Source organism: Amblyomma mixtum, chromosome 2, assembly GCF_055824585.1.
Source record: "Amblyomma mixtum isolate Tamu chromosome 2, ASM5582458v1, whole genome shotgun sequence".
Taxonomy (NCBI): domain Eukaryota; kingdom Metazoa; phylum Arthropoda; class Arachnida; order Ixodida; family Ixodidae; genus Amblyomma; species Amblyomma mixtum.
The window spans coordinates 182,206,436-182,342,254 of NC_143013.1; the positions used below are offsets into that span (position 1 = coordinate 182,206,436).

A 135,819-nucleotide genomic window follows, 5' to 3' on the forward strand; every position below is an offset into this window, starting at 1 on the left:
CAATGGCGCCAAAGACGGCGAGGGCTCAGAGGTTAAATCTTGTTACAGGTTGAAATTGAGTACAAGTTATCGAGTTGATATTTTCGCGAAAACTAGCCTTCGATATTTCCGTTTAGCGGAAGTGATTGTTGAAGCACCTGCTTTTTGAAAGAATTGAGTGAGACCTACTTACCTGTGAAATGTATAGCGTTTGAGCAGGGTTATCGATGCAAGCCAACTGCTACACAGACTTGTGTATTTTTGACCTGCTTTTTTCCTAAAATATTACCTTTTTCTTGACCTGATCAGCGGCTGCCAAAATGTCCTCCTCTTACAAAGTCAGCTGTGTACCTTTCATAACGTTGTATTTGTTGCACTAGCTCCATATTCAAAAATTTTCCTCTAACACTGCGCTTTAATTTCATCCCTATACTACATAAGATACATGACAAGATTAAGACCCTTGACTGATTTAACAGCGACGTAGCCATAGATAACGAACGCACGGGGCGAAAATATTGATATGAGACCAAACCCAAAGAAAAAGAAGCCATGCTCCGCTAGGTGGTCTTTAGCCACCTTTGCCCTTCGCATGACAAAGAAGAAGAACCGTTGTTTTGGGCAGTACGACTGATGGGCGCAGAGCGATGACGCGGCTTCTGTCTCTCAGTATCATCATGTTCCAGACCCTCTTGTCGTTAGAGCCATGTGGAACTTCAGCCATTTCTGATGGAGCAAAGGCGGCTACCCGGACTTCACGAGGGGCCCTGCATAGAAGTTTTCTGTCCGCTTGGGGCAGCGCTGCCAGCCACGCTGCGGAGTTCCTCGGCCACCATTCCCCTGAGGATGGCTACAAAGCCGAGGCGTTCTTCGCTGACCTTGCATCGCGCTCTGGAGCGGTGGACGCCCTCGTCTTCACGTGTCAGAGGCACCCCCGACTACGCTCCTTCCTCATGAGTCTGCTGATCGCCGGTGTGACTGTATTTGGAGTGGCTGTACCGATCGCCATCGCTGCCTGCGTCACTGGCGGTCACGTCCCATTTGTCCCACCACCTACAACGGTGAACCAGCGCCTCACCTGTTGTACACTGCTCGGGTTACTGGTAGTTCTTTTGTTCGCCGACATGAGCACCATGATAGCATTGAACGTGAGCCTCGCTAACGCACTGAGGGACATTCCAGTCGCCTCCTCTCTGCTCATGTCCGAGCTACGTCGCTACCTAAACCAGACAGTGGAAGAGCTCCTTGTCGAACTCACCGATGCCGACCATAGAGTTGCGAGCAGTGTGCGCGACTTCCTCTACGGTGTGATGCCGGATGAGGTAATCGAACGCATCGCTTCTATCGACTGTATTATCACGAGAACCAATGATTCCCTGACATCGAAGCTACGGCTCTGCAAGAACGTCTCTCCTGACATGTTAATGCCTGGGGCGGTTTTGCCGACCGCGAGTGACATTATTACGGCAGGCCTGCACCGTCAGTTGTACCAAGCCATGGACAGCATCGATCAGGTAGAAGTAAATTTCTACACTTTCGAACGTAGGACGAAAGCCTGGCTAAGCACCACAGTAAGCGATCTCGTTGGTGCCCCAATCGCCACTGTGCTCCTTTGTTTCATAATTGCTTTACTGGGAATCGGCATTGGGTACAGCATTCTGAACTACGTCAAACAATACAGCACGCTTGCAGTCACCAACAGATGTACGGGAGTCATCATGCTGACGAACACGGCACTAGTTATGGTGTTTTATGGACTGGCAATACCACTTTTGATGGCCATGTCAACTACGGGTGTTCTGGCTGAGTGCTACATATGCGCACCTTATAGAAGGAATAGATTCATACATTTAGACACGCTGTCCATGATGATCTGGCCCTTCATCGACCGTGGTCTCCTCTTCACAGCCATCGGGCCAGCGACCGTCTTCACAAAATGCGCTGGTGAAGGAGAGTCCATTGTAAGCCTTCAGGGTTACAATGCTACGGAAATTACTTACTTTCCACTGCGTACCAGGAGCCAAACGACTAGGCGCTTCATGCCTCAAGCAGCCACTCAATCAATACAGCGAATAGCAACGGCAGGGAACTGCAGATCTCTACATGATGTCTTAAGGAACGCTATGGATTTATTTTGCAAAAGGTTCCTGCAGCGCCACCTAGGCATGGTTCTCGCAATGGCAATAGCTTCCGCTATCGTGACCTTGATTCTTCCCTTGGCGATTGCAATGTCTCAATGTTATCTCACTCCCAGAATCCCTACAGCTGCCTTGGAGAGTAAAAAAGCTCGTAATATTTTGTCTGAACTGTGGAAGGGGACTGAACTGTCACGTGGAAGTGTGCTTGTATCGTCTGCAGGCGATGCCAACGCCTTGACATCCTCTCAAGAAACGAAATCTGCTGCCGAAAGCGCCAATTCCCGAGAAGGGCGAGGTCGAGGAGAGTGCAGCAGTTACATGTTCATGCTGAGCAAGCCCTGGAGAGAGCGTCTTCGGGAGATATATACAGAAGAAGGAGTTGACATCTACGATGCCTTATACAGGACATCAACATCGGACGAGGAAGATTCTTCATTTACCTCGACTGAGAGCACTACAGCGACGAGTACGTACACATCGTCAAGTACGCTAACTAATACAACCAGCCGTTGCTCAAAACATATCGAAGAAAAAGCGCTGCTACATCGATCGGCGCCAAACCCAAACGTAGTTGTAATTAACCCGGCTCTCGCAAGAAGAAGGCGCATCAGAGCTGCGCTCGTCGACGAACAGTTCCCTAGACGAATACCCAAGACGGTCAATCTTCGGTTACCCATCGCTGGAAAAGCCGCTCGCAAGAGTTCTCTTGATACAATCCATGAGGAACCGGAGAACTCTAAAAACTGCGGCCAATCAATTATGACGCCACCTACTATAGACAGTTCTGAGTGGTGCCTGTCAAGAATTGTTCCGCGGCGCGAAAGGCTACTTCACTCGCAGGTTCGCACGAGCGAGCGAGAATCAGTGCATTCGAAGCGCCCAGGAAAGGTCACCTTCAGCGATGATGTGAAGGACTTTGACGCCATGGACGACATGCCCGTTCCGTATCACACGTATCCTCTGACTGCGTGCATTCATAGATATGACGGCTCACCATGCCCTTGTGGAGGATCGGATGAGGTTTATCATTAGGCGCCCCCATGTTTTGAGCGTAATATGCCAAAGCAACATAAAGTTCTGGTTATTTTCCTGTAGTCATTTGTGCCTTGATTCGCCTAGTGAAATTAACCATAGCCCTGAGAAGGTGACCTAGACCACACCGACGCTCTCACTAGCGTTTCATGATAGATTACTGAATTGATTTATTGAGGTTTAACGTCCTAAAACGTCTCAAGCTATGAGAGGCGCAGTAGTGAGGAGTTGGAAAATTTCGACCACCGGGGGTTCTTTAACGTGCTCTGACATCGCACTGACAGAATTTCGTGCAGTGACAGAATTTCACCTCTATTGAAATCCGGCTGCCGGGGCCGTGATTGAATTCGCGGCTTTCGGGTCAGGAGCCGAGCGCCATAACCACTGACTCACCACTGCGGCAGAATTTTGAGTTAACAATGTTCTTCGTACGTCTGATATACATGAATAGAAATACTTATAATACCATCTTGTCCTGAAAACTTGGTACTCTTGCATTCATGAGAAATTATTACATACTTTTCGTATAATTATAGTTTTCTGAAGTGGTAATCATGAAAATAAGCTAATAGTAAACTCAATACTATGAGTCTTGACAGGCAGAATCCAAAGATATAGAGAGTTTTCAATAGGTATAGTCGGAGACAAATTCCCTCGACCACGAGCTCGGTAAATCAAGTCGATAGCTCTGTTAGCTGCCGGCTAGAAACGACACTTTTTGAGATCAAAGAACAGTATTTTTACTTTCCCCTTCACAAGTTGGGTCTCTAGCCAGTGGATGATAACGGTCTTCGTTGATGAAGCACGCGGTCCAGTGACTATTGTCCCTGACAGTACTCTCCGTTCGTGGTGGTCAATAACCGACCTTAAGTTCCTATCTCAGTTTCTGCAGGTTGGACACCAAGTTCGATTTTTAGCCACGGTTGAAGGGGAATGGAAAGTTATGCTGGACTTGCTGATCAACCGTGACAAGCACAGTCGGCCGGGAAATCTGGCATTTTGATGGGTAACTGAAGAGGCCTAGCATCAGGGCTGCCGTGCGCTCTTCGTAAAACGCTACTATCGAAATTTATTTCTCTGGGCTTCCTGGATGGGAAAAGCATATTGATCTTCTTACTGCTACACTCTTCAAGCGCCAGCTGATCGGTCTATATGTGGAGAGCTAAAATCAGGTGAAAAAAACTGCCAGTAGAATACTAATGAAATAGATCAGAAATTGCAGGCACCCTCAGGTAAAAAATGCGCCTTAACAATACCATTTAGGGTAAGGTATCAAATAACCATATCTTTCATCTAATTTTATCTCCCACTTTAACAGTGAAGTTGAGAAATATGCTCAAAATTTAGGACAGTTCAGCAAGCTTAAAAAAATTACCGTGCTCTGTTAAGCGACAGGAATAGATCAGCGTTGGTTCTAGAGCAAACTGAGTTTAATGGTACCCAAGCCCAGAGAAGAAATAGAAATGGGCGGCGCACAACAGGCAGACTGTTCTGGGTTAACCGAGGCCAGTCAGCTGAACGCAAACGCCGCTGATTGCGAACATGATGATGATACTTACTTTGCCGACTGGGGCTGCTATTGAAAGTGCAATCCCGAATAAAAAGAAACAAAAATTACCCACGACTAGTGAGAAGAAATCACACTGTTCGGCGCTGCGGTTCATGAACAAACCAATAACAACGGTGCCGAGGCGTTCCGATGTCTTCAGCATTGGAAAGGCCGGCTGAAAGCAATCACTGTGATAGCTCACTGCTTCCCAAGCGTCGCAGTGTCGCTGAATTGACCGTGGCATTGGCAGTTGCGCATGATTGTGCACAATGGTTTCTGTTTTCTCTCAGACGTCGGATGCAGCGTTATCTGCGTTCTATTACGTGGTTCATGCCAAGGAGCAGACAAGTTGCCAGGGGCGAAGCGGCGTCTACTGCCATATGTTCGTCGGTGCGTGGCTGGTCGAGATAAGCCCACGCGCAGGTTGCGGCGCACGCCTTTTATTAGTTTTGGGCGCCTTTGCATTGCGATATGCCGGTCACCACACTCTTATTTTTCAGGTATATTCTGAGGCATTACTTTTTATTTTTAATCCTGTTATCGCCCAGCCCGGATACGGCGAACAAATCACCAGGGGTCCGATTCTCGATATTCGCCAATCCGCCATGAGCGGGGCGTACCCGTGACGTGTGAATTGGGGCGGTGCGAAAATTCGTAACAGCAGAATAGAATGACGACATTGAAGAATAAAGAAAAAAGTATGACAAAAAAATAAACAGTGTCGTCTGCTACTTGGCGCCAAGTACAAAAAACACCGCCGAGTTGCGGCGCGAAGGTGAGTTAGCACAGTAGCCATAGCGCCGTAGTGATGGACGGTGAAATGCGTTGCGGCGGCGGTCTCGGCGTACTCGCCGCACACATTAGCTGAGTGATGGTGCTGAATGCGACGCTAAAGACCCTGTGGCCGGTCGTCACGGAAATAAGACCGACCGCATAAGCGACCGCTTATTGCCCGAAGCCATCGCGCAGCGTGTCGCGTCTCCGTACTTGTGAGATGCGATCAGCGTCACGGGGAGAGGAATTGGCGGAGAAACGGCTGGCTCTCGATCGTAACCTGAACGCGTCAGTGGCGTTGGAAAGCTTTACCTCACCGTGTCACTTCTTTAGGTGCATAGAACTTAACGCTACCCTTGGTTACGTTTGCAAGCGGCCGCGCACGAAACGCGACTGCGAATCGCGTCAAGTGCAACGCTATGAGCGCGTACTTCTTATTATCAAAAGCGTAAAATGCGAGAGCAAAATAGGGAGATATTGTTTCCCGCCAGTACTTAAAGAAAAACAGACACAGCTAAAAGTCCACTGTCAACAGAAGCATGTATTTCACAGTGTTGGCGTTTCACTTAATCTGAATAGGACATCAAACTCATCTTTTGCTTTGTGAACATTAACTAAGTCTTCCTGCAAGCAGATTCACGGACTTTATATAAAAGCACCTCATGAATGCATGGCGTAGAGTGGCAGGTACATTATTTCATTCAAACAAAAAAAGGCTCTCGATAATGCTATTTAATTTCAATGTTTGAAAAGGCCCTCAATCTCTTTAATTCTGTCTAACAATGAGCACACAGCACTTACCAAGGGAATATAGGCAGCTACACCACTCGTGTGATGCAAGTACGCACCAAAATGTGAGAGGTGAAACAAAATTTGTCATGCCCATCCCTGCAATTCCTTTGCTGTAGGACAACAGTAATGCATCTACAGCAGCACCAGGCAGCTCCTTTCAATGCAGCAAGATTCCTTGTAAGAGGTCCACGTGTGATGTCAAGAGAGGTGAAGTCGGCTGGAAAAAGATATCTTCACATATGCTACTCAACATTGGGGAGTGGGACGAATATAGAAGAGGATAGTGAAAGTGGAGGGTGATGCCACATTACAAGCAGCTAATGCAGTGTGCAAGACACTTGCTTTATTTGCTTCATGCAAGTTATTGGTTTGGTTTATTGGGGTTTGATGTCCCAAAGCAACTCAGGCTATGAGGGACGCCGTTGTGAAGGGCTCCGGAAATTTCGGCCACCTGGGGTTCTTTAACGTGAATGCAAGTTATTATCATAGGATGCGCGTATTATCTAGTGCACATGTCATATTAAGCCTGAACATGCCTCGGTGTCAGGTCAAGGAGCTGAAGGAGAATAAAAACAATGGTGAGTTAAGAAGGAAGAACAGCAACACAACAAGAAAAGCACAAGCATGGACAGCAGAAAGATAACACACAAAGGCGGCAAGAAATGCAAGGCTAACATGGCCCACAGTATTTGAGGGAGGCAGCATCACAGACAAGCAGTGGTATTCTGGCAGAAGGTCCATTAATGCAGCATGATAACACTGGATGATGTGGATTGGTTTTGGCAAGCCATGTGCACTCCACGAGCAATCTACAAGAGGCCTCAGTCATGTTTCTAGCCTGATGTGCAAGTGCATGACTTTCCCTCTGTGCAAACTCCTGACCACATACATATCAGGGCCATTGTTGGTTCTCTTTGAATGGTGAATCACAATGCCGTTAGGCAACATTTACACCATACACTGATGCAATAAAGACCCTGTGATGCCACTATTGTGCACTACAGGAGAGTAATGCTCAATGAAATGCGTTCACTCTCAAAGTACTTTACTGTGAACTAAAATAGACAACCCTCTATGTACACTCAAAATATGACATCTACAGCTCAGTGAAGGGCACCATACCAGATGTAGGTGCTGAAATGTCGGCAAATGTCTGAAAGGACACTGTGGACCAATCGAAGTTGCTCTGCAAAAGTAGATTACCACATTCCAATAACAAAGGGCCTACCTGTACAGAGAACAAAGCTTGTGTACAGCTCAGAGATTATTTGTTCAATGAAGCAGTTCAAAATTACTGTGGTGAAGCGCTTTGGCAGGAAGGAGCCCTTGGTTGTTAATAACTTTATTAGTCCCACTTCAGTGGATCAGGTGAGGGTGGCTGAAGGGGTGTTGAACAGGTTGGCGACGGCCCTCAGGCCACTCTAGGTGAGCAGGCACTGTTTGGCTACGGCGACCTTCAAGGCCCAGACCATGATGCATTGCGCAGAGCAGCCTCCCATCGTTCCTGTGATTCCATCCCTTGGAAAGGAGGTTTCGGTTTGTTTGGACAAGCCTGATATGTGCGTTTAAAATCCGCTCTGGTGCCTGAGCATAAGTGACAGGTTGGAGATTTCTCCCTTCTATGTATATATTACACTCCACTGCATGAAAAAAAAAGAACACTTAAAATACCTAGTGGTGTGTGCGCATGGAAGGCAAATTGTTTTTTTTTTAGCATGATTAAGGCAGCTTGAAAAATGGTAAGCAAGTTTGACTCAGAGTTTCCACGAGGAGAGTGTTAAATTAATGAACCGGAACTATTCATCACCATTATAATGATATAACAGGCTGCAAAATGTTGATGAAATTGGAGTCATTGCAAGTGCCTGTGCATAAAATTTAAGCGCCCTGAAAAATTACCGTCTTGTACAGTTTTGCTGGCTAATTTCTCTTTAAGTTCTAGCAGAAGTATGAAACCAAACCAAGTCAGGTGGAAACAGGCTGCTATTCTTTTTTCACACTATAAGAATATTTTTTTTTTCTGACTACCACCAAGTAATATTAATAGTGCTGTACGGTATGTGATGGCATCGCAATTAGTGCTAAGAAGTTATTGGGTGCCATGTGCAACCAGAAAAGAAAGGTACGGAAAGCTTCCACACACCACTGTCAAGGAGAGAGGCTGGGATTCTGCAGAAGACTCAGTGTTATCCAGCCGGCATTGTGTCAAAAAACAAGCTTCACGCGTGGATGTCCGCAATGAAAGTCACTGAAAAGAGGGTTTGTAATCTGAATCAAACGTCAGCACATCTCTGAAACTACTTCACTTTATAAAATAATAGATTTTACGTACAGAAAAACAACCCATGACCCCTGGATCGCCAGCCAGGCACGCTACCAACTAGGCCGTGCAGGCACATTGACTTTACTGAGGTACAAAGTGGGAGGGAGTGATGCGCGGGTGCTGTTGGCTTAATTTGAAGCCTAGCATTGTAATTACTGCAGTGAACTAGAGATGTGCCAATTAGTGAGAAACTAATTACAATAATACTACGTAGGTGAACTGCAGTGTGGAAGAGTTCAAAGACAAGAGTTGGGAACCTGTGTTGAGGCAACTGTGATAAATGTGTGAACACGAATGAAGAACAGTGACTGTGTGTGTGAAGAGAAACCGCTGCAGGGAACCATAAACACTGTTGTGTGATACCCATGAATGCTGAGCTTAAGTGTGCCCCTACATTTTTGTGGAGCGAGACAAGTTGCATTGCCTCTTAGGTGTTGCAATTTGCTCAAAAAGGTGAGGTGTCTTTTACATGCAGAGTGAAAAGTTTGTGGAAGCCATTATTGGCAAAATAGTTTATTTCCATCACTGAACTTCATGCATCCTAGAATTCATTATGCAGCCTAACTGCGAATCATTACCTAGTGCAACAATACACATTGACGAATGTGTCTCGTCTACACAGATAAGAATTTTTTTGGGACAGGCCCGTCTTTCATAACCGTTTGACAGTGGTATACATGCGCATTAGTGTTGCCTAGTTCGCAAACATAAGTAGCTAGCAGTCGCCTTTGCTAAACAGAAAAATGGCAGCACGTACACTGATATGGTCCAGTCACACTAAGGGTTAAGGGGGTGAGCAGGTTGTCTCGGATTTTTCATAAAATGACCAAACAGCATCCCCAATTTGCATGAAGAAAAACGCAAGGGAACATGTCAATGAAAATGGGATCTAACAGAGTTTCACTAGGAGGAAAGGAGGGCAGTGATCTTCCAATGCATGCATTCAAGGTTGATGGCCTAACAAAGAAAAAGAACACAGACCACAAATCCTGGAAAGAGAAAAAGATCCCAAACCTGGGAAGACCGCCTGAGTAACCCAGAAAGATCAACAATGTTTACTACTACTACTACGACTATTATGATCCATTTCCAGTAGAATTATTGAACCAGATCATGCCCTTCCAGCTACAAAATGCCATTTGGAGCTTTATTATTGAAACACAAATCACGTGCAGCTGCATAATTTATACCTCCATTTACCTTCAACTGAATTAATGTACAATTTCTAGGTTTTCGTCACATGTACAAATTTGAGCTAGAAGATGGGAATGGGTAGACGTGTGAAGACGCTGGCCAGGCCTTGCATTTTCATCTGGGAAGATGACCATGAAACAATTACGCGACTTCTCCTTCAGGAAAAATAGTTCACTGCTGTATAACTACAAGCAGCATGTGAAAGAGGCAGTCGAAAGCAAGCACACAGGGGCAACCAGATGCCATGAGGCAAAGCATGTTGCGATCTTATCACACAAAGAGTGCCACACAAGGCATGTTGCACCCTGAAGAACAGATGTTGTAAATGACTAGAGACACAGCGACCATGCTGTATGTTGAGTATGTTGTGGACTGCTGGCTCTCAACAAACACCAAAGCAAACAGAAAAGCACTGATGAACGCATGTGCAGTGAACACCCTGGTGCTAGAAGGAAAACATTTTGGTGGCTTCCTGTCTTTCACTGAACTTAAGCACCAAATAAAATGTGCGTTGTATACAAGCAGAACACATAGCGAGGCACCACACGAAGGAAAGCACTTCTTCACAATCACCAAAGCATGTGTTGAAGCACGCACTCAGCAAGTTGGCAGACGGTAGGCTGAAAACACTTGGGACACTTCCTGATTCACAAAAAACTGCAACACCAGACAAAACTGATTTCTACTGTCATGGATACCACCAATATGGCCCAGTTTAAAGAAGAACACCAAAATTATGAAGACTTTACCGGCTTCCTAGCAGTATGCCATCAAGCTTGAAGCAAAGCAAATGTACACTGATTACTTGTGGCATAGCTACACTTGAAAACCGTGACAGTGAGTAGAATTCCTGCACGCAGCTGCTGATCATGCACTTCCGATCTGTCAGACAGAACCCAAATGGTGCTGTGTCCTCCTCCTTGTTGTAGATGTTGGTGCTCCTGCTATTATCACCACTTGCCAGAGGTGTCATGGTGCTGCAGCTGAGTGTGGATGAATATGTTGGGTTGCACAATGCAAGCTGTGGTGACCTTCGCAGAGAACTCTTGATCATGCTGTACCATGGCCTTTGCAGACACCTCAGGAGCCCGGTATGGCCAACCAGCTGGGAAGTGACCAAACATGAATCTGGTATCCTGGCTCCAGAGCACATGAGACCCCATGGTGAGGGTGGTCTGCCACATCTGCATAAGATGCACACCATCACCTGCACACTAATCAATGCTGTGCACTGAAATCTCCCAACGAGCTAGACATTGTGTTCAAAAATAGTCTAGATTTACGTACAAATGTGAAATACGGTCACTGCAAAACCAATCATTAGTTTCAAAACAAATTGTTTCTATATAGCTAGAGGTACTTGATGGCAGATTTCCCAAACTGATGCTCAGAAATAATTACCAGTCTTTTTATACTCAAGAAAACCGCTACAGAATGCACTGCAAAGAAGGGCACATGTTTAACTGTTTATGACTACCTTGAGTTTTTTAGTATATACATGCTTTCGCATTTTGCAATAATCGAAATCTGGCTACCTTGACATTGCGGTCACTGAGAGAAATTCAAAACCACAGAACAACACTGCGTGTCATGCACACCTATCTCCGCTGTCACCTGAAAAGTACAGACATGATTAATTTACATTATTTTCATATGTGGTTCTATTTACACTGTTCTTGCTTGCTGAATAAACTATATATAAATACAATCAGATATAATTAGCCGTACGCAATCTTACTAAAGGCAAACATATTATCCCTTAATGCTTGCCCCAACACACTAAGCGCGTGCTCACCAGTTTGACGATTTCCATGCGGGCAGCACATGAAGAGAGATTGCACACAAACGGGTCATGGATGGATCCCGCTCAGACTTCGAGTGAGCTGGAACCTTCACCGGTAGGAACAACACACCTGTAAATAAAATGTACAAGAGTCATACATGTTTGTTTTTCGTGCGCCCTAAGAGAGATGATTTTTTTCACCCTCCTACGGTCATTTCCACGTGACTGCTGTGTAACTGATGATGTAGCACTGTTATGAAAATATTACCTTGAATAGCAAAATCACTTTTGTGTGCTTCACTAATTATGCTTAAGCCAGGGTATAGTATTCTTTTAGAGTTTCACGCAATTTTTTTTTCCACATTTAAGGAAACGACGCCTTCCAGCTGATTTCACCTATGCTGCCTATCACATTCATCAACTCCAAAAACAAAGCAATCGACCAACGTACTAGCATAGTAGACTTTGTTTTCTCAACTTGAGCCGTGTGCAAAAACTGAAAACAGTATGATGAAAAAAGCAACGCGAAATGCCGAATAAAAATTTCGGATTCGCAGCATGCATGCAAAAGGAATGAGAATGACGTTACACACACACGGATGTCTCGTCGAGAAGCCCGACACATTCCTGGAGTTTGTTGGTCGGCCGCGCGAACACCTGCCGTGTCATCCGCTCATCACGCGCGCAAAGCCCATCCGTTCTGCCACGTTTCACAGCTGGCGATCGCCCCTCAGAGCTCGACAGGTCGGCACTGCTTCTCGCCGCAATGCATCCTTGCATAGCCACCACACCATATGCCTCGTCAGGTGACTGAACAGACGAGCTGTCTAGTCAGAGACAACTCGAAAGCCTCGCGGTGACCTCGAAAGTCGCTCACCTTTCCCACTTCTAGGGTTTAACAAACGACGAATGAATGCAAGGAGCAGCAAATCGCAGCGCCGGCACCGCCATTCGAGCAATTTTCGCGCTTCACTAACCGCACGTACGGATGATTTCTCACTGAGAGCGAAGGGTTTGCAACGGGAGAGCAGTTAGCGCCCCTATGCGGCTGTATGCTTAAGCCTTCACTATTAACGCTCCCAAGGGTTGCTTATTTCAGATGTGCTCTTATAACGCCATACCATTACATTGTGAAATCAAAACAAGACTTTTGTAAGCTTAGTTTTGTCTTGAAATAAATACCCGTTAAAGTGCGGCTACCTAACGCCGTATAAGTCAGCATTTCACTAACTCATTTGCAAGATTCGGTAACCTTTCGCCGAGCGAAATGATGTCGGCGAACTTCAGCCATTTTTTGCAACGGCGGCACAACGTAAACGTGATGAAACGTCATTCTGACATCACTCCAACATGTGTGCCTATCACGTGATTTACGTGATATTGTTCGAACCAATCAGATTTTAGGAAGTTGCCATTTCCGGTGTGCAGCTATTTACTCCAAATTGGCAAGTCGAGCGCAAGTGCTCTCGCGCGGACCGCTTGTAGCTTCTTTTCCCTTCACAATCACATATATGTACCAGCCGGGCACCAAGAATAGCGCTACGAAAATGCATTTTCAATGCCACGTCAAATCTACGTCACCGCGGAAAGTGCACGTGTAACCGACCCTGATTGACACGCCCATTGACGGCGATTGACACTTCTGACAGCCAATCAGAGAGGCAATATGGCGCCGACAGGCGAATGTGAATATCGAGAATCGGCCCCAGCTTATACCATAGATCGATTGCTTTCACCTGCACCTAGACAAAACCAGTTTTGGGGGGACATTTCCCCTTCCTTCGTAAACAACCTACCATTGGAAAGACAAGAGCACTAAAATAGGAACACGGCACTATGTCTTTCCTAAATAAACACAAAAACTCCCAGCTACAAGCACTTCTCATCCTTACATTGTATGGCTGTAGGTAACTTTTTGCTGAAATAAATGTCTAACAAAGGATGAGTTGCTCAAAGATTCATCGGTCGCCCATTAAAGAAAATGCTTGTTAAAAAAAGGAGGAAATACAAGTTTTCGCAGGCGATAAAAGTATCTTGCAATGCATTTAAAATGAAGAGATCGAGAAGTCCGTCACTCTCGCCATCGGCGTGTTCATGAACCGCGAAGCCTCTCATAGGCCATTTCGCCGAGCCGGGGTTCAGATGATTGAGGAAATGTTTTTTACTCGTTACTGCTCCTGTGCAACTTGGTCATGAATGAACATATTACTGAGGGCTCTATGGTTCGCCGTGTGCCACCAGTACTAAAGCAAAAGTATTCGAACGTAAATTGGAATGGCACGCATAGCGTCGTTCAGCGCTGGAAATGGATGACACATTACATGCAAAGCCGCCGTCAGCACTGCTTTCGAATTCCTTCGACGCAGTTCAACACATTCGCCTGCTTCTGAGACTGAGTCATAAGTTTGTGGGTGACATATGAGAGCCCGCTTTTGTGTTGATGAAGTGGGACTGTGCAGTGGTCCTCGTGGTAGAAAGAGCCCCGATTATTGTTCGAGGAATTCGTAACAGAATGAAAACATCTTTTGTAGCTATTGCACCGTTGTTATGCGGATAATCAGTGGTTTTGGTCAACATTTTTCTTCGGTGATTTTGTCACCTTTAATAGTGAAGCGCGCAATAGGAAACAGCTTCAACAGCATCCAAGCTCACCAAATGAAAATATTTTGCAGGTAGAAGAAGAGGAATAACATAATAAGTTTTCGCAAGGTGTTTAAAGATTAGCGTGGCCTTTTACCGGAACGATTGCAACACTGATAATCTTAGCAGCGCGGTGTATTTTTCTCAGGTTTATTTCCCAATTGTGCCAGCGTACAAAGAGAGATACCGTTGACATGTGGGACAATCTTCATGTAAATTTCATAGTTGATCACGGTGTTCTTCCTGTATCGATTCTTCTTCTATTCGTCCTGTACGTGCTGTACGTCCCGATTGCTTATCATGAATATGCGTCATGAACAGCGCAAGTAGATGGCGTAATGCGGTGAAGGTGTTCCGCAGACCGGATTCACCGTACGGTACAGTGACACCGGCATTCTGGCTGTGAGCGAGAGGCACCGGTATCCGAGCCGCTCCGCCAGCGCATTTCATTCAATCTGAAACCCCGAAACACCCCTGCTTTCTGCGATTCCACCGTACCTGCAAACTGTGTGGCCTGTAATATTCCCGGACTCTACTCCGGCATCTGACAATGTCCCCTCAGAACTTCTAAAAAGAAAATAATATATCTAGTTACTTTCAGGAACGCATCTTGTTCATCGCGGCCATGAACACGGGCACTTTGCTGCAGGTGATATTTTGAGTATGTAGGTCATTTGGCGGATATAAAACAATACCTAAAGAAGTTATGTTCACATTTCCAGCGGATCACCGTTCCAAGAATCATGTGCAACTGTACGCTCTGTTGGCTGCGCAGGAGTCCAATACACCAGGTCTATTGAAAGTTTCTTTTAATGCCGCATTGCCCGAGTACAAGCTTGCCGTTCGTCTGGAGCTAGTAATGGCTTTTTCTTCTATTTTTCCAAACGACGCTGTCAGTTTTGCTACGGACGATGAACTGTACCCTATAGCAGCAGATATGCAGCATTGTGTTGTGAGTCCTTTAAATACAATAAATTTAAGACTCTGAGTACTGCGCACATTGCTGGTCGATGAGGCCCGGCAGATGTTACAAAGGCAGTCTCAGCTCCATTGCAACAATAAGCGCTCAATATTTCCTATCTCGCCGTCCAGTTTACGTCCCGCACCTAATCTCGGCACTGATATTTTTGCTTTTATTTTGTGGCAGTCAGAGCATTTACTACGGGGATTTGCTTCGTCTGGAAAGTACGATGTGAAGACGTCTGCTTCTTGTCAGCACTCGCCTAAAAAAAAGGTCCTAATAACAATATTTCGGCTCTAAAATTGTTACAGTGGAAAATGTGGGTAATGCAACAAGAAAATTGAAGAAAACCGGATGGGGCTGCCACAGGGCGGCTTTTTTATTGGTGTTGTACACCACTGGCTCTCAGAGAATTTTGCAGACGCTGTACTTTTGTGCTTCGTTCTTGGCCTCGAGGTAGGGCAGGATGAAAGTGTCGATCTGGTGTGATACCTTGGTGAAGAGCAGCGGGTCATCCGGATTAGCACATTCGACGGGCCCACCAGACACCACTCCTTCTAAGAACCAGGCGGAGCCGGAATACCACACCAGGGGGCCGCCGCTGTCACCCTGCAGGTATATTGAGCGTAAGTCCCGAATAGCCACGACACATCAAAAGGGCCGCGCGCTGCTAGGGCTTAAGCCCTTCGAACACCTCATTCTTTCTACGTCCAGCATCCAACCTGGTCAGATGTCCCTTATCTATACTATAGCTATCTGCTAACAAATAAGGTGAATATTGAGCATTTCGTGAACGTGTTGCTGCAGCTTTTACCATTCCACGCAATTTAAGAACATTTTTTTAAAATACAGATATCGAATATTTTTTTCTGAGACTATTTTTAATATGGCTCGTTACCTCTTGGAAACGAGGGTGATGGGTGCAGTTGCGAAGCGGTCATCGCAGTCGAACTTTCAAACAGTGTATGGTGACAACCCAGGCAGATGTTTAGTTTTAAGGTGTAATCATTATATTTTACGCAGATAAAATCCATTCTTTACTAATAGCCAACATGGCATTGTTGGCTATACGCACTCAAATCTATAACCATTCAACACACTCGCAATGCGCCTTTCGAACAAAGGGAGCACCCTTGCCGTGAAAACACCGCCTGCCTTAAAAGTTAACATTTCTACAGGAACTGGTACTCATCCATTCTCTCCTTATTTCCCTTGCACTTACCGCTGTCCTTCTTCCCCGGAGCAGAGGCATTCTGCAGCGCTGATGTGATTTACTAACAATGTTATGAACGTTTTGCTCTTCGTCACCTTTTGGCACGAACATGTTCACTCTGATGTGCTCCGGGCATCAGCCTTTACCCTTTCCACTTAGGAATGCCCATCGCTCACGAACCAGAAGTAAAAAAATTCAGCGGGCACTTTGTCTCTCTGAAGTGCTGCAAGGAGAAAGCTTTTTCTGGCGCACTTTTTTTATTTATTTTTGTGTTTCATTTTTATTTTTAGTTTTGTTTGTTTTCTTGTTTTATTGCTTTTTATAATTTTTATTTTTCATATTTTTCTTGATTTTTTCATTCTCGTCTCGTTTCCTTTCTTATGTTTATTGTATTTTTATTTCTTCTTATTATTATTTTTGTTTTCTTTTTGTTTTCGTTTATTTTCATATATTTATTGTTTTAGTTTTTATTTTCTTATTTTTATTTTTTATTCCTTTTATTTTAGTGATGAAACCCATACACCCATACATTCACTAGATGCGCCTTTATTCATGCTCATACATTGAGCCTTCGTGGCTGACTGGTAGCATCTCCGCTTCAAATGCCACAGGCCCTGGTTCCATTCCCAGCCTCGACGCAGTTTCTCTCTTAGTAGTGACGCCGAAACGCGGACATATCTGCCCACACGGCTGCCAACACGACGACTAACGACAGAAAATAGTTGTAGCGCCGAAACAGACAACACACAGAAAGTTAGACGGGACAGGCGCATATGAGGCATTAAGGCATATGAGGCGCATATGAGGCATATGAGGCAACGACAGTATGAGGCATTAAACGTCTTCGCCTTAAAATAAATTGTTTTTGCGCTTTCTTCCGAACGATTCATCATTTAGCCTATCCATCAAACACTTTTAGCATACTGCGTATCATGCTACCTTTACCGAAGTACCGGGAGCCCGCGCGCTATCCGTGGGCATAGGTACCTAGTGCCATCTGGCGCCCTAAAGATAATTTGAGCATGCGCAAGTTTTTCTCTGCGGCGCCAGATGGCACCAGGTACCAGGTAGCTGCGCGGACCCTCCTGAATCACTGCAAATCACAGCGTGCACACTGGTGGCGAGCGGGCCACCTGTAGCCGGTAACGGTAACGCACCACACTGACCGCTAAAAGTGTCTATTGTTTGCTGCAGCTACGCTATTGCTGTTCATCCTGAGTTCTCACCTTTTTAACAGGACTTCCTGCCATGCGAGGCTGCGTTTACGTGCGTCGGATTTCAAAATGTCACTCCTAAGCACCATCGGTTTGCTGTTTTTCGCAACACATTTTCCGATGAAGTGCATGTTTCCCTCTTAAATTATCTTACTGTATCGTTAGCATTAGTGTGTTTACGAGTTTCGCAGGACTCAACCTGTCTCTAAAAAGTGCCCGTCTCTGTCGAATTTCAGAACCATTTAATCGTTTTTGTCCTTGATGTTTAATCCCACTAGTATTTTTTGTTACGGCTTGCTTTTTTTTGCTGCTTGAATAACTATCGCAAGTACTAGTGGCGTTCAACGTTTTATACTTTTGTTCTGAAAGATACCGGATAGCTAATACTTGTGGCCCTGTCAAGTGGACTCTCTTTCTTCGATTTTTGTGCATGGTTGACAGCAGTGCAAATCATTTTATCTAGATTTTTATCTTTCAGCACTTCGAGTACTTCGCCTTATACTGTATACGAACTATTGGGACCTGCACTGGTTATAGAACATTGACTTTTTCTATAATATTTTACGCATGATTTTCCACGTACATCGGGTAAAGTTTTCACTAGCACGCAGTGATTAGTCCCCTGCTGTGTTTAGATGGGCAATGCCATCAGGAAATGAAAGAAGCTTTAGCATCTCATTTTCATTATTTTATATCCCTGATGCCGTTTATGATGGCCGTTATCGCACTTATCGGGTCACATAATACTTACGAGGAACTTTAGCAGCTAAAGTGGTGAAAGGCGAAAGCCTGAGTGCTGCATTCTGCTACGCGATTGTTCACTTCACATTCTGTTGGTGCATTAATTAACGGCCAATTAATGACGCTTAATCTTTGCCTTTAGGAGTGGAACGCGACAGCGTGTTGTAGCGCTGCCAGGGAGTCCACGGAACGCCACCACCCGTTCGGCGCGATGCCTTGCCCTTTGAACGCAGCGCTGTTTGAGGAAAGGAAATGGCGCTGTAATTCTCTGTCATCTCGGTGGACACCTGAACCGCACCGTACAGGAAGGAAGTGGAGTGAAAGAATAAAGAGAAAGAGGAGCCGTAATGAAGAAAATTAAAATTGTATTTGAGGAAAGGACATTGCGCAGTAACTGTCTCATATATTTTGGTGGACACCAGTCAAAATTCGCGCGCAGTGACGTCACTACCAATTAGACCAGTCTCAAACGCGGACAACATTGTTAACACGCCTTGGTCACGACATTATGCGCCATTAAAGGCTTTGGCCTTAATACATTTACTGAGCCATTAATCTTGGTATTTTTGTTATATTTATCTCTACATCATGCCTGTCCAAATATTGCTGGATGTTTGTCGATGTTTCTACTCAGTAAATTTTTTTGTTTCGCAACCGTAACCACTCGAAACTGCTGGAAGAAGTTTCTGGGGTTAGTTGATATATATCGCTGCCTTTTTCTTCAGCAACCGCCTATAGACCAGATTTTTTTACCCTCGCACGCAGGCTGCGCACGCGCGCCTACTCTCGACGCCAGTCGCCATCTGTCGGCGCGCGCGGCCCGAGGGACTGCGGGTCGCGCCGGCGCCGCGCATCATAGAGTCTCTATGCCGCGCATAGAACGCATGTTTACGTGTTCGCTTCTGCCGTTTTGTGCTCCATCAGCTAACGTATGAGGGTGTGTGCTGTGCGTCACTACTCACATTTGCCCTCTTCCAGACAGTGCTGCGGTTATCTTGTGCGCAGTTACTCGTTAACGTGACATCCGAGTGTAGTCGACCAAGTAGTGTACGGACTGGAAACCGGCACTTCTAAGCAGATTTCTGCGCTGTCGTGTCGTTTGTCGTCGCCCTTTACGTGCGATATCATCTATGATAATTTTATGCATCAGAATGTAGATCTATTGATTTGACTCAGTGGAGTAGTAACTGGATAGGCGAGCTGCAGACTGAAGGTTGTCCCGACGGAGCGCGTGTTTTCGATCACCATGTACGTGTTCGGCACCCTTGCGCTGAGCTTGCTCTTGTTCCCATTAAACACATTTCATGCAGGGGATTGTAAGCACGACCGCTACCGATTTCAGCTGCTTTTTCCGCACGCATGTTAGAGGTATCTGGGGAAAGGTTTATCTATAGTATCTTTCTGCTGTTGGTATCTACCTTAGCTTGGTTTGGTTTATTAAGATTTTACGTCCCAAAGCGACTCAGGCTATGAGGGACGCCGTAGTGAAGGGCTCCGGAAATTTCGACCACCTTTAACGTGCACTGACATCGCACAGTACACGGGCCTCTAGAATTTCGCCTCCTTCGAAATTCGGCCGCCGCGGCCGGGATCGAACCCGCGTCTTTTGGGCCAGAGCAGAGAGCCGTAACCACTGAGCCACCGCAGCGGTGCGGTATCTACATTATTCTAGGAAAATATGCGCGATTTCATTACATTTTCCACACTTAGCCAAACGCCTACGCAACGCTCTCACACGCGGCGAGAGCTCCTGAATAAAATAACGCGACTTCGGACCTCAGAATTAGTGAAAGCTGGATTAGCTGCTCATATCTATTCAAGCTTTTATAAATTAAGCGGAAGTACGTTTTTATGCACCAGGTTGCATAAACCATGACAAAATTTGTTTTCTGTTGGCGCTGCGACTCAGTTGAGCTCACAGCGGTAATTTGTTGATAAACTGGCGCGGCGACAAGAAAGCCGTTTGTGGAAGGGGGGGCGGGGGGGGTCTTTATGGCCGGCAGGAAGGAATAAGAGTGCATGGGAATTGGAACTGCATACTAGCCGCACACCTAATTCTTGATATTGAATAAAAAGTTTCTTTGCGGTGGAGCACCAAGACGGAATTCGATTAAGCACGAGCGCGTTCTAAGCGCCGGCACAATTAACTTGAATGTCAAACTAAATGTCATTAAAACGCGTCAATGTTATCGCTTTGATAACGTAAATACTTCCTGCAACACAGCCACGCAGCGGAAGTATGCTCGACAATGTTTTTTTAGCGCCCGAAGCGCGGCTATATGCAGGCGCGGCCGCGGAACTGCCGCAGCCCCGCAGTCCCCAACGAAACGCCCGCACCGCGGCGCGCCAGTCGGTGCAAAATGGCCGCGCCCAGGAGAGGCTCAAAAATCTGGTCTATAGGAGGTGGTGCGAGCGCGGCTTCGGCCGCTTATCTGTTGTTTCAGCCAGCGTCTGCTTCGGCGGACGCGGTCGTTGTGACGCGCATCTTTTTCTCTCTCTCTCTCTTTTATCTTTCTCCATATCTTTCAACTCACGTGGCAGCGGTGGCGGCTCGGCTTGAGCCAGTTGGCATGCCCGTGCACTTTCTTTTTCATTCCTCTCTCAGTCGCAACCAACCATCCAGCAACCGCCTTGACAACAGTCTTTTATCCAACGGACATGGTGTGAGTGTGCCAAGAACAGCTACTTGTGCAGGTCGCGATTGTTATCATTTTCCCGCGCTTTTGGTATGCTTAACCCTATGAGTGATTTTGCAGAGATTTAAAGCCTTCCAAGAAAAGCTGACAAAGTATATTAGCGCCCTTCTATGAAAACGCAGTCAGCTGATGTCATGCATCATTTGTTCTGAATACTACCTTTATGATTTCCTTTGTCACATTAACGGTAACATAAGAACAAACATCTCGACATGAATGAGAATGGGCTTGTCATAGTGAAGCATTCGTTGTGTGGTGCCTTCAACTGGCCAATTTATGTTCTATCGGCATCACTTGCGACGTGAGCAGGCATTGGCAGTATTTTCCTTTTTTACGGAGATGTGTGTTTAATACTAGCTATTTTGCGCAACAATATGCACCACAGTAGTGTTTACTGAAATTCAAGTAAGGGCTGCTCGCGCTTCATTATAGCTTGATAGTGCATAAATGTCATGTGCACTGAAAGCGCTTAATACAATTGCTCTACTAGTTCACCTTGCAGGAAGACCCGAAGTCATGGCCGGCGCACAGAACGCTATCGGGAACTCCGGACCCGTAATCCTCGTTGCATGTCTTGTTGGACATCGTCCTGGTGCGCAGCTGTTTCAGACGTGGAGCCAGGTCTTCGCTGCCCGCTTATGTAAAAAACAAGACAGGAAAGCGCATTGAGGAGATCATCTTGGAGGCCGCATACTTAAATATCGATGAACGGTGACCATATCCCTCGAATAATGGACGGCTGGTGCATTGCACTTTTTAGGTTTTATGTGCAGCACTTTCCTTGCATCTGATCTCGTAGATGTGAAAGCAAATTTCACAATTTTTCGTATATGCGAATCGAATTTCTGTATTTAATTTTTAAGAGAGGTGCCTAATATTGCTATTATTTTTGTTCTGCTATCCAGAGATCATACCTCACCTGAATTTATTAAATTTTCCAATGGAAGCTAAGCGGGAAAAACTGCGAAATTCTACAGGCGCCCTGTCTCCATGTCATAAAGAGTGAAAAACTAAACCCCAGTTGTCAACCAGTGGTGACCGAAACGGTTTCCAAGATAGGTCTCTACGTCCATGGCGTAAGATATTAGCACACAGGCTTCGATTTAACAGAGAGAGCCATTGATATCCAGATATACTGTAGCATTGAGAAGAAACCCGCCAGCAAAGATTAAGTGTTTACACAAACCAAAATAAAGCAATCTGTGAACAATCTTGTTCTTATTTCCCTAGCAGACTAGAAGCAGTCTGAACACGCTGATGTGGTACCTCGACAAAGGTTCCAGTTGATAAGCCGGACAACTGAGGTGGAAACCTTGCAAATGCATAAATACCATGCGGCCGTCAAGCGGGTTGTGCAATGTCGTTCGGTGAGGGGCAGTTTTTGATGTTTCCTGCGGGTGATGAGCAGGCGTGAAAACGTAAACTTACGCACACCACCTACAAGTGCTTGCGGTCATATACTGAGGTGTTCGATGCCATCCACTTTTTCAGAGAAGTTCCTGCGACTGAGGGACATGAGACATTTTTGTTTTAACATCACAGGGGAGGGCTAATGCCCCTAGTGAATTGAAAGAAAAATTCCGTAATTTCTTCCTATAGTTCTTCCTTTCTTGGCCATAAAATTTGCTGAGTTGACAGGAAGTTCGAAATTTTCTTCTCTTTTGCAAATTTCTGCTCTGTTTCATCTGCATGCCAAAACTGCGCGGCTGCTTAGGATGTAATTTTTATCGAATAAAACAAAAACTCCGCAGAGACTTCTATGACGGAAGGTGATGCCCGCGAAGCCCATTAGCTCTCGTTGCATGAACGGAAATTGCAAGGAGTTGGCGAAAGCGAGTCTTCACATATGCGCTGACCTGCATTCTCAGCAGTGAAGAAGGAGGAGCAAGCTATATTATACTGTATCCGGTTCTGCTGCCAGAACCATTCCCAGAGTCGGATTTTGCGAAGCCTTGTGCAATAGCGTTTATTATTTTTTTTTTCCTGAGGTGTTTCGTTCGGTACTTCTGCTGGCTAATCCTATTTTGTATCCTGTTGTGCTGCCACAATCGTTCCCTGAGGGGGATTTTCCAAAGTCTTGTACAATGGCGTTTTTTTCTTTGTTCTTTTTCCGGAGTTGTTCCGTTTGGCATTTCTTCTCACCCCCAACCCTTCTAGTTTCTCCAGAAATGTCACCTACTCCTTGCGGAGGGTTCAAGCGCTTCACGCTTGTCACCGAAATGCGGTAATAACCGACACCTCGAGGGTCACTGCCCTATCTTTCTAAAAGGCCATGAAGTGGGGGGAAGGAATTTTCCTCCCCCCCCCTTTATTTTTAAGAGGACAATTTACTTACTTTTAAGTTATATGATTTACACAGTACCTCTGCACTATACCATGTATTGAGTAGTGCCAAAGGGCTCAGTTATGTCTTCTACATCCTTGCGTTGTTGACATAGCTGCTTGCTTGTGTGCGTAGCAGATAATGTGTCTCGTTATGTCTTGATCCCGGTATGTTTACATATTAAGCAAAATAGGGCTAATGATTGTTGTGTGTTTCTGAAGCAAAGTGATGTGTATGTAAGAAAACTCAAATATGTATAAGTACTAGCAAACCTTTGTAACGTCCCCATCCTGTTACGTAGACATCTGTGTTCTCAGGAAGCTCGTGCATAGCCTTCGGCAAGCAAACAGGAGCAATTCTGCTTGTGACATTTACCGCTTCCTTCAGGGTTAAAATAGCGATATCGTTCTGAAAGTAAAAGAAAAAAAGCAGTGAATCAGGGGGAGACTCTGCAAGGATTAACAGGTAAATCCCAACGGGCCTGAGTGTCCATCTATGCTACAAGCCCAACCAGACAGATCTTTGTCAAAGGTGTTCACGTTCAAGAACAGGAACTATGATTTAGGATCTCATGTTTTCATGACTCTGTCTTAGCCAAGGAAATATTGAAAGACTGAGACGCAATGACATGCTGCTTCCTTTTGGGAAGTATTGTTGCGCCTCATCTCCGAAAGGTCACATCAGCCATGATAGAATTCTTGGAGGAATTCTTGGAGGAGGAGCTGACTTTGCATTAATGCCAAGTTCCTGCGAGGTTGCTTAGTCACATTACGGCGTAGAAATTGCCGCCGCATATATGTGGCGGCGTTCACACGTGCGGTCTTTGTCAAAAGCAACCAGGCTGCATGGTTTGCTTCTCATTCGTGTAACAGAGCTCTCAAGGCTTCCCTAAAGGTCAAAGAGTTCTTTGAAAGTGATGGCAGGGGTTCTTCTTACCAGAGATTTAGGGCTTGAGGGCTGGCATAATAGCTTTAATATACGACTGAGAAGAAAAACATGCAGCCTGGTTACTTTTGACAAAGACTGTAAATACTGGCCGGGGAGTTGCGTAAATTGTTGATGGGTGAAAATAGCCACAACAACCCTGATGGCATGACGCCAGGATGGCGCTATGCCGTCAGCGTGCACGCCATGAATTCCTAAGCGGCCAGTAGCCGGTTTTTCTTTTTGTAGAAATTGGCTCACCATATGGGTTGCATTTGCTTCTCAGTTTTTGGCCTAAATGTCACTCGCGGCGTCTGCTTTCGCTCGTACTCGCCTCCGTATGCACAAGAGTGACCGCATCACAAAGAATTTAAATTTGGTGTCTCGTACCTAGTTCTCTTTTTTCGCAATTATCAGTGATTGCGATTGCGAGGGCAAGACATCTTTCCTCTCTCTTTGCACGTAATTTTCAATATGCTTTAAGACCGCTCAAGCGCTTCGTTCTTAGCGTTAGGAAAAATTGCTACGTAAATCCTAGGACCATGCATCTACATTTTTGCTGTGGACACCCCGTGCAGAATGTCCTCGCCTGCGTCACAGCTTGATAAACTTTTTAGGCTGTGGCAGCCCGGATAACCTTTATCAAATTGAGTCTAAGGAACCGGAAAGTACAGCTCGAATCCTAGGACTAAGGACCTAATTAGCTGAACATCTTGTTCATAATTCGAAACTTCGACAGCTGTCCCCAAGTTGGCATGAGACAGCAAAAGTGACTCGCATTAAAAGAACCCTGTCTAGAGCAGAGGCGCTCTCAGCAATCGGTCCGTGGTGTTCCGTGCGCAGACGTACCATTTAGATCTGAAGCAAGGAACCATGAGTACAAAGACTTAATCTGCAACTACAAATTTCTTTTCCATTCATTTTAGTAGGTGGTCCTCGGTCGTTGTTCCCAACACCGTAGAGTGCAAGAGCGGACATCACGCTGGTCGTGGCACAAACATGGCCATGATGACACCTACTTGCATAAAGGCGTCTAGAGCCATCGATGCAATGGCCGACCGGCACTGACGCCCACGTTATAAACGCCTGACGAGCTTTACCATCGCTAATTCATCCTCGTGAAAAGAAACAGGGCGTCTTCTTTGAGACCAATGGATGCAGTGGGGTTCGTGTGACTCAAGTGGCCTGTAGGCGGCGCGTCGAGGCTGACTACCGGAACCACTGCCACCGGAACGGCTGTGTCCTTGACTGGCCGTACCCTTCCCTGTCTGCTGTAGCTGTCGTCACATTGACGTCACGGAGGATTGAAATCGCTTTAATAACTGCTATTTTTGTCTTCAATATTGCCATAGCGATGGTGTACAGGTAGACCGTCCGCTTTGAGTGAAAGAGAACCAGAGTTCGAATCCCTGTTCTGCGCAATTGTCTACCGGGTTTGAAAAGAGTTCCGCGTTTAGATGGAATTAAATCGCCAGGCCTGGGGAACGCCTGATTTCGGTGGCCAGAACCGACAATGCACTCCCTCACCAGAGCAACATTTCGCCATCGTGGTGTAGCACCAGCTACAAACAAGCCATATCACTCTCGGCCCTCAGCACCCAGAGACTGCGGAGCAATTGGCCAAGGCAGCGGTCAGACCTGTGACACCGAGGACGATGCTAAGAATGTCCGGCTTCGGACAGGCCGCCATTGGAAGCTGAACCCGGCAACGTTTAACGCTAGAACTTATTAGAGTGAGGCTAGCCTGGCTTTGCTGTTCGAGGAGAGAGCGGGTATTAAATGGGATGTCATAAGGCTTACTGAGGTTGGGAGGACAGATGAGCGGTTTGGAGTATTAAAAGTTGGGCACGTACTGCTCTACCGTGGATTAGTGGACAGACGAGAATTAGGTGTGTGGTTTCTCATCAATCAGGACATAGCTGGTTACATAGAGGAGTGTTATAGCAATTACGGGAGGGTGCCAGCTACAGTAATTGGGCTCATTAAGAGGTACAAGCTGAAGGTGGCGGACACCTACGCGCTTACATCCAGCCATACAGACCAGATCATTGTAAGAAGACATGTTATTAGCAATGAACAAAGTAAATTGAAACTGCACTGTAGCGACGGGTGACTTCACCGCGAAGGTAGTCAAAAGCAGGCCGGAGACTAGGCTGTAGGTGACTTAGGCTTAGGCTCAGGAAATTGCCTGGGGGAGTTCCGAGAAGCTACGAGGAGCGTACGAGAAGCTTGGAAAAACGCTAATATTACCTTAATTAATAGGAAAAGAGATATTAAGATCATGAAAAATTGCAGATCGATCAGCTTACTCTCTGTTTCCAACAATGTATTTACTAAGTAATCGCTAATAAAGCCAAGACAACCTTAGGCTTCAATCAACCAAATGATCAGGCAGGTTTTCGTAAAGGTTACTGCACAATAGACCATATTCACACTGTCAATAAGGTGATAGAGAAATACGCAGTATATCACCATCCCCTATATGTCGCCTTCATTGATTAAAGGAAAGCATTTTACTCAGTGGAACCCTCAGCTGCAATGCAGACAGTGCCGGATGAGGGTGTAGAAGAGTCTGATGTGAAAATTCTGATATCTCTAAGGCCGCACTTCATTAAACACCTTGTTAAGTTTTTATTCACTTCATCCTGAGGTTACTGTACGACTCTGTCTACGCGGGGAGTTCTCGGAGCTCCCCGCCCTCGCGTCGACCGCAAACAGAGAAAAAAACACGGAAGCCATTGTCAGCTTAGCAGCTTCGCTACGGCGTCCTACTTCAAGCCCTGTTGACCGCGGGCGTCTGGAGGGAGCAGCAAGAAAGCGCGTCAGTGGATCACCATGCCACTTCCGCGGAAATATGCGATCCTGCCTCGAGTTCCGCGAAGGGCCCTTTCGATTGCTGGCATTCTTGCCCCCACCGAAGCACTAAGGCCTCGTATGCGGCCTCTGCCATTCGACACTTCCACGATGAGTCAGCAGATAACGCGCCCTGTCGCCCTGTCGCGCCCTGTCGGCGGATAACTAGAAGAATTCGTGATCCTTCGAGAAGAGACACGCAGGAGCGGCGGCGGGAGTGGAAAGTACAAGAGCACCACGCGATAAGGGCAAGGACTCCTGCGGGGAGAGGCTGTTCGGATTTTTTTTCTTGATGTGTTTCTTTTTATTTCCAAGCCCTGGTTTCTAGACTGTCCCAAACTTACTACTGCACTGGCTACTCTATATTAAAATGTCAGTGGTTACCGAAGTTAAGAGTGGGCCTCGAAGCATGACCACCCTAACTTTGTTTGCGAAACATACAAAAATGGAAGCAAAGGCACTGGGCACCAGTCTTCTCTAGTTTAGCTAGAGGCTCCTTGGTTAGTATGTACTTCAAGAATATCTTCGCTTGAATCGCGACCTTCGGTCGATAAGTTGGGCCTTCGAATGCTGTTATCTCTCTGTGAGCTTATTTTTCGTTTAGGTTACAGTTATTGAATTTGTCTGTGAGTCTTCGTGTCTGTAACTTGCAGTTTTTACCTGTTTAAATTTCTGTAAATATTTGTCCTTGTCTTCATCATCCTCTCCATCACCGAAATGTCTCCTCCTTCATCACTTCCCAATGAACACGTCTGGAGAAGCCTGTGCCCTTCCGAAGAAAGAAGGCAACGAACAATCTAGAAATTACTATATCTATAACGACTGCACAACTGCCATAGTCCTTCATGAAATCAGCAATAAGATTCCTATAAGGAAGGGTGTCAATCAGGGAGGCAAGATCTCGCCAATGCTATTAACCGCCAGTTTCCAGGACGTATACCGAGGCCTGTATTGAGAACAACTTGGTATAAGAGTTAATGAAGATTTCCTGTGTAATCTGCGATTCGCTGACGACAATGCCTTGCTAAGTCACTCAGTAGATGAACTGCAAAGCATGATCAATAGGTTAGACAGGCATAGCAGAAAGGGTGAGTCTAAAAATTTACACGCAGCAAACCAGGTTCGATCCCGACCGCGGCGGCAGCGTTTCCATGGAGGCGAAAGGCAAAAGGCGCCCGTGTGCTTTTCGATGTTTGTGCATGTTAAAAATTCTCACGTGGTCGAAATTATTACGCCTAGCTTCACTAAAGCATCTCTCTATTCCTTTCACCTTTAACTTCCTCCTTCATCCCTTCCCTCACGACGCAGTTTGGGTGTACACCGAGGTATTTGCGACAGCTACTGCGTCATTTCCTTTCTTCAAAAATCAATTTTCCAAAAAGCAATTTTCCAAACCAAAGCAATGTTCAACACTCCAGCAAAGGATCAGCAGTAGAGAATGGTAGTGATGTAATGGAAGGGGTAAGGGAATACGCCTACTTAGAGCACGTAGTGATCGGTGATCTGGATCATGAGAGGGAAAAACTAGAAGAATAAGATCAGGGTGGAGCGCATATGTCAGGTTCTCTCGCTAATGAATGGAAGTTTACCAGTATACCTAACGAGGAAAAGTATACAGCAGTTAAATCTTACCGGTACATGACCGAAACTTGGAGGGTAGTGAATATGGCTCAGCTTAAGGCAAGGACAACGCAGCGAGCTATGTAAAGAAAAATGATTGCAGTCACTTTAAAGAGCCCGAAATCAGGCGGAGTGGGGTAGGGAACAAACGCGGGCTAATGATATCCTAATCGATATCAATACCAAGAAATGTACTTGGGCTCGGAATGTGATGCGAAGGGAATATAACCGCTGGTCCTTAAGGGTAACGGAGTGGATTCCATGAAAGGACAAGCATAGCAGGGGGCGGCAGAATATTAGGTGGGCGGATGTGGTTAAGAAGAGTGCGGGCATACGGTGGCTGCAGCTGGCAAATGACTCTGTTAATTGGTGAAACATGGGAGAGCTATATTCCTGCAGTAGGCATAGTCAGGCTTATGATGATGATGATTATCACGTGCGTGTCGAAGCACGGGCGTCAAAACACATTTGATACCAGCGGCGGCGCCCAGTTTCTTTTCTTCGTTTACGTGCTCACATTCATCAAATAAGGGCATTTTTCAATGAGACTGTTATTCTTTAGTCGTCTACGGACTTCGCGTGCACATGGCGATAATAATAAATATGTTGATACATGCCCTACGCCAATAAACTTTTAGGGTAAAGTAGAGGACGAAAACAGTTTTCTCCCCTTTCTCACTGCATGCACGAAATGTATGCTTGATTTATTTTTTTTTCTCTCAGCACAGCCTCCCATCAACATTTTGAAATACTCAGGGGTTTAAAACGTACCGCTTAAGAAATGTCAAAATGACAATTTTGTTAACATGGAGTTCTAGAAATTTCGCTTCCTTAGCGTCTTGTATTTCACCTTCTTGCTCTTAGATGTATTTGGTCCTGTGCTCTAAACGACTTTGAAAATCAATGGTGCGAAACAAAATTCGCGACGTTCAGATATCTACTTCAGACGGGGCTCACGTGACGCGTACAGTGCGGGTTGAAGATTAATCACCGAAAGTTGGCGTGTGGACAGCTCTAAAGAACCACAGGGAACGTTTTCTATCTTAAAGATTGAGAACCAGCTAGCCTCAGTCCTTGGTCTCTTCCCGTCTTGTGTGTTTACGAGGTTGCATTAATTAGCATATCATAGGCCAGCGAATCGGTGCTGACGGTGCCGCAGAAGATGTGTTCCATGCTGAAGAGGTAGGACTGCTTTTCAGGAGCTGACACCTTTGATTATCGTTCAAACGTCAGCCTGAGTGCAAATATGCGAAATTTTGAGTGAACGGGCTGGTGAAAGGTGAAAGCATGAGGCGATAAGTACACACAAGCTGATCGGGTGCACTTTGGCGATAAACTAGTGGTTCGAATATGTTGAGGCAACACCATTAAAAATGGTGCTGCATTCTGTAAACAATGGTATCATTGATGTCTATGGCTTGTTCCGAACAGCGAGAACATATATATTCTATTTCTGTTACAGCAATCAATGATTTTCAAGAGCAAGTGTGATGAGCTATATCGAACCTAAATTTGTGTACTTGCACTCAGGGCTGAGAAGTTTTCCTTTTGAGTTGCTCTTAATTACCGTTACATTATAATTGTTTAACATTGTAAGAGCAGCATGTAGTTGGAACACGAAGTGATTTGCAGTGCAGACCAGAGATGTCATTACAGAAGACAAGCCTAAGCTGAAAGTCCACTGGTACTTAAAAAAACCAAGCGCTGCATGCTTTCTTTTGCAGTTTTCTGCCTTTTATATTGAAGTTTGTGTAACGGTTAATGTTCTCTCACTTCAAACCACATAGTATCTTCTGTGTGAACGAAACATTGTTTCTGGTTTGGTTTGGTTTGGTTTATGGGGTTTAACGTCCCAAAGCGACTAAGGCTATGAGAGACGCTTAGTGGAGGGCTCCGGAAATTTCGACCACCTGGGGTTCTTTAACGTGCACTGACATCGCACAGTACACGGGCCTCTAGAATTTCTCCTCCAAAGAAATTCTAGCCGCCGCGGCCAGGATCGAACCCGCGTTTATGGAATTTAGCATCCCAAAGGGGCTCTCGCTAGGAGGCAGGCTGTAGTGGTGGGCACAGGGAAATTTAGACTATTTCGGGTTTTGAAGATGGTATTTGGTCAAATATTTTTATGAAATCCCCCAAGGTAGAGAAGATTTGAAATAAAGGAGTAATTATTAATTACTCATTGGCAACCGCCCAAGAGCAGCCATAAGGCTATAAAGGAAATCTATACAGCTTTCATAGAAACTTCTCGTTTTAAAGAAAAATTTGTCCTGGTCTGGAGTTCGAGCCTGGGACCACCGCTACAAAGCTTTGTTTTATAGCCCTACGGCTGAACTTCGGTGGATACCAATGAGTAATTTACTTCCTATTAAAATGCACCTGTATCACACAGTACAAGGGCCTCTACAATTTCGCTTCCGTCGAAATGCGACCTCCGTGCCAGGATCGAATCCGTATCTTTCGGGTCTGCAGCCAAGCGCCGTAACGACTGAGCAACTCCTGCGGCTTCTTATTTCTGTAAATATCTCACGAAGTGTCCTTTGCATGTTATTAACTTAATTGTAAACCCCAAAACGGCGTGAGCCATTTCGGAGCTTACCGTGCGTTCAAGTGTGATAGGATAATACTGTGGGGAACAGAGCGAAGCTTAAATTTCTGCTCGTCGCGCAAATTATAGAATTGATATCGGCGGGGCGTGCCAAAAAAAAAACCCTTTGATATGTTATCTGTAGCACTGGGTTCGTGGTGAAGCAATTCTGTTGCAGTGAGCTGTCACAAGTTTTCACGAATCGAGTGACTTACCTTGTGAGGGGGCGCGTATTCTTTGTGAAAGCATACTTCGGCCACTTCGAAAGATTTGGCTTCGACTTCCACACTCGTCCGCTCGTACGCACCAAGAAGAACTATCAGCATTTTGGCTGTCTTTCTCCTACGAACACAAAAGTCTGCTATTGAAGGAATATATTCACGCAGCATGTCAACATGACCAAATATGAAGTGATTGCGAACTCTTTCATATTTACACACACATGACAGAAGCTACATTCAGTGGCAATTTTTATTGGAAACCAACAAAAAGTTTCAGAAGCAAAAGTCTCTAGCTATGTGACTACCCGCCTGGTCAATGGCTCGTTTCCTGGATACTCTCTGTCGGTGGAAGAGCTGGCACATTGTACTGGGGTTTTTGTAACCGGACATGGCTAAACAACTCCTTGTAAAGGAGTAAACGTTTTTTTTTTCGTGGCGCTCTAACGTTTAAAATTGGCTCTTATATTATAACTATACCTTATGTAGCGAGTGTTAACCACGCATTATCCTTCAAGAGGGAATTGTCTTTGCGATCGTGGATATATTCTGCTCCGTATCAAGACAAGGTGTGCTTCCAGATCTGTAGCTTTGGCTGCATTGTGAGAAAAGCTGCCCAATATAACGCTGATTGAAACACACGAAGAAAGAGGGGAAGTATGTCTAGAAAATAGACATACTGGTAGGATCCGAACCCAAGACCTACGCACATTGTGAACGGTGCTCTGCCGCGACTTATGGAGGCGGTTCTCAAGCCTCCTTCTTTATAATGTATTCTTTTCCACGCTCCCTGTCACATCGAGGGATATGGAACATGCTGCAGTACAGCTAGGCGTTCGCCACACATATGGTTATTGGCCAACATACGTCCTACACACGCACGCACATTTTGCCAGTTTTGGTGGGCTTCGGAAAGACACATCGTGCACGCAACAAAAAGTTCTCCGGAGGTCTAAAGGGGCGCTAGCCAGACGCAGCGGGAGCGAAAGAGCAACGTGCTCGAATATCAATGGTTAGATGCTCACGTCACATGCCCGCCTGTTATTTTATACTCCTGCATGTGCAGACGATTGCTTTCTAAGCTTGTGACTCGCAAAAAAAATAGAGTTGTCAGATACATGAGTCACTACCCCGTGGCTTTGTTCAAAATTTGGGGCAAAACAACTTGAACGCTCTCCCTCATGCACGGTTTCTACATTAATCCACGTAATATGTTGCACTGAAAAGTTGCAGCAAAACATGCAGAAGCCCTCCTCCTCGAAAATTTCTGCATTAACTCTTATCTTCTAAATGTATTTAAAAGATCTGGCAAAAGAGACAGAAGGCTACCATATCCGAAAAGTTGCCACACCAGCCAATATATTAGACTGTATCGAAGAGCTTTCGCAAAACACGCAGAAGGCAAAATTATATTGAAAATTTCTACACTATTTCACGCATTAGGGTGTATCAAATTTTGTTTTTTTTTTGTAGAACACGCAAAGAGTCCACATGAATGAAAATTCCGTGGATGATTCCACTTATTTAATTGTATTAAAAAATGTTGCCAAAACACTCAAGTTTCTACCGTCCAGAAAACAGATGTTTGCAGAGTGTTTCAAATCATTAAATGTAGGTGTTGCTTTGAAAACCCTTGAAAGATACGTTTGTGTGGTCTTCGCAGATTGATTACACGGCATTCGCAGAAATTATTTACCTAATAATGTGCAATGAAAGGACAAGTAATTAGCTCAAATAAACTGGTCAGCGTTTTTAATTTTTGCTTAAAGACACAACATTATTTTGAGAAGCTGAAGGCCTTCGACATTGAAGACCCAGTATATAAAATCTCTGAATGAGCATCATACTTCACGTCATGGAGCGTAGAATATACGGGTTTCTCACTTGTTAAGTTGGCTTTCTCATTTTACATGTCGACAAAATGGCGTCGCTGCACGCAATATTTTCACGGATATGAAGTCAACATCATCTACACCATCCTAAAGGACATATATTGTGTCCGCATATGATAGAAGAAACGCCAATTTTATCAATAAACAACGTCAGAAAACCAACTTGAAGAGGTCTTAAAGACATTTTTTGACGTCCGATATCTAGAAGCGTGATGCCGATTCTGAAACTCAAAGAACTGTGGCTGGCTTTTGTTCTGACTATATTGAATTTCGCATATAACCTTGTACCCTAAAACTAAGTGTAGAAACGTTAGTCTGGTAATTTTAGTAATTATTAATCTGTTCATAATTCATTGCCATCTATCGCATAAATTATGCCTGACTCCGCGTAAATCAAATTGCAGAGATCGCGTCGAAGTGTCTTTCACGGATTTCAAAGAAAAATATGCATTGAATAAATTCGAACAAGCTGTGTAACCCCGACATTAGATTGCGCTGATAAGTTTTGGCAAAACAGACAGTGGGCTGCCACACACGGAAAGTCCTACATTAAGGCACATATTAGATGGCATTAAAATTATAGGCGAAACACGCAGAGCGCTATTAAACAAGTGAAACTTGTGCATTTGTCATGTAATGCCCACGCGCTGAAAACGTCACATGAGAGGCACTACGAATATTCAGGCGTTCGTCACTAATGAACCTTTGACGGCAACATTGTAAAAAACTGTGAGATTTATTACTACATAATGTGACTGCATTATGTCAAATTTAACTTGTTTTTCGAATTTTGTAATCTGTAATGACAGTAAAACTCAACACAAATAGAACAGGTTCGAAGCTATTCCCTGAAGTCAAAGGGTGCTCGAAAAGTAGAAAATCATATACGCCATTGCGTTCGAAGCTGGTTTACAGAGACGAATAGTTTCTTCAAGAATATTATCCGACTCCGACTCGCCGTCAGTGCAGCATTATGACTGCGGAAATAATAGCTTGCGTTGCCATGAGGGTTTGATTTCGGATGAATTTATTTTCCGGTGGATATCGCGCCTGTCTGCCAGCTGAGACGTGAACCTCTCTTTGGTATGCAAATTGAAAAACTACATTTCATTGAGTTGTTTAGTAATTATTTAGTTCGGTGAGCACGAAACGAAATGACAACATTACAGTTTGTCACAAGTGAAACGACACGCATTATAGAGATAAGCAGAAGGGGACCCAATTGGTGCTGTGTGGAATAACAGTCCTTCAGGTGTTCACGATGCAAGCGATGCTGAGCGCGAAGCAGAAACAGCCCTTTTCCCGCAGAAAAAAAAAACCATGAATTAACAAGAAACCAAATACGGTTGTAAAAGTCACTGGGGAGGATGACACTGCTGACAAGGAGCAAGGTGCACTCGCAAGACCTTCTAGACCATATGTATAGTTGTGCGGTAAAGCATAGGCTTCAGTAACGGCCTCATTATGAGCCTGGCTGCTTTCGCCAGCCCATGCTTGAAAACATATCTTTGCTACTCACAGGAGGCAATGTGCCGCTGTCACCACGTGCCGGTCCGAGATGAGTGCGCCAGAGCATATGTGATTTGAAAACACTTCGTTAGTGAAGACACCAGCATGCCACGGCCAGCTGCCCGGCACGGCCTCCTTGCCCCCGAAGATGCGGTCTTCTTCGTCTAACACCGGTTTTATGGGGGTCTGGCCACAGTTTGTACCGTCGGTGCCTGCGTGTTTCAAAAGTATATGAGCTTGTATATAGGAAGTGCAACTGTGCGGTTCATTATGACTACCTAGCAAGAGAACGAGGTGCTGCTTTGGCACAGGCAGTGCCTAAACCTGCATTTTGGACGCAGGTGTTTAGTGGGTCTAAAGCCTATTAACTTTTACCTGATCATAACATCTGTTAGTGGACGCGGCACTTCAGCTATTGTGCAGAGCGTAGTCTTTCTGAATACGACTTCTTACTACACGCATTTCATAATTTCCAGACGTGCGGTGCACACTGCTAAGGGAGAGTAATGAAAGAGGCCAACTCAAAGGCAGCCGATTTTACCTATCAAGAACAGCAGCAGCAAAATCATTGGGATTCTTTCTCCATAACTCTCTTTTACGTGCGCAGGTCTGTTTTCAGCGTCTACCGGTATGAGAGTCGGCTAAAGTGCATCAACGCCTTCTCAATTCAAAACTGCCCCAATATTTCATTCCGTTGAGACGAGTGTGCGTTTGTTTTTGTACTGCGGCAACTCTCCCTTCCTTGCCAATTGAATACATTGCTTACTCTGGAGTCTGCAATTCTTACAAACGCTTAAATGAAAAGAAAAGTTGAGTAAACAAAATGAGGGGCTTGAATCCTTGGTCGATTTGCCGTTATTATCTTTGACAGGCGACATCCAGTAAACAATTAGATGAGCATATACCGCCCACATGAACAGAAACATAGTGGTTTTTCTCGCAAAGCTGACGGAATGTGCAGGCAAGAGCAAGATCTCACGCCTTCCAGTAAACTGGTAAACGCACAAAATGAAATTCGGTTTCAGAGTGATGCCACCAGGGCAATGCAAATCTAAAGGGAGCGTCATCAATCCAGGGTGAGGACTGCACTGACATTGTTAAGCGCTTCGTTGGTGCCGGTGGTTGCATCTTCATATAGTATTCATTGCACAGTTAACCTTTCAGTTTCCCAGCTTTTGCGTCGTTGTCGGTGCCGTCACCAAATCTGCATATCTCATTCCGCTGCGAAAAGAGAGCGACATGCGTATGCGCGAAGCTGCCAGATTAGGACCGCTGCCAGTTTGCGTTGGACTCCAGCATCCGGTGTAGCTCGAACGTGGGCCACAGAATTCAAACCAGACGCCCTAACCTATACCATGATGCAGAGTATAAGCTTCCTCTTTGCCACGAATTAGTCCAATCATTTGTAGCAGTGTAGGAGCGGCTCACGTTTCTCTACATGCGCTCACAACGCCGGCGTCACTGACTTTAGTTTTAGGGAGAAGTCAATAAAAGTTATAAGGAAAAAGTTGAAGGCTCAGTTGTGTACTCCTCATAATGTCTTCTCTGGTAGCGCCGACTACGAAATTTCGGGAGTAACCTTGTTTTTATAACAGGGGGCTCTTCTCAAAAATCTAGTTGCAATAAATATAGATCATCGGCAGCAATTACCAGACTGAAAACCTTATAATTAATACTCAAAATAAGTGCTTACTGTCTTAGTCGGAAGTGCCCATATTCATTTCGTTATATTCCTTCCATTTTTCTACCTTTCACTATATTGCCTGTCCACTATACTTTTGGACAAAATTATTTCCGTGGTTCGCGTTGTAGTCAACACGCCTCGTCTTTTATTTCATGGAGCGGAGCCATTGAAAGAATCTTTAAAGCACTGTAGCTTCATCATTTTGCTGAATGCTTCACCCTCTTCCATCGGCATATCCGAAGCGTGGCTTCAACCTTGCTACTCTGATTTGTAAGTTTTTATTTCTCTCCAGGGTGGGCGTTTTGTTATTCTAGTAAGAACCGTGGGAATTGTTTGTATTCATTTAAACTTAAAAAAAGCTAGAGTACTGTGCTTCGTCTAAATAAGGAAAATTTACTATTTTCTTTATTGCCTTCCTTTTTTTTGAGGATTCTTCGGGAACTTTTCTGCTCTCGCTGTTTTATTCACCGACAGTCTAATCTCCGGCAGTAATTTTTTTTTAAATATTGTTCTCTTACGTGTTAGTTTCCAAATACAACATACCGTATTATTAATATCAAACCACATACAACGAACAGCATTTCACTGCAGTTTGTACTTGTATATATATTAGCGGGAAAATAAGTTTCTCTTGCTTAGTTTTTTTCCCTCTCTTTCGCAACGTATTGATTGAACTATATCATAAGCACGCCATGTCATTCTTCTTTTTTACGCACTGCTGACACACCACCAATCAGCAATTAAGTCTTCTGCTCCCATAGTAATTCGTTGAGGGTCTTTTTCAGTCTGCGGTTTCTGGAACCAGCCTACGCGGGTTCAGTACTTATGTAATTGTTCTCATTTTTTGCTAATTAACCTTTGATGCATATGATGCGACGTAAAACATGCTATTAAATAAAATATTTGGTCTCTAGTCAGTGCTGCGTCTAGATTAACCTACTGCAGGATTGGGCGCGCACATACTGCGCCTGTTTAGACAGCGAACGTTTTCAGTTAGCAAACCTTTATGCACCCGCTTCTTCGCGCTTCTCTTTCGCGCTGTTGCCCAGGACGGCGACCAAGTGTTGTCGAAATTTCAGCGCTCAAGTGCGGCTTCACCTGTAATCTAGGACCCCTTCTCACCTTTAATCCAGTCGCCGGTGCACTTCCTGGAACGCCGGATTATGCTGAAAGCGTTTAAAATTGTTGGCCTCCGTATAACGACTGCCCGCCCCACCTTATTACTTTAGTCCCGAGCATGCTCTGAGAATCCCTCAAGCGTTTCTAAGCGATTGACGGCGTCCACTAAGCGTCATACATCATGGTAACCAAGATGGCACATCCCGCAGGGCACGGCCTGCGTGCACGTTGTGGAGCCAGCGGTTTTCCAGGGGCGCCAGAGACGTGGCCTAGGAGTTGAAAGGGCTGCGTTTTCAATCAGTCTATATTTGCTCTTCCATAAAAATATCCTGCATTTAGATATAGATCAACTTATCCATCCTACGATATCTTTTCAATAGTAAATCTTTGCTTTGCTTTTTATTCTTCGCTGCGTACGAAATTAACGCTATTTTTTATTGCTTTGATCTTTCTTCTTCGCTGTGCAAGAAACTAACACTATTTTTATCAACTATATCGTTGTTGATGTCACAACATTTGCAAACTAATTATTGTAAGAGCAAGTGCCTTCCGCATAAGCTTATTCGGTGTGCATGCCAGTGGAAAGCAGCCACCGCGCCATCTGCTGCATTCGGCCCAAACGGCCTTGTGTTTGACATTAGCATATTGGCTAGGGTTATAATCCCATTCAGACTTGTACCAATCGGCGTGACGCGGACGGACGGACGGGTGTTCAAAAATGTAGGGTCAGATTGACGAGAAAATGCAGCTGTTAAATGCATTTCTGCATTACTCCTACTTTAAACCGATACTGAGGACAACTTCACATAATTATTGTTCTTGGTTGTCATGCTGACGTTTGTCCGGCAACAAAAAGTGCATTTATCGCCAAGAAAGTTGGATTTAACCGTCTTTTTGCAAATATGAACGAATAGGGCGCCCTTACAGAAAGATACAAGCTGACACCTTTTAGAGGTGAAAGATTTTTTAAAGTAGTCTCTGGGATGCCGGCAAGAAAAACGCTGACGACGCGGGCATTTTATTTGCGAAATTGCTGCTTATACTTGGGAAAAAAGGACGAGCGATCCACGAAGAAAATAGTTTTTATATATATATTTAGGCAGTGTAGTCTTTTCATAACATTACATCATGAAAAAAAGAAGCTCAATGTTCTCTTCGACTGGTATCAAAATGCCGATGGCTATCTATTTTCACATCGGAATACGGTTTCCACTCAGTAATACAGTTAGCTCTGTTTTGCGTAGTGATATGCAGCATCTAAGGGAGACCTCTGAGTGCCCACAGATTGTTTGTGACAAATATTTTGAGAATTTTATGGAAAAATAATTGTGCTGAGTGACTCGTACGCAGCGCCTAACCACAAAAAATGAATATGACTATTAGCATAATACAACCACTCACGGAAATCATATGCCACAGCCAATGTTGGGAGCAGGATAACAAGTAGCCGCAGAGGTTTCATGGTGACGACCGCGAGACACTGCCCGGCCCACAGATTCCGAAGCAAGGAACTGGAGGCTGCCAGATGCTTTTATGGGCATCGTCTGACCTCTGCTATCTCGAGATAAGGTGGAGCAGAGGCACGCTTTCACGTCAACGTTTTCCTACACCTATACAGATGACGTGCGGTCTCAGCACCGCCAGGTGGTTCTCTTCCCATGCAGCGACAGGGCGGTGTCTTGAACCATTGTTTTGAGTGCTGGTGCTATCGGTTCCAACACGGAGAAAAGGTCACGCGAACAGGTAAAACTGCTGTTCTTTTCACGGGGTATTCTGAGGGCCTGTGGGAAAAGGCAGGTACTTGGAAATCGACGTTGCTTTTAATGTGCTCACACCGACATAATTCTACCGGCAAAAGAGAGAAGTGTTGCACCACTGATATTTCCACGCTTACCACTGACCCTCATTCAGCTCAAACAGAACCTTGTTCAGTGTGCCAGGTGGAGTCCTCTAGAAATGAAACATAATCTGTCTGGTCGGTGAACGTAGCATGCTAGAAGGGCAGTAAGTGCATGGCTTTTTGTTTGGCAGGTGTACGAAACAGCCTATTACGCGCGTCAACAATGTATAAAATTTCTACTGTTTGTAAATTTTCTTATGGTAACGCAGCTGCAAGAGGCGTAAATAAATTGTTAATCTTGTTTTCGATCTGTCCACAACCCGACCTGTAGTAAACAAAAAGAGCGCTTTATATGTATGATATCTTAGTACTGACTAAACTCCGACTTACTATTCTCGTCTACAGCGTAACTTTCTAAACTTTTTGCCATTAGTAATTACACTTTATTATCTTGTATGGTCATGTTGCTCAATAATCGCCAATCGCTCAATAATCTCCAATAACCACTGCGCCACCGCCAGGATGCAGAGCGCTGCGCTGCGATATACCTCACCAATGGCTGCATTCACCGTAGCCTCAGCCGGCACAAGCAGTTTTTGCCCGGAAATCCTTTGAATTGTTCTGGTAAAATAAATGTCATTCCACTCAACTGATTTGTAGCCAATGATGACGTTCGGTCAGTAAACACCCAATGGTCGAGTCGCTTCCCAAGGACGCTTGATAGCCACCGGTATATTTGAATGACTAATGAAAGATGGCCATATGGGGACGAAATGTACAATGTAAAATAGAAATATGTAAATGGAAACCAAAGCCGACTGCGCAACATAGAAAAAAATATATCACTTTATTTCCCTGTACAGATCACGCTCAGGTGCGCGACGAATTAAAGGTTGTGCCCTGAGTAGGCGTGCGTTAAGAGCACGCTGTGCGCAGGAACATGTTAACGACGACCAGCGCCCCATCATGTGAGCGTGCAGACCTGTGCCTTGCGATTGAACGTTTTGGAGCGCAGGTAAGGGTTGATGAAGCTTTGCACGAAGCTAGCCACACGCGTGAACACCATGGGGAATGCGGTGTCCCCGCATTTGAAAGGGCCGCCAGAGAGCACTCCCTGCAGGAACCACTGGCCGGCAACGTTCTGCATCAAGGGCGCCCCGCTGTCGCCCTGTAAAGAAAACGACGTTGGATTCAAGCACTTCCAGTAAAGTCTTTTTTAAGGTTGTGGTGCTTCTAATACCGGTCCTAATGAAACTTGTAATCCTACCCCAATAGAAAAAGGTGCCTGTTTTATCGCGTGAAGGGCACTGAGCATCATTAATCTATCCCAAGCTCTCTTCTCGCATCTTAATCGCAAGGTAAACCAAAGGTGATTTTCCAAGTCAAGTCTGTCTCTACTCCCAGCGCTCCCTGTTCATTAATGCGCACTATAATGGGTCAAGCAAGCTTCCACCAGTGATGGCCCCATAAAAGCTGTCATTATAAGGCCCACATAAATCGTATCATCAACAAAGCACTACCTAGAAAGCAACCTCCTTTTCCTCCACTGCCTGGACAATACTTTGTATAGACAGCAGAAGACCGCAGAAGTTTTTGGTAACAACGCAGTGAACCCCAACGAAGCATCCGTATGGAGGTACTGCTGCAAAAAAACAAAATTACGGCCTTGAGTTTGCCAACGGCAGCCACTATGCTCGCATAAGAAATCATTTACGGGGCTGTAAGCGCCAAATTAGAAAGCTCTAGGTAGAGCTTGCTTCATAAAAGCGCCAAAACGTAATGTGCTAAAAAAAGGAATGGATCTTTCAGCGCTGCCTTCTATTGGTCAATTACAGGGAACTTTCTGTTCGTGATAGCTTTGGGCGATTGAATCAGCAAAGCGGTGAGTCTCTTTCGTTCCTCTTGCAGTCATGCTGAAAGGGCGGATAATTTCTCAAAATCTCAAACCAGCAGAAGTATTTTGAGGTGGAACGTGAAGCTTATTTCGCGCTTGATCACTTCATGCGAGGCTGCCATTGTTTATTTCCACCTAGCCAGAGGAGATAGAGCCTAATACTCGGCTTTTAAAACCCTAATTATAATAAGGAGACGATGCGTCTTCAGGGGAGCGTAGTGCCTTATTTCGTTGAAAGCCCGTTCTACCAGTTCGTTATAAACTGCTTTGAACTGTACGGTCGAGTCTTTTTCCGCAAAAGGCCGCGTGTGCCTGATGTGTGCAAACTGTTGACAAAATGATATCAGCCGATAGAATGAACTCGAGAAAACTGGAAGAGATGGCTATAAATAAAGAAACAGGCGGCGCGCGAAGATGAAAAACCACTAAATATAAAAAGAATACAAATAAGCGAAAAAAGAGGCATCGCAAAAGCAGACCGTTCCCACATCCGCAAGCAGAAAGACTCCCCACAATCCACAGAGTGGACGATAAGCCGCAACGCGCACAATGTGTGATACAGGCGGATGTATACCACATGATATGGGCCTGCGAAAATAACAAATAGAAAAAACGTCAGAGCCAACGATTGAGCGATGCGAGGAAATGCTTCAAGAACAGGCAGCTTCGGGAGCAGCTCTGCATAAGAAGGTCGGCTTTGGCTCTGCTTCGTTCTGATGCGGCAAATCTTGCCTAGTTGGCCGATTCGTTTTGTCGTGGCGCGGTGATAAATAGAAATATCAATGGCCACTAGATATTGTTAAAAATCTGCTTTCGTGTACCAACGTTTTCAGGTGATGGAGCGGTATTGAACTTATTCATCCAATGGTACGCAAATGCAGGACCTATGATCAAAAGAAAATCGCCAGTATGAAGCATAGAGAAACTAGTCTTATTTAGTTTTGTTTTGCTTGCGCTTAGCGCCTACGAACTGCAGAGGCAGGGAGCTTAAAAGCGCGAATATCAAATCAGTGAAAAAAAAGACACGAACATTGCTAATAGAGCTGCCTCATTTTCCGTTGTTAGCTGCAGCTTTTTAAAAGTTCTCATTGGAATATATTAGACCATTATCGAACGGAAGGTGTCGGGAGACTTACGAAGGTCTAAAGAAAAAACCGAAGGGTGATCAACTCCGTTGATCAGTTGGAAATGTCAGAGCATTCTCCTCCACCTTGCCTTGATTTGTGCTATCGTTCTGTAGCCTCGTTGTGCTATCGTTCTGCAGCCTATCGTTCTCTGCTACTCAGACTCCTACCAGTACTTGTAACTTCGCTAAGCCACTATCATCACTGGAACATGTCGCTCTCATTTGTCACTGAAGTGTCCTTACCACGCTTCTATATTTTGAGCTTCATTATAACCGGTGCTTTGTCATAGCCGGTGTTTCAATAACTCCAATCTGTCATTAGAGCCGCCCTTATAGCAGGTTCCATGTGGAGGAAGGGCAAGTGGAAAGCGAAACCCCCAGATAAATGCCACCTGCATCAATTGGCCGGCGGAGGCTTCTCGCAGATGGCGACGCCAACGACGATGCGGTCGCCAGAGAGTCCTCGTCGTCATGATCCCTTAATGCTCTCGCATTTAAAAGGCCAGGTTTCTGTAATTCGCAACGCTGTGCGGCGTTGAGCAGTTGGCAGAGGAGGCCATAAAACCTGGAGGCTAAAAATCGTGCTAGCCTCTATGTCTACGTGTTGATAGGAGATATGAAAATGATTAAGGTGAAACCCTTTCCAGCAGGATAGCAATGACAGAAGGGAAATTGATTTTTATGATGTTACACTCGTATCACAATGCTAACAAGAAGATATCAAAACAGCTGTTACGCACCTCTTGCCTAATCGAAACTAAGGAGCGCCGGAACCTCATGCTGTTATAGTGTGCCATACGTTTAAATAAACATTTGATACCGCAGCTTTATTTTTGTCACTTCTGTAGCAACAGTTAGTAGTTAGTTGTCATAGTGCAGTACTGTACTATACTTTAAAGTCAGCGCTTGATACCGAAGTGCTGTCGAAGGAGCAAGAATGGCAGAGATGCCGCAGCGTACGCACTGCATCTCTACCATCGGCGTATGTGCTTTCAAACACGTGGGCTTGTGGTAAGGCATCAGAGCATGGCATGAGCCGTGGTGATTGTCTTGCAGTTGTGAAGTGACGGCCATGTATCTGCCGCTTTGAGAAGGCGTGAATATATGCAGGGATAAATTACAGGCTAGGAAGAGTTGTTAAGTTATTAATTAAATTATTGAAGACGCATCTAGGAGGCGGTAATCACTCTGGAGTCCTTATTATTCATTTACGGAAATATTACTGCATTATATGCGAAGTTTAAAGCAACACCATTCAATTATTGTCCTCACTAAAAATTCGTTCCATGCCTCCTTTTTCTGTGTTCATGTTTGCCTGGTAGCAAAACACACATTTATCTGTGAGAAAATTGCATTTTAAAATCTTCCCCTCAGTCGATACGTGTTTTTGACGTCTTTCTGGAAAAGGATAGGCTACCATCATTTTTGAAGTGAATTACGGTGGAACGTAGCCATTCTGACTAAAGCAGAAATGTCGGTGTTGAGAATGGCATTTTAATGCAAAAATAGACCGGCGGGTGTCGAACCTTTATTCTGTTTTTTTTTTTTAATGTTCTAGTCTATGCAATCCGAGTTTTTGGCCAGGACGATCCTTCTTTTTGAATAGAGCACGGTGTTATGCCCACTGAGGCCAACTACTATTTACCTTTAGTATCCCTGTTATTTCTGGATTACGACGGGCCGAGAGAAAGCTCCTTATCATGGTGGTAAATGCTAATGAAACGCGCAACTCTCTGAAAAGCTTTCCATCGACGGCACATCGACAGACACAAATCCTCTCCAGGTAGTGGGCCCCCGAATTTTTAAAATTAATGAAACGGGGCTTATTTAACTCGCCTGACCCTCCTCTGTCCATGCTACCAGCTGGTAAATGGCACAGCCACAAACCACACCGGTGCCCGACAGAAGTTTGGTATCGTTGGACGGCTTGTAATCAATCAAACAAGGGCCTCTTTTAGATTAGGAGGTCGCTGACCGAGGCATGAGTTTGTGGATGCCGAAATCGACAGAAAGCGCTTTCTATTCTCATAATTTTCGCCTACTGTGTCAGGAGGAGCACATTCCATTCCAAGACATCCCAATCTTGTCGGGTGGCTCTGTGGGAAACCTCATTTTTTTTAGGGTGGTTTAAGTGGTGTATGCATGTCGCGCCTTCTGTACAATGCTGACTGGCGTCAGATTATGGGAGTACAACATTTTGACTGCTACTAGCCGTCCTGTCTCTTCGAGTGCACTGTGGTGATGTCTGGTGCGTTTACACCCTTTCTACGATTTCACAACTTGCGCAGGCATGAAAAAGACACAAATAATCATGAATTAGACTTCCCATTGCGTGTCAATGCGGGCTTATTACGCTTTCGGTGCTCTTGCAGTAAATTTAGGCACACCCCGTAGCGGTTCTTATGCAGAAAGCTACGAGCCAACAGCTGTGAATGTTCAAAAAACGCCGCTTTGCTTTGTAAACACTGCAGAATGGTTTGGTTCATTGGGGTTTTACGTCCCAGAGCGACTCAGGCTATGAGAGACGCCGTAGTGAAAGGCTCCGGAAATTTCGACCACCTGCGGTTTTTTAACGTGCACTGACATCGCGCAGCACACGGGCCTCTAGAATTTCGTCTTCATCGAAATTCGGCCGCCACGGCCGGGATCGAACCTGCGTCTTTCGGGTCAGCAGTCGAGCGCCGTAACCACTGAGCCACCGTGGCGGGGCACTCCAGAATGAGCCGGAAAAAACCCTTAGCCACGCACTGCAATCTCGCTTTCAGAGCAAGCACATTACGGCTTGTTGAAATTCATTTAGAAGCCACAGGCAAACAAATAGTCCGCATGATCGCGAATGAGCATGCACGCTTTCATAGTTCCTGTACATTCACAAATTTCAAAATCCGATCGGAGCAGTGAGTAAAATCAATCCCTTGCAGCCGTCGCGCAATTCAGGCGGAGACCTTGCATTAAAGCTAGGGCAATCCAGCATAGGGACTATACAAGTAAAAAAGAAAAAAACATTACCTCGCATAGAGAGCCGTAGTCGTGCCCTGCGCATAACACCTCTTCCGGGAGACTGACATCGAAGTATCTGGCGCAACGGTGCTCGTTCATCACTTTCACCTTGAGCTCCCGCAGCATTCTTTTCGATCGATGGCTTTCTTTTCCTGAAAACAGCACCATGTAACAGATGTAACGTAGGCGCAACATTGAGGGAAGTTATGAGAACAACACTATTTGGGTGCAGACGGCTCCCGGAGCGTCGAAATTTTGAGGCACGTGAAGACACAGAAAGGACATGTAGTGATTCTTTCACCTTTTCAAACTTAAGTGCCTTTTAAAACACTGTGCCGCTCAGTGACTCTTGTGTTACCTGTTCAAAGAACACCGTGCGCAAGCAGATATCTTTCTATTTGCTATATTTGCTGAGGCCTGCATTATTCTGAGCCCAAGCAGAAATGTTATATTGCTTCGGCGGCTTCCTCTCCTAAACAATCAGGACGGTGCAGGAAATGTGCTTGCTGTAATTACTGCGAGGAAATGCGGCAGCCATCAGCATGATGACAGTGCATCCTATGGCGCGGGACGAGATGGGAGGGTTGCCTATAATGCGCAATGAGGTACGCCAATTGAATTATTGTTTCTCGGTCGTTTGCCTTAGAAATACATTAACAAAAATGTGCAAGGCGACATATATTTCACTGCCTGCTTCAGCCCTTTCCTCGCTCGAAAAAAAAAATAGGAAAGGAGAAGTTCAGGTAGCGGCAGTATACATGTATTTAATTCGGGGAAACTCCAAGAACTGGTTCGAGTTTGTAGCTTATAAGAGCTACGATGTCAAAGCCGGTATTTAGGAGAAGCCATCTGGTTCGAATAGCTCAATGGCAGGACAAATTTATTGGGCGTCTCTAGCCAAATGAGAAAATCTTTGGCGTTAAAAACACTACAGTTGTACTTACGCTTCATTACTGTCCAGCCTGTGGCGAAGGCTTCGGAGTCTGTCGGGAACTGTGCCTTTCTTTCAGGAAGGCACACCGGTCTTATGGTGCGCGTGAAGTTGACAGGATACGCCATCTTTATTATCGCAATGTCGTTCCCCTGCATTAAATAACATTAAAAATACAGTATTTTTACATCCAGCGCGAAGGAAGTATCAACTGAAGATGAAACATACCCCGTTGCAGTGAACAAAAGCTAGCCTGTTGTTTCTGAAGTTGCGCTCAGCCTATTTTGGAAATGCGTGAAGCGCGTGATGAATGGGATAGTAGTCAAACTGAAAAACACAAGACGAGGTATGCAACTCATTGTTGTGTGCGCTTCAAAACGCTTCCCTATCATGCGAAACAAGCTTTGCCGCAGGAGAACTAGACGTGAGAAAGACTTAGGAGACGTGAGAAGGACTTATGAATAACATAACAGGGGCGCTTATGTCTTAACCGATTTGAGCTTGAGCTTTTGCGGAGCTTTCTAGCATGCCGGAACGCATATTTCACGACATGGGAGCTAGTGCTTTATATTGATGCAAAACTTAAATACTAGGTTTGCTACGGTGGTTATGCGGCTGGGCTTGCCTTTTTGACAGCTCAGGAAACGTCCATGCTTTTACATTCCTTAACCAGGAGTTCCATTGCTTTATATTGATGCACAACTGAAATAATAGATTTTCTACGGAGGTTATGCGGCTAGGCTTGCCTTTTTGACAGCTCAGGAAACGTCCATGCTTTTACATTCCCTAACTAGGAGTTCCATCGCCCCCATTTACGCTACAATGAAATGTTGCTGGAAAGGCTGCAACTACTTATTAGCGCGATACCATTCAGAAACTCGTGTCCCGGAAAACCCGGCGTAATCTTCGGCTTCGTTGAGCGGGAGTGAAGAAACGTGGTATGCTCATAACGCAGTGATACCAAGTAGACGTGCCAGAGCGAGCTTTTAGCCTGGTTAACTCATGTTTTTTGCTTTGCTGGGTGGTCGGCATGTACGGCGAGATACTAGTTCGATAGCAGTATCAATGGATGAAGACGACGATGTGGAATGCACAGAGAGAGAGTGTGTTGCAGTTGAACACAAGACGTGATCAGCTGTGGCGATAGCATAGTGCCCTCCTGCAGGGGCCAGCGAAACTGATCTGTTTATGCAGCCACAGCTCAAATCTCGTTCGCGCTAAAATTTACTTCACCTATTTATTTATGTATTTATGTCTTGTTCAAGGTCACCCTCAATGTGAAGCTTGACACTAAATTGCTGAGCTGGTTAGACATCGTTGTGGCTTGGTTTAGTTTATTGGGGTTGAACGTCCCAAAGCGACTCAGGCTATGAGGGACGCCGTAGTGGAGGGCTGTGGAAATTTCGACCACCTGGGGTTCTTTAACGTGCACTGACATCGCACAGTACACGGGCCTCTAGAACTTCGCCTCCATTGAAATTCGGCCGCCGCGGCCGGGATCGAACCCGCGTCTTTCGGGTCAGCAGCCGAGCGCCGTAACCAGTGAGCCACCGCGGCTGGGCAGACATCGTTATGTATTAATTGGGCATTAAAATTCACGAAAAATCCCGTGACAAGCAACCTAGGAGGTAGGTGCCATCTAGGTCACGTGACCCTGAGACGTCGTCATAACCTGCCCAACCGACTGTGAGCAAACTGGGCACCTGCCAATTAATGAATTGTTGCGAGAGGTTGCTCGAGAACAGCAACCTGCGTCTCACCAGCTACACCGGCGGCAGCAACTGTCATTGCATGGCAGTGCCGCACGGCTTAAGGAGTGCACCACTGCACCAGGAATGGTATCAGGACTCCTAGTGTTCTTGTATATCCCCTACAGAGACTAGAGCTGCGCGAAGGTGCGCCATTTTGTTCCAAGGTCTGCGAAAAAGCCACTTCTCCTGTAGCAGCCCACGAGAAGGCAGTCAAGAGGCACCCCCTCTCATCCCCGGGGTGCTTCACAATATCCCTTCAGTCGGATAACAAAGCAGCCCGCGCTCAAGATTGGAGCGGCTGGCCCCATCCTTCTCTAAGTGCTTGCCTCACAATAGCCCCTCATTCAGATAACAAGGCAGACTGCGCGCAAGATGGGAGTTGCTCTCCCCCTTCGGCTGAAATGTTGGGTATGATTGGGGGCCCACGCAAATTGGGATAAAATTCGTCAGCCAGATCATGTGATCGCCGCTCCAAGCAGTGAAGCGAACGGCGCGGGGAACACAGTCGCGGAACTCTGCTTCCTACGGGAGGGTACATAGGAACACTAAAGACTCCCAGGGATCTATGAACGTTAAATAGAAAATGACCGATTGTGCATGTATGGTCATACTCTTATTGTGCTATTGCGTCATACCCTGGAAGCGGATCTTAAGTTTCCCCTGTAATTTTTTTTTTTTTGAAGTTAAGGACTTTTTCTCAAAAGTAATTTGTTTTATAACTTGCAGAGGGATCACAAAATGCGAACAGTTTACTACCTAACAGGAATTGCAAGGTTGTTGTTAGCAAAGGCCACATACGGAGCGATGCGGAAACCGAGATGGGGTGGCCGAATATAGGTTATAGTTGGGGTTAGAGAAAATGTACCTCAAGTCATTTCGTTAAAGTTAAAGTGGGCTTTCTGGGAAAGAGAAAAATCTGCTTGGTAGCTACAAAGAAAAGGAAATATTTGTGTGTTTCTTTCCACCGAGTTATTTATCGAGGCTGTGTCACGTAGCGACATTTGCTTTTTAACTGAATGTAAGGTTTTTGCGAATGTGCGTACTCTGATTGCCAATTCCTGACTACACTGCATTGGCAAATATTCTCCATCGCTGTTGTGCACTTACCGTTCCAGAGTAGTTTCGGTGAACGCATATCTCTTTTACGGGCATCGCAATTTCTCCGTGATCCAGCAGGCTTCTCCGCCATGATCCTAAGTGAACACGCATCGCGTCAGTGCTGACTTCACTGCAAAAAGGAGAAAATGGTCAACTCTGGCAAGCTGCAGCTCTTGAATATTGCTTAAAGATATCTTGCAGCATTTAATATTTGATGACATACGCGTTGTCCTAATTAATTACAAGACTGCATCAGCTACACAAGATAATATGGAAATAAAGTGCACAAAGCTCATGCTTAAATCATCTTTATGATCAAGCCTACCCTAATCCGAGGATATTCACTAGAAGAACTGAAGAGACCGGTTCGAACGATGAAGAGTAGTGTAGTCACGCCGTGGTGACCAACGTTTTTAGATCTACAAACGTTGGTGGTGACTTCAGTCCGGCAAACAGGAAAACAGCGAGAATGCCTTCTAAACGAAACTCTTTATTTGGGCTGACTTGCGCCGCAAAGAACTGAATGACTCGGCGGCGGCGTAGCAACATGCGAGCTCGGCGGTCATCGAACAGAATTCCCGATACTCTCGGCCGTGATGATTTTAAAGCTTATAGCGAACTTTCTAGATAAAGCACGGAAAGTTACTACAACATTCTGGTGCAAGGTAGAATCAGCTCTGCCTGGATGCGATCTATCGGGATAAATCTGGACGCGTATTGCATCACAAAAAAACAACAAAGCAACGTGCTGGAAGCTTCGACGAATAAACGAACACTACAAAAGATTCGGTGCAGTATTATATGTACGCTTTCTTTCTGTCTTTGCATTAGGGCCCATTTCAGCTCAAAAATACATCAAGCTCCATACAAAGCTTCGCTGATTGGTAGCTTTGCTTGTTGCTTAAGAATTTAACCAGCGCTTCCCGTTTCAGCTCAAAAATACATAAAGTTCCGTACAAAGCTTTGCTCATTGCTACCTTTCTTTGTTGCTTAAAAATTGTAATGACTTCTAATGCGCAGTGCAACCGAAAAAAATGCACTCCAGAAAATATTACTTGCGCCAGGACCACAGGCACTCGGTTCCCGCATGCCTAATCTCAGATTTTACACTTCAACCGCATGTTTCTCTATTTACGGCAGATTGCGTTGCGCTGTTTTCAGCGAATGAGAGAAATGTGTGCATTAACAGAAATAGTTTCACAGTTGATCTCCTATTTTACAACATTAGATGGCCAAAAGACAGCAGGAACATCCAAGTATTTTGAAAGAACATCAGTTTAGAGGGGAAAGAACCAGACTACTGTACGAGAAAAGCAAGAAAACACAACAATAGAAATTGCTGCGGGAATACTTGGAACACCAGCACAAATAACGCAGTGAACAGGCTCCCGAATTGAGGGACGTGGAGAAACCTCGGCACCGAAAATAAGTGCGGATGAAAGATCTATCTCGGGTGCTTGAAAACATTCTAACAGCGGTGACGTTGTCATCACGAAAGGGCATGATGATGGCAGGAATGTTCTGTAGTACCCGTGCGGATGTCTCTTCAGGAGATGGACTAAAACAATTACCACTTCAGCGCCTTTGGAGAGAGAAGTGATGTGATATAAAGCGCTCTTTTGACTTTAAGCGATTGCCTTGAGCCACAGTTAATTGAGCGCATTTGAACTGAAATAGCAATCATTTTAGCTAGAAAAATAATTTAAAATTTTACCAAATTTTTGATTTTATCTAAAGTTTCGTGGTCTCCTTGTGCTTCGAAAACTCAGGCTGCAATTGGATCAATTCAGAGGGCTGATATCGAGCACCAAAGTTACTGTTTGTTTACTCATTGCATTAAAAAGCACATAAACCATGCTTGAGGTGACTAATAGAACACACCATTTATACTGTCACAGAACAACATGGGGCTTTTGAGTAAGAAGACGCTTGTAAGCCTATCTTATCAATATAAAAGCAGAGGTCTATGACCAGTTCTTTCGATGTAGCGATCTTCCAATTTATGCTTAGAAACACTCCAGAAATATGTTGTTGTTGTGTTGTGTTTAATAGCGCATAAGCGACTAAGTCTATCATGCGCCACACTCCAGAAACATATGCCTGACAGTTCAGATTTGTAGCCTGCAAAAATTACTAGTGCGGAAATACAACATTGCTGGCAGCATGCGCTCAGTCAGTGTCCGCCATTGAGACGACAAACTGGGCCGAAAGCCGTCCGATTCAGAACGGGGTTAATTGCTCTCTACGCTTCGGCGTACTCGGTAGGCGTGCATGTAGGGCGCTGTCACGTATCCTTAACCATTGAGTAACGAACGCCCCTTACTTCTAGGCAAAATGTTTATCCCTTTAGACTGAACAGAGAGTATGTATGGCGGAAAATTTCAACGGTTATTTTTGTAGACTAACACCATAAATTAAGTTAGATGGGGTGGTATATCAAATTTGAGCGAAATACTTTGGCATTGCATCGATAGGGCGAGGAAGTATTGCTCGCTGCGGTGAGCGGCGGATTAGCCACATTGTTATTCCGCCGCAAACTGCCTGCTGAAGCTCGCCTGTTAGGTCATGCCAGGTGCTTTGATGCAGCACATTATTGTCGTCCATCCTCAGAAACAGGTCTATAAGAGATTCTTGGTTTTAAGGTGTAAAGAAGACGAACCATGCGATAGAGAAGCAAGAAGGTACCATTATATAAAGCTTACTCTCTCGCGCAGTGCCATGGACGTTTTCTAATCCCAAAAACTGTCCAGTATCAACCTGGATTTTTTACAGCAATCCTGATATTCGAAGTCTTTAAAGAGCACTGAGGAGAGTCCGTGAGCTCACCTATTATGAGCTTCCGTAGTACCAGCAGCGGAAAGGTAGACATAAGAAACTAATTCGTTAACCGTTCTAGTAAGAGGTCTGGGGAAAGTTTCAGAAGCAAAAACCAACTCTGCTCACTTTTTTCCACATCGCATTTCGTGCGTGGGTTTACAGCATCAACTACCCCTTATACCTTCTGAATTGTGCAGTCGGTTAAAAGGGCTTTGATTACGTATATTCTTAGAAGGCAATCCCTCAGCCGTGCGCTGGAACGCCTAGATCCACGCCCACGGACGAAAATGAAGATTCTCGGCCACTGGCCGCGGCGATCTTCGGCGGTGAAGGCCCACAAGGCACTGCTAAGCTTCTTGCGGACTTCTGGCCTGCACGATAGGTTGTTACTTCAACGAACACTGACTTTTTAGAGTGACTTCAATTTTCGGTTACTCGCCTTTCTCTTTCGTCTTTTTATCCCCTCACCCCCTCCCCCCGTGTAGGGTAGCAAACCGATTACTATTCCGGTTAATCTCCCTGCCTTTCCTCTTCTACCTCCTCCTCCTCACGTGTGTTGAAGGAAATTAATAGAACGTATAGCGTTCGCTGCGTGTAGCTTAATGTCCAAGTGTGCCTTGTCTGCAGATAGCAGTTGCACGGCTTGTGTTCAAGGCACACGAGTATACTCACTCGACGCAGTGTGCCGCTGTGAGGACGTGTTGATCTGTTATGAGCGCTGCGCCGCAGTACTGCTCCGGCCGGAACCTTGAGCTGGTGTGTATGGCCGCGTTCCAAGGCCACCGGACAGGCGCCACCTCCTCTGATGCGTCAAAGATGTAGTAGTCGCTCCTCTTCACCTGCGCGGTGCCGCACAATGGATCTGCCAATAATTTCGAAACGACTGGTATCAGCAAGTGAAGATTTCACTTTTCACTTTATTACGATCCATTCGGTGCTTGTTAAAATTGGGCACGACTAAGGTGCTCGCCAGAATACCTAGCTCTGCCTCATGAAACTTTTTCTTTGGCGACGACATAAGCTTGTTAGTATCACCTGCTGATTTGTCTTCATTTTTTCTCCCAGCCACCTTCAATTATTCGCTCATGCCGATATCTCTAGGCGTTCATAGAAGGTGAAATTTTCACAGCAGGAATTTTGTCCTTGGCTTGCTGGCTGCGAATTGGAAACGTTGTTTATTGTTCACACTTTTTTTTTCTCTCGATTTCCTTGTACTTTTCTCAGCTTGGGCACCCCTGCTGAGACAACACCCAGTGTTCCGTCTGCTGCTGTCGGTAGCCAGCTGCTGAGGCATTCCATCACCTTCTCTGGTTTCTCCTAATGGCTTCCATCAGATGTTGCCGCTGAGGTCCTTCTGCCGCCTTTAAAATGGCCATACGAAACCGTGTTACTGTGTCTCTAATTTTCAGTGTTAAAGTAGAATCTGTTTTCACTCTTCTGCTCTGGCAGTTTCAGGTTTTCATTCTTTCATGTTTCATTGGTCTAAGCTGGCGACAACTCCTTTAGATGCGCGCTCCCTTAGCTTTTAATTCTGCCTTTTCCTACCTCATCAAGGAGCCTATAAAGATGGTGTGGCGAAAGCGGCTCACATTCACTCGGGAGAGTGTGGCTCGCCTGCAGGAGCTTGCGACAATGAAGTGCACGTCGCTAAACAGCCATTATTTGATAACCTTTACTCCTCGCTTTTCTTTATGGCTGCCATGTTTAGCGTCTTGAACACTAGTTTGCTCTTCCCGGGAAGTAAACTGGGAAGGCTAAAGTGATTTATTTATTTGACTTGAAAATAAAATGTCCTGAAATTAAAGTACAGCCGCTGCGACCCGGATACACGACACGTCTTAGACAGGGCTCTGCACGTGGTGGCCAGTATACAATCACCTCCGCCACCACTGACCTCTTCCTCTCATAACACCACTGAGTGTTATGCTGTTATGCGGCTAAAATCAAGACTTCACCAAGTATTTCAAACCGTTGTTTCTCAGTATTTTAAATATAGAGAAACTTATATAGAGATGCTTGTCAGAGCTCAGCCAACCATCTGCTTGTGTAGGAGTCGTGTGACGTGGCCTCGGTAGCTGAGGCCTTAGACAACAGATAAAGTGGTCGGTTAGAGATAGCGACCAGTGTAAAAACCTTTGCGTGTGCCATCTCAACAGCGAATAGCGGAACAGTCGCGCAAGAATGCAGTGAAGAGAAATGAGGACATGCAGGTTTCTCAGACCTTGCCATAAGCTAGTTGTATTTACAACAGGGAGCATTTCTTCCGAACCTTTGTTCAGCACTTTGTTTTGCCTCCACGCATGAAGTACCGGCACCCTGCTTCACTGCAAGTCCACATGGCTTTACCCAGAGAACAATGTTAGCCACCAATACTTCCGCCAGTGCCTTGAAATCTAGCGTTAAAAGTGGCAGATAATAATTAGGGCGTGCAAATTTGTGCGGTCTAGGCGTGGGCTTCCCGACCGGCCTGGAGCCATCTTGGTTTAGTCGGAGCAGAGCAGCATGTCAAATGCCAGGTTAGGGGTAAATAACCCATTGCAGGCGCTCTCTTGCCGCCTTAAGCGCTGTTTACGGCAGCAAGCGACCAAGGACAGCAAAGTGATCATTCATAACAAAAAGTGAGACCGAAAGTGGAGAACCTATCGCAAAGCCTAGAATTCGGGTGGATACCGAAAGACAACAAAGTAAAGCCAGACTTGACACTACAGCTCTAGGGTACACAGGGTTAGTGCGTGCGTATGCTATAATGTAAAGACGGCATTGTTCCAAGTATCCTGATCACTTGCAACATGAAGAGAACGTATGTACAGTGGGAAATTTTTCGGTGACCAAGGGAACACTTGGTTTGATAGCTACCTCGTCCACTTTCTCTCCCCATTGTGCCTAAAACATTCATTGTTTGTTTTGTCGTTTCCATATGAATATTCGCTTTCTCAAGCATGCTGCTTCGGCCAGTGCCGTCATGATTATATCGGCTATGGCACACACTCTTGCGCATAGTACATCCATTTTCTAAACTGTCGAATCTAAAGCGGACACAAAAAAAAATGGAGGAGGCACTTAAACTCCTCCTTTAGGTAACAATCCGATAGATTTTCTGGGTTAACGCCGATATAAAGCCCAGCTTAAAGGAGTATAGGCACCTAATTTTGGTGGCATGTTTTCTGCTTTTTATTGATGCGAAAGAGAGGACTATGCATCAAACACCGTTTGATGTTGGCTTACGACCGATAAATAATTTGTAACCAAATTTCTCTGCCATCCTGTTTCGGTTTCAACAGCCGAACGATGGCTGTGACGACAAAGAGGGGCTATAGCTGACGTGAAGCATGTAAAAGCTGCGATATAATCGCTGCTTCATGATTTTATTCACCACAGTGCTGAGACCAGCCTTCGATAAGAGCCATAATGACAACGTACCTAGAAGCACCGTTTAAATTGCATTTTTTCATGACTCACGTGACCTATAACCTCCCTCTGATGTCACTGCCCTCGGTCGGCTGTTGAAACCGAAACGTAAACAGCACTAAAAAGAAATTCGATTATAAACTATTTAGGGGTGGTAGGCGAATACCATGCCTTGGGCCTCATAACAAAGAAGAAAACAAGAACCCAAAAGTTAGTACACAAACGCTATCGCGTTGAAAACAGAGAAACAAAATATAAGCACGTGTCAGAACAGCACATCGACAAGCCAGAAGTGGGAATAAATAGAGTAATGTGAGAACAGGGCAATAAAAAAAAAACATGCTTAAGGCAAAATCGACGCATCGCAATACAGCTGCAATGTTCGGGTCCGGTAACGGGCTTATAGGTGGCTGGTACAGAACAACGCACAGCGCTCGACCAAAATTCTTGAGCTGTTCACGTCATTCTCAGGGGGCATGATTTCACGCAGCACTTTCAGCGGTTGCCGCAGCTTGTGGCCTGCATGCAGCGCTGACATGGAAGCACCCTGCACCCAAATAAGTGGGTGGTAGCAAGCGGTCTTTCATCTTTAAAGCACTTGACTCCTTTCCTAACACTTTTTTAACCTCTTATAGCCAGCAACTTTCAGAAAAAAATAAAAACAGCATAGCATGAAATATTGCACTAAAGAATGATATTTGTCTACCAGTGAGAAAAATTGGAGGCGGGTTCACATAGTTTCCTTTGCAACAAGTTTTGCAGAAAGGTGTCTTTTTTTTGCGGATAACAGCGCATTTTACATAGGCCAATTATAAGAATTGATTCCTCTAAGCCAAACATACACTGGCATTAACGCAGAACATTGTTTATGCACCATTCGTTACGGCAGACTGTGGGAACTAAAACAACAGCTAAACAACACTGAATAAACAACTTCCATGGCGTACGCTCGGAATGGGAACTGTGGTTCTTTGCCCACGCTCTTTTATTATATGTGAGGCACGTTTATACTGCAGAAGAACTTATGCTAGTTAACTTATGCTAGTTATGCTACTTAACATTCGCGTGTCCCCTAATTTCTTAACACTAGCAGAAGAGCGATAGGCATCAAGGCAGCGGCTATGCCTTCCTGGGCACTCCGGCATTGAAAAACCAGCACAACAAGAGTAACCTGGACATTGCTTTACATTTACATAATCGTGTGAAGGAAGCCTTTTATAATTTAGATAAGATCGCGAAACATTCGCCCAATTGTTTTACATGTACGGCAAAAAGAAATATACCAGTGCTGACCGCCCCTGTACAGATGAAATAAAGCTTGTTTCTTACAGTACACATATACTGTTGAAAACCTCCAAACGCCAGCACCCATGCACTTTGGGAGAACGCCACCTGATTATACTGAATATAGCGTGCTCTTTCAGAGCCGCTGTATTATGTCCGTATTTTCGCTGAAAATGGAGGCCTTGACGATCATGCTCAGGAGCTAAAAAGGCCTTTGTGTAAACAATACTTTTGGACTACTGTCTACGATGCTACTCGCTCGTGTACCCGTCTGCCAACGCTGAACTGTCGGGCACTGTTCTCTTTTACCGATGTTCTGCTTTAAACCGTTAGTATTTGGTGGGACATGGCGAAAACTGTCCGGCCGCGTCGGCGTCTTTGTGAAGCCGCCACCTGGTAGGTGGTGTCTAGGGGGACTTGCCCCTCGCCGCACGGCACCTGCCAACTGTTCTCCTCTCCACTTGTAGGCGAGAGGAGGAGACGCCAGACAAAGAATGATAGAACGAAAATGAAAGTTACTATAGTTTAATACAACAAAAACATAAAGCGGCAGATGGCCCTCAAATCCAGACAATGGCGTTGACCTATTCTCTCCGTTGACCGGTCTTCTTCGAACTGCTAGCGTGGAATCGTACGAGGTAATGATTACTGTGGTTTCACCACTGCTTAATCGGATTAAATTCCGCGTGTCATGAAAATAGGCAGACGCCATTGCCTGTAGGGCCTCCTTTGAAGGGCATCTACCGCTTCGTTCTTCAGTTTTGTCCGACCATAAAAAGAAAATGACTCGGACAACCGCATGCTTATGTGCAAAATATATGGCCTCCCGGAGACCGATCTGCGCGAAATTGAAGCTTCCGGGAGCTGCGGCCTCCTCGCGTAGCACGGAAAGAGCAACCTGGGTCCCAAAATAAGACCCACCTGTCTCTGTGTTTGAAACAGCCACCTGTCATTGCTGTGGGGTGTCACTTAAGCCGCCAAGCAAAATCGCTGGTACAGGTACGAAGTCTAGCCATGTTCTATGAAAGTGACACCCTTTGTGCAGTTGCGTAGTCGCAATTGGAATAGAACGAAAGTGGAAATAGACTGCGGAATGACAGACAAGGAACTTATAATTGAAATAAAGTTATAACCGGAATAGACCGGTGGCTAAAAAGAGCACGCTATCGCATTCCGTGCGCACGAATCAAATTGATCACCCCTCATTTTTCCCTGCGCTTTTCTGTACTAGTACTGATTTTCTTGCTTGCTATTTTGTCATAGCGGTGTTTTTTCCTGCGCTGGTTTGTCGCCATGCTGTACTCGCCGGCGCCGTTTTTTGTTTGTGCTTGTTTTTGTGGTCTTTTTGATTCTTTGCTGATTTTTGATGTCATGTCGCGTATACTGCCAACGACATTGCCATCCTTATCTGTTATTGCGTACATCTATTTCCTCCAATGCGTAATTTTCTCTTTCTCTTTTCTCTTTCCACAGGTTTGCAAGTTAGCCTTCAATAAAGAAGCACGCAAGTCGCGACTTACTCCTGAGGAGATATCCCGCGGGTGGTTTTCACTGCACTGGCGACACTTATTTATGACGCCGTCTAGAAGGAAACGAATCGCACAGGCAAGGTAAATGACGAGGACACTAGAAAGATGTTGCTCATGAGGAGCGTAATGAGAAAATGATACTAATCGCAAAGCAGGCCCGGCGCTTCAGGGTGTTATCGCTGCGTCGGTGTACGGGGAACCCACGGACACACAATGTGCGTCGCGCGGCAGAAACGGTTGCGTGCCGATGTGAAACAACCTGACGCCAATGATACGAAGCAGGTGACACCGCCGTAAGGCATATGCTAAGTTTTTCTACCTGGAATAAAGTTTTCCAGAAGCTTAGGTACAGCAGGTGCCACCTGTTCGCTAAGAAACGACAAAAAAACCTGTATATTAGCTTTCTAGACCTTTTTTGGTCATTTGAGTTACACAGTTACTGAATTTCGACGGTTTAATACACGTGCACAATGTATTTTTGTTTCACCGTACGCCATAACGCCAAAAAATACTGACTTTAGCGCAGGTGAAAGTGTAAGTTGGAAGTTTTTGTCTGAGTTAGGTCTGGTGGTGGGTCCAGGGCAATCCAGGGGCCTTTTGTGGATGGGGTCGAATACACGTAAGAAGGACGAGAACTACAATGAACTGAAGTACATTGTGAAAAACTGATGCGAAAATTGGCACGCACTATAAGGAACTGAATCCAAGTGACAATGAAAAAAGTAATCAATAACATGAACAAAATTTCGCTCAAAGAAGCAGCGCATAACTTGGCGTGGCACGTACGGAGAACACCGATGCCTATCTGTAAAGTTACTGCCCGCAGTTGGCTACATCACTACAAATGTTGACTACATCGTGCCGAAATAAAGCCACTTTCGAGAAGCTTGCAGGCAAAGCAACCTCTCCAACCTCCACGTAACTTGTTGAAATAGCCAAAATTTGTAGAGCCACAGCGCCAAGGGTAAACGCATTTTGGAAATTTTAAGCGCTAGCATGTATATTGGCTTATTGGTTATGGTGGTTTTAACGTCCCAAAGCGACTCATGCTATAAAGCAAACCGTAGTGAAGGGCTCTGGAAATATCGACCACCGGGAGTTCATCAACGTGCATTTATATTGCTTACAGTGGGCTACACGCCTCTCAACAAATAAGGAGATTAACAGCAATAGTTGAAAAGTGAACAGCTCAGTATTATTTAAACAACCTGCACTAGTGCGTCTTAGGTGTATTTGGACGTACTAAACAGGTGACAATGTTATGCCGAAAACAATCGCTCTTATAGCTCAAAAAGGTTATTTTTAAAAATTATATAAAGTCTTAGGGAAAGCACCCTGTTATCCCGACTGTTTTTAACCGCCTTCCCGACAGCTAGGTTGCAGTCGAATCGAAGCCCAAGCTCAAGAGATTTGTTAAAAACCTAAACTGCTCTATTTTTCAGTCTACTATGGCCAGCCAAACTGCATGAATGAAATCTTTCTCTTATACTCGCTTGTAATTTTTTCTTTGTTTTGTCTTGTACTCATCGTCAATCAACCTCCTATAAAGCGGTGTAGCCGTCCTCAAAGAACTTCCTACAAATTTGTGTTATGTTGATATGTCTTAAACAGCACATGGATTCTTTTCTTGTTATGTTGCAACTGTGTCTACATATCAGACTATAAGTCTGCACCTGAAATGGTTTTATTTTGGTCTAAGTCCAATAAGCCTCACGTTGGCTTTGACGGGTCTGCCTCATATTGAAAATGTATGTGAAGTTTATGCAATAAACATTATCAGTATTGTTTTTAGTTTCTTATTGATATTATTATTATTATCATTGATCTACATATCCTAGCCTATCCCTAGCGTACCATCTAAAGTAAACGCATGTATTCCAGCGATTCTCTGAACAGCTGCAATCGCAATGTGTGCATGCTCGCTCTCTTGTTAAGAACGGTCGGAGTTACTTGTAAGCTATAACACTCAAATGCAGACCTGACAGAGTTCTTTGAATGTCTTTTAAATGTTTAATGCTTTATTTTTTTTTAGGGGCGGGGAGGGGGGGGGGGAGGGTGTACGGGTCCCATAGTACTAAGCTGCACTGAAGAATAGGCTTATCACATCCTTTCTACGCTAAAAGTCGGAATTCTGGTGCAAACTGTCTTAGCGATCTTCTCAAGTAATCGAGCTTGTGCTTCGCCTTTCTCGCAATATGCGAAATAAGTTCTTTCAATATCATGTCCTTTGAAGTTATGAGGCCTAAACGTTTTATAATTAATAGGCTATTCGAATATTACTATAATAACAATAATAAGTTGAATATAGACTATTATAGATAATAGACTATTCCCACTTATGTAAAGAAATTATATAGTGCGCTGTTTTTGTGCGCTAGACATAGCGACTGTTTTTTTTTTGCGAAAATAGACATCTGTCATGTGGTGCTCCGCGCTTCTACCTTGGCTAAGGGATAATTCAAATAGCCTGGTCATTTAAGTGAGTAAGTTCTTTATATGTATGCAGTCTTTGCAAATAATCCTATTTTAATATACACTTCTATTACGTCATCAGTGATAATGAGGTATTGGGGCACAGATGGTATCTCGCACGCAAATCATTTCGGAAGAGTCCGTTCTTTGTTAATAGCTTCTGCAGCGTTAGCGGTACTATACTGAGTTCCGGTAGCCGCAAAAAGAGTAAAACGGGCCATATGAACGGAACAATAGGGCTGGGTTGTTTACATCAGCAGTTTCTGCAGATTTTTTTTTTACCAGAAAAGCTTTTTTTAAGCAACAGTACGTGATATACAAGTTAGAAATTAAAACAGACAGATTGGATTAGTTCTGTCAGTAATTTTTGCGCCCTTTTAAACCAACGCATAGTGAATGGCAGTCCGATCTCAATGGCCCTTGAAGTTGAAATCGCCATGTAAAAGCACCGTGTGACAATCGAATGACTGCCATTATCTTCGATGGTCATTCATTACGGGATATTGAAACTACCGGCATATCAGTGGCTTAACGGGGATTCTGAATGTTTAGATTTTAAAGAACGAAACAAGTAAAGTAGCCACTTTCAGCAATTGCGTGGTCACATCCGTGGAACAAATAAACAGAAATATGAAATGCCCACGACCAAATGAGCTGCGCACTTCGTCAGGTTGATTGTAACACGAATGATGTAATGCGAATAGCCTATGTCACTCAACGTGGCGACCTTCAACCAATCCTTGAGCTTGTCCTCGCCGAATGCTTCTTCTGTCTACTGTGCTCACTGTTTAATTGCGCTGCCTGCTTGTATAGATGTGCCACCAACGGCGCTTTATGTTTGGACAGTTAGCTGAAGCTTCCGCAACCACTGGTTAAAGTTGCGCACCAGCCTAATTTATATACCAAATACCCTGCATTTATTAATTACTGACGTGCGTCCTTGCAACCGTCCTTATATTATCAAGGCTCTTCGTTCCCGTAGACCGGCGACAACGTTTGAGACATTGCTAACGGCTGTATGCAGTATGAATGAAAGTAAGTTGCCTGAGCAAATACGCAGCGCTTATTAAGATGATTGAGCGGCCGTGTCACATTACCTCTATAGTAGCTACGCGTGGTGGCGCGCCGACTGTGAGGTCGGTGTAAGTTAATTAGACCTCTTACTACCACGATTATCAGGACATTCAATGCTGCTCGCCATCACGACGTCTCGACCTTTTGAAAACTGATTAGGTTACTTACCATTGCTTGTCCATGCAACCGTGGAGGCGACTGCCAAGACGAGGTTTAAGCCGGCTTCCATATCGCAGTGGATGCCGCAGAAATGAGTGCCGAGGTAGGCGATTGGCGGCCAATGCTATTAGCGCCTCCGACTTGGCCTCCTTTCGCGACGCAGCAAGCGACCTTGAGAAACAAGCTGCTGCGATGGTCAAGCAGCGTTTAGCGCCGTACACGTGGCTAAGAGCGAGGTGGTCGTCTTTTATATTAATTGCTTTACCTTCCCCGCCAATTAAATGGGGCGAGAGGGTGGGGCTAGAGAAGAGAGTGCGGGGCTTGGTGTCTCTTGCCTGCTGTTCTTGCTTGTACTTTTTGATTCCTTGTTGCTTGCACTGTTGGAAACGTGTTCAAAGAACACATGGAATGCTGCTTCACTACAGGTTGACCCTGCATGTTGGTACGCACATACGCCTCCCCTGCGAAAGTGCGGATACCGTTGGGCCTCTCGGGTTACTTCGTTTTTCTTTCGAACGACCGGGAAGGGGGGGGGGGGGGGGGGTGAGGGGTAATTGCACACCGTTTCTCGTCGTTACCGAAGACAAATGATGTTTCGAAGTGCCGCCTGTTACGCCCTGTTTTTCTTTTTGTTTGCTTCCTCTTCTTGCACGCCAACCGTAATGTTTATTCCGGTTCGCCTCACATTCTCCATAGGAAGCAGTCATGAATCAGCGCACCCTATGACGTTCGCGAGCACGGCATACCAAAGGCAGTGGGCATGCGATCCAGTTACGGTAGCTTTCAGCCTGATTAGCAACTGCATGCATTACCAGCGGTACAGGAACGCGGAGCTTCCGCACTTCGTTCGAAAAATTTCTTTCGTTTAAGCATCCCCGAATTGGCAGCGTGTGGGCAATCCAGAGAGCACATGAACTGAACCGTGAAGATTGCTCGTTACTTTGACATTGCGTAAGCAGTCATTTCAGACTACACAAAGACAAGCATGGACACAATTTTTAACCAACGGATTTTTGCCTTTAAACTTTTATTTTTCGTTTTTTTTTTCCTGCCTGCGCACGTGTCGAAGTGTGTGGGTAGAGATTCAGGAGACACTACACTTCCTTGTTCTGGTAAGAGCCGTCTCCATGGGCGCACGGGTAGCATCCTTCTTTAATGCGTAAAGGGAGGCAGAATCGGGGGCCCACACTCTCCAGCGTCCGACGTTTGCTGGCCGCTGCTTTTTGACTCCATAAAAACATCTATTTATCTAACTGGCTGTGCTCACAGCATTTGCTCTTGTCTTGCAGCCAAACATTGCAGCGTAACGGAATATAAAGGCAGCACATGCATGAAGGTATCGGCGCTGCGTCATGCGTGTTTTATGATCGTCTTTAGATGGGCTGTGATGCTTCACTTTTAACCAGTTCTGAATTAAACAGCAAAGCTTGGTTTTAGTATTTGGTTTTAGGGGGTTGAACATCCTAAAGAGCCTCAGGCTATGGGGAACGCCGTATTGGAGTGCTCTCAATAGTATCGATCACCTGGAGTTCATTAATGTGCACCAATGAAGGAAAGTACATGTGCCTTTATAGACTTCCCCTCCATAGATTAGCGACAACTGAGGCAGGAATCGAACCCGCGTCTTTCGGTTTAGCAGCCGAGCCCCATAAGCACTGAACCATTGCGACAGCTTAAAAGTTCTTTTTGTGCACAGCTATATCAAAATGTGGAGAGAACGTTCATCACTAGGCGCGCTAGTTTACGCGTATCTTAAAACTTAGAAAAAGCACAAAGACACACGGGCGACCCTGAAGAATCGCACAATAAGGTGGACTCATCATTCCAACTCAGTTGTGTGCTTAGTCAAAAATGAGCCCCGTTTGCTTTCGACTTTAGAAGGCGATGCTCAAGAATGGCGGACTGAGCGGAGTGGCCAAGCTGTGTGCGGCCTTGTCTGCTTGCGCATATATTCCTGGTTTCCACTTTCCCCTTACGTTGCAACTGTGCCCCCCCAACTTTCTTGCAGAGAGCAGTCATTACCCTGCTCGACCGGGAAATATTTTCTGAGGAATCTCCCCGTTAGTCGGTGTCTCATCACCACTCTCTCCTTCAGGCATAGCTACGGAACCGGAAAGAGGAGAGGTGCGTTCACTTTACCAAATGCAACTAACTGCAAGTGTTTTGATGACGTACAAAACTGCGTGCATGTATTTAGCTTTCCACGTGTTTTATGAAATTGGCCCTTGTAGCCGCATGGAAGGAAGCCTATTGAAGACCACCGGCGCGACTTGACGGATTTTTAATTCCTAGAAAACAGACGCCAAGAAAGCCGGCAAGAATGTCTAGGTATCTTTCCGGATTTGTCCTCTTTTCTAATTTAGCTTGTTTTTTTTTTGCGGTGCGCATTCAAAAAAACATGTCAATCAGCTCACCTAAGCGTATACTGGAGCAAATTGCAAACCAGTCAAAATGAATTGACACAACGCTGAGGCCAGCAAGCAACTGTCGCTGGCGTCCCTTTTTTTTCTTTTTTGAAAATGGCGCCACTGCTGTAAAAAATTTGTGGTGCAATTTGTTTACAATTTGCTCCTGAAAAACACTGCGCGCTGTTTTCAAGCCAACTAAATCGGAATATTTAGCTGGCCTTCCTATTTGAGACAAAGATTCCAGAGTACCAACGGTTGATATATTTTATTGTTGGTGATGAAATGCAAGGATGCTATGAGAATACTTTGCCGAATAAACAAGAACGCGCATGAAGTTGTGCACTAAAGTCTTAAGCTTAGACCACCAATACTCATGCACCCAGTGCCCCTGTGAACAGACGTGAAAAATTCCGACGTTGTCGGCAATGAAGCCCGGAAAAGGTAAGCAAATACATGCTTAATATGAGCATGAAAAAAATGCTTGATCGCCAGGAAATAGGTGCTCCTCTTTACGCCAGTGTCGGCGCACAGAGAGTACGAGGCCTGTGGTCTGTGGTAACAAACGGCAAAATGAAGTCCTTGACGTAGTGGGAAATTTTCGTGAAATAGAGCGGTTCTGTGTCGTCGCCACAGACGTTCGGGCCGCCGGATATTACTCCGTGAATTGTCCAGGTTCCATTGAATTTGTGCACCACAGGTCCACCACTGTCTCCCTGTAACAAGAATGCTTGCAATCAATCATTTTCTTTTCAAACCGAATCAGTATTCTGATGTCTTCAAGAATTAAGTCACGCTAAGTAGGAAATTGGTAGCATATGTTTACTGTTCATATCTGCAGACACCGTACGGTAACGACATTTCTCTTGAAGCCTCAGAAAGACACAGTGCAAGCAATGCATGATATGTTCGCATGAACAGGGGCCCAGTTTTTTTCTATATCAGGAGGCCGCAGAAATTTCACTGCTCCAGCCCTCTAGGACGAAGCTAACTATGAAATGGTAACAGTTAAATACGGGCTCAGTTTGCCTGTGGAAAGAATCCAAAAAAAATACATTAAAAATAGTAGACAGAAACTTAAGGGGGCACTTAGGCTCAGCCTTAAGTGTGTGACGGGCTAAAACCCGTATATGCGTTCATCGTCGTGCTCTAGATTACATTCATAGATCCCTGGGAACTCCTCGCCCAGCGGTCCAGTGGTTAAGGGACGCGCCGCTGGTCTGCGATGGCAAGTGATGCCACCGGTTGGCGTTGTGATACCAAGATCGCTCTTCCATAGTAACCTCTCTGGACCAATTATTAATTGACCACCACTTGTCAGCGTAAGGAATTTGCTCACGATGCAGTGGGCAGGTCGCTATGACATCACCAGGCCACATAAACTAAGTGGCCTTATTGCTACTTAGGTTGTTTCTGTCGGTTTTTTTCGTGTATTCTCTGCTGTCGGCATATGACGCTGACGAAGACGCCAGCCTTTCTGCAAAACGGGAGCATTAGCGCTATCGCTTCAATAAGCACAATACATAATGCCAGTTATATAAACAAAATATGTACTATAAGCAGAAGCTAAGCATTGCTCACATGTTACAAAAGGCACTATTAACGCGTAAGTTATGCACTGAAGTAGAGTTTCTTTGCTCCATGTGAATTAGGAAACAGTCACAGCAAACAGCTGCGATTCGTTTCTACTCGAAACCTCGAGGCAGCTTTTTCACATTATCGTCGACCGTCCATGTGAAGTGAGGAAAAGCCTCAGTACTTTCTAAACCTAGAAGCACTTAATTAGGCAGAGCCGAGGATTTTTTTTCAAACTGATGCCAAGAACCAGGGGTTTGTTTTTGCCTTTTCCAGGTTTCCCGCCTTTACACTGGGCAGAGAAGTCAGTTTGATACCTGCCCGATCTGCTCCCAAACCTATGCTTCCTATTACACAGCGATGCAGTTGGTTGCCTGATATCTTACGACATTCTGAGAAGACATTTATACTCACTTGTTTCCTCAAGAACTTCACGAAAGAATTGCGGTTTACATATAAAATGACTAGCTTAGGTTTTATTTTCACATATGCTGAGCTCTGAACGCGGTGGCTGCAGAAATGCATGATGAAAAGGGTGGCAAGTCTGCGGATTATCTCGCAGCAAGCACTCACGTAGCAGGAAGAGCCGTGTGCGTGGCCTCCACAGAAAACCTCTGGACACACCGGGACACCGGTGATGTTTTCACAGGCCTCGGGATCCAGGACAGTTATTGCTGCCTGTTTTAGCCAGTCGGACTTGTGGCCATCTGTAACCAACCTTTTTATCACTGTTGTTGCTACAAGAACTTGAGCTACCTCAAAGTTACTACGTTAGAGGAGCTTCATATTCTTTAACAATCCCCTCACAATCGGAGAAGAGGCTACAAGGAAGGGAATGTAGGTTTGTTGTCAAGCACAATTCCTCCAAACAAACAACAACTCGTATTTCGTACTTTAGACAAGTTCCATGCGGATAGATGAATGAGCAGAAAGAGGCAGAGGCTCCTTTATCAGACATTAATACCCTGAAAAATATTAGCGAAATTGCAACCTTTATAGCATGAGTCAATTTCATCTCAAAGCAAAAAAAAATAAAAAATTTCTACAGCACCTCTTCCAGAAAAAAAAATCAAGCTAATGTTTATAGAAGCAGCGCTGAGCTAGATGCTTAGCCGCGTAAGGGCGTCTGTCTGTAAGAGAGCTACCGAGCGACAGTGAACGGCACGTTACATGTTCTGCGTATGCGCTTTGAGATCCTCAGGGGTAATGTAGGAACGGCATCAGGTCTCCTTAGTGGAGACGATGGGATCTAGGTCACACTAAGCTCACACACAACAAGCGAGTAATCAGTTTTAGGCACTCCTTATATAAGCGCTCTTATCTTTACCGCTTATAGACTACGACCGCCATCACACGTTTTATTTCCTTTACTAGTAGTAAATTGCTCTATCTCCTACATTTTACACCGAATACCTACAACTCTGACTAGACAGATAATTAGAATTTATACTTTTCAGGGGATGCTTTGATAGATACTGCCTTCCGAAAAAGAAATTTACAAAAGACACATTTTCTTGGGGGTGGAAATAGCTCCGCATCTCACATATGGCGCGATGCAGAAGAGCATCCATCCCAGTTTTTGACTACTCCAGCTAAGAAATGATTTGGATGAGTGGAACCCCTTGCCCTCGGCTGTTGTGGCGTACACTGCCACTGACGCATTTTCATCTGCACTAATTGGTTCAGCGGCACTAAAATGACTCATTTCTGCATTTTTATCCATTTCACTGCAGATGCGGTTTGCTGGTTGCACCTGCACGTGATAACTATATTCCTATGCGTCTCTACGCGTGTGCTCTCATTTCGTAGTTTCTGTATCTCTCCTGGCATAGGTCACGATCGCATGTGACGACAGAGGGATAACCCATAACAAGAAGGATAACCCTCTACATAACACATAACAAGAGGGATAACCCTCTTGTTATGTAAACACATGCATGCGTTCCCATTTTCGTGTGTATGACCGCTTATCTGCTTTTTGTTATTTTCCTTTATACTTTCTGTGTTCTCATCACTTGTATGTTACGCGTTTTGCATTTTGCATAAATAAGGACAGAAGGTATGTATGAGAAGAATGTCTCTTAGAGGCCTATATAAACTTCACTGCAATGACTGGGAGTTTTAAAAGCAAATATTCAAAGTTTTTGGTGCGCCAACTCAGTTTCACTCTCATTTCAGTTAAAATATCAAAGGTTTCACAGCAGGGAGATTCCCGCTAGGTGGCGCCGCCCTGGTTAGCTGGCTGCCTACCGTGCTCCGTTTTCACCTGCCCCTGGCATAGTCCAGGGCTTCGCCCGCCCCTGGATTTCCTCTCCATCGATTCAGGAAGGCTTCCGAAGCACGTGGATACCATCGTCATCACGGCCCGCTGCCGAGCTGGCCCTCCAAGCGCCTCCAAAAGTCTGATGCGGCGCGGCGCCTCGCTAACCCTAACGCGCCGCGCCTGCACCTCTGCAATGCACCGTCTGACGAAGCCCCTGCAGCCCAGACCCACTGATGCCGCCACCGCGGGGCCTACTCCAACCGCCCACGTCACCGCGCAAAATCCTGTTGCAACCAACACTGTGAGCGACGCTCGGAGCTCCGGATCGACGGCCGCGGCGCAGCCGGCAGCGTTCGTCGTCGCCGCAGCGTCCACTGCTAGCCAACTCCACGCTCTAAGGGACGCCAACACCTTTGGGCCCATAGACGCGTCGCAGCCGCCTGCTTTTGTCGACGCCGCCGGTGCCGCCGCGCCTACACCTGCCACATTACCCGCTGACACCAAGACCTGCAGCCCGGCACCAGCGTCGCAGATTGCGCCTCAGGCTGACGATTCGTCGGCAGACATGGACTTCATGGCGTCCCCGGTAGACGACACTCCATCCCCGGAAATCGGCTGGAGCACCATCGGTGCCAGCCGTAAGCCTGCTTCCGCCACCCGACCCCGCTCCGAGCTCATCACTGTTGGAATACAACTCCCTCCTGGTACCCTCAATCCCAAGCTGCCTCTCTACGACGTGCTCGCCGCAGTCACCTCAGCTGCACAACTTTCCTCCAAGACTAGTGCAGACATCACCCTTCAGGCCAAGCCAGCCCAAAGCCTTGTGTTTTTAAAAACTCATTCTCCTCTCACCGCCCACCTCCTACTTTCGATCACGCACCTTCACCTTCACGGTAAGCCTGTCAGCATCAACACTTATTCCCCCCATCCTCCCATCTCATGCCTCGGCGTCATCCATAACGTCGGTGGCCACTTCACTCCTGATGAACTCATGCATGATCTAGAGTCTTTTAAAACAGATATTCTCGCTGCTCGCATGATGGGATCCACTCAATCAGTGCTCATTGCGTTCGCTGGTACCGTCATCCCCCACTTTGTTTATTTCAAACGCGTTGCCTTCCGGTGCCGTCCTCATAAACCTAAGCCTCCCACCTGCACCCGTTGTCTCACTCTAAGCCACCGCGCCCACCAATGCCCCCAGCACAGCGTTCCGGCCAAGTGCCGTCGCTGTGCTGCTCCTCTACCCGCTGACCCTTCCGCTCATGTGTGTGCCCAGCCCTGGTGCGTTCATTGCAAGGTGAACACCCACCCCTCCCTCGACCCCACTTGCCCCTTTCTCCTTGCTAAACAACGCGAGTGTGCTAAAACTGCATACCTCCGACGCCTAGCTTTGCGCCGGGCCACTCAACCCACCACCCCCCTCCTCCTCCTTCTCTAATCATGAATCTCCATCAGCTCCGATCACGTCACCACCAGGCTCCTACGCCGCCATAGTTAAAGGATCCTCGGTGCCAGCGTCCCTCTCTTCCACTAAACCACCCTCTCCATCCTTGACTGACGAGAGACGCTCCTTCGACCTCCGGCTGGCAATGCTGGAACGCCAGCAGCGAGAGCAGCAGCGCATTTCCCACGATCTACAACAGCAGATACATGCCTTGACTCAAACCCTCCAGACAACCACCTCCTCTCTTACCTCCCAGCTTAGCAAGCTAAATGAGCACCTAGCCACGTTCACCACTCTTTCCTCCAGCGCCCAGGTCGCCCCTTTGGCTGACCTTGTAGAAACCACCACACAGGCCCATCACACTCGCTTGGTTCAGCTGGAAACTTCGGTTCTCCAGATCCTTACCACCCTCCAAGCACAATCCAAACAATTAGAATCCTTCACTTCTACGCTCCAATCCCTGCATGAGTCACTGCCCCCGGCCAAAAAGAAGGAACGCGTACCATCGCGTTCCTCTCCACTATCATAATGGCGTTTGGCGAGGACCTCGAGATTGTGCAGTGGAACTGCCGAAATCTTTGCCACAATAAGACCCCCCTCCACCAGTATCTACTCACCCGCCCCTCTCTGCCTCATTTTCGCCTTCTCCAGGAGACCCGGACGGCCCGCAATGTCCCCGGCTACCGCGCCTACCATGCCACTACGGCCACACCACTTGCGTCTATTTATGTACGCAGTGACGTGCTCGTAGAGCAAATTGACATCCCCTCCACCCTCCTTAAATATTTAGTTGGTGTGGTTTATTACCACCCTTCTTCCCGCATCTCACTCGTCCTTTTGTCTTTTTATAACCCCCCTGTCACTTCCTCTTTATTCTCTGCTCTGGGTAAATTCCTTCACTCTCTTCCTTCTACCTCCCATATCCTCTTTGGTGGTGACTTTAATGCCCCTCACACATTCTGGGGCTACCCACAAACCCTCAAACCCGGCCGCCTCCTCCATTGTCTGTCCCAGGAACGCCACCTCACCCTTCTTAATACTCCTGGCTCTCCTACTCGAGCGGGCACTGCCTCACAACGCCCCACGACACCCGACCTCACTTTCTCTCGGGGTTCACTTTCCTTTCACTGGCAGGTGACAGCCGAAACTCTTCTAAGTGACCACTTTCTCATCCATATCACCGCTTCTCTTTCCCACATCCCTCGCTGTCATCCGGTTATTCACACTGACTGGCATGCTTTTCGCACTAATCTCGCCTCCGACTCCTTTCAATCCAACGACGACTGGACGTCGCGCATCTCTGCAGCGCTCACGTCCAGTAGCCGTCGCGTTCGCTCTCGTTACCCAATCCAAGACCCAGATCCTCACTTTCTCCGTTTATGGCGTCGCCGTAAACGTCTTCAACGCTCCTTTCGCTCCCAACCACACAATGCCCAACTTTCCTCCCGGATCACTGCTCTGCGGGCCGAGATCGTCGCGCACTGCGCCTCCCTCGAGCACTCTCGTTGGAGTGCTCTTTGTGATGGCCTTGATTCTTCTTTGCACTCGCGATCCGCATGGTCTCTCTTTAAATCCCTCCTTGGCACTAAGCCTGCCCTTGCTCCCACTCTAGCTAAAGCCCTCACTCAGGGGACTCCCTCCGAATTTTTGATCAACTCGCCTCTCTCTACCTCCCGCCCCCTCTGGCACCCTCCTACCCGGTGTACTCAGGTGGACCTAACCCCGATCTGGACCAATGCTTCACTGTCCGGGAGCTCGAATCTGCTCTGGCTGCTAATGCTACACGCTCGGCTCCCGGTGAGGATGCCATTACATACACCACACTTCGTAACCTTCCTGACTGCGCCAAAGAATTCCTCCTCCAAACCTACAATGAGGCCTGGCAGAGCGGCTGCTTGCCGAGCTCCTGGACATCCTCCCTTATTTCTATGATTCCAAAGCCGGGCAAACCTCCCTCTCTCTCTAACCTCCGCCCAATCTCCCTGACGTCGTGCGTTGGTAAGACCCTTGAGCGAATGGCTCTGACTCGCCTCTCTGATTTTCTTGAGGCACGGGAGTTCTTCCCCCATTCTCTCATTGGCTTCCGACGTCGCGTCTGTGCACAGGACATGTTTCTGATTCTCCAGCAAACGTTTCTGTCCCCTACACCCACTCAAATTTACGCACTTGTGACCGTCGATGTTTGCAAGGTCTTTGACGGTGTTTGCCACGATCACATCCTTTCTCAACTCGCCTCTTTGGATTGTGGCTCCCGCATGTACTCCTATATCCGCTCATTCCTCTCTAAACGTGTGGCTCGCTTTCGAGTAGATACCCACTTGTCTAACCCACACCACCTCACCCGTGGCACTCCTCAAGGTGCTGTTCTCTCTCCTACCCTTTTCAATCTCGCTATGGCCCCTCCCGCCTCCCAGCTAACTGAAATTCCCGACCTGCATCATATATTTTACGCCGATGACATCACACTCTGGTGTTCATCTGGCTCTCCCGGTCACGTACAGGACACCCTGCAACGTGGCCTAGATCTCATCGACTCCTTTCTCACCACCGCTGGCCTCTCTCCTGCTCCTGAGAAATCCGAGCTTCTCCTTCTCAACCATTCCTCCTACCAGCGCTCACACAACCACTTCGTCTCTCTCCACCTTTCTGGCTCTCCCATTCTTGTCGTCACACAGTGCAAAGTTCTTGGCTTCCCGTTGCATGCGACTAAGAATGTGCAAGCCCTCCACCGCGCTGCCACCACCTGCCACTCTGTAACTCACCTCCTGCGGCGCGTGGTCACTCGACGCTCAGGTCTCCACGAGGCTCACGCGTGCCGAGTTGCCCACGCGCTAGCCCTCAACAAGGTCTTGTACTTTGCACCCTACGCTTCCTTCACTCAGACTCAACTTAACGCTCTCGAGACTGCCCTTGTGGGCCTCTACAAGGCAGCTCTCAACCTCCCTATCACTACCTCTACCACTAAGCTCTTTGCCACAGGCCTCTTCCATCCTCTTCGTTCTCTTCTCAGTCTCCATCGTGACTCGCAGCTTGCCCGGCTTTCCCTTACTCGTCAGGGTCAGTGGTTATTGACTCAAGCGGGTATCTCGCCCATTCCAATCTCCCCGTTTACCTCTCCTATTCCCAACCCCGCCCCCAATCTTCGTATCCTTCCCCTCCCGACCAACATGTCCCCCGTCCTGCACGCCGGACGTCGTCATGCGGCCGCGCAGCACCATTCCCCTCTCTTTGATACCCAGGGTGTAGCTTACACGGATGCCTCTTTCGTGGCTCCTCGAGGTTCCTGCGGCTACGCCCTGTACCATCCACACCTCCCTGCTCCTGAAACCCACACCAGCGGGCCGTATCTACACCCTCCAGACGCATTGTCCCTCGAGGTTCTCGCCATTGCGCATGCCCTCCAGTCATTTACCCTCCTTCCCTCTCTCCAAGAGTACACAGTCTATTCAGAATCACAAGCCGCTATACACCACATACAGAAACGCACCCTGACCCCTTCTCTCCAACAGGAGGTCGAACGAGCGGTCTCCGCACTGCAGCCTTCCATCGTTTTCCTCCGCTGAGTCCCTGGGCATTCAGGGATTGACGGCAATGAGCTGGCCCATCAGCTCGCCCGCGACACACTTTTCCGGGCACCGTTGATCCCCTGGCCCAAGCCCTCGGAGGACGGTGGGAGACTCACCCTTCGCCGCACCATAAAAGAGGTCTACCTTGAGCTCTGCCTCGACAAACGCCTTTACCCTCCCCCTCATCCATCACTCACGGTGCCGGAGTCTCGCCTTCTTCGGCACATTCAGATGAATGCAGTTATCACCCCGTCCCGCCTCTTCCTCTATCGCTATCGATCGGACCCTTCCTGTCCCAACTGCCCCTGCATCTATGCGGACCTGGCCCATTGCCTCTTCTATTGCCCGGCTGCTCAGCAGTCGGGTTCCTTCCCCCCACCCTCTCTATCCATCACCACCTGGCTCGACTGGCTTGGCGCTGAAGGGGAAGAAGAACAGCGGCTTCTGGTCGCCCAGGCGGTCGAAATGCTCGGCCTATAAATTTTGGTCGAATAAAAGTCTTTTACTACTACTAATTTCACAGCATGCATATACATTTGTGTCGTTTTTTAAAAGAGTTTTAGTATTCTTACTAGCGACAAGGAGCACGTCGCAAGAGGAGATTCTAAGAATTACACTATTTTAATGGTTTCGTTTGGTTTATTCGGGTTTAACGTCCCGAAGCGACTCAGGCTATGAGGGACGTCGCAGTGAAGGGCTCCGGAAATTTCCACTACCGGGGGTTCTTTAACGCGCACTGACATTAAAGAAACCCAGGTGGTCGAAATTTCCTGAGCCCTTTTGGCAAGACAACCTGCCATGACCACCATGACTCTTGGCTGCGGTTAATAAAATGACGCAAACTCAATAACGCATAAGACACGAAAACTCACCGGCCATTCGTCCCCAGCCAGTTATAAAGACGGTCGAGCCTACGTGCAAGCTTTCTTCTGAGCTTGGCAGGCAGACAGGTAGAACTGTGGTAGTGAAATTGACGTCTTCACGCATCGTCAAAATGGCGATTTCAGTCCGGTTTTCCTGCGAACAAACGCACGTGACCAATCGAAAAAAACATCTCGATCAACCTCTGTACGCCTAAAGGGCAGTTCGATGAACTTTGTGGCGACAAAATGCTTTTGGCATGATGCGAAGGCACCGAGAAGAGAGCTCCTCAGCAAGCTCTTAAAAAAATTTGCCGCGCTAATTATCCACACCGTTGCCTCGAACTTTGATGCACGCTGATTTTGTGTATGTGGATAATTCTCTCCAAAGCAGTTCCCTTAAGAACCGTTGAAGGCGCCATCAAGCACCGATTTATCGGTCATGATATGTCATAGTCTGTAGGAATTATTTGCAGCGACGCCAGCAAACCATGTTTCGTGGCATCTTTTTGGCGGTGGCAGAAAAAAGTGATCTCTGTTCTCCCAACAGTCATGGGTCCGAGGGCATCAGCCAGCGTACGAAGGGTCGCAGGCCGTGGCTAGCACCCATGTAGTACATGGCAGACAATGGCTACCACAACACTGAGCGCCGGCGTTAGCTTCCCCTGACCCCCCCCCCCCTTCCCCCCTTCCTCAACGGTGACAGCAATATTACGTCAGGGCGACATGAGATAGGAGCTACAAGAGAAGGAAACGTGCCTGCCGTGCTATGCACCAAGTAAAGCCATGCGGTTTTGTGAGAACGTCACGGCGAAGAAGTATGTCCTTTGGACTAGGTTCAAGTTTCAAGCGCGGTAAAGGGCTGATTTAGGAGAAAATTTCATGTTGAAAAAGATATATATCGGTAAAGATATCTTGAAATGGTACACGAGTCATAAGCACTCAAAATATATTTTTTAGAATCAACGGATGACTGCCACCTAGATTTTTCACGCAGTTTTTTTGCAGAATCTGCTACACCGCTACAAAAAGGCACTCAACAGGGGCAGTGTGAACTTTGAAATAAAAAAAAATGAGTTCTAGCAACTCAGAATATGTAAGACGTCTTACAGAGTGGTCCTTTCTCCTGTATTTCGGGTGGCTGCAAATCTCTTTAACGGCCAGCGGACTTCCGGCACTTTTGTTTAAAATTCGCATATGCGAGCCAATGTATACAAGGATGTCACTGGACTTCCGGTTCCTGCGAAAAAAAATTGCAGCAAATTTTGAGTGTTTTGCAATGTTGGCTGGCTCTAACTGTTCTGTAGTGGACCGTACTGCCAATAAGATATACCCAAATCAGAACATTAGGATATAAAAAGGGCTGTTAAGTGTAATGATCATTTCTAGTTTTATTGATTGTAGAGAGCCGTTATTCAAAAACATTTAGGTGTTGTAATTTGAAGTTTTGCAAAAAACAAGGCTGCATGCAAAATGAGTAGGAACGCATTTTCCACGTCTCTGTATTTACAGCTCCACACCTCAAGGAGAAAAGTTAATCTACAAAATTTTAGTTTACGGAAATCTAACAACTGTATGGGCGACTATCACTAAAAATGAAGGGTAGAAATGCTTCGAATGGGTAGCCGGTGTGCAAAAAAATATGAATTGTTTTAAATATCTAAAACTATACTGCTTAAGACCAAACACTTCAACTGCTTTTGCATAAGTGGCTCTTGTAGAGCCCCCGTCAAAAATATACAGCCCACCACGCACTGCCGAGTGATGGCGTCCCAGTCTCCCTAGCGCGCTTCGTGCGAGGTTACAGAGGGTGAGAATGGAAGGCTGTCTTGCCCGCAGGCGGGCGAGGGTGACAGAGTCGCGCTGGCTGCGTTCATGTTAGTACTTCTTTCCCGGTGCCTGTGAGGGGGCGCATGCATCGAGGCAAAACACAGTCACCTTCGAAAAATGCTCCGAAGCGGCGGTCCATGGTGTGAGCAGCCAAGCTGTCGGGAACAGTCGAAGATAAACCGCGGCACATTTTTGCGCTAGCGTGAACTATTTGTTCAGCAACTGCAGTGGCCGAATAGATTCCGCGCGTGCTTCGGCATTGAAAAACCAAGAAAAGACCTCAAGCTACGGGCTTGAGGCCTTTTCTTGGTTTTATAGGCCTCAAGCCAGCTGAATTCCTTTCAGGCTCTTTTTATGCGTTTGTTGCTAGTCCTTACGTGAGCCTTTAGTTTCCATCCTTAGCTTCAAGCAGCAACCCTAAGCAATTTATCCTTTTGCGTGTCCTGATGATTGCAAAAAATAACTCAATCGCTACCGACACCTCGATGAAACGTATACGCGTGCAACTCTTTACTTTCACATATCCTTCAAACAGGAGCCGCATGACATTACAACAGGGTGAGATAGCTTTCGCCATTTCCGCGAAGCTGAATTCCACCCAAACGATTACAAAGGAAGCAAGTCTGAGCTGAACTAAGGCAACACAACATTTTTACACGCATTTGTTTCTCGGCACACTTCAATGGATACTTGTGCTGCAGCAGGAAGCATACAGCTTTCAGCTATCTGCTTCAAAGAAACCAATGCTTGAGTTTTGGATCCATAAACTTTTGCGGCTGACGTTTTAGGATGTTTTGACATTTTCATAGATTTTTGTCTCATTTAAAAACAGACAAGCTGAAACTGTCAGGAATGCTGTAGTGCTTTACAGCGCATTATAAGAAATAATTTTGGGATCCTCATGATTGCTTCGAGCTTCTCTTGAGCTATTTACTAAAAACTATACTCCCAATTTCTCGCGTTACACGCGGCTAGGATCTCACTTCTAACAGTTTCTGGTTTCTTTTATCCAATAGTGAATTCGATGTTGGTTGCATGGGGTTTAACGTCCCAAAGCGACTCATGCTATGAGGGACGCCGTAGTGGAGGGCTCTGGATAATTTCGACTACCTGGGGTTCCTTAACATGCACTCACATCGCACAGCACATGGACCTCTAGAATTTCGCCGCCATCAAAATGCGACCGCCGTGGCCGGGATCCAACCCACCTGTTCCGGGTAGGCAGATCAGCGTCATAACCACTGAGCCACTGCGGTGGCATAAGTGTGCTCTAGATCAAGTTGCTTAGGGTTGCTGCTTGAAGCTAAGGATGGATATGAAAGGTCCACTCAAGAACTAGAAGAAAAACATAAAAGGAGCCTGAAAGATATTCAAGACAGTGCATGGCTTGTTGGCATGCACTATGCTGGGTTGAGGCCTTTTCTTATTGGTTTTTCACTGCCGAAGCACGCGCGGAATGTGTTCGGCCAGTGCAGTTGCTGAACACGTAGTCTGCGCTAGCATGAAGAAGTTTCTATGGTTTATCTTCGAGCATCCCCGACAGCTTTGCTGCTCGCACCGCGGACCATCGCTTTGGAGTGGCTTCCGAAGGTGACTGCGTTTTGCATCGATGCAAGCGCACCCGCACAAGCGCCGGGAAAGACGCAATAACACGAACGCCGCACTTGTAGCCAGGGCGACGCTGTCCACATCGCCCGCCTGAGAGCAAGGGAACCTTTCATCCTTGCCCTCTATACCCTCGCACATTGCGCGCTTGGGAGACTGGGACGCCACCACTCGGCCCTGTAATCGCTCCGCGACCGTGCGCGGTGCGCTGCATATTCTGTATATTTTTGACGAGGGTTGTACATATGTTCAGCATCTATATTGCAGTGCATTGGTATTTTGCTAACTGCAATCTGTATTAGGCGTTTGTGATATAAAGATAAAAGCCAACAGCCACACAAACCAAGTAACGCACGGGAATTTATTGATAATTATTTATTTTGTGGTGTTGATCAATAGAGAATATTACTGAATATGTTATCGCTTAAAGATAATTGATCAGAAAAGCAGAAGAAAAACAACCACATGCCACCGGTGGGAACCGAACGCACGACCTCCGAGAGCACCCGGACGCGTAATTCATTGGTTCCCCTGTGTTCCTTGCTTTCTGTGGCTCTTGGCTTTTCTTAAAGACGTATAACGAGTTCCTCATTCCCCTTCACCTATGTGCTTATATATATATATATATATATATATATATATATATATATATATATATATATATATATATATATATATATATATATATATATATATATATATATATATATATATATATATATATATGAGAGCCGCCGCGGTGGCTCAGTGGTTATGGTGCTCGGCTACTGATCCGAAAGACGCGGGTTCGATCCCGGCCGCGGCGGTTGAATTTCTTTGGAGGAGAAATTCTAGAGGCCCGTGTACTGTGCGATGTCAGTGCACGTGAAAGAACCCCAGGTGGTCGAAATTTCCGGAGCCCTCCACTACGGCGTCTCTCATAGCCTTAGTCGCTTTGGGACGTTAAACCTCATAAACCATATATATGAGAGAACCCAACGGCCACGGAAACCAAGGAACACAGAGGATTTTTAATTTAATTCATTTATTTTGCGGTGTTTATCAATTTAGATGTTACTGGATATGTTATCGCTTAAGTTAATTGATTAGAAAAGCAGAAGAAAAAACAACCACATGCCGCCGGTGGGATCCGAACCCACGACCTCCGAATTACGCGTCTGGTGCTCACCGCTCAGCTATGGCGACGGCTGTCAAATCTTCTGCTTTCGAGGATATTTAGGTTTACAAATAACCTAATCTTGAGAGTGTTCCCCAGCGCCACCCACGTTCTTAGGCGCCAGACGTAGCACATCCTGAGTTACTGCTGATGTGACGTAGAATGTCATCGAACGGCGAGGGTGGAAGCTGCGTGAGAATCTTCTTATGCTTCCTATGGCGTCAAGGCTGCCAGAACGGAGGCCCTCGCTAAGCAATTAAGCAAACAAGGGAAGGGGAATGAGGGGCTCGTTATTAATATGAGAGAAACCAACAGCCACAGAAACCAAAGGGGTACGGGGAATTTTTAATTAATTTCTTTATTTTGTGGTGTTGATCAATTTATAATATTACTGAATATGTTATCGCTTCAAGCTAATTGATTAGAAAAGCAGAAGAAAAACAACCACATGCCGCTGGTGGGATCCCAACCCACGATATATATATATAGTTTAGTTTAGTTTCTGGGGTTTAACGTCCCAAAGCGACTAAGGCTATGAGAGACGCCGTAGTGGAGGGCTCCGGAAATTTCGACCACCTGGGGTTCTTTAACGTGCACTGACATCGCACAGTACACGGGCCTCTAGAATTTCTCCTCCAAAGAAATTCTAGCCGCCGCGGCCGGGATCGAACGCGCGTCTTTTGGGTCAGCAGCCGAGCACCATAACCGCTGAGCCACCGCGGCGGCTCGATATATATATATATATATATATATAAGGGAAGGGGAATGAGGGGCTCGTTATAAATATGAGAGAAGCCAACAGCCACAGAAACCAAGGAGCACAGGGCATTTTTTTTTAATTTATATATTTTTTGTGGTGTTGATCAAGTAAGAATATTACTGAATGTGTTGTCGCTTAAAGCTAATTGATTAGAAAAGCAGAAGAAAAAACAACCACATGCCGCCGGTGGGATCCGAACCCACGACCTCCGAATTACGCGTCCGGTGCTCTACCTCTGAGCTACGGCGACGGCTGTCAAACCTTCTGCTTTCGGGGGTATTTATGTTTACAAATAATCTAACCTTGAGAGTGTTCATCCGCGCCACCCACGTTCGTAAGCGGCGGACGTGGAACGTCCTCAGTTACCGCTGGTGTGACGTAGAACCCCATCGAACGGCAAGGGTGGAAGCTGTGTGAGAACCCTCTTATGCTTCCTATGGCGTCAAGGTTGCCAGAACCGAGGCCCTCGCTAAGCAATTAAGCAAACAAGGGAAGGGGAATGAGGGGCTCGTTATAAATATGAGAGAAGCCAACAGCCACAGAAACCAAGGAGCACAGGAGATTTTTTTTTTAATTTATATATTTTTTGTGGTGTTGATCAAGTAAGAATATTACTGAACCACACCACAAAAAATATATAAATTAAAAAAATTCCCTGTGCTCCTTGGTTTCTGTGGCTGTTGGCTTCTCTCTTATATATATATATATATATATATATATATATATATATATATATATATATATATATATATATATATATATATATATATATATCAAAAACAAAATAAAACAGCGTGCCAAATGAATGTCAGTTGCTTGTTAGCGCTGTGTTGTCCGTTTCTTCCTTTTTCTCTGCTCTCTTCTTAGGGCTTGGGCTTTGCGCTGTTTAAACAATATCAGGCATCCGAATGTAATGTCACAGTGGAAACGCGAACAGTTAGTTAGTTATATGGAGTTTTATGGCGCATAAGCAACTGTGGCTATCATGCGCCAAACACAAGGTTAGATGATGTTATATTAAGTGTATAGATGATACATTATATTAGATTTAAGACATTGGCTTTCTTTAGAAACTTGCAAACAAATCAAAACTTGACGAGTGTTTGCTCGTCTAAAAGCAGTGCGGGATGAAATGGAATGTGTTCATTGTAAAATACAGTGAAAAAAAATAATCTTCTAAGCTCTTAGAGATGCGAGCACGAAATTAAAATGTGATTAACTGTGAGCTCCTCTCTACTCATTTCATATACAGGTTTGTCTTTTTTGTTAATAAGAAGCTATGGGTGATGTGTGTGTGACCTATGCATAAACGACATAAAATTACTTCGATAAAACGCTCTTTATGGCAGCTTGATTTCCATTCTTTTAAAATGGGCTTTCCAGTATGCAGCTTGTTGTTTTCTTCATTTTCCCAGAAAGCTTGCCATTTCGCTCTTAGTTTGCTACGTACTAACTTTATGTAATCCCTCGGAGGCAAATTCACATGTTTTATTTCCATGGTTCTGGCTTGTGCAGCACAAATGTCGGCTCTCTCATTGTCCCTAATGCCAACGTGACTGGGAACCCAGCCGAATTTTATAACATGTTTTTGTGCTGTGACCTTTACTATATTGTGTATGATGCTTCCTGTCAGTGGCTCCGTGGCATTTTTGGAGTTTAATGCTGTAAGGACGCTCAGTGAATCTGTATAAATGATGCTGTTTTTGATGTTTTCATTTTGTTATTTTCTGTACCGCAACACAAATGACATAACACTCGGCGGTGAAAACTATAGGACATGAGGGCAGTCGTACTCAATTTTTATTTTTTTTCTTGTATTACTGCGCTTCCTACATGAGCATGAGTTTTTGACCCATCAGTATAAAATGCAGTCTAATTTCTGTATTTTTCTTGTAGTGCTAGATATTCTTGTAATATATGGACGTGTTGTGTACAGGTTTTCGTAAGGCGTGTTAGTGTGACGTCACACACTGTGGGGAGAGTGTACCACGGTGGTAGCGCTTCGTGTCTTGGGGCAATATTTTTAATTTCATTTAGTATGTTCAGAGCTTGACATTTTTCTTCGAAGCGCAAGAGCAACGGCTTAATCGCGTGGGGCTTGTTGTTGAAGAGTATTCGGGATGGGCATTTCGTGACAATTGGGTAAAAGAGATGTTTGGGCTGAGAACGAATTTTGAGGATGTATGTAAAGGTTAGTGCAGTTCTTCGATCTTCTAAGGAAGGTTCATTAGTTTACACATACAGACTTGCTATTGGGGAAGTTCTGTAAGCACCGGAAGACAACCTTAAACCAAAGATTGTGGACCGGATCCAGTCGTTTTATGTAGGACGGTCTTGCTGAGCCATATACTATGGACCTATAGTCTAACTTAGAGCGAACCAGAGAACGATATATATGTAACAGGGAAGCCGTATCAGACCCCCAGCGTTTTCTTGACAGCAGTTTCAGCACATTGAGGGCCTGAGAAGCTTTTTTTTTTTTAAGCTGTTTATATGTGGCAAGAAAGTGAGCGAGCTTTTTATCGAAAGTTATCCCTGGAAGTTTATGCTCTTGTTTGAAAGGTAATGGGGTTTGGTTTAGATGTAGTGTGGGGTCGGCCTGAAGGCCTCAAAGAGAACAGAACCGCTAGTGTTTTCTGAGGGAAATATCTAAATCCGTTTCTATCTGCCCAGGTAGCCAGTTTATTTATTGTTATTTGTATCTGTCGCTCACAGCTAGGTATGCTGGAAGACGTGCATGCTATTTGGAGGTCGTCTATGAAAACTGAGTTCATTGTGGATTTTGGGATTACTTTTCCTATGGAGTTCATTTTGAAGACGAATATGGTCGTGCTGAGGATGCACCCTTGGGGTACACCAGTTTCTTGAATAAAAGTCTTGGAGAAGGTTGCGCCTAGGCGGATTCTGAACGTGCGATTGATCAGGAAGTCGCTCAAACAGCTCAGCATCCTGCCGCGGATACCTAGGTCCGCTAGGTCACGGAGGATACCGAACCTCGACGTGGTATCGTAAGCCTTCTCAAGGTCGAAGAAGACCCCCATACAGTGTATGTTGTGGATGAACGCTTCCCGGACTGTGTTCTCAAAGCGTACAAGGTGATCGGTTCTGGAGCATGTCTCTTTAAACACGCATTGGTGTACGAGTATATCTAAAAGTTGAAACGCGAACAGAGCGAAGCCTTGGCGGTCCACTGTTCACATCTTTTCATCACAATTTGACTTCGGTAGTAGCAAAAGAACGTTGGAGTCGTCGGTGATGCATTCTAGGACGCCTCTAGACTTCTTATCACCCAGGTAAAAGCGCAATGAAAAAAAAATTGAACAAGGCAGTGTGTTGGCACCGCGTTGTTTGCGTTTCTTACCATCGCGATAGTACGCGACTTCATGTGTTTGGGAACGCAAATCCTTATAGATACCTAAACACGCGCGCTAAATTTAGTACAATGGCATCGAAATGAACAACGTCGTTATTACAATAGAAGGGTCAGCCTCGCTGCTCTCAAAGACCTCCTCGCTTAGTGGTGTCTACAGCGTGTTGATCACATTTGCTTTCAAGTCGAGTTCCTGGGTTCGATCCCTGCCATGGCGGCAGCGTTTCGATGGAGGCGAAACCTAAAGGCGCCCGTGCGCTGTGCGATGTGTGTGTACGTTAAAGATATCCAGGTGGTCGAAACTGTTCCGCAGTCCTCCAATGCGGCAATCCTTTCTTTCTCTCTTTCATCTTGCACTCACAGCTTCGTCCCTTTTCCTTGGCGCGGTTCCGTTCTCCACCAAGATGTGAGAAAATTACTGCGCTATTTACTTTCTACAAAAGACTAATTATATGCAGGAGCATCCGCAGCTTCTTCGCTCTGTGCAGCTCTAGTCGGGCGATGCGCCGCCACAGCGCTTTCTGCTGTGCGAACTTCGTCGTAAAAACGTAAAAATTTTTCTCAGGCTTTACGGAGTGTCGTGACTTGATTGTTGTTGCCTTGCACCGTCTAGCAATTTCGCTGTTTCCGAATGGCGCTAGAAATGGCTCAAATTAGTTGAACCGCCGCGGCGAGGGTAATCATGTTCTCGAAATTCTAAAAATCTGATAAGGCCAATGCTAACGGCCGGCTACAGATCTGTTGCAGTCTGGTGCCTTATGGTGTTAGCTAATAAGGTAACTATTAGTATTTAATAAAATACTTTACTACTTAACACGATTCTCCTCTTTTTTGAGGTCTGCAAACACTGCATTTGCTATGCCACAAAAAGCTCGTCCTTATACGCAAACTGTACTGTTAAAATTAGTGGCTGGCTTCCCCGAAGCTCCTGGTTGATTTTTTATTCTACGTTCTTCACAAGTAGCATTAATTCCTTTTTTAATGTTTAAGTGATCGGGAATTTTGATTCTGTCAAGTACCTGCATGGAACTTCGCGATCTGTTGGAGATCAACTAGCCGTTGGCTATTGCTGCGGAAAGTACTTGCATGGTTGTGAAAATTTCAAGAAAACAAAATCAAATCAATGCTTAAAATCAAAATACCTACAGAGAAAAAACAGTGTGCATTAGATAAGGAACGCTGGCTAAACATTTCCTTACTTTTATTCGCGTAATTTATTTGCCTTTGTAATCAAACGGAGTCAAGGAGAAAAATTTCTGCCTCTCCCGTAACCGAGAGTAGAGTAAGCATGAAATGTTTACGGGCATAACACGAAGCGTACGCGGACACGACGAGACGCAGGCCTGACAAGAATGTATAGGCAGCGCGTTCGAAACTGTCTTAAAGTGCGTAGAGGCGAAAGCGTTTTCCGCACCACTTTGCCTATGTGACACTGGTGACGTCACCACTGGATTACGTCACATATAATTGATGAAGTAATGGCAAGTTACTAATTATTGACTAATTACAGATTAATGACTAAATACTGATCAAATGCTAATTAATGACGCTTAAGCTTCGCCTTTAGGAGTGGAACGGGACAGCGTGTTGTAGCGCTGCCAGGCAGTCCACGGAACGAAACCACCCGTTCGGCGTGATGCCTTGACCTTCGAACGTGACGCTTATTGAGGAAAGGAAATTACGCAGTAACTCTCTGTCATCTCGGTGTACACCCGAAACGCACAGTACAAGAAGGGAGGAACGCCACCACCCTTTCAGCACGAAGCTACCGGCACTTGTATGCCGGTCCTGAAGGAGGGCTTAGAGAGTCGTTAAATCTCGTACGTTGCCCGGATGTTCTCGTTTCAGTGCCCGGATGAATGGAATTCAGTGCCCGGATGTTGGCTCTCGGTCTCGGCGTGACGTCACCACACTGCCGACAACAGGAGCTAAAAGCATTTCATGCTTAATAACGGAACGGATACATGGTTGCTGCCCACTTGCGAAATACAATTGACGCATCGTCACAACGCCGATAAGTACGTTGCGCATTGCTTCGGGCAAGCATTCGCGTCATATCGTCGAGCTGTTATCTGCGTGGTGGATCGATACCGGCCCAGGAACGTCCGTCCCGGATGTAGTACACGCAACGGGAGTTGTCAGTGGCGTATCGTTCCGCTCCGTCCTGCAACTTGCACCTTATAAGCTTAATATGCATTGAAGCAATTATTTGGAAATATGTAAACTGTTCTATTAGTAGAGCTAAGCTATTAGCTGAGCTAGTGATTAGATTGGTCCGTTTTCTATGTTTCGTTTGCAATAGTGTGTGAGAGAGACGGAAGGGTTTCTCATGTCAGCCAACTCCAGTAGAGTTGCATGAGGATCTCAGGTGCTTAGGTGGAGCCAGTATGAATTTTAACTCAGCAGTGCAAACAGATGGGGGATGATTGTGCGCCAGCAGCTGTTCTAAAGACTGGAGCCATGTCCCGTCTCAAGCGCCACGTAGGTGGCACGCAATTAAGTTAAAGGTAGTGTTTGAACGTAGTTAAACCGAAGTAGAAGTGCGAAAGCATGTATCTAGCCTGACTGGCTCATGGTTTTGCTTTGCTGGGTTATCGGCACGTCTGACAGCGATATTATAGTCAAGCTGTAAACGACGTTAAACTGGTCTCTGTTCTCGCCGCAGAAGGGCGTTAGTGAAGGCCATGATATGCAATGTAGAGTGCGAGTGTGTTTGCAGTCAACAAGGCGTGATCGGCTGCGGCGATAGCTTAGTGATTTCGTGGAGTGGCCAGTGAAACTGATCTGTTCCCGCCGCTGCGGTTTCGAATCCGGGTTGCAGCAATATTTATTTCATTTATTGAAGGTCAAGGTCAAGGCTTCATCGATAGCCCGGCTGTTGCAGGTACGGTCATGAAGAAGAGATTTCACTTTAAAAATTGAGACATTTTCGAAAACGCCGCCTAACTCAGTGTCGCAAAGTGAAGTTTAATGGCAAAAAGGCAAGGTCCATCCGAGACCGAGCTTCTATGAGCTATAAGAGGCCATAGAAAGATATATATGTGTTGCCATGACCGGCTGGTCATAGAAGTTTACTGCGCCAGCAAAGATTTTTTCGCCGATCACTGAGGACCGCCATTAGCTTCACAACGGTGAACACGGGGTCACTCTCGGTGTGTATGTTACGAGTTTGTATCCAGTGGCGGAATATTTCGGATCGCAATTTTCCAGTAATAAATGCGTGATCCAATAACAAATAAGGCAAGAAAAAGACGTACAATCGAGTTTAAAAAACAAAACCAGAAATTAGAATTTCTCTCAGCGTCCCTTTAAACATGCCACTACACTGCGAAAATGCAGTACGACTTGTATATTTGCCAAGCCGCACTATAAGGTGTACAAAACTTATGCGCCGTGGAGGTTTGCTTGCAATCCTCGCCTCTTATAACCCGATTTATTCAGTTATTTTATCTAAAGCAAAAATATGCCGTCGATTGCGTTACTTCCTAATGCGAAATCTGAGCGCAGCTCATCAGCTATTTCAGCTTTTCGATAGATTGAGGCAAAAAATTTGCGCAAGAAATGTATGTACAATTACAGATAACTTTTTATTTTTTACACATATGCCTTCTTCAAGAAACACGACACTAACAGTTCTTAATTGTCATGAAGGAAGCTTTGTGGACGTGGAAATAGATGCATATATGCTCGACTTGCTGCACCAATGCCTGGTTCTCAAAGACAACGTCTGCACAAGTATTTCGCGAGGTTGTCACAACTGTGGGAGCCGTTACGAGCGAGAGGAACGGGATGTTGTCGCGTATAAGTGGTAAGTTGTTGTTGTTGTTGTGACTGAGAGAAGGATGAAAAGGAAATTGCACGGGCCTGCTACTGGCTCGAGCCAAGCCACCACCGCTGCCACGTGCAGATAGAGGAGAGTTAAAAGATCAGAGGAAGGAGAGAGAGGAAAGGAAAGACGCGCGTCGCAGCAATAACTGCGTCCGCCGGAGCGGACGCTGCTCAAAAAACAGAGAAGCGGCCGAAGCCGCGCTCGCCGAAGCGAGAACAGATACTTATATAAGTGGTAAGAAATTCGCCCTTGTCTTTATATTAATATTAAAGTCCCCACCCACCCTGCCCTCCTGTCAGGTGGCAGCGTTTCTGGCACAACGTTGACAATGCCAAAGCATGCAGCGCGCATATGTCACTACCACCACGAAGCTAAAAGCACGACTGAGGTGTCCACTCTTCCAAGAGGGCAGTTATGCGCCTTCCGTCTGATTCAGGTGTCTACCGAGATGTGTGAGATCGATACTGCGCATTTCCTTCCCTCAAAAACCAATTTACAAAATTTTACACTCTGCTTTCCAAGCCCCGCTCTATTGGGCTCGCAGCTGTGGGAGACAGATGCTGCGCATTTCCTTCCCTCAAAAAAATACTGAAGACAATTTCGAAATTCTAAAGTGTGCTTGGCGAAAGCCGTGTGGTCAACCCGCTGCCGCTTCCCCGAACCTCCTGGCGCGGAATCACTGGGCCGCTTCGGTGGTGGTGGTGAAAACTTTTAATTACTGAAATAGAGTTTGGGAGCCACAGAGTGGCCCCGCTACATGGTCGGCGTCCATATATAGTCCGGGACACCTCATGACAATGCCCTGTCTCTCGCCCGTTTCACCAGAGCCCGTTGGCCCGAATAATGGACAACAGGCGTCCAGTGAAAAATTGTATCCATTCAGTGGCGTTCGCTTACTACAGTTCTTCCTTTTACTCAAGCAAGCTGCAGCTCACATTTGTGCGGGACACTTGTGAAACAGTTGTTATTAGTGCAAAGTTAACGCTTGCATTTTGCACAAATTAATTAAACCCGGCTGACTGCAGCATTTTTACAACTTGAAGCGCTGCCGTTTCTCATTTATGGCAGGATGCTGTCCTACGCTGCACAGCCCTCAGCACTGGAACCCTGGACTAGCGACGCCACCGGCCTTCGGCAACTTTGCTCTTTATCTTTCGATATTTTTTTCCAATATCATCACTTCAGAGTTCACAAGTAGTATAGCATCAGTCCACCTATTAAATAAACATTACCAAAAAATAATTTCTACGTTGCAAAAACTGTTGGCTCTAGCACATCCCAGATATTCTTTTCCTTCTTGCCATGCCTTTGGAGCTGTTCTATTGAAAACCATTCTCTTGTGCTGGCCAGTGCTTTCTATGGGTTGTCGTACCATTATACAACCGTCACATCCGCTCCACTGGCAGTCTTAGATCTCTTTGGTACTTCCGCTTATATTATTCCTCTTTTAAAATTTCACCAGCGCTGCGACTAGGAACAAGAACAGAGAAGGAAGACAAGTACAAGCGCTACTAACAACTGAAAGTTTATTTGAAAAAACACAGATTATATGCACACAACTGACAACCCAAAGCGCCTGCGCTTCCCGCAAAAAGCACGCAAAAGAAAGTTAAGAATCTAGATACAAAATTTCACATTCATATAAGTTTACAGATGGTGTGCTAACGCACGTGTCGCTGTTCTTGTGAATGTGATAGGCTTCACACAACTCCCTAGTCAGCTGATCTGGATGTCTGAATTTAATCTTTGCCCTGTTAAGTAGTGGAAAGCATGCTTTTTATTAGGCACACCGGGTTTGTTCAGATGACAATCTCTGGAATGAAGGGACAGATTTGATGAAGGAGCACCATTCAAAGTGGTTTTATGCTGACGTAAGCGTGTATTTATGCATTTCCCGGTTTGCCCAATGTAATTCTTGCCGCAGCGCTGGTGAAATTTTAAAGATGTACCAACTAGCTCAAACCACCATTTTGCTCCAGTTCATATTATTCCTCGTCTCAGCACCGCTGGCCAAACTGAAGCTAGGAATTCGCTCTCAAGGAAAGCAGATGTAACTTTTGCCACAGCCGCACCATCCGCTTCTTGAGCACAGCTGTGATTCGAACTGCTGTCGCCATTGCTAAGACTGCTGTTTTCCCTCTGTCTCAGCTGTCTCTGCACTGCTCACTAAATTTTTAAATTCTTATGGTCCACATGGAAACCTAAAAAAAAATGCCTCTAGGCAATGCAACGTGATTTCTTTCTGCTGACTGGCAATTCAAGTGGGAAAAAAAAAAACTGCCCCTAAAAGGTCCCCTACAGACCCTTGAGGCGACAGCGCGACATATATCTCCCAACGTAATTTAGCTACGAATGTTGCAACAGCGATGTTTTTACAAGACAGGGCTGTTATATAGAAGAGAATGAGCTGAAATACGTTTTTTGCTCCTAATAAATTTGGGGCATTTCTGTGATGGCGATGAAAGTGAAAAAAAAACGAAAACGAGCGGGGCTCTTGCGGTCTTTCATCCGTGAAACAACCGCGTATAGAACTTCGTTTATGTGGCGTAAGTTTACGCTTCGCAGTTAAGGTTTTAGGACACTTTGAAATGTTACCCGAAACAGGCATTCGCGCGTTCTAGCTCAACGCAGGAGCTCATAAACGGTTTGTCGCGAATTCGCGCCACTGGGTCACAAAGAGGTAAAAGGGGTCCCAAAGTCGCAATCGGCCACGTTGCCAAGGTCTCGCCTGGTCCCATTCACACTATAAACGCCTGCACTTTAAGCAGTTGGCAGTAGTCGCAAATGTACGAGTTCATGAACGGACATCAGCTTGATATTCTGAGTGGCACTTGTGGTATGAATGCCAGTCACGGTGGCTCGGAAGCATAGGCCTTTTACAGATAAGTATAAGGTCACTGAATCAAACCAAGGCCACATCGGACACCCTCTGATGGTAGCGAAATAAAAAAAAAAGTTCTTGCAAGCAGTCAAGAATCAGCGCATGTTAAATAACGTGTGGTGGAAATCAATCTGAGCCTTTCGATACACTAGAAGCCGGACGGTACACTACAAAAGTCCCGTGCAGATTCGGGACTTTAAGCTGTGTCGCCTCGTCCCCTTTGGCATTTCTAAACAACACGAAAAAGAAAGGAAGGAAGGAAGGAAGGAAGGAAGGAAGGAAGGAAGGAAGGAAGGAAGGAAGGAAGGAAGGAAGGAAGGAAGGAAGGAAGGAAGGAAGGAAGGAAGGAAGGAAGGAAGGAAGGAAGGAAGGAAGGAAGGAAGGAAGGAAGGAAGGAAGGAAGGAAGGAAGGAAGGAAGGAAGGAAGGAAGGAAGGAAGGAAGGAAGGAAGGAAGGAAGGAAGGAAGGAAGGAAGGAAGGAAGGAAGGAAGGAAGGAAGGAAGGAAGGAAGGAAGGAAGGAAGGAAGGAAGGAAGGAAGGAAGGAAGGAAGGAAGGAAGGAAGGAAGGAAGGAAGGAAGGAAGGAAGGAAGGAAGGAAGGAAGGAAGGAAGGAAGGAAGGAAGGAAGGAAGGAAGGAAGGAAGGAAGGAAGGAAGGAAGGAAGGAAGGAAGGAAGGAAGGAAGGAAGGAAGGAAGGAAGGAAGGAAGGAAGGAAGGAAGGAAGGAAGGAAGGAAGGAAGGAAGGAAGGAAGCAAGGAAGCAAGGAAGCAAGGAAGGAAGGAAGGAAGCAAGGAAGCAAGGAAGGAAGGAAGGAAGGAAGGAAGGAAGGAAGGAAGGAAGGAAGGAAGGAAGGAAGGAAGGAAGGAAGGAAGGAAGGAAGACTCCTAACACGCGTAAGCGTGTGTAAATTACTGTTGCATAGCGCTCTTGGTGGTTCTAACTAAAAACGCGCTATTTGGTTCCAGTCAAGTGGAGGAAAAGAGCGACGAAGTTCTCTTGTTCTGACCACAAATTGTGAATTTCGTGAAGCGCAGTTTTCAGCTCCCCTCGTCTGATCTTTTGGCAATTTCTAAACATGAAGTCTTAACTGCACAAACTTTCTAACCTCGATCCTAGTGTCACTCATTAGTGGCTTGGGAACGTTGATTAGCGGTCGGAATGTGCCGAATAGAAAAAAATTACCCCCATAAAATAGCGATTGCTTGTTACTTTTGCAGTGTTCATTTATCTTTTCTGTCACGTGAAGAGCCTAGCGCGGTTTGAGTCAGCCATTTTGTATTCCTGGAACTTACTGGGCTATATGTCTGGGCAAGAAGACCTTTCACAAGTGCAACAAGACCTCACTGATTTCTTTTCACCGTCGCCCAACTCCATTGCGCCAGTGTACGCTATTAATCACTGCCCAATTTCTTCGGTCAATCATTACAAATACTTAGGCGTCCATATCTCTCGTGATCTAACTTGGACTCTCCATGTCACCAACATAACTAACTCCGCAAACAGTGTCCTTGGGTATCTTCGGCGCAACTTTGCTCTAGCACCAAGTTCTCTCAAATCACTCGCTTACAAGACTTTTGTCAGACCTAAACTTGAATATGATAATTCTGTCTGGGATCCCCATCAGACTAACCTAATTAATACCATTGAGTCAGTTCAGAATCGTGCCGCGAGGTTCATCTCATCTGACTACTCCTATCATACCAGCATCTCAGGTCTGAAATCACGATTGCAGTTGCCTACGCTAGTCACCCGTCGGAACGCAGCACGTCTCTGCTTACTTCACAAGTTCTTCCACAACATTCCCGAAGCCAACCGATTAATTCCACGCGTGCATCGCATTTCCCGACATAACCACCCGAACGCTGTTTACCCTGAACGTGCACATACCACCACATTCCAGCAATCATTTTTCTTAAAAACCGCCCGTGACTGGAATGACCTCTCTGATGAAGTGGCCACCATCATGAATCATCGACTCTTGAAGACCACTATCGAGGAAGCGTACTCATCAACGTAATTTTTTGTCCATTTTCTTATTAATGTATAATATTTTTTTTTTGCCGTGTTGTCCCCACCCCTCACGTAATGTCCCGAAAGGGACCTTTGAGGAATAATAAATAAAGAAATAAATAAATATAAATTTCGTTAGCTAGGCCTTATGTCTTTGGTTTTTTTTTACATTGGTTTCACTACTGGCACATGTGACATGATCACATGTATTAAGGCATTAATTATGTGAGGTTTACACAAGATTCATGATTGGCACTCCGTGCTAACTTTGTGGCTGATGTTGGTTTTACCTTCTCATCGAAAGAAGTCGCCAGCTCTGCCGCGCCTGTCGGCAGGTGGGTAGCTACTCGCTGCATCTGTCTGTTTTGCGAAGCCATCTTGCTTGGGTTCGTGCAGCGATAGCAGCAACCAGCGTGGATGTTTATCTGCCTGCGAGGCCAGTTATTTTGAGACATTCCTCATGCGAACTGACGGTGCTTGTCTGCGCTTGTTTGGATGCCCTTTTGTGCTAGCTTTTGACTGATAGGGTAGGTCATTGGTAGCGTTCCTATCTAAAGGAAAAAAACTTTATATTGCACACTGAAAAAACCGAAACGAACCCCTGAGCGGTTTCCTCGGGTATGAATGCATTTTATAAGGTGGAGGGGGGGGGGGGCAGTTGCGCGTGTTTGAGGCTACTGTCCTCGTGGCGTATTCTGATTTCACTGATTTTTAAGTTATTCTTGAGTGTAAACATCATAATACCTTGAGATCTCACTACACACTTCGTCCGAATTTTTTTCTGTCTTTTCGTGGCCTTGTTGGCTGCTCTGGCGACTTCTGGAATATTATAAAAATTTTGATCCCTGATGGTGAAGAACCAGCTGCTTTTAAACATGAATTGCCGCTGCGACAATGTTGATGTCAAAAATTTGGCCCGACTAAGCCCATAGTGCACAAACTTCGTTAAGCAATTTACAACGGGGACCGCAGGCATACCTCGCTGTCAAATATTACACTGGAGGCGTTGACTAAACTATTCATTCCCCTAGGATTTCCATCATTTCGTCACTGGAAAATTTATTTCTTATCTCACCGCCTTTCCGCTTCGTTATCATTCTAACGGTATACGAGGTAAGTATCGGCCCGTCGTTCTTTAGGAACTGCTAATCGAATTCAGAATCTTGTTCCGCTGAGGGAGCGATTTTTTAATGGTGATTATGATGTTCGGATACTTCAGGCATAATGAATAAAGTTATCCTGACCAACCCAGTCGGAGAACAAGGCCAGAACCTTGTCTGTTGTCGGTCGTTTTATGGACTCACTGTACACCCTTCTTAACCTTCAGGAAATATGCGGAAACCGAAGAACTTGTTCCACTTTTTGTCAGGTAATGGTCCTGTTAGCGTTCCGTTCCAGTTGCGCACTCACCCACTGAACCTGAGGTGCAAAAAGTCTAGCAATCATCGTGCACTTGTCAACAAGCAAAGCGCAGCTCGGCGTCAGTGAATCACCCCTCGGAGTCTCCCCATTCATCATTTTGAAGGAAGCCAACAGCCGCAGAAACCAAGGCGTATGTGGGAATGTTTTTGTTTTATATTTCTAGTGTTGATCAATGGGAGAACAATGCTTCATTAATCTGCCCCTTAGAGACAATTAATTTTAAAGCAGAAGAAAAATTATTTGACATTGCTAAGCGCTGCAGCCCTGTCTTCGCCAGCTACCCCCTTGATGAGATAGAATAACATGTACAGTCTTTGTCAAAAGTAACCAGGCTGCATGGTTTGCTTCTCACTCGTACAGTAGACTCTTCACGGCTTCCCTAAAGATCAGAAAGTTCTTTGAATGTGAGAAGAGGGGTTCTTCTTACCACACAGATTTAGAGCTTGAGGGCTGGCACAATAGCTTTAATATACGACTTAGAAGCAAAACGTGCAGCCTGGTTACTTTTGACGAAGACTGTACTTTGTGCGCATAGCTCCGAGGAATACGCATCACTGTACTCTAGCAGCCTCGACACTCGCTCGCAGTACGGTATGGAAATTACTGCCGGTAGCCAACCACATCGGCCAGCAACAACAGAAACTTCCCACACATGATTCCGCGCCTTGAGATGGTCTTTCGCGACGTGTTGTGGAAGTGTCACGCGGCCACCCTTCATTGGTGTCTTTTATCTTTATTTTATTGCAGTTACTGCCTCCACCCTTTGCTTTCCCTATAGCGCGATACCGACCAAGAACCTGTTTCTGGTCATCCTTCCCGCCTTTGCTCTCAGGCCTAATTTCTCTTAGTCGCTCTCGTTATCGGTATTATTTCCTCGGCTCGTCTTCCCGTGCCATGCCCCGTTTCCGGCTTGCCATACGGTCGAGGTATGCAGGAGATTATCCTAGTGCTTCGTTATTTGGTTTCAAATACTGCTGACGCTAGAACAAAACACTTGGCGCCGAATAGACGCCGCATCTCCCAGAGTAAGAGTGAGCCAAAGTGCCTCTCAGTCACGTTACAAATGATGCACAGCACCTCGATAATGACTGTCACGAGAAAATTACCTTACTAGCTGTAAACTTACGAACGCTGCAAAAAGTAAAGGTTTAAATGAACGTAACTAAAAGGCGAGCTTAATCGAAAAGATTAAATACCAGGTTTCACGGGAGAAAGAAATAATTCTACATATACGGAGAAGTTAAATAATGGTAGCGCACTTTTGGCAGGAAGTGTACTGCCAGGGATAAGGTGGCTAGTGACGTCGTGACTCTTGCCTTTTCCCGAGAAATATACAGCCAGGGAAGGCTGAAAATTAGGTAAACTTATGGGGCCAGGAAACGTGCAGGACGCTGCGGCTTGTGCTCACATGTACACGGTCGTCCGCTCTTAGTGCGAACACGCGAGCGCATGGCCGGTCTTTCTAGAAGGCCACTGCATGCGGCACAGCCGCTCATCACAGCAAAGTGTAGCACGAAAGTGGAGCAGGAGGCGCGGCAGTGACGGGCGCAGCAGCCCTCCAGAGAGCACGGCCATGAGCTCGCGTGTTCGCACTACGAGTAGATGATCCAATATATTGCCATAAGGCCATCAGCAGAGGCCGGCAACTTGTAGTGCACTGCTATCGGGTGAAGGCTATGGCAAAAGTGATGCATTACGCACAAAAACCAACAAGTACCAAACGCAATGAGCAGCCGTGATCACGTGTCGACGGGTGATGAGCGCCCCACCGCAGTAGTGCTTGCCTCCTCTCCTGTGGATGGCTACTTGCCAAGGCCAGCTTCCAGGCACTGCTCTCTGGCCGCCCACTATCCTGTCTTCCGCGTAAACATCCGGTGTGACGTACGGTCGTCCGCACTTCTCTGCAGAAGAAAGCATGCGACTGATTATTCGGTTAGCGCTCTACCAAGCAGTGAATAGAAGTGAAATATGTTAAGCAACTGATGGGACGAATATGCTGCATTGGTTAGCCCAGTAACAATGCTTAGCTATGTCCATATCTGAAGCAAGCTGAACCAGACGCTATTTCATTATATTTGGTGCGATGCAGAGGAAAAGATGGAGAAATAATTTTGATGCAAAGAAAACAATTTTCCATCTTCCATTAAATTACCAGGACGTCAGGCAGAATTATGTTACTTTTTATTTGGGTGAATAATGCAATGATACGGTAGTCAATCGAGGTTTTGTAGCTTTCTTTGCGAGCGATTAAGGCCCTGATGCTTGAAGATTATTCGCAGTTGCCTTTTTCAATCACTCATCATTCTTGAGAACAGTACACAACTGAGCGTGACAAGCGCTGGCTATATCAAGAGCATTTGAACCTTGTCAAGAAGATAGGAAATAGAAGCTTTTTCTTTCCCAGCTTTGAGGAACGCATTGATAGACAGCATAAATTAAACTCGTTGCACCGTGAGAAAAAATTACACCTCGCAGCTCTAAAATGTATGAATATTACAAGTGTAAGATGGGCACTGGGACGGTTAGAGGAGCAGGGCGCCGGTGGTCGACGCAGAGACACAGGCCTCGTAGACACACAGGTCGAGCACCGAGAGCTCACACACAAAGCGATGGCAATGCCGCTCAACACAACGGTCAGAAGTTCGTCGTCGTCTTCGCCGGAACAAGAACTTCGTCGTTACACAAGCATTAGTTTCGGCGCATTAGGTCAAATTTCTGATCTACAGAGCTGATATGCGTTAAGCATGAATGAAGCGAAAATAAATTAAAATACAGACTGGCCAATGCAATGCTTCCCTGGTAGTCTCTGTGTTATCCATGAGGCAGTTCTAATGGCAGTTAATGGGATAAGGCAGTTTTCCTTCTGGTGTCTTGAAAAAGGTGGGTCGAGAACAGTAGGGCTATTTCATTCTGCTCATCGCTGTGACATTACGAGCGGGTTGTGCCTAGCCTAGTCTTGATGCGGAAATGGCACAAGGGGAACATAGACGCTGCTACAATAAGAACAGGACGATCTGGACAGGACCTGTGCTCTAAATCAACAGCCTGAATGATGCTGGGCAAAACTTATTTCTTTATCAAAGAATTCATGAGCGCAGCCTCTTTTCATATTGGTAGTTTAGGCTGGTCAAAAAGAAACCCTCGATTTGAAAGTAGGATTCTTCGGTAGATTACTGGGTTTTAAGGAGAAAAGGGAGCACTGATATTTATTACCGTGTTGACATTAAAGGGAGTCATAATTTCATTTCCCTGTTTTTCATTAAAGAGCAGCGGAACCTTTTTTACACGGGCTCTTCCACGTTTCGACTCAAGCGAAATTCAACAGCCGACGTGGACAGACACACCTGCAACCGTAAGCTGAGTTCTCTAAAATCTGTTAGCGCCAATGGAGAGGTAATCCGTCTATTCCCTAATGTTCTTCACACGCGTGCACGTTTAATATTTTATTCTTTTTTTATCATATAGCGATATCATTTCTTTCAGTTCTTGCGGCAACGTCCATTGTTTTGCCACTTTAAAATGTGGTGTGGTCAAGAAAATGGTCAAGAGAAATATGTGCTGTTTTCGCACGTTAGAGACGTGGTATACGCAACCTAAATGTATACTCTTTTCCTCGCGCACAGTTTAAAGCGTTCTGAAGCCCATGCTTGTTGAAAAAGGCGAATGTGGGTTCGAAAAATACTAAGAAAAGAGAAAATCCACTGTGTTGCAGATAAAATATGCTAAATTACTTTGAGGGATTCGAAATATTCAAGCACTCACCGGGAAGCTGAGACGGGGCAGGAATACAAAGGACGAGCAGTGCTAGTCGCCACATGGGTAGACGTTTTCGTTGTCGTCTATCGGAACGCCGTCGCGTGTGTAATCTGGCGCCAAGTTACGCCCTCCCTGTTTTCCTAGCGGAGCAGGTCTTATCTCGTTTCTGCTGGTGGCTCATCATACTAAGAAGCGATATGGTGCTGGAAAGATATGTGAGAAGCGTTAGGTCCCACGTGCAAAACTAATATGAGGTATTGTTCTCACAGGAGATTTCGTTGGCAGCTGTAAAATTTTGAACATGAAATCCAGATGAAACTACTTTTTCGGACAGTTACTAGCGGATTTTTATTTATGACCAAAACAAGGCGGTATAAAAAGACACATGAAAAAAAGGCGGTAATAAAAGATGTGTTGAGGAACGATTTTTTCATGAAACGCTAATCACTTACTTGTACAAAATGCGTCACTATGATGGCAGGTATAAGGAGGGCTCATATACGCCACACCGCATGCTTCCTCCGGCGCGGAAAAATGAAGTAGCATCGCACATATCGTAGACAAAGATATCTCCAGGAAGCCAATTTTAATGACGTACACAAGGAAAAGAGCACACTGATTCCAATGCTGATGCCATGCGCAATTTTCAAGGTGTGCACTGTTATCCGTCTTCTTCCTCTCACACTCTTGCCAATTTATAGGCTTGTTGAGAACACAAGAAAAGGGAAACGAGAGCTCTTTGTGACATATTTCTGAAGAAAGTGGAGAGCCACCGAAGCTTAGGAGCACCGGAACATTTTTAATCAAAAAAAGTGTTGTTCATCAATGGGCGATTAATAGTGTAATTATTTTATTGCCGAAATATAACTGATTAGAATTCAGAAGAAAGAACAGCTACATGCCGCACGTAGGGCCCGAAACCACAATCTCTGAATTTCGCGTACACTGCTCTACCAGCTGAGCTACGACGACGGCTGCTCAATCTTCTGCTTACGCGGGTATTCATGACATGGCACTGGAACGACTCAAGAATCACCCAGATGAACGAAGCTGCAGTTACTGAAACCATGAAAAGCATAATGGAATATTGTTCAGTGGAAAAATAGCTGCTGGATAATTTCCTACCTCAAGGCTTTTTAATAAGAAAGTACATGAAAAGACAACCACAGACCGACAGTGCGCTTCAAACGAACGATCTCTGCATGACGCCTGCACAACCTTTGACTTTAGGGCAAATTTGTAATAAGGGAGTAATTACTCATTGGCATCCACTCGAGCGCAGCCATACGGCTACAAAGAAAAGCTATACAGCTTTCTCAGAAACTTCGTAGTTAAAGAAAAATTCGTCCTGGTCCGGGGTTCGAACCCAGGGCCACCGCTTCACCGGTCCAATCGCTCTACCAATTGAGCTAACCTGGACGGCAAGCTTATGGTAGGGCGAGAGCGAATTGATCAATAACTCGAAGTGGGACCTGGGTTGGTCAAATGTTTAGGGGAATCTCCCAAGGTGGAGTAGATGTGTAATAAGGGAGTAATTACTCATTGGCATCCACCCGAGCGCAGCCATACGGCTACAATGTTATGTTATGTTATGTTACGACTACAATGTTATGTTTGCGTTTAAGCTAAACTTCAGAGTTCAGCAAACGGGAGTTTGGAAACGAGGAGCTCGTTATGACATACATAAAAGAAACCAACAGTTACTAGAACGAAGACAACCATATAGGGTGACAGTTCACTCTTAAACGCGGTAGCGTCGAATGTTGCGTTACCCAGAAAACCCGACGTTGTCGACGGCACCGTTGTGAGCGAAAAATCACCAGCATAACTCGGCGAGGTGATGCCCTGAGAACAACACAGGAGGCAGGGGAACCATCTAGGTCATGTGACCTTATCACAACCTGCTCACCAGACAATGAGCGCACTGGCCACCATGGCAGTTGGCAGTTAATTTAGTGATTGGCCGCTCGGGAAGAGTGACATGGTTGGCAGGAGGCCCACCGCTGGGGCACCTGTCATAACAGGGTAGTGGCGACCCAGGTAGCACACGGCAGCGGGCCAATATTGGAAATCCACTGGCAAAGCGTGGCCCTAACTAGGCCCAGAGTTGCCAGTGAGCATCCGATATTGGTTGTGCCACTCCTTAGCACATCCAACAATGGCCCTGGTTGTCCAACGCTTTACCAGTATTGGCTGAGCCATAATTAGATCCTGGCTATCATGGGCCAGGTTAGCCAGGATTGCCCCACTGTTTGCCATTGCTGGCTGTGCCATCATCGAATCCTGGCTATCATGGGACATGTTAGCCAGTGTTGTTCCACTCTTTGCCAGAATTGGCTATGCCATTTCCGGGAGCTGGCTATATTGGCCTAGGATTGCCACCGCTTATCCAGTGTTCAAAGTATACTGGCAAATGTTGGTAAACATTGTGTCATCCATTAAAATGGGTTCAAAATTATTTTTATTGTCGAGTACCATATCGGCAGTTCATAATTTTCGAACGCGCTAAAACATGCGAGTTCAAAGATTTGGTTTTATTTATTATTATATTGCCACGCGCCTAACGCGCCGCGCGGCCTCCGCGCTGAGTCGAAGACGACGACGAAGCGGCGGTGGGCTCTCGTGGCGCGCTGTTCTGTTCTGTGTCGTGGAAGCTGGCTCCATAATTAAAAGAAGGCTCCCGGTCTTAGGTTCTTCCCGACGTCTACCTTCACGGCTCCTCTGGTCGTGACACTGGTGGAGGTGCTGGGTATGCTCCCTACTCCTGAGGGCGACTCGACGCGTCCGCCTCTTGTGACCACCCCTGTCCATCGTGCCAGCCGGAGGATCCGCGGCCTGTCCCCCGAGGCCCTTCCTATCGTCAACGCGCCTTCAACTACCACTCCACTCATGGCGACGCCACTGCACGCCCTGCCTACGACTGTCCCTGCAGCCAGCCCCACCTATCTCACCCTTCAGACTCCACGCACGCCTCAGCCCTTTCACGGCGACCTGTTTGAAGATGCCGAAGACTGGTTGGCTCAATACGAACGGGTCGCGACCTTTAACTGCTGGGACGACGCTACAAAGCTGCGTAACGTTTACTTCAGCCTTGAAGACTCTGCACGAACGTGGTTCGCAAACCATGAGACTACTTTCTCTACGTGGCCGGACTTTCGACGTCAGCTCCTGAGTACGTACGCCAACAGCGACCGCCGGGAGAGCGCAGAGCGTGCACTGTCCTCTCGAATTCAGCTTCCCAATGAGGGTGTTGCCATGTACGTCGAAGATGTGAAGCGTCTTTGCGATCGCGCCGATCCGGCCATGCCTGAAGAAAAAAAGCTGCGGCACCTGATGCGCGGCGTAAAAGACCAGCTCTTTTCCGGCCTCGTGCGGAACCCGCCCAACACCGTCGCGGAGTTCCTGGCCGACGCCGTGCACATGGAGAAATTGCTGCGGCAAAGATCCCATCAGTACGACCGGGAACTGCGCCAAACGTCGACTCTATCAACGTTGGACCGGTTCGACCATGATCCCAGGACGAATCCGGACTCCCTTCGCGAACTCATCCGTTCCGTGGTCCGCGAGGAGCTGCAGCACCTTCAAGCCACCTTTGCCCCTCGCGTCGATTCCGTCACCAGCGTCATCCGCGAGGAAGTCCGACAGGCACTCAGGGCACAAGACGCTGCAGCTTTGCCGGCGCCGCAACCGACCCCATACGATCCCGCGCCGTACCCGACTCCTGTCCAGCCAGTCACGTACGCGGACGTCGTGCGCCGCGCGGCCCCATCTCCCGGGCCTTCGCCTTACACCGCACCATTGGTCGCGGTGCACTCTGCCCAGCCGACTCCTTACTGGGCGGATAGGCGCCAGGCACCGCGGAAGACTGACCTCTGGCGCACTCCGGATCAACGCCCGCTCTGCTACCACTGTGGTGAGGCCGGCCATCTCTACCGGCGGTGCCCTTATCGCGAAATGGGACTACGCGGTTTTCCTGTCGACAGCCCCCGTCCACGCCCTGGAGAGCGCCCTCAAGACATCGCCGAGTATGTCACCCGCCAGCGTAGTTCACCACCTCCTCCGCGCCGCGAGTCGCGATCGCCCTCTCCACGCCGGTCTTCGCCCTCTGGGTCCCGTTTCGCCTCGGGACAACGTGGTTCCTCGAGCCCTCGTCGGGAAAACTAGCTCCGGCGGCCTTTGGAGGCGAGGCCGCCGAACGCCGTTCCGACGCAAAGCTTCCACCGCCGCAGCAACTGAATCGCCCCGACGTCGCACGCCGCATCGCTGCACAGTTTTCCCCGACGCGCCTTTCGTATCGCCGCGATGCCGCAACCCCAATCGCCGACCCGCTTCCGCCGCCGCACCGACCCAATCGCCCCGACGCCGAACGCCGCATCGCCGAAGAGTTTCCCCCAACGCGCCGCTTGAATCGCTCCGACAGCGCAACCCCAGTCGCCGACCAGGTTCCGCCGCCGCACCGACTGAATCCTCCACAACAGCCATCGACGGGCCGTGCTGAAGGCAGGGTCTCTTTGGATATCCCTGTTCTCGTCGACACAAAGGAGGTCAGCGCGTTGGTTGATACGGGCGCAGATTACTCCATCCTTAGCGGACGGCTTGCGACGGCCCTGAAAAAAGTGACGACACCCTGGGACGGTCCGAACATACGCACGGCAGGCGGACATCTTGTCGCACCACTCGGCATGTGTGCGGCCCGGGTTACGGTTCGAGGCTGCACATTCGTTGCCACTTTTCTCGTTCTCCGCGAATGTTCTCGCGATGTCATCCTTGGCATCGACTTTCTTCGCGAGCACGGTGCGATCATAGACCTCCCGAACCGCTTGGTGACGTTTTCTACCGCAATGGCCACAGAAGAGCCTGCGCACCAGGGTTCTCGGTCCGCCCTGCGAGTCGCCGACGATAACGTTACGGTGCCACCACGTGCCAGCATTCTCACGAGAGTTACCTGCGACGAGCCACATAGGGGACTCCGGGTTGTCGAGCCTAATGTCTCCCTCGTACTCACTAAGGGGGTTGCGGTGGCACGGGGCCTTGGATCCTTTCATGACGGTTGTACAGAGGTCCTTGTCACCAACTTCTGCAACGAACATCGACATCTGTTCCGTGGCACGGCCATCGCTTACGTCGACCATGTTCAGGAAGTGGCCGAATGCTTTGCTTGTGCGGAGGACACACCTGGAGCTGACGCCGAAGCGGTCACCAGCGTAGACATAAATCCTGGCCTTCAACCGCTGAAAAGAGGCAACTCCAGGACCTCTTGCGGGAGTTTGGTGCGTGTTTCACGTCGTCGTCCAAAGTGCGCCAAACGTCGATAGTTAAACACCGCATTATCACGCATGAAGGAGCCCGACCAATCCATCAGCAGCCCTATCGTGTGTCCCCTCGTGAGCGAGATGCTATTCAAACACAGGTCGAAGAGATGCTCACAGACGGCGTCATCCAACCGTCAAGCAGTCCGTGGTCGTCTCCTGTCGTCCTCGTGAAAAAGAAAGACGGGACACTACGGTTCTGCGTCGACTACAGGAAGCTGAACAGTGTGACCAAGAAAGACGTGTACCCGCTCCCGCGTATCGACGACTCCCTCGACCGACTTCGTCAAGCCAAGTACTTCTCTTCGGTCGACCTCAGAAGTGGCTATTGGCAGATAGAAGTTGATGAGAGGGACCGTGAGAAAACCGCCTTAATTACAGCGGACGGGCTGTATGAATTTCGCGTCCTCCCATTCGGGCTCTGCTGTGCTCCTGCCACGTTCCAAAGAATGATGGACACCGTTCTCACCGGTTTGAAGTGGCAGACCTGTCTTGTTTATCTTGACGATGTCATCATTTTTTCCGCAACGTTAACGGAACATCTGCACCGCCTCAGGACTGTCCTCAAAGCCGTTCGATCTGCCAACCTCTCCCTCAAACCAGAAAAATGCCACTTTGGGTTCACCGAATTGAAGTTCCTCGGGCACGTCATTAGCGCTGACGGAATCCGCGCTGACCCAGAGAAGCTTGCTGCCGTTGCTGCCTTTCCGGTCCCCTCCCACAAAAAAGCTGTCCGACGTTTTCTGGGCCTGTGCTCCTATTATCGCCGCTTCATTAGAAGCATCGCCCAGCTCGCCAGCCCTCTGACGCTCCTAACCCGTGATGACACGTCATTTTCCTGGGGCAACGAACAACAGACTGCCTTCGACGAGTTACGACGCCTACTCCAATCACCGCCCATCCTGGCACATTTCGACGAAGATGCCGACACGGAGGTGCACACGGATGCGAGCAACGTCGGTCTTGGCGCCGTTCTAGTTCAGCGGCAAAACGGTGTCGACAAAGTAATTGCCTACGCCAGCCGCGCACTGTCGCGTGCTGAGTTGAACTACTCTACCACGGAAAAAGAATGTTTAGCGGTAGTCTGGGCCGCCGCCAAGTTCCGCCCATACCTCTATGGCAGACCGTTTCGTATCATCACCGACCACCACTCGCTGTGCTGGCTGAAAAATTTAAAGGACCCTTGCGGCCGCCTAGCACGTTGGGCATTACGCCTGCAGGAATTCGATTTCACCGTCACCTACAAGTCAGGCCGGAAACACACCGACGCTGATACCTTGTCACGTGCTCCCGTCGAACCTCCTCCGCAAGACACCACCGACGATGATAGCTTCCTTGGAGCGGTCAGCACATCTGAGCTCGTTTCCAGACAGCGTGCCGACGCCGAGCTCCGTCTGCTCATCGAACATCTCGAAGGTGGGTGCCCTGAAATACCACGAAACCTAGCTCGTGGACTATCGTCGTTCTGCCTGCGGAGAGGGGTGCTTTATAAAAAGAACTCTACTTCAAGTCCGACAACTTACCTGCTCGTCATACCGTCTGATCTGCGGGATGAAGTCCTCCTTGCCTGCCATGATGAACCGACTTCCGGCAACCTTGGAGTTACCCGCACCTTATCCCGAATCCGGCAGAACTATTACTGGCCCAACCTAACTTCCAGTGTCAGGCATTATGTCCGGACATGCCGGCAATGCCAGCGGCGGAAAAAACCCGCGCTCAAGCCTCCTGGGCTGCTTCAGTGCATCGAGCCGCCACAAATACCATTCGACAAAGTCGGCATGGACCTTCTGGGGCCATTTCCTCTCTCGTCTTCCGGCCACAAGTGGATCGTAGTCGCCACAGACTACTTGACCCGCTACGCTGAAACGAAGGCCCTTGCGCGAGGTACTGCCGCTGAAGTTGAACACTTCTTTATGCACGACATCGTGCTTAGACACGGCGCCCCATCGGCCATCATTACTGACCGAGGCAAGGCGTTTACAGCCCGAGTCCTACGTGACATCTTAGCGCTTAGCCATACTGCTCATCGACCAACAACAGCGTATCATCCCCAAACAAATGGTCTAACGGAACGGCTCAACAAAACATTGGCGGACATGATCTCGATGTACGTCGACGTTGAACACAAAACCTGGGATGAGGTCTTGCCGTACGTCACCTTCGCATATAATACCGCGACGCAGGAAACCACCCAGTTCACCCCGTTCCGTCTCGTGTATGGCAAGAGGTCCGCATGATGCTAGACGCCATGCTGCCGTACGGCGACGCAGAGCTTCCCCCTGAAGCTGGCCACTTCGTGGAGCAAGCAGAGCAGGCCCGTCAGCTGGCCCGCTTGCACATCAAGGACCAGCAATGCGCCGATGCCCGACACTATAACCTTCGGCACAGGGACGTGCACTACGAGCCGGGCGACCACGTGTGGGTGTGGACACCAGTGCGCCGCAAGGGATTGTGCGAAAAGCTTTTAAACAGGTATTTTGGCCCGTACAATGTCCTGCGCCGCCTGAACAGCGTCAACTACGAAGTTGTCCCCCATGGAACTGTGGTCGTCGGCCCTCAGCGTCAACGGCCTGAAATCGTGCATGTAGTGCGCTTAAAGCCGTACTTTTCGCGTGACTGAGCGCTGTGGTCACGCTGTTTCGTACCTTTTCCCCTTACCCCACGTGTGAACTTGACTCCCCTGCATGTCATCTAGCGCGCACTGTATAGTTCACCTCACCCCCAGTCCTCCCCTCACTGTACATATCCCATTCCACATCGAGACGATGTTTGTTTTCGCGGGGGGGAATAATGCCACGCGCCTAACGCGCCGCGCGGCCTCCGCGCTGAGTCGAAGACGACGACGAAGCGGCGGTGGGCTCTCGTGGCGCGCTGTTCTGTTCTGTGTCGTGGAAGCTGGCTCCATAATTAAAAGAAGGCTCCCGGTCTTAGGTTCATCCCGACGTCTACCTTCACGGCTCCTCTGGTCGTGACAATATTTTAACCGAACACTTTTGCAGTTTGTGAGCAAAGCTACCCATGATTCTGTTGGAAAAGCTGCACTCTGGTTGCGCAGTGAGCAGCAATAATACGTTTAGGACAATTGCGATCGAAGTCCTGTTGATCAGAATTAACGTTCTGATTACACCCGACACGCCTTCAACAAAAATTGTCAACAGGCGCCTTCAACAAAAATCAAATAAGTTTCATTTGATTAAATTTTTGGAATAAAAAAAATCACTTTTTTTTTATTCGCTCTAGGAATTCACTGCCCCAGTACGCAGCTGGTGTCTGCTTCAGGGAGATCGCGATACAAACGTAATAGATTAGCGCAAGTGCATTCGCTAAACCGAAATTGTGCTCAGTTTTGGCAACGTCCAGAAACGAAGCAGTCGCCTCGTAATTTCGAATTATGCGTTGCGCTCGTGAAATATTAGGCGGGTGCTTCATAAACGCACGCGGACACGTGCTAAGCGATTCCTACGCTTCCCTACGTCTTCCCATTGATCGCACCTTTCCCGTGTTTTCTGATTTGCTATTTCCTTTCTTTTCTGCAAATCGTTGTGTTGGAAATTGTTGTTTTTGACCATTTTATTCTTCTGTTGCGTAATTTGCATTAGGGGCTATATAGCTCTTGCTCACGTCTTTGCATATTTACTCGCAGGTTTTTTTTTCTTTCGAACATCACCTTTATTGATGAAAACCATCGAAAGTAGTTGCGAACCACAATTCAACATGCCTTTGTTTGTTCTTGCTTTTTTTGCGCGAAACTTCCACCCCAACAAACAATTTGAGGATTCTTCGACGACCACTGAATAAATCGACTGACAACTGGCGTTAGACGCATGTTAACCTAGCTTGTTTGGCGCATGTACGGTACATGAAACTATGAAAGAGAGCGCATTCTGCCTGGATATTTTTTTTTGCTTTATATTTTTGTTATGTGGTAACATTTTAAGCTATCTTGAACTAACAGAAGCCACATCATACGGCCCCACAAAATACGCGAGTGTCTCAAGTCGTTTTGGCGAAATGCATCTTGAAGCTCCAAGTTTTTCACTTCAAAATTTCCAGGCTTTTGCTGCAGCTTTGTAGCAATACTTTGACGCTTCCGTGTTTCCCATCCACTTCTCTCTTGTAGATATTGCTTTCTGTACTGCCTGTGGCCATGTGACTCATTCTCAAAAATTCCAAACCCTTTTCACGTGTTTTGGCCTCTTTCCCTCTCTCTTTCAAGTCTTCAAGTCCAATATCTCCCCACCTGTTCTCCCGGCCGTGCCCTTTTCCAGGGAGCGGGCTAACCCCCCACCCCGCGAAGCGCTATTTTTTCTTTTTGGTTGTCACTTTCTCAAACCTGTTTTCCCTCGCACGCAGCTACGCGCTTCGCTGTTCCTCCACCTCCCTGTCTCCACCTTTCAGCTCGAGGACGTTTCTCGGAACCACAAAACCTGTGTAAAGGAAAATTACTCTCTCCCCTCCAGCCAACCCCCCCCCCCCCCCCACACACACACCATCGTCTCCACTGCTCGTCTTGGAACCGCGCGACTCATCACAATAAGACATTCTTGACTGCACGGCGGAGCTCAACCACGTGCACAACCAACGCGACGAAAATGCATGCACACTCGAGCTAGCACCGTTCATAGTCTGTGCACGCGAAAAGCCACACTCATATATTAGGAGAGCTCCGACGCTGTTCGTACCGCCTGCAAGATCTTTTGTAAGTACTAAAACTCTTTTACCTTGATATACGTCTGGATGTTAAAGTGGTTTTTGTAGTAAATGTTGCTTTGACTACATGCGCCTTTATTTTTTAGGCAGGAGAAGTGAGCGAGCCAAAAAGCACGAGGACGACTTCTGTGTACCCACTCTCATTGCGAAATGGCTTGCTTGACGTCGTGCGCAGTGGAATTGTGGCCTAATGGTGAGAATTTAATTTTTCGTCTTTGGTGAGATGAACTCACTAAAGATTCACTACTTTGGCTAACAGCGGGTTTGAACTCATATGACTTGAGATAGGATGCATTCGGGAATATGCCCTTTACCGCTTATGCACGACGGAAATCAGAACCGCTTAATTAATTTTCCACTCCAGACTAGTTGGTAAGGATATGTGTAATACTTCCGTAGTGTTTCTTTTTGCCGTCTACTCTTGCAGACTCAATAGAAAATCCGCAATTACTGGTTAAAGCTTTTACCCAAGTACTCTCGCAATGAAAAAGGGCATTACTCTGGACTATAAGACTAGTATTTTTGTGTGGTTTTCAAGTTGCAGTTTCGAATCCAACTATAGCATGCATGCGAAGCAACTAAGGTAAAACAAAGGTGCCCTGAGTTCTTTGCGTTCAGCGTATTTCGTCAAAAATCGCAAGCCGCATTTTTAACCCCATTAAATAAAACTAATCAAAAATGTTGTTTTGACGTCCATGTGGAAGAGACGCTACAACCTGTGCATGTTTACTGGAATAAAAAATTACCTCGCAATTTAGAGATACGAGTTATATTAAAACAAAATAATACATTAATCTGTTTTCAATATCACGTTAATTTGCTTATCTCGCATTGAATATATTTACTGGGAGTGCGACACGACGCATTAAACTAAATTAAACCATTTGGTATAAAGGAAGTTTAGTAAATTAAATTCCACTTTGTGCAACTAATGTGGTGCTGGTTCTTAAGAATAAATTAAAAATTATCCTGTAAAATATGTTGCTAGTGTCTTCACGATGACTGTGTTTCACAAAATTCTGTGTTATTTAATCATTTTTGTTTTTGTTCTGTGATGGCCATAATTCAACTTACAATGACATCATGCATCTCTTTGCAGGCTTGGCGCTTCGTGAGGCCATCGTGCAAGAACTGGACGAGGAATTTCTTTGAATGCAGTCCAGCAGTCCCCTTGCAAGTGGAGTGCAACGATTACTTTGGATATGACTGATCAGTTCACTGGAGCACAGCTCCGTTGAGCGCTTTATGGATGCCTTAGCCGTGCCGCAGCAGCTTGCCGAGATGCTTTGTCCAACCTGATCGGCACGCACCAAACTTGAAAATAAATTGTTTTCCCACAGCCTCTGCCACCATGCTCTTGGGCCCCTTTTCTTTACTCCCCACGGTGGCTGGTGGTAGCGCAAACCATCCTGTGTGCGCTAGAAGCGTGATTCTTGTAACTCAAAGCAATAAACGGGTCTTTTTTCTGGAATTCTTTCGCAACCTCATTTATGAATATTTGCTAGGTAGAATGGTATGTATGTACATCCATCCACAGTGCCGGTCATTGGCGAGTGGGTTAATTGCATGTGCCAGCGTTCGAAAGCTAGATGCCATTATTCGAAAGCTGGAAACCATTATTCGAAAGCTGGAAACCATTATTCGAAAGCTGGATGCCAATATTCGAAAGCTGGAAACCATTATTCGAAAGCTGGCTACCAATGTTTGAAAGTTGGCTACTAATGTTTGAAAGTTGGATGCCAGTATGAGACCTTCGCTGGTCCATGCTGCAGAACGAACATCGGGACTGCGTTGGCCGCTTGATCGGCCGAGCGTTGGCCCAAAACTGGCATGAAAGTAAGGCCAATGTGTAAAGTGGTAGCGCTCGGCCCAAATGCCAGTGTAGGACCGATGTTCGTGCCAAGTTTTGCCAACACTTGCGCGACGTTCGGCCAATGTTGTTGTGCTGCCTGGGGAATCGCTTAACCGCTGCACCACGTGCCAGGAGGAGAGAGAAAGAAATTTTAAAGAGAGGAAAAGAGGAGAGGTCGGCCGGTGGTAACACGGCCCTGGCCTGCTACTCCAGGAGGGTTATAACGACACCCTGGGAACTATGATTGTAAAATAGGGAATCACCTGCTACATATATGAGCAAAAACCCATTTCGCTATCGCGTAATGCCCTTAAAACAGTGGTTACCCCCCCCCCCCCCGGCCCGTCATTTTTTTTAAATTTGTGGTCTTCATCACAGGACCATTAAGAGTGTCACTATTATGCGGCTGAAACATAATTGATTAACAAATAAGAGGAAAAACAATCGCATGCCACCGGTGGGGCCGAAACAACGACCTCCGTAGGTCTCATGCGTTGCTCTATCAACGGAGCTACTGTGGCGTGTTCAATCTTCTATTAACGGTGTTAATTATCTTTCGCGTAACCCAACTTCGACAGTGCTCACCAGCTCCATCCTCGGTCATAACGGCGGACGTAGCGTGCCTACATTTCCGCGAGTGTCACATGGAATGAGCTCGAGCGGTGAGGGCGGTAATGTGCGAGAACCCTCTTATGCTACCTATGGCATCGAGAGGGCCAGAACCGAGACCCTCGTTAAGATATTGAACGAACATCAGCAGAAAAATGGGCTCGCTATGACACACGTCAGTGAAGCTCACTGAAATCATAGAAAGGATATCGGGGAAATTTGGTCTTTCTTTTTTTTTGCAATGTTCGCTGTTGATCAGTGAAAAATTAGCTGTATATAATTTATGGCTGAATTATAAGTGATTAGAAAGTCGAAGAAGAATAGCAATCACCACTCGCTGATGGGATGCCAAACAAAGAAATTTGATGTCGTGTACGGTGCTCAGCAAACTCAGCTACGGTGGCCGCTGTCCCATCTTTCACTTTCGCGGGAGTTATACTGCCTGTAACCTAACTTTAATTGTGTTCCCCGGCGCCATTCTCGTCCATAGTGCCTAACGAAGCACGTGCTAAATACAGCGATTATCCGATGGAAATCTACCGAATGGTGAGAGCAGCGGCTGTGCGACAACCCTCTTATCGTATCTAGGGCGTCAAACTACCAGAACCAGGGTCCCGTTGATCTAGCATTGAACAGACAAAACTAGGAAAATGATTGCCTTGTTATGACGTGCATTTGAAGGGAGCCAAACGTCACCGAAAGCAAGGGAAGCATAGCAAAATCCTCGGATTTTTTTCTTTCCGTTTCTATTCTTATTTTCTATTTCTGCTACGGCGTATTTCATAGCCTGAGTTGCTTTGGGACGTTAAACACCATAAACCAATCAACTTCTATTCCGATTTTTAGCGATATTAACTAGATTTCGCAGAGTTCAGTCAACTGTCAGCTGCCATGGATACAGAATACCTTCTAACAGATAAATTTATCCTGAAGTATCCCTAACAACTGAACAACTTTCAAAATTATTGGTTGTAATGCTGAATAGAGGGATTTCATTGTTACTGTTTCAGCAAAAAGAAAACAATAGAAACTGAGACACAGGAACCGAAGAAAGCGCGCACACAATGTCGCTGGACGTCTAACTTATTCATTATACTTAACAATTAACTTATCATCGTGTATTTAAGGTTCACTGTTTTACAAAAGCAAGAAATTATTATTGGCTCGAATGTTGCGCTTGTTCTATGCAACGCATTCTTGGAAAAGTTCGGTTCAGCGTTGCAGGCTGCACTTCACGACATGCGTCTTGTCTGAGTGTTTAGATATGTTGATGGTTTTTGATCGTCCTTATTTATCAGTTGTCCAGCTAACTCCTATTGCGGATCGGATTTTAAACGTTTTTAGCGTCTGTTCAAATAACATGCTTTTTACCAACAACGATTAGGTCCCCAGATTTAGAATTAAAGTTTTTGTCTCACAGACACGTGAGTTGAAAGTACGCTTGTAGGTCTCAAAAAGCCCCTGTACCTTGCGAATCTGCCCACTCAATGTTGGTTAAACGCAGCATTGTAAATCAGTTTCTTCAATGGTCTAAAAACCAAATTTTCTGCACGTTTTGCGTCAAAGCTTTGGCGAGCAGGCTCATCAGCATTGCGTATCACCAATACAAGCGACATGAAAAACAGGGTTGACGCCGTACATCAGTAAAAATTCACACGGGCTGAAAAGAGGTCAACAAAAATTTTAAGTCACCATGGTGTCTTCAGCCCCCATTAGCTATGTGATCTTTGCACCCGCATCTCTGGCTGTGAAAGAGAGCAAGCGTGCAAGACCAATCAAAAAATGGAGTTCACAAATGTCTGATGGAGGTCTTATATTGAATCATCATGTCCTACGTTAAAGTATACATCGGGCAGACTCGGCAACGCTTGAATGAACGCTTCAGTGAAACCGTCAAACGTTGTGATCGGGCAGAGAAAGAAAAATGATTTTGCACTTTCAGGACTGCAGCCAATATTCGCCTCTGTTTTACCACGCGAGCATAACTGGCAAGGGTAGATCCCTGTAAGAGGGAGAACTGTTTGAAACATACCTGATGAAAAAAAAATCAGCGGTCCTGCATAAGCGACTACTGTGACCTCCTCGCAGAAAAAGAGTGGCGTTTTTATAGTGAATGGAATGCCATCCGAAGTTTTTTTTTTTATTTGAATATGTGCTTGTGCTGGAAACTCGCTTCAGGTAGTGGATGACCCAAATATAGAACACGAATGATCTGCCTCCACCGGCTTTTTCTCCGGAAAATTTTGAGTATGCTTTTACCAGTATTTTAAAATCTTGATGATAGGTCGAGATTTCATTGCAACACTTTTCTTTTTTTTTTGCGAGCGCAGTTCCATATATGATGCTATCACTATTTAGAGATGATTTTTTTGGAAATCTTATCTACCGATATAAACTTAAAACAAGTTTTGTCTTACCGAATGTATTCTTTTACTGCGCTTGGTAAATCGTTTTCCCATGTCATTTTTAGTCTCTGCTTCTCTGTAACCAAGACCACGTTTCAAGTATGTTTCCAAAAATAACACATTCTAAAATGTGTCTGTATCTTCCTACCTGCTTCGTCTTCCTACACTGCAGTATGTCGCAAACAAATAAAGTTGCAAGTCCGGCGACAGTGTGTGCGTGTCCTTTGTGGTCGTGCGTCTCGGTTTTTTGGCTGTGTTTTCTTGCTAAAATATGAATAACGAACACGCCCAGAAATTCGCGCTTCAAAATTGCTGTGTCAAATTTTTGAATTTTGATCTTGGCTAGCGACATGCGCCTACGTTTCTGCGCCAAGTTTTATTGCCCTTACCTGTTTAGAAGCTATCAAAAATAGGTAACATTTCTTATGCTGTAACCTTATGTTTGTCAATCAAGTGCCAAGTGTTTTCTAATTTCGTATTGAAGGAGCAATTTGCAATTAAGTATTAGAAGTTCATATATTGTATCCGTCGTTTTGAGTGCCTCGACATTCTATTGTCAAAATAGGGACACTTGGAAGTACACGAAGGGTGGAAACAAAACACGCGCTGAAAATAAAGAGTTAAAAAACACCCTCACGTTTGAGTGCTCACCTTCACGAGATCTGGTGTGAGCCCAGGCTTGACGGGGAATGCTCTGGGTGACGGTGCAAAACAATCGAATGTGTTGAAATTGCACTCTACGTGGGCAACGAAGCTTGTCGGGGCCTGTCCATTTCTTTTTTATATTGCGGCGTGACAGAGTTTGTCATCTTGGAGGTGCCTTTCGGTGGTTTACAATGCGAGGTTTCTTTGCCAATGGCTGTAGTGCTGCCTGCCTGCACAAGTGCTAAATGTAATATACAAATGTTTCCTGTATAAAACCTATCGTAGACCAATGTGACATGAAAAGTGCAACTAATGTGTTGTTACCCGCTGACAACGACGTCGGCGCTGAGAGTGTGTGTGCGCGAGCGTTCTCAAAGCCTCTGGTCGTAAGCACCCGTCTGCGCTGCAGGACTGCTTATGGAGACTTCTCCGTAATATGTTGTGCGAGGAGCGGGGTAATTTAAACACCCGCCACGTCCACAAGCTTGACCTACGGAGTGGCGGTCACCTTGGCACCGTCGTCGCAATAAGTACTGGAGCGGCTCCATTCTCTCAAGCAGCCCCGACCCCGACCATCGTCGTAACCCTGGCTGCGACCTGGAAACCTTCTGCGGCACTGACGACGTGCATGTGAAGGACTGGCTCTCGCTTGATGAGCGTTTCAGCAAGCATAACGGGTGGTATACAAATACTCTGCTGTCCACTTCTCGTCCTCGTAATCGCCTTGACCTCTTTGAGGATGATGTTCCTGTCCGAGCCCTCACACTGGTGCCTAAGTATCCGTATTCAGTTCATCTTTTCGCCGCCGCCTCAAGAAAGTGATGACAACTGACACTTCTTCCATAGTCGCCGTTGGCAGTACTACAGCCGTTACTGGAATGCGTAATGCCCGACTAACCGTTGCCCCTCATCACATCCCGGTTGTTTTCGCCGTCCTTCACGAGTGCCCTCACGACATCTTCGGTCTTGACTTCTTAACAGTACAGTCGGCCTTATCGACTGCTCTAGTGGACTTGCCGCTATGCTCTGACGATTCCTCCACTCCTATATGCCTTCGCTCCACGGAGGTAGCTCGCCTGCTCCCTTACTCTGCTGTCCGCCTACCTATGTGGCCTTTCCTACCTGTTTCTGCCGGCTTCTACGTCGCTTGCCCTATTGCAGATGTTGTCCTATGCCATATCGTCATTCTGTCGCACATTGTTGAGCGCGTCACCCAGAATACCACCTAGCTTGGTGTCCTTAACTCAGTCTGTCGTCAGAAGTTCTTCACAGAGGCATTTCTCTCACTGATTTAACGCCCCTGACCGACTGCACCGTTGCGGGCCTAACACCTCATCCGCCTTCTGACGCCCCACCGTGACCCATCTCTGTTCGCAAAATAATTATCTGAATAATTACACAAAATCTGAGCACCAGGCATGCGGAAGAAGTTCACCACCTTTTGGGGTCTTGTAGCGACATTTTTTACTTTAGTGCTCTACCTGTGGGCTACACGTTCATTCTGACCCTCCAGATTAACACAGACGATGTGGGTGCTACACACCAGAGGCCGTACACTGTACCTTTTTCTGAGTGTCATGTCGTCCCGCGGGATGTCGGCAAGATCCTTGCCAACAACATTAACGAGCTTTCGAACAGCCCCTGCCCCCCCCCCCCCCCTCATGCTGATTAAGAAGAAAGATCACAGTTGGCGCTTTTGTATCGGCTATCGGCATTTCAACAAGATCACCAGAAATATGCCTATCCTTTTCCGCGAACTGATGTCGCCCTGGATTGTTTACATAGAGCCCACAAATTTTCCTCCATCGCCCTGCGTAGCGGATACTGGCAAATCTCTGTCGAAGAAATAAACTCTGAGAAGACCGCTTCCGTCGCCCCAGGAGGTGTCTACCAATTAAATGTAACGAATTTCGGGCTTCGTAATGCCCCTGCAGATTTAAACGTATGATGGACTCGTTCCTGCGTGGTTTTAAGCGGACAACTTGTGTACGCTACTTGGACGGCGTGATAGTTTTTTCGCCCACATTTGACAGCCACCTTCTTCGGCTTTCTTTCACCCTTGCGCTCTTCCGCCACGACGGACTTCAGCTTAGCTCAATGGAATGCAGTTTTGGTCGCCGCAAGCTTGTAATCCTAGGGCAATAGGTTAAAGCTGTTGACGCTCAGCTCGATCTCGACAAAGCCCACGCCATCAGCGCCTTTCCGACTCCCTGTTTCTCACGCCTTATTACAGCCTTTTCCATTCCCAGTGACGTGCGCAGTTTTATCTGGTTGTGTTCCTACTTTCGCCGGTTCGTCCCCAATTTCGCAGAAGTCACCCGCCACATCACCAATTTGCTGAAGAAAGGCGTTCTCTTCTCTTGGTGCTCTGAGCACGCTGACGCTTTCTCAAGCCTGCCTTCTGTCCTCACCAATCCACCTGGTTCGGCAAACTTTGACGCTTCCGCCCCTACAAAACTTCGCATAGACGCCAGCAGCCTTAGCATTGGCGCCATATTTGCTCAGCGGCAACGCGACCACCACTGTGTAATTGCCTATACAGGCCGGGTCCTTTCTTTTTACATAAAGGCGTTTGACATAAAGGCTTTTGGCCTAAAGGTCTTGACCTAAACGCCTTTACTGTAAGGCTTTACCCCTAAGCGCCTTTACCATGAAGGTATTTACGTCGAAAAGGAGAGGCCGGCCAGGTGTGTACACCTGGTAGGTTGCCCACAACCGGATGGGCAGGTGGGTCGCCTGCCACAAAGGAGGCTTGAGGCACGTACGTGCGTAAACCTTTGTCAGAAGTTTAAAGCAAAGGGGTTGGAATCTAAGATGGGTAGTGAGGCTTCTGTAGCATTTTTGAAAGTTATACCCGTCGGAGTGAGAAGACCAAAAAGCTTGTTACTTTCAGGAGATTTGAAACGATTAGCATGCATCGCGAGCCACATGGCGTGCCTCGGAAGCAAACACCCTGGGCTGTAAACGTCTGACAAAGACTGTACTTAACTAAATATATTTTTTCCGAAGTCCTTTCCACGCAAAGAAAACTTCTCATTGTGCTGTCTGCCACTACACAACGTATTTAAATTGGAGGTGAAGTTTCGAGACTGCAAGCTGCGCGTTTGCGGATGTGACGCGCCCCTGTATTTCTAGCTCGTTATCATGTCTAGCTTATGTAATTGGCTCACTGACGATCACGGTCAGTTGTACGAAGAAGTACGTAGAATAGGCGTTATGAACACCAGCACTACAAGCTTGATTATATCAAGATGAGTGCACATCCTTTATGCGGAAACTATTTTAAAGTAAAAAAGCGGTTCAGTCGCGTGTTTTTACAAACAATGGGAAATTAATAAGTACAGCATGCAATAAACAAACTGGTTCATTGCTGCCTTTTGAATAATTTCTCAGCTTTTTGCGCAACTTTTCTAATTTGGAACCTGCCCTAGAGGAATCGGAATATTCTGACTGCTGGAAGTGTTTACTGACAATCTGCAAAGTGAGCCGTCATCTGTGGGAGCTTCGTGGTTGATTGTTTTGCGCTACTTTCCCCAAGAACACTGTGTGAATCCCGCCCATGGCGTTCACATTCCGCTGATGGCGAATTGCAAAACGCGTGTGTCCTGGGTAACTTAGCTGCACGTTGAAAGCCCCAGATGGTTCGAATTAATACTGAGTCCTTCATTACAGCACTTTAGAAACCTACGTGCTCCTTTGAGACAATTAACCCAGCATAGCACACCTTCCAGAGGACATCCTGAAAGAAATCCGCCGAACAGACAGTATGCGCCGGCATAACGAGCATCAGAAAGCTCGATCTTGCGCTATACGGTACCGCGTAAACCTATCAAGGTTCTAAACTTCTAGAACCTGCTACGAGATGCGGTAACGTTCCTACAGGCAACCATCGTATTCATGTGGCATAAAAAAATCTCTTCGTACAAAAGTTAGCGCAAAACACGACACTCACAAGAAAGGTGGACAGGACAACGCGCTACTGAGAACTGATCCTTTATTGGATAGAAACACGTAATATATAGGCACACCGTCAAACCACCTATCAGCTGCAGCAAACGTCAGAATGATGTAAAGGGTCATAAAAGCGATAAAAGACACAAAGACTGAAAACACGACGTAGCTAAAAACGATAAAAAGCGGCGAAAGAACATTAAAGGCATGACACGTGGTGTATAAGGTCAAAGAAACATGACTGAATGGAATTCAACAGGATGATAACACAACGATATTGTATAAAAACGTAACAAATGCAGTAAAAGAAAACACGTGAAGCAAGAAAAACCTGATAAAAAAGCCTGTGCGCTGAACACTTGAGATTACATTGAGGGGAAAAAAAACACCTGTACACATGCTGGTACGCAGGAAAACCTTTCTAAACAGCATTCTTCAGTTTTACACAAGAAGATAGATGCATCGCTAACAGCATTCGCGCCTTTTTTTCTGATCAGAAAAGCTTCTGTTAATTCACGGGACACTCGATCATGGCCTCTACCTAAAACAACGGTTTTTTCCAGAATGGCCCGGCAGGAGTTTTGTTCACAGTCCTTGCAATGAAGAGGCAGATTCGAACCTGTTCCTGTCCCCATCAAACGTTCATGCTCCCTTAACCTTTCATTCAGGCAACACCCCGTTTGTCCAACATACATTTTTCCACATGTGAGTGGGATCTGATATACAACGCTTTCACTGCATTCCGCGTACCTACGTGTATGTCTGGTTCCACAGGATTTTTCTCCTCATTTTTCCGAGTTGACACGAGGGCACAACGAGGCTAGCTTACAGGGAGCGGAGAATACTACTGGAACCTTAAACTTAGATGCAACTTTTTTTAGATTATGGGCAACGCGGCGAGAGTAGGGAACCACTTCTGGCTTAATTCTTTCTTCAACAAGCTTAGGCCGCTTTCGTTCCACGCCTTTTATGCTATGAAGAAGGGACTCCACCACACTTGTCAGGACAGACAGTGGGAAGCCTGCATCCTGAAGTCTTACCATCTGGAACTGGAAGCTTGTTTCCATGGTATGGCAACAGGACTTCGCAATGGCGGCCTTTAAACCTGACATGGCAATGGCTCGCTTCACAGTCTTAGAGTGCGCCGATTTATAAGACAAGAATCCCTTCTGGGCACGAGGATGGTACATCCAGCACATCCTCTCATTGCGTGTGGAAAGTTCCAGGTCTAAAAAGTGTAATTTGTCACTTTCCGTTTGCTCCTGTGTAAATTCCAATCCTTCTCCGTTCTCACTAAAAATTCTTAAAATCTCGTTAACTGTGCCTAAGTACGGCTGTGTGTCCTCTTTACTTAGAAGGATTAAAAAATCATCGACGTACCTGAAAACCTTCAATACCTTATCTTTATCTAACTGTTGATTCACACTTCGATCAATCATTGAAAAAAAAAATATTGCTGAGAACCGGCGCAACACAGGAACCAATACAACTCCCTTTCTTCTGTATAAACAATTAAGCCACTCTCAAACTCTACCACTGTAGCGTTAAGGTAAAATTCTATCAAAGTCATAAAGTTCTCTAGTGACACACCAGCTGCGTTTTGAAAGGACGTAACCCCACTTTCCTCAATGCATGTTTGTACGGCTTTGAACAATTCCTTATGGGGAATGGAGTATTAGTCAAATGTTTAGGGGAATCCCCCAAGGTGGAGTAGATTTGTAATAAGGGAGTAATTACTCATTGGCATCCACCCAAGCGCAGCCATACGGCTACAAAGGAAAGCTATACAGCTTTCTCAGAAACTTCGTAGTTAAAGAAAAATTCGTCCTGGTCCGGGGTCCAGGACCAGGACCCCGGACCAGGACGAATTTTTCTTTAACTACGAAGTTTCTGAGAAAGCTGTATAGCTTTCCTTTGTAGCCGTATGGCTGCGCTTGGGTGGATGCCAATGAGTAATTACTCCCTTATTGGGAATGGAGTAAAAAAGATATTTCGCGTCAACAGAAAAGAAATACCCAATTTGCTGCTTATCATTAAGAAATTCAATGATATCCAAAGAGTTTTTTGTTGCAAAAGGATCAGTGACCACAAGCTGGTTAAGATGCTTCAAGAGGAACTGACTCACAAGGTGTTGCCAAGATCCCCGTTCGCTTACAATGCAACGGAATGGTACATCCTCTTTGTGGGTCTTAGCTGTGAAAAAACATGCTAAGACTTTTGCCCTTGCAGTTACTTACAAACTTTGCTAACCTTTGCAGTTCTAATCTTTGCAGGTTCGAATATGCCTCTTCATTGCAAGGACTGTGAACAAAACTCCTGGCGGCCCATTCTGGAAAAAACCGTTGTTTTAGGTAGAGGTCATGATCGAGTGTCCCGTGAATTAAAAGAAGCTTTTCTGATCAGAAAAAAGGGCGCGAATACTGTTAGCGATGCATCTATCTTCTTGTATAAAACGGAAGAATGCTTTTTAGAAAGGTTTTGCGGAGTACCAGCATGTGTACAGGTGTTTTTTTCCCCTCAATGTAATCTCAAGAGTTCAGCGCACGGGCTTTTATATCAGGTTTTTCTTGCTTCGCGTGTTTTCTTTTACTGCACTTGTTACGTTTTTATACAATATCGTTGTGTTATGATCCTGTTGAAATCCATTCAGTCATGTTTCTTTGGCCTTATACACCACGTGTCATGCTTTTAATGTTTTTTCGCCTCTTTTTATCGTTTTTAGCTACGTTGTGTTTTCAGTATTTGTGTCTTTTATCGCTCTTATGACCCTTTACATCATTCTGACATTTGCTGCAGCTGATAGGTGGTGTGACGGTGTGCCTATATATTACGTGTTTCTTTCTTATATAGGATCAGTTGTCAGTAGCGCGTTGTCCTGTCCACCTTTCTTGTGAGTGTCGTGTTTTGCGCTAACTTTTGTGCGAAGAATAATGCACCAACTAGCCCAGCAACAAGTGTTACTTGAAAAAAATCTCCCCTTCTGCAAAGATTATCGCTTTCACTTTCGTGTGTTTTACCTCTCATAATTTGAGGCAGCCCATAGGCATCCTACACACGCACTTCCTAGCTGATAGAAGTTCGATGTAAGCGTTCTACTCGGGCAAGAAGTTACAGTTAAGAACTATAGGTTTGGTTTGGTTTGGTTTGGTTTGGTTTATGGGGTTTAAGGTCCCAAAGCGACTGAGGCTATGAGAGACGCCGTAGTGGAGGGCTCCGGAAATTTCGACCACCTGGGGTTCTTTAACGTGCACTGACATCGCACAGTACACGGGCCTCGAATTTCTCCTCCAAAGAAATTCAACCGCCGCGGCCGGGATCGAACCCGCGTCTTTCGGGCCAGCAGCCGAGCACCATAGCCACTGAGCCACCGCGGCTTTTTTTTTCTTTATTGCATGAATGAATACAAAAGTGAAATATCGTAGTTGTCATGCCCCTTGGCAGACAACCGTGTCTAATGGACTTTCATTAACACAAGTTGGTCCATCAGACTCAATACATCCTCCGCGTAATCTTGTTGCTTCAAGACTTCTCTCAATTTGTACACATGTTCCACAAAATAATCACATACCGATCGTGCATCCACGTCACAATGTCTAACAGCCATTCTACTCCTCCAAATGCTGTGAAGGCCCAATAACATAATCTGGTCATACTGTAAAACATCACTTTCAGTGGTCAGGTACCGAATTCCGCGCGGTGTCAATGGCAAGTCCTTTTTTAGGGTTCTTTGCAAAACATCCCAGTAGAACACTGCATCCCCACAATCCAGGAAAACATGTTCTACCGTCTCCGGTTTTCTACACAGGAGACAGTTCGAGCCCCAAGGAACAAAAAGGCCCTTTTACTCTAGCCATGTTTTTACTGGTAGGGTTCCTGTATGCAATTTGAAAAAGAATGTTTTGACGCCAGGTGCAACAGTCATCTTTTTAACTCGCCTGAGAACTTCTTTCCCAGGGCCTTCACAGTATAAGGTTCTGTACAGTGGCTCTGGAAACAACTGTTCAATAAGATCCTTGTATAATCGCTTCGGCGTTACATTCGCTAAATACTCTAGAGAGAACCGCACTTGCAAAAACCTGAACGACCAGACAACCTCTCGCAGGAAGCGAGACACTCTGTACCGCCGAGCATTGCACGAAGAGACAATGAATTCTGGAAGTGCACTGAATAACATGATTTGTATGAATGTTCGCAGGAAGGCGTCATTTTGGTCACGCAGGAAACAAAACCTTAAAACAACCTGCCGCACATAGAGATGCATTAGAGACAGTCCCCCGACCTTCACTCTCCGGAAGAGATTATCTCTGCGAATTCGTTCCCAATTAGACGCCCAAATGAAAACCGCAAAAACCCGATGGAACCTTTGGATATTGGTTCGTGCACAATATAATACTTGGAGCAAATACATGATTCTTGCCACAAGAAAGGTGTTACATACAGTTGCACGCGTGAAAATAGAAAGATTACGGCCCATCCATCCTTTGGTCCGGTCGTCCCGCATTTCTTCCGCTTTCTCATTCCAGTAATTGGTATCCTCCCCATATTTGTCTAGCGGGACTCCCAAATAAACTCCGGGAGTTGTAGCCCATCGGACCCCGCAGAACGATTCTGGTTCCAAGTCCCATTGCCCATGCCAGAGTCCGAGACATTTATCTACATTAACAGCGCTACCAGTTTGCCTGCAAAACCTTTCGGTTACTTGTAACGCTTCTACAATACTTTTGCGGTCTTCACAAAAGAGGGCCACATCATCTGCATATGCCAGTATTCTCACCTCACACGCTCCCAATCTAAACCCTCGGATGCGCTCGCTCGCAGTTATCATCCTACAAAACGGCTCCAAATAAATTGCAAAAAGTAAAGGGGACAGTGGACATCCTTGTCGAACAGATGCCCTCACATCAATTCTTTCAGATAACATTTTGTTTACCATAAGACGTGTCGAGCAACACGCATAAGCAATTTTTATCCCTTTGAGAGCAACCGAGCCAATACCAATATTTTGCAACAAACAATACAGTATTTCATGAGACACCCGATCACATGCTTTTTCAAAGTCAATTTGAACCATAGCGACTTTCTTATTTAAAACATCGCAGCACTCGAGCACGCTGCGTGCAACATGAATGTTTTTAAATATGCTTCTTGTTTTTATTCCACACGTTTGGTGAGGTCCTACAATATCCTTTATGACGTATTGCAATCTCTTGGCTGACACTTTCATCAGAATTTTATAATCAACGTTTGTTAACGTGATCGGTCTATAGCTTGTTACTTTTGCCAGCTTGGCAGGGTCATCTGTCTTCGGAATTAAGACCGTATGAGCAATGCTAAACGAAGGTGGCAGCCTACCAACTTCAAAACACTCTGAAAATCTTATAGAGCATAGTGGCAAGGTCACATTTAAAGCTCTTATAAAAGGCCGCAGTCAAACCGTCAGGTCCCGGCGACTTTCCGGCATTCAATTCATCAAATGCTGTCTCTATTTCCTTAATACTTATTTCGTTCTCTAGTTCTTCAGTAATCTCACTGCCTAATATTGGCATAAGTGGCAAAAAGTTTTCCCGGAACCCTTCTTCACTTGGTGCTTTGCGAGCAAACAGCTCACGGTACTGTTCCACGAATGCACTCGAAATTCCACTTTGTTCACTGAGGATTTGTCCTTTGTATTCGATAACTGATATCTCGTTTGACCGCGCGTATCGCTTTTCATCTGAAAGCGCGCGTTTTGTTGGCATTTCACCGGTAAGCCATTTTTTCGGGCGTGCTCTTATCGCTGCCCCTCTGTACTTCTGAGCATCTAAAGCTTCTAGCCTAACTTTGACGCCTTTTATGTCATGCATAAACATGCCCGGCGTTTTTTCCTCTTCGCGCCCTAAATTCGTCAAAAGTTCACGCAGTTGCTTTTCTTCTTTTCTTTCCTCATATTTCCTTATGGTTGAACGCTCAATGGCATAGATTTTCACCTCCTGCTTAAAGCGTTCCCAAGATTCAATACATCCTGTTTCACTGTTATTAAACATATCCATGATTTCCTTAACTTTTCTTAAAAATATGTCGTCTTCTATAAGCCTTGAGTTTAGTTTCCACATATCCCAGTTCATTTTTGCTTTACGCTGCTTCCTTCCTCCCAAAGTTACCGTAACTAGGCAGTGGTCACTAAATGACACTTGCTTCACTTCATACTGCTCAGAGGAAGGTGAAAACTCCGGCGACACATATATTCTATCCAGTCGTGCGTGGCTGCTACCTTGAAAATGCGTAAAATGCACGTGATTCTGACTCTTCGCCAGACCTATTACATCCTCCAAGCTGCACTCGTTGAGGACACTCTTCAAGAAATCAACACTCGGGTCTTTTACATCCTTTACATTTGAACGATCTTTAGGGTCCAAAACGCAATTGAAGTCTCCCAATAGTATGAGCACTCGACTGCAATCAAGGAACGAGGCTAACTGTTCAAAAAAACCGCGCCGTTCCTTTTGTATCGTGGGAACATACAGGACAACAACCCTCACCGCGAATGTTTCATATGTGAAGTCACACACGATAAACCGCCCCCTTGCACAAGTTATTATTTGTTCCTCTACTGTGCCTATGTTTTTCCTCAGGAAAAGACAGCATCCCGCCGACAATCCAGCAGCATGGCTTACACAAACATTGAAATGCGAACGAAAACCGAGCACCATGTTATCTGTTTGCTGCTCATCCTCAACTTTTGTTTCTTGAATAGCCGCGATATCTAGATCTAACTCCCCGAACAGTCTGGTTGGTTTATGGTTTGGTTTATGGGGTTTAACGTCCCAAAGCGACTAAGGCTATGAGAGACGCCGTAGTGGAGGGCTCCGGAAATTTCGACCACCTGGGGTTCTTTAGCGTGCACTGACATCGCACAGTACACGGGCCTCTAGAATATCTCCTCCAAAGAAATTCAACCGCCGCGGCCGGGATCGAACCCGCGTCTTTCGGGTCAGCAGCCGAGCACCATAACCGCTGAGCCACCGCGGCGGCCCCCGAACAGTCGGTTCAACTGCACTTTTTACGCTTCGAGGCAAGCCCTCGTACGTTCAGAGTGCTAACTTTTAGCGGTTTCTTCAAATAAGTCATAGCGTGCACACAGCAAACAAACAACAGTGACTAAAGCTCACTGCTTCGGCCTCTCGTCGCGAGTTAGCGACGAGGACCGCGACAAGGCTAACTTGCCTTTCTTGGCTCCCTCCCCTCTCCAATGCCTTTCTAGCCGACGTAGTTCTCGTTCCGTAGCCGGTGCCTTTTCGTAGTCACAAGGTCGCTTAATGGAAGCGACTGTCGCATCCATCGGCGCGTCGGAGTCGTGGTCGCCTGAAGTACTCTCCCTCGTTGGCTCTTCTGGCGCCGCAGCAGCATCCGCCTTCTTGCCAGTCGTTTCTGCAGCGGGGTCACCTTGTGACTTCTCGTCGCCAGCGGGCAGCTCCGGCTGCTGGGAAGCAGGGCCGTCGCTGAGTCCTGGAGGGGGCGGTGCTCCGGCGTTCTCCAGTTCCTCCTAGTCCATGAGCAGCTCGCTGCCGTCGTCTTGCGGCGGAGCAGTACCCGTGGCCACACGCGCATACGTGCGAACGCATCCTTCCCGCTCGTGTCCGAAGGCGTGACACAAACTGCATCTTGGCGTGCGGCAGTCGCGTCGAATATGTCCCGTCCTTTTGCACCGTAGGCATATTGGTGGACGTTCAGGCACCACCACTAACACTTGTCCTCCGTAGAACTTGAGCATGTGGGGCAAATCATCGATAGAGAGCCCCTCCTTCAGAACCATACGCACTAGACGGGTTGTCGATTCGACGTCTTCCAACCCGGGACTGTTCCACTGCTCGCGGTTGACGTCTGTCACCTCTCCAAATTCTTGAAAAGCCTTCTGCACAGATTCATTCGACACGTAGAAGGGCACCCAGTGCACCCTGAAGGCCAACTGACGTTTGTTGGAGTCTATGACCGCACAATAGCGTTTTTTCACTTCAAGTGTTCCGTCTGTCAGCAGTCGTTCCTTCGCTTCCGCAGTTTTCAGCTTCAACATCCACACATGCGACATTTGAAAGGCCCCAATGCCAGCCACGAAAGGTAGAACACCGGCAGTTTCCAAAGGCTCACGAAAATCCTGTATGCGATAAGGCCGCCCGGCAATATCGCAGTGAAGGAAAACCGCTGTCTTCATTGCGTCTCCCGAAGGCAGCGTAGGCAAAACTAAGCGATAGCCCACTGGTGGGCGTCGCTCACGGAAACCTCGGCCAGACATGACCGATAACAAAGCGCGCTCAGAGCTTCCCATCACACGACCGTCTCCCACGGAAGCCGGAAGTGGAATCTGAGCCACCGCGGCGGCTAGTTAAGAACTATAGCTTCAAGGCTTTACTGTCAGTACTGTACTTCAGCGGTACTGTCTGTAAAATGGGAAAGATATTTGTTTGTTTTGTTTCATGGGGTTTAACATCCAAAAGCGACTCAGGCTGTGAGGGACGTCGTAGCGGAGGAAAATGTCTACCACCTGGGGTTCTCTAACGTGCATGACGTCACACAGTACACGAGGCTATAGCATTTGGCCTTTATCGAAATGCGATTGCCGCGGCCGGGGCCGAACTCCCGTCTTTCGGCTTAGCAGGCAAGCACCATAATCGCCAAGCCACCACGGCGGCTGGGTGAAGATGGTTTTCTTTGGGTGGAACTTTTAGAAAATATACTTGTAGAAAAGTTTTGGTTTGATATTTTGGTTTATTCAGGTTTGACATCAGAAAGAAACTCAGGCTATGAGGGACGCCGTAGTGAAGGGCTCCGGAAATTTTTTCCAACTGGGGCTTTTAACGTGCGCTCTTGACTCTAACGGTCTTGATATGACACAGTTCACGCTCCCAGTGACAAAAAAAGAAACATGCCGATGGAAAGAATTTTTCTTCGAGAATAAAAAAAAAGCCAACTATCCCACCATAACGAGTAAACACTGGTTCCCTCTTGACACTTTCTTACAACTTCTCCTGCAACGCTGCGCACAAATTAACTGGTCCATTTCAAAAATAAAATAGTGGATCTAATCACGAAAATTGCTGATGATTTATTTTTAATTAAACCTGGTGTGTAAGTGAAAGCTTCATTGCCCTGGCTACGCTAAAAATGCTTCTTGTGGTTAAAGCAATTACGAGGCTCATAGTTTGGCTTAGGGGAGACATATTTATCCTTTGCTTTTGGATATTCCTTGAAGTCACTCCGATTGTGAATGAAGTAACGAGACTTGGTGATTTTTTGGTTGACAGAGAATGCCGAAGGAAGTGTAGGCTACACGAAGGTTGTCCATAAAGTCATAAAACTCTCACTCCTGGAAACATTAACTACGCCACCAGCAATTTTTGTTTGACCTTGCCTTGACCTTGACCTTGACTCATGACCTTTACCTGACCTATCATATTATGGGTCACCGCAAGCGCCGCGAAGAAAGCCCGAGGTCCCGTAGCTGAGCTTTCGCTTCAAAACACGTTTCTCTTCGAATAGTCTGGACTATTGGTAAAACCCCTCCCTATAGTATATATCTCAGCAGCTTACCAAACAAGAGAAAACTTGTATTCCGAATAAATATCCATTTTCACAAGTGCGTAGTGGTTAGCACACAAAAATCGGCGAGATCGTGTTTTAATGCCATCAAGTCAGCAAGCTCATTAGTTAAATATACAGGATGTTCCGCCTAAGCTTTCTGTATTTTTTTAAAATAGGCTCTTTTAGTTCGAAGAGCTCTATTTGCGGCAAAGCAGTGTCGGTGGTGCAACGCTTAAGAGTGGAGGTAAGACGAGGTAATTAGGAGGTTGGTTAACTAATATTAAGTAGTTAGCTTTTAAGTATTTCTGTTCAGGTCCTGAATTATTGACAGGCATGTAGCGCACCGTAAGCAATATTTATATCCTCTTTTAGAATTTCAAGAACGCGGTTACCCTCGGCTGTCTGAAACAGCAAATTTTGCCTACATCACGCATAAATACATAAGCTTTCTAGAAGCTCGCAGGCGAAGCAGCCTCTTCAGTACACGTAACTTGTCGAAAGAGCCAAATTTTTTTGGTACACAGTGCCGAGGGTAACAGCGCTATTGAAATTCCAGAAACTGATTTTTGATACTAACTACAGTGGTCTACATGCCTGATATTAATTAAAGAACCTACCCGAAATAGTAAAAAGTTAAGGGGGGGTGAGTTACAAAGGTGTACACGTTTCACGCCACCTGTGTTCATCTTCCGAGAAACAGTACGGGGTTAAAGAGGAGCACACTCATATGCGGTACGTGGGCTTTAGCGTCCTAAACCGTCACATGATATATGGGGGACACCGCACGGGAGGACTCTGGAATTATTAAACCACCTGTGTTGGTCTAACTTAATCTGAAGTCACATGGGTTTTCCCATTTTCATTCACATTGTGGTATCTAGTGGGCATGTCGTTTTCTGCACACGTTTGACAGCATGGCAATGACTGTATAGCTCTAAATATACCAGGCTTTAGAGGGTAGCAGACACTTCGCTGATAAGTAGTAGATAAAATGAGAATATCCGCAGCTGCCATGCAGGGAAAGATGACATTATCCTCATTGGTGTTAGGGCGGTATCCATGGGGTGATTTCACGTACTCTATGTGTGTTATAGATATCCGGTAAAGGTTTGAGTACACAATGTGATTATGGATTCTTTGGAGGACTGATGCGATCACACTGGAGGGCATTTGTGTAGCTGAGGCAAGCAGTCCTGAACGTATATCATTACAGCAGCAATATAACGTGCGTGTGTGCCTTCATAGGTATACTCTGTGTGCGAACCTTGTAAGCGCATGCGTAATTTTGTTTGGAAATCAACCAACTTCACAACTTAATGCAAATAAATTCGCACTTCTGTACTCCTGAATTATTGAGCAAAGTCACGATGTTCACCTTCGCCCATATCCCAAAAACGCTGCCGCACACAAACCAAATTTTTCTGAAGTCGAACTCCCTGCATTTTCCGCATCCTTTCCCATCCATCCTTTCCATTTTCCCATCTTATAATTTACCAATCAAAGTTTCTTTCTTCCGTAAAAGAGCAGACAAAAAAAACGGGCAGCTTCGATGCAAAACAAAACTGCGAAAAGGCTCCGACCTACTTTCATTCGATGAAGGGGCTGTACTGGGGACTCAAAGGGAAATATTGCTACGCCATGTCAAGCTGATAAATGATAAATACAGGACTGCATGACATAAAACGATGAATAATTTAATGGCCGCGGGCCTAGCGCGAGCGCACCTTGCCGCGCCGCTGCCCACTTCATCGTCTTCTATTCCGTGACACTACCCGGGGGCACGGAGTGGTCGTGCCGATAGCGTGAACTAAGAAAGGCAGTGACGGTGAAATGGAGGACGTGATAAACACAAAAGAGAAGAAGATTCAGGGCTTGCCGTCACGATGTAAGAGAAGAGCAGATCATGATCGAATGGGCGCTGGTCCTGGAAGCTTCCTGGCCACAGGTCACCTGGCGCCGACGGTCGTGATCCATGGGTCCGTGGTCGTCGCCCACAAGTCCTTGGCCTGCGTCGCTGGCTTGCCCCACCCTCTCAGACCCGAACCGACCTTGCCGTGGCTCCCGCGCCCCTTCCCCCGCCTTGATCCTAGGCACGACGAACTGGAAGCGACGCCCTGACCGACCCGACCAACCGACACGAGACGCCGCTCACATCTGACAACACTGTCCACCGGCCCATGATGTTCGGCGTGTCCCAGGGTCTAGGCTGTCGGCTGCTGACGACCAGCCACTCGGAAGCACGTGCAGGAGAACTTATTCGCTCATCTCTTTCATCGTGGCGGCTAGTACTTAACCACCTTTCCATCTCCCTTGTATAATCATCTCAGGCCCATGATCATTTCGCGCGACTCTGTGTCAACGGTCGGGACGATCGCTTGGTAGCACCGGGGTAAGCTGACGAAGAAGACGAAGCTGACAGTGACGCGGGACGGAGTGCTTCCGCTAGGCAAGCGGCCATTAAATCATCTTTTGTTCATGGTTCATCGCGCCTTATTCTTCGGCTGGCCGCCACGTAAGAACACAATAGAAGATCAATTTTATGGATCACTAACTTATATTTGGAAATATTTGGTGACGGATGACAGAAATGTTCCAATAAACTATTTATTATCATGAATAGCAGCATTATTTGTATACAAAACAAACGAAACCAATTGAGTGCACCGGGATTCACTTATCAAAGCAAAGTCCATATTGGGATGTGCAATGGCATAGTTGAATTTTCGAGCTATATCCACTAGAAAGAAAACGCCCATATAGACTGCGCATGAAACACATAAACACATTTTTTAGCAAAAGACTGTACAACACTGGTTAAAACTGCTCTGATACGAGTGCCCGCTATCGATCTGTTTGCAGGATACATACGATAGTCGAATAGTGACGATTTCTGCAAGCGTTCTTCTTTAGCTCTGCCGGCCTTTGCAACTTCAGGGCTGAAAAAAGGCCCACTAGACTATCCTGAAACGAAGAGTGTTGACCCAGCCTAGTTTTTTGCTGCATGCGTTTTAAGGAAACTCAGTCATTTGCGATTAGAGTTTTTTCCAGCCTGACGCTTTCAGGGTAGGTGTTATATAAAGCGTGTGAAAGGAGAGCGGGTTCTTCATTTCACTGGATCGTTGCACTTCGGGATCACTGCCAGAGATTTTTTTTTCTGATGGGGAGGTTGTAAAGAGGTGAGGGTAGGGGTAAAAATGCAGCAGCGCTCAAGATAACATCGCAAATAAGGTCCCCAATACCTAATACACATGGCAGGACCAGAAAAAGCGAGATATGTGGCTCTATTGCTACGAGACCTGTTGTCCGTCCGGCGAATTTTGTGGACAGTCAGAAATAACAAGCGCGAACAAGAGCTTCTTCCGCCGATCACTCCGTACTCTTGTAGAATATTGGGAGACTGCTCTACTCCATTGTTAGCCGCGAAGCGCAGTTAACCACATTTGAAAAAAAAAAGCAGGCGTGAATTTCGCTGATTGGGACTTAATTTTAGCCCTCAGAGCTGCCACTGTTTTTGATTTCTGAAGCTCCTGTGAATGATGGCTTCACAGAACTGGTGAGGGCGGCATGCGAAGTTAAAGATTCATTGCATTTAGAGCTCAGAGTAAGCATCAAAGCGATGGTTCTTTATTTAGGTGCTCTTCTCTGTCTGTGAGTTAGTACTACGAATGAAAGCGGTGAGATTACTGTGATCACAAAATTAGCTTCACCCGGCGCGGTTCCTAAAATCGGAAAGGAACGTAGATACACTCTTTCATTTGTGAGTAATGTTGTGCCTTATCCAAGCGCTGTTCACGGCTGAAACTGCATATTTGTAATCCTGTTAGAGAAATGTCTGTTCACTTTATTTATCATTTCTCTTAGTGTCCCTTCAGTGCCGTATTTAAAAATGCGCGGGTTTTAAATACCTTTTAAAGTGATGTTTTGGTCGGGCTTTGGTCAGTTGTTCCAGAGGACTATTGAAGAAAACAGCGGAAATTAAAAACTTCTACCTTAAATTTTAAACAGCTCACATAACTAGCATGCGTTCTCTTCAAAAGTGATAAAAAAGCGTGAATGTGACTCTCCTATCATCTTCCGCGGCAAATGCTGTTAATAACTGTTAGTGTTACGTACAGAAGCATGTACCAGATTTAAAAAAAATATATACAGAACATTGGTCAGCGTTCCCAATGGTCTACATTCGATGTGTGAAGGTGATTTGCGGACAGAGAGTGAGAGGTAGACCTTCTACTACTTTCCATTTCTTGTAGAGGTCGCACCTAAGGTTCTGCCATATTCAATCTGATTTGGCATCCCCAGCGCCACCCAAATGTACGAGCCGCATTGGTCATTAGTTACCTCGTAGAAGCAAAGAGCGTAGGCCCATTGCCTAGGAACCGCAATTCTCATAGAATACTACAGAATAAGCATTTTATAATTCAGTGCAGAACATGAGATTCGTAATAAAAGGGCTTTCTTGAGAATGTAGTATATCGAGTCATATTATCTGGGTTCTCCACGCAAACTTCGGAGTAAGCTCACGGCTAACGCTAAGGTGATAAGTATATGGCTGGCTGTTCGCCGCGAGGCATGAGCAATATGGGTGAAGTTTGGTCTTTCGCCGAAATTCTCTACGAAGAAAATGTGCGAATGGAAAGTTTCGTGCGTCAGGGTCATGCTTGACGACTAGTAACCTTGGTGTAAGATAAACAGCAAAGCAGAATTGAGGTCAGCCTAAGGACGGTTGCAGATAATGACGCTAACACCAAGCTCTCATTGTTTCTCCCACCTCTCCCTCTTTCTCATCATGTCTCACTGACGCTCCTTTCTGGGTGCTCTCTTTCTTTTACTAACACCCCCCCCCCTCACACACACACATGCTTCCTCAGAGACTCGACTAACCGATGGATGGATGGATGGATGGATGGATGGATGGATGGATGGATGGATGGATGGATGGATGGATGGATGGATGGATGGATGGATGGATGGATGGATGGATGGATGGATGGATGGATGGATGGATGGATGGATGGATGGATGGATGGATGGATGGATGGATGGATGGATGGATGGATGGATGGATGGATGGATGGATGGATGGATGGATGGATGGATGGATGGATGGATGGATGGATGGATGGATGGATGGATGGATGGATGGATGGATGGATGGATGGATGGATGGATGGATGGATGGATGGATGGATGGATGGATGGATGGATGGATGGATGGATGGATGGATGGATGGATGGATGGATGGATGGATGGATGGATGGATGGATGGATGGATGGATGGATGGATGGATGGATGGATGGATGGATGGATGGATGGATGGATGGATGGATGGATGGATGGATGGATGGATGGATGGATGGATGGATGGATGGATGGATGGATGGATGGATGGATGGATGGATGGATGGATGGATGGATGGATGGATGGATGGATGGATGGATGGATGGATGGATGGATGGATGGATGGATGGATGGATGGATGGATGGATGGATGGATGGATGGATGGATGGATGGATGGATGGATGGATGGATGGATGGATGGATGGATGGATGGATGGATGGATGGATGGATGGATGGATGGATGGATGGATGGATGGATGGATGGATGGATGGATGGATGGATGGATGGATGGATGGATGGATGGATGGATGGATGGATGGATGGATGGATGGATGGATGGATGGATGGATGGATGGATGGATGGATGGATGGATGGATGGATGGATGGATGGATGGATGGATGGATGGATGGATGGATGGATGGATGGATGGATGGATGGATGGATGGATGGATGGATGGATGGATGGATGGATGGATGGATGGATGGATGGATGGATGGATGGATGGATGGATGGATGGATGGATGGATGGATGGATGGATGGATGGATGGATGGATGGATGGATGGATGGATGGATGGATGGATGGATGGATGGATGGATGGATGGATGGATGGATGGATGGATGGATGGATGGATGGATGGATGGATGGATGGATGGATGGATGGATGGATGGATGGATGGATGGATGGATGGATGGATGGATGGATGGATGGATGGATGGATGGATGGATGGATGGATGGATGGATGGATGGATGGATGGATGGATGGATGGATGGATGGATGGATGGATGGATGGATGGATGGATGGATGGATGGATGGATGGATGGATGGATGGATGGATGGATGGATGGATGGATGGATGGATGGATGGATGGATGGATGGATGGATGGATGGATGGATGGATGGATGGATGGATGGATGGATGGATGGATGGATGGATGGATGGATGGATGGATGGATGGATGGATGGATGGATGGATGGATGGATGGATGGATGGATGGATGGATGGATGGATGGATGGATGGATGGATGGATGGATGGATGGATGGATGGATGGATGGATGGATGGATGGATGGATGGATGGATGGATGGATGGATGGATGGATGGATGGATGGATGGATGGATGGATGGATGGATGGATGGATGGATGGATGGATGGATGGATGGATGGATGGATGGATGGATGGATGGATGGATGGATGGATGGATGGATGGATGGATGGATGGATGGATGGATGGATGGATGGATGGATGGATGGATGGATGGATGGATGGATGGATGGATGGATGGATGGATGGATGGATGGATGGATGGATGGATGGATGGATGGATGGATGGATGGATGGATGGATGGATGGATGGATGGATGGATGGATGGATGGATGGATGGATGGATGGATGGATGGATGGATGGATGGATGGATGGATGGATGGATGGATGGATGGATGGATGGATGGATGGATGGATGGATGGATGGATGGATGGATGGATGGATGGATGGATGGATGGATGGATGGATGGATGGATGGATGGATGGATGGATGGATGGATGGATGGATGGATGGATGGATGGATGGATGGATGGATGGATGGATGGATGGATGGATGGATGGATGGATGGATGGATGGATGGATGGATGGATGGATGGATGGATGGATGGATGGATGGATGGATGGATGGATGGATGGATGGATGGATGGATGGATGGATGGATGGATGGATGGATGGATGGATGGATGGATGGATGGATGGATGGATGGATGGATGGATGGATGGATGGATGGATGGATGGATGGATGGATGGATGGATGGATGGATGGATGGATGGATGGATGGATGGATGGATGGATGGATGGATGGATGGATGGATGGATGGATGGATGGATGGATGGATGGATGGATGGATGGATGGATGGATGGATGGATGGATGGATGGATGGATGGATGGATGGATGGATGGATGGATGGATGGATGGATGGATGGATGGATGGATGGATGGATGGATGGATGGATGGATGGATGGATGGATGGATGGATGGATGGATGGATGGATGGATGGATGGATGGATGGATGGATGGATGGATGGATGGATGGATGGATGGATGGATGGATGGATGGATGGATGGATGGATGGATGGATGGATGGATGGATGGATGGATGGATGGATGGATGGATGGATGGATGGATGGATGGATGGATGGATGGATGGATGGATGGATGGATGGATGGATGGATGGATGGATGGATGGATGGATGGATGGATGGATGGATGGATGGATGGATGGATGGATGGATGGATGGATGGATGGATGGATGGATGGATGGATGGATGGATGGATGGATGGATGGATGGATGGATGGATGGATGGATGGATGGATGGATGGATGGATGGATGGATGGATGGATGGATGGATGGATGGATGGATGGATGGATGGATGGATGGATGGATGGATGGATGGATGGATGGATGGATGGATGGATGGATGGATGGATGGATGGATGGATGGATGGATGGATGGATGGATGGATGGATGGATGGATGGATGGATAGGAGCGCCCCCTTTGAAATGGGGTGGTGGCAATTGCCACCATGCTCAGCTTTTCTTTGTTTTATTTTTGTTCAACTGTGTTGTTAATTCTCATTGAGATTGACCATCTTCTTTACCTACGGTTTCCTACACGTCTAACCTTATGCCACATCTCGTCTCCCTCTAAACATTTTCCCTCAGCCGAGATTAGGTCGACACGCCACCTGTCGGCATTGCTGCGAAACGAAATGCGCTGGAGAGTAGCGGCCGGGGTGTCGTGGGACTTCTACCAGAGTATGTGATTGAAGTGGCATACATAGATAGGCTTCCATCAAGCTACTTCGCAGCGCTGCCTATCCTAATATCTAGGGAGCTCCATGCGACGAAGAACTGTCGCATGCCGTTACCACCAGAGTCCACCCTACTGTCAATTTTGGTCCTTGCTCGTAACTGTTCGATAATGTGGGGTGCAGCCTAGTATCAATTCATGACCTCTTGTGAACTACCTCTCAACGGACTAAACACTAAATAGTTATTTTCTGTGGCAGAAATTTTGCTGTCGCTGACAGGTTTCGATTTGAGCCTGTAAATAAAACTCGTCCCGTCGCCGGAGTATTTGTGTGCTCAAGAAACGCATATCTATACGGTCAAGCCCACTTGTAAAGAACTCAGACATAACGAAGGCTCGGTTATTACGAACGAAAACAGTGACATTGTCAAACAAGGTAGTAGCCCAAAGGCAATGATTCTCATATAGAATTAACTGTGGCCACATCATTTAGATATAGCGAATGAGGAGGCGTCGTAACCGTCATCCCACAGTCGAAAAACTCTCGCTTCCAGCAGGCACGGAGAACGAATATCGTCTGTCATCCTCCGGGACGTCGCCTCGGAAAGAACATGGCGTCCCAGAAAGGCAACAAAAAAAGCGACATTCAATGGATAGATAACCGGTGGCCAAGCTCAAACCGGTGGCGTACGAATGAATCGTTTCATCTGTACCGGTTGGATAAAACATTTAAAGTTGAAGGATAAGCAGTGTAGGCACGAGGCAGGACAAGCGTCTAAAGGGAAACTGCGGCGATTTGAAAAATCGTACGGCGTTGCCAGGCAAGCAGGGGTGTGACGTCGGAAAGGTGTGACGCCTGCACATTCGGATTTCCACCTTTACTGCTGTCACCTCGTGCAGACAGCAAAACATTGCAGCTGTCACTGCGTTCAGTGGGCACGCGCACCCTTCGTCGCAGCATAGGCCTAGGAACGACAGATGACGCTCTCGAAACACCAGGGGGTAAGGGTCGCGCATGATTTCTTTTGGAGCGTGTGTGATGCACAGCTGGTTGGACGAATCCTGGTATCACTTCGTTGGTGCGGAAGTCAACATTCCACAGACGAGCTCTACTGGAGCTATTGTACGCGCACGACCGACCACCAGGGAACTGGTAAAGGAGACTGAACTGCCACCAGCTACCATGGCGATTAGTTATAACGCGTCCCTAAAGCAGACTGCTAGCAGCAAGGGTCTAGCCGAAGAGAGCGTGCCCGATCTGGAAAGCTTGGAAAGAGCAGCTGTACGATATGCTTTTTGAAAACGATAAGATGCCAGCACTGTCAGTCTCGATATTCTCGGCTGTAAAATAGGAGTCCATTTAATACAAACTTCGCATACAGCTAACGCCATTCGAGTGACTGTGAGGTTCGTTTTAAGCCTCCTGAAATGTATTCGAATATGTTTAATCCTAGCGCTAGTATTGCTAGCATTGGGACATGGCTTACACATGAGGGTGTCTGATGCCAGAGGGTATCGGAAAATGATTCTATGCCACGTTTAGATTATTGCTATGCGTAAATACTTAATTTATTAATTTTCACTCAAGCTCTAAGAAGTTTATAAATTTTTTTTAAAGTCAGTATTCACAACCAATTAATTTTATTACACTGTGGACCGCAGAACTCAAGCGTAGACGCTAACTTCATTGAAGAATTTATCAGCAAATCATTACCACACCGGGGCCACGGTGGC

At 46.3% G+C, this 135,819-nt stretch overlaps 3 protein-coding genes and 2 long non-coding RNA genes across 8 annotated transcripts; 1 reads left to right on the top strand and 4 right to left on the bottom strand.

The window, feature by feature from the left end:
* Positions 1-9,118: 9,118 nt before the first annotated feature.
* Positions 9,119-12,778, bottom strand: LOC149361756 (uncharacterized). Of its 2 annotated transcripts, none has more exons than XR_016288440.1 (2): positions 11,577-12,778; positions 9,119-10,965 (listed from the first exon to the last, which is right to left on the bottom strand). It is a non-coding gene; the product is annotated as an uncharacterized LOC149361756 (long non-coding RNA). The 2 variants fall into 2 exon arrangements; XR_016288441.1 differs by having other exon boundaries at positions 9,119-10,988.
* Positions 12,779-15,520: 2,742 nt separating this feature from the next.
* LOC149361757 (chymotrypsinogen A-like) lies at positions 15,521-39,317 on the bottom strand. Its single transcript, XM_089572800.1, has 6 exons — positions 39,160-39,317; positions 34,966-35,167; positions 31,552-31,678; positions 23,625-23,760; positions 21,525-21,664; positions 15,521-15,774 (listed from the first exon to the last, which is right to left on the bottom strand). The coding sequence occupies exons 1-6, from the start codon at positions 39,218-39,220 to the stop codon at positions 15,571-15,573; spliced, it is 870 nt and encodes a 289-aa protein (XP_089428926.1). The 5' UTR covers positions 39,221-39,317; the 3' UTR covers positions 15,521-15,570.
* Positions 39,318-39,387: 70 nt separating this feature from the next.
* On the top strand, positions 39,388-58,426 carry LOC149361758 (uncharacterized). The gene is made up of 3 exons (XR_016288972.1): positions 39,388-39,501; positions 41,434-41,480; positions 58,381-58,426. It is a non-coding gene; the product is annotated as an uncharacterized LOC149361758 (long non-coding RNA).
* On the bottom strand, positions 40,436-62,615 carry LOC149361759 (chymotrypsin-like elastase family member 2A). The gene is made up of 6 exons (XM_089572801.1): positions 62,151-62,615; positions 52,888-53,077; positions 49,408-49,528; positions 46,563-46,701; positions 45,628-45,770; positions 40,436-40,766 (listed from the first exon to the last, which is right to left on the bottom strand). The coding sequence occupies exons 1-6, from the start codon at positions 62,209-62,211 to the stop codon at positions 40,563-40,565; spliced, it is 858 nt and encodes a 285-aa protein (XP_089428927.1). The 5' UTR covers positions 62,212-62,615; the 3' UTR covers positions 40,436-40,562.
* A 2,180-nt stretch (positions 62,616-64,795) lies between these two features.
* Positions 64,796-97,004, bottom strand: LOC149361760 (chymotrypsinogen A-like). 3 transcript variants are annotated; one of them, XM_089572803.1, is made up of 6 exons: positions 96,879-97,004; positions 94,834-95,037; positions 75,365-75,494; positions 74,267-74,411; positions 66,695-66,828; positions 64,796-65,262 (listed from the first exon to the last, which is right to left on the bottom strand). In XM_089572803.1, the coding sequence occupies exons 2-6, from the start codon at positions 95,031-95,033 to the stop codon at positions 65,059-65,061; spliced, it is 813 nt and encodes a 270-aa protein (XP_089428929.1). In that variant the 5' UTR covers positions 95,034-95,037; positions 96,879-97,004; the 3' UTR covers positions 64,796-65,058. The 3 variants fall into 3 exon arrangements, with proteins under 3 accessions (XP_089428929.1, XP_089428928.1, XP_089428930.1); XM_089572802.1 differs by having other exon boundaries at positions 94,834-95,017; positions 96,879-97,000; XM_089572804.1 differs by lacking the exon at positions 75,365-75,494 and having other exon boundaries at positions 94,818-95,017; positions 96,879-97,000.
* Positions 97,005-135,819: the final 38,815 nt, after the last annotated feature.

Coding starts and splice junctions, on each gene's coding strand:
- LOC149361760 (XM_089572802.1), bottom strand. CDS start 96,933: ATGTGGCGACTAGCACTGCTCGTCCTTTGTATTCCTGCCCCGTCTCAG. Junction 95,018..96,878: donor TGCCCCGTCTCAGCTTCCCG/GTGAGTGCTTGA, acceptor TTTCTTCTGCAG/AGAAGTGCGGACGACCGTAC. Junction 65,263..66,694: donor CACACGGCTCTTCCTGCTAC/GTGAGTGCTTGC, acceptor TTCTTGTTACAG/GGAGACAGTGGTGGACCTGT.
- LOC149361757 (XM_089572800.1), bottom strand. CDS start 39,220: ATGAAACCTCTGCGGCTACTTGTTATCCTGCTCCCAACATTGGCTGTG. Junction 31,679..34,965: donor ACAGCGGCACATTGCCTCCT/GTGAGTAGCAAA, acceptor TTGTGTTCGTAG/GAGAAAGACAGCCAAAATGC. Junction 21,665..23,624: donor AGGATGGGGACGTTACAAAG/GTTTGCTAGTAC, acceptor TTTTTACATAAG/CGGGCAGCGAAGACCTGGCT.
- LOC149361759 (XM_089572801.1), bottom strand. CDS start 62,211: ATGGAAGCCGGCTTAAACCTCGTCTTGGCAGTCGCCTCCACGGTTGCA. Junction 53,078..62,150: donor GGTTGCATGGACAAGCAATG/GTAAGTAACCTA, acceptor AATTATTGGCAG/ATCCATTGTGCGGCACCGCG. Junction 45,771..46,562: donor AGGCTGGACAGTAATGAAGC/GTAAGTACAACT, acceptor TGCTGTTTTCAG/GAAAAGAAAGCCATCGATCG.